This window comes from Scyliorhinus torazame, chromosome 8 (genome assembly GCF_047496885.1).
Source record: "Scyliorhinus torazame isolate Kashiwa2021f chromosome 8, sScyTor2.1, whole genome shotgun sequence".
Taxonomy (NCBI): Eukaryota; Metazoa; Chordata; class Chondrichthyes; order Carcharhiniformes; family Scyliorhinidae; genus Scyliorhinus; species Scyliorhinus torazame.
The window spans coordinates 33,271,093-33,415,271 of NC_092714.1; positions in this window are offsets into that span (position 1 = coordinate 33,271,093).

Sequence of the window (144,179 nt, forward strand, 5' to 3'; positions counted from 1 at the left end):
GCCACCACGGCCGAATAGAAGCTGTCCTGATTATCACAGAATCCTTGCTTCCGTCTGGCAGTCCCAGCCCTGGGGCTGAAACTAACCTAGCTTTCAACTCTGCAGATGCTGTCCCTTGCTCCTGTCCCCACTTTATACTTTCTAAGGCTGGCTTTCCTCCCTTCACTAGTCTCTGAATTGGCTCTGCGATTCTTGCAAAGTCAGGGATAAAACTCCTACTATAATTGAATAGGCCTAAAACTTTCCGGACCCCTCTTACTGTAACTGGTCGCGGCATCCTTTTAATCGCGGTTTTGCGATCTTCAGGCGTTTCTTTAATTCCCTGGGAAATTAGGTGTCCTACGTACAGGACCTGAGGTTTTGCAATTTGTGCCTTACGTGGGCTGACTCTCAGCCCGGCATTCGCCAATCCTTTTAATACTGAATACAGGGCTGCTTTGTGCCCTTCTTCTGTTTTGGACGCTATTAACACATCGTCCACATACTGGAGGACCGTATTGTCCTCATGCAATTTCACCCTACTCAGGATATTACTCATTGTTCTGTGAAATATGGCGGGGCTGTTGTGAAATCCCTGTGGGAGGCGAGTCCATGTGTACTGTTTCTTTCCCACAGTGAAGGCGAATTTATTTTGGGATTCTGTGTCCAGTGGAAGGGACCAGAACCCATTTGCTATATCCAATACCGTGAAAATTTTGTGGTCTTGTGCCAATCCGTTTAAAATAGTCGAGGGGTTTGCCACAATGGGGTGTAATTTAGGTGTCACTTTGTTCAAACCTGTGTAATCGATGGTGAGCCGGTAGCTCCCATCAGGTTTTATGACTGACCATGTGGGGGAATTGGTGGTGCTGGTGGTTTCCCTAACGATTCCTTTTTCTACCAAACCCTTGACTATGTCTACCACTGCCGCTTGCGCTTCTCGCTTGATAGGGTATTGCCGGTGGGGCCTGTGTACCGGTCCTGGGACTTTTATCGGTTCTGTGTCGGTTAGCCCGGTATCTAATTTAGTCCTAGCCCAGGCTTCGGGAATGGAAGCGCAGATTGCTCCGAACCCTTCTCTTTCCTTATCCCAATCTTGGGCCACAATGGGGGCTACCCCGATCGTCCCCAGGTGGCTTGCTAATGCCTCTATTTCGGTCTTCCTACCGTCAGGTTGTGGCCAAATTAGTTTCCCTTTCCCACAATCTATCAGCACCTGGTATTTCCTCATTAAGTCAATTCCCACGATTGTGCCCTCATTATTCTGACATACGTAAAATTGCATTGGAATGTACTTGTGGTTGACTTCTACTAATGTGGTCTCGCTAAGATCGGCGGGCATTCTCTCTCCCCCTACCCCGGTTATGTATATTCTTTTGTTGGTCAGTGGCAAGTGCAGGTTTGTAATTGATATTGCTGCTGCCGTATCTACTAACATGTGGCATTCCCTACCCCCCCACCAAGGCTTCCACATATAACCTATCTCCCTCTTTACTGCTTTGAACGGGAGTTACGGGTTGTGAGATTTCGACCGGTGTTGGTCGACGCGTGGGGTATGTGGACACCGGTTTCTGTCAGGATTCACTGTCTTTGGTGGGCGTGGCTACACTAATCCTCTCCTGTCTCCCATCTCCCGGGTCCCTTCTAGTCACCCTTGTGAATTCCGGGGATGTGGTGCCTCCGGGGTTGGTCTGTAGTGGTCTTGGGGTCTCCCATGTTTCCCCCAACACGTTGCCTCGGTGTGCCCCGCCCTGTGGCAGTGGTCACAGCGGGGTCTGCCATTCTCTGGTCTCCCCCTGAATGGTGCTCCCCTGCAGAATCTAGCCATATGCCCTGGCTGGCCACACGTGTAGCAGCTGAGCCAGGTTCTTCCCTCACCTCCGTTATGGGGGGTTCCGGTCCTCTTTGGTCTGGGCTTTGTCTGGGCAACCCTCCCTTCCTTTATCCCGCTAGCCCACTCGACTAGCTCATCATAGTCCTGGGATGTTATCACCCCCATCTTAAGGATTTCTTGGTGTGCCTCTGATAGCCCGTCCTTGAATGCCTGGATAAAATTCCCTGTCTCCCCTATCCACATTGTCCTGTCCTGAACACTCCTTATATACCTGGAATAATCTCTCTCCAAACTCCGATGCACTTTCCCCCCGTCCTTGTTTAGTATTTGTGATCCTGCTCCAATTAGTGGTGGAGTTCCCTAAGACCCGTTGGATTTCTGTCTTAAATAATGTGAAGGGTGCCTGCTGGGCGTCTATCTCCGCCGTTACAGGAACGGCATGTGTCCACCTTCCTCCATTATAGTCCTGTGCTGCTTGGGTCGCTGGTCCTCCTGCCACTAGCCTCCATTTATCCGCTGGACAGGCTGCCCTGACCAGCTGGTGTATGTCCCTTAAATGTAACTGGTGCCCTACCCAGAGTGTATCTAATTCGCCCCAAAATTCCAGGTTTGCGGTTCTGGGTTTTAACTTCACCAGTGAGGCCATAATCTGCTGCCTTTCCCCTGGGGTGAAAGGCTTATAGGTTGCTTTCGGTTGTGCTGCCGTCCCTCCTCTGGTGACTGGCGCTAGGTTGTAATTTTTTATGTCCCACTCTGATACTGGAGCAGTTGCATCGCTCTGCACTGACTCGTATGAGGGCAGAGGGTCCGTTTCCTTTGATCTCTGCGCTATCTCCGCAGTGTGGTTTCTGCGTTCTAGTTCCCTCACTCTCTCCTGCAACACTTTAATTTGTTCTGTCTCTTTGTGTCTCTCCTCCATGGAGGCATTTACCCTCTCAATTAGTCCAGCTAATTGGGTCACCAACATTACTCCCATTACTTTTGTTTTATCCCGTTTTACTCTGTCCACCCATGTTCTTTGATCTTCCAAAGGTTGTGATGCATTCCACCCGTTCCATTTCATCTTTGCAACAATCGCTTCTCTGGCTAACAAATACTTAAAAATGAGAGCTACTGCAGTTTCTCCCTTAGTAACATGGTCTGCCATTTTTCTGTCTAGCAGTCCTGCAACCCCCGTGTGCTGGTTCCAACAGTAAAAGCGCCCCAACTCTCTCTCTCTTATCCCCTTATCATTGATACTGCTCCAGCACCATCTGTATTGCTGTAGGGTCTCGTAGTGGGGCCCCAGTGAGTCTCGGCCCCTGTGCTCCTCCAACTATTCCTGACACCTCACGCTTGGTCTATTTTGTGTTGTCTTATTGGGATGTGTGCTGGTCTTTAGTGGGTTTGTCGGCCCCTATCCCCAGCCCCTTTAAGTATAACGCCTCCCGTTTGGCCACCCCCTCCACTAGCAAGGCTGATCCGTCACCCCAAAGAGGGAGCCTCAGCTCCCTGGTACCCTGCTAAGGATTGTGGTGTTCCCTACAGACGAACAAGGTTATCGAACTCCGCCCAGGCCCCTAATGGACTCTCTGTCATCGTGTCTCTTGGTTAGGGTGGATCGGGTCCCCTTTTCCTCAACACTTACATATGTGTATCTGTTATCAAAGCCCCTGTTATAATTAATAACTGTGTCGACTCTGCGTTATTCGCCCCTACAGAGTCTGTGTTGTTACCCGATTTACACTGTCCGTGCCTTGCACCCTGAGTGCCTGTGCCTCTCAGTGCCCGCTTGATCACCCAACCTTAGCGTGGGAGATTCCTCCTCTTAACGTTCGATTTAAGGTAGGGCACCTTGAGTCAAGCACTCCCTTGTCCTATTGCCTTGGCACAGACAGCGGTTTCACTTACAATCCTGGGTTAGTCACACCAATTAGTTCTGCATGCGGTTCTTATCCTTATTTTAGTCTTAATTCCTTATTCCCTTTATCAAAATACCCCAAAAACTGTTATCTTTACCTCTGGTCCTCTGTTCAAAGTTTCACATACGGTTTTACTTACCTTCTTCCACACGGTCGTTTTGGCCGATACCTCTTTAACGCACGGTATCTCTGTCCGGCGTCCTCTTTTCCTCAAAAAAAATTCTCTGTTTTAATTCAAAAAACTTAGGCAAGATTATACAATTCTCTAGGACAACATTTAAACGGACAAACCCTAACCCTTAAAGGTACCTCACTTTGAACGGAGACTTGTACCCGTTGTTGACTGCCCTGGATTTTTATCAGATTTGTTTGAATTTGATCCCGGCTTTCAGACCGTGGCCACCAGTCAGAAGTCAGACATCAAACCCTGCTCCCTGCGCCATCTGTTGAAGGGAAAAATCCCTTGTACCAGTGCATTCAAGCGGCCAAGTCTCAAGGCAAGGTTCAAAGTGTTGTTCTTTATTGTACAATTACTGAAGTCTTCAGGGAGACCCATGCAGCCAGCTCAGAAACAGTGGCTTGGTCACGTTGATCTCGACAATTACACATTCGCTCTGGATTTTTATAGGAATCCAAATTCGAGCGGGAACATTTGCTCATACATAATAGTTAAAAGGTGGCGGGTAGTTTTGATTTAGATCTCTCAGACAGGTTTAAACTAAGAATATGCATCCTATTTGGCCAGGAAGCTCCCTGGTAGACTTTGTCAATTTGCATCTGTATGGTGTGTGTACGTGTTGATGAGATTGTCTGTGCTCGCTCCGGTGTCCCTCCCTTCTCTAATGTGTTTTCCATTATCTTTCTGATGTGTCTCCTTAACTAAATTGACCTCCGATGCCTGTGGCTGTGCTATGCTTTTGTTTCTGTGTTTGCTAGATGAGGTGGTAATGTCATCTTTGTCCTGCTGTGTGTGTGGGATATGCTAATCTAATCTATATATTTATTTTATTCCTTCTATTCTGGTTTCTTTGCCTGCCTTGGCCATTTTATTAATATCCTATTTCATTCTTTCATAAGTCTTTGCAATACAGTTGTGCCATATATCCCACTGCCAGGGTCTTGACTCGCAGATATCCCGATCTCCTGGCCATGGGGCCGTTTTAAGATGCAGCTTCGGCAGCTTCGTGCTGTTGCTGGGCAGAACAAGGGTCTTCCATCAATTTCAAATTAAAGGTCTCTCAGCTGTGCAGAAGGGGATTTAAACGAATGTCCATCCGGGTGTCCCTTTCTGCATTGTGGGCACATTATAAACGGTGCCAATCAGTCCAATAAAACAGTCCAATAAATGTTAAATGTTTGATGAGATGAGATAAAAATATGGTCTTGGAAAATGGCCTACTGCAACCGAATCGAACTTTCCATGGGGCTTGTGGAATACGAGCTCCCCCCTAATGGGCGGAGGCCTATAGAACATAGAACATAGAATGATACAGCGCAGTACAGGCCCTTCGGCCCTCGATGTTGCACCAAAACAAAAGCCATCTAACCTACACTATGCCATTATCATCCATATGCTTATCCAATAAACTTTTAAATGCCCTCAATGTTGGCGAGTTCACTACTGTTGCCGGTAGGGCATTCCACGGCCTCACCACTCTTTGCATAAAGAACCTACCTCTGACCTCTGTCCTATATCTATTACCCCTCAGTTTAAAGCTATGTCCCCTCGTGCCAGCCATTTCCATCCGCGGGAGAAGGCTCTCACTGTCCACCCTATCTAACCCCCTGATCATTTTGTATGCCTCTATTAAGTCTCCTCTTAACCTTATTCTCACCAACGAAAACAACCTCAAGTCCAACAGCCTTTCCTCATAAGATTTTCCCTCCATACCAGGCAACATCCTGGTAAATCTCCTCTGCACCCGCTCCAAAGCCTCCACGTCCTTCCTATAATGCGGTGACCAGAACTGTACGGAATACTCCAAATGCGGCCGTACCAGAGTTTTGTACAGCTGCAACATGACCTCCTGACTCCGGAACTCAATCCCTCTACCAATAAAGGCCAACACTCCATAGGCCTTCTTCACAACCCTATCAACCTGGGTGGCAACTTTCAGGGATCTATGTACATGGACACCTAGATCCCTCTGCTCATCCACACTTCCAAGAACTTTACCATTAGCCAAATATTCCGCATTCCTGTTATTCCTTCCAAAGTGAATCACCCCACACTTCTCTACATTAAACTCCATTTGCCACCTCTCAGCCCAGCTCTGCAGCTTATCTATGTCCCTCTGTAACCTGCTACATCCTTCCTCACTGTCGACAACACCACCGACTTTAGTGTCGTCTGCAAATTTACTCACCCACCCTTCTGCGCCTTCCTCTAGGTCATTGATAAAAATGACAAACAGCAACGGCCCCAGAACAGATCCTTGTGGTTCGCCAGGTATCAGCTGGGGCTCATGAAATCAACCGTTAAAAGCAGACCCGGATTGGGACCGGCATGATCGGTAGTCCTGGCTTGGACCTATGTGCTGTCCCCACCGAATTGTGTCCTTTTCTTTTGGCTAGAAGTACTACCGGCGGGTTTGAATCCCTTTCTCGGGTCTCCTGAAGTCTTCATAAGAGGATATGGGGGTAATGGTGAGAAGATGTACAAAGATGATGCTAGAGATGTGTGTGTATAAATGTCCATCCCTCATTCAGAATAAACGGCTTCGCCCAAAGAAAGGTGCAAATGTAAAGCCTGCGACCACGGGAGTGGTTGAATTAAACAGTACAGATTTATTTTTAGGGGAAGCTAGATAAGCTTATGAGGGAGAAGGGTAAAGGATTACAATGATAGCTTTATGTAAGGAAAGATTGGAGTCACCTCTAGAAGAGAATAATCAAAGTGTGAACTGGTTCGATGCTGTGTCTCCGAAATAATCTTACGCAACTGAGATCTCAGTTAATAATTACCCTCACCCCCCCACCCCCCCCGCCCCCCCCCGCCCCGCGCACACACACACTTACACAACCTCCATAACAGCAGCCGACTATCATGTTGCTTAGCAACGATGAACAGACTCTGATTGGTCGGTGAGGATAACGCAGGTGTCATCGATCAAAATCAATTTGAAAACAGTTCCTACTTTTTAAAGGGACACAAAGAAGAACATCCGAATTATCAGTAAAACAAAAGAAGCTTAAATTAAATCTCATGTTGTTTTTGTGCATCCTCAATTCTCCGCAATCCCCCCCAGTGCCCTCAGGAGAGCCTCAAGTCTAATGGCAGGCACACTTTGCTCTTTCTCGGCCATGGTGTAGGCATTGAAGCAGGTGTTAGAGAGAGACTGTCAGAAGTGGACAATCCTGTTGGCTGTATCCAACATGAACCAGTGGGTGGCCACCTTCGCCATGTCCCAGGAACAGGCCCACACAGAGACCCGCTGACCCACCCACTTCCACCGAAATGTGTGGCCAAAGATCAGGAGCACGAGATTGAGGAACAGCTCTCCTCAGGTAATGGAAGGTCACCTCACACCACATATAATAATAATAATAGAGTAATCACTTATTGTCACAAGTAGGCTTCAATGAAGTTACTGTGAAACGCCCCTAGTCGCCACATTCCGGCACCTGTTCGGGGAGGCTGGTACGGGAATTGAACCCGTGCTGCTGGCCTTGTTCTACACTTGGAACACACACCTCTCAGCCACGAAAATAACCTAGATATCTATTTGGTGGAGCTTTTTATGGTCACAGAGGAGTCAGGTAAGAGAGTATAATGAAAACAATTTCTTGTTAAAGCAAACTATTTACATGTCACAATCCAGGTCCCAGCCGGGACTTCTCTGCTTAGGCTGCTATCTGGACCGGCTTTTCTGTCTGTATTCAATTCATAATTTCATAAGATGTAGGAGCAGAATGGGGCCATTTGGCCCATCGAGTCTGCACTGCCATTCGATCATGGCTGATCTCATCCTGGCCTTAACTCCACCATCCTACCCATTCTCCATAATCCTTCAACCCATTACCAATTAAAAATCTGTCTATAAGTTCATAAGATATAAACCCCTGTCCCTCAGTGAGTGAGCTAATATTCAAAGAGGCTATTGGGGAGGCTAACCGATCCCGCCCCGTAGGTCTCGTGAGGGTTATAACAGGACTACTCCGTGCCACAATCTCCAAGCCAGATCCCTAAACGAACAAGGGAGAACTTGTAGATAAACAGTCCTCCACTGGGGGCCCCCTACCTCCACTGAACGACAGGATGGAATGCCAGGCGATGTACAGATGGAGGATGAAAGTGCAGCAGCAGCCTATAAGATAAAGCCCTGCACGCAGAGTGGCACATAGAAACAGAAAATAGAAGCAGGAGGAGGCCATTCGGCCATTCGAGCCTGCTCCGCCATTCATTATGATCATGGCTGATCACCAAGTTCAATACCCTGACCTCGCCTTCCCCCCCATATCCCTTGATTCCCTTTAGCACGACATAGAGGGTATTTACGAGGTGGGATTTGGGGTGTCATACCAATGAGGAATTTTATCCAAACATTAGTCCGCTCAGGCGGTTCACTCCACATACATCAGTCACCCGAACACGCCCACTGGAGTGAGGGCCAAGTGCTGTTTTTAGCACTTTGATGGTTTGATTGCAGGCCGATGACAGGATATCATGGCAACACCTCTCTAAAGAATTATAAGAAACAAACAGGAATTTCCTTTTTTCAGGTGACGTTATGGGAAGAAGAGAAACTGGAGGTGAAAATGAAGATTTTTATCGCGATCAAATTTCAAGAACTATTGCACTTGAGAGAACGCAACGTTCTTTGCCCTTCACTCTTCGTGGTAAAATATTTCCAAGTCAGGTTTCCACAGGGATTCGCTCCTGGCACCTCACATAACCAGTTATCACATTATACCATGTCACCCCTGCCGAAACTCCAAGAAGTCTCACAGAAGCATCACCAAATTAAATTTGATATTGAACCACGCAAGTGGCTATTAGGACAAATGATCAAACGCTTGGTATAAGGAATAGGTTTTAAGACATGTCCTAAAAGAGAATTGACAGCTGCAGAGGCGGCGAGGTTTAGGGAGAGAATTCCAGTACTTCAGGCCTAGGCTACTAAAGGTAGAGCACAAGTGGTAATGGTAAGGAAAATCCGGGATGCATGTGCCCGGAGCTCTCAGAGAGGGTTGTAGGGATGAGAGAAGGCCAAGGGATGACAAGGCATTTGGAATTGATTCGATCATAATTAAATCTCCAGAAATTTTCTCGTTCACTGTAGAATTCTTTTTTCTTTATTCATTTAAGGGATGCGGGCTTTGCTGGCTAGGCAAGTGCTAAATCGCTGGCTTTGAAAGCAGACCAAGGCACGCCAGCAAGCACGGTTCAATTCCCGTAACAGCCTCCGTGAACAGGCGCCGGAATGTGGCGACTAGGGGCTTTTCACAGTAACTTCATTTGAAGTCTACTTGTGACAATAAGCGATTTTCATTTCATTTCATTTCATTAATCCCCATCCCTATTTGTCCTTGAGAATGCCACGGACGGTGAGGTGCCTTCCTGCACTCTGGTCCAGAATGGTGCAGCCCTCTAAGCTTGCTGCAGGTTTCCCGGGAGCAGAGGTGAAGTTACAAATTGGACAAATACTGCATCTGTCATTTGCTGTATGCATATTTGGAGAACTCTTTGGCTTATAGAATGAGGAAAGAGAGAAAGACTTACATTCGGGGAAACGGCAAGAGGTAAATTGCTCCTTCAGAGAGTGAGCACTGACATGATGGTCCAATGGCTTCCTTCTGTGCTGTAGCCATTCTGTTGTTATGGGCGAGGCTTTTTCAGAACCCCAAAATGCACCATGGAGTTCAACCAACCTCTCCCTTTAATGGATTTGTTGCTTTTCCGAGCACACGGCTTTTTCCCTCGGTGTGGAATTACAATTATGGACATGTGGGTTTTTAAACACAAAACACTGTTTATTCCATGAACTCAACTTAACATCTTAAATAAACATTGGATCTCTTAACACCCCTTACTTCAAAGATAACTCAGAAAATATTGTAACAGTAAATAATTCCTTAAAATGTTCCTTCAAACTTCCAAGAGACTTAACACCTTTAAACAAAATCACATCAAGTTAAAGGCTTCACTATTATAAGTTTAAATCACCCAAATGATCCAGAGATAGTCTTTCATGGCAGAGATCCAGCTCACTGCAAAACACAGACACACACACCCAGCTCTTTTCAAAACTGAAACTAAAAACCTGCAAAACTAAACTGCAAAATGGCTGACCTGACCTCAGCCCCACCCACTCTCTGACATCACTGTTTTCTTAAAGGTACGTTGCTTAAACATCCATGTCTTAAAGGCACTCTCGCATGACGCCTCCGCCCAAGAAAAAAAACATCAACTTCAAGATGGTTTCATTTTTCACTTTTGCACCATCCACTAAGAAATGTACACAGTAAATATACCTTGTCGTTTTTTTAAAAAAACAACACATGCAAACAGGTATAATAATATAGTCCATTTTTCTTTGTTCTTCTTCCTCCAACCGAAATCCTTCTCGATTGACAATCTCTTTGTACAAAGTCTCTGCACGATCCATCCATTCCTCTACTCCTCGGCATTTCTCTTTAGAATCAGATACCATAGTTCAATCTGACCACAGAGTCCCTTGCAATTCTCCAATACAGGAACATTGGCGACCACAGCTTTCAGGCAGCCAAATGCCTGTTGAAAGTCCGCTGTCTATTGAATTTTTTTACATTTGTTCAGCAAGTCCAACAGTGGAGTAATCACGCCACAAAACATTTGCATAACTGTTCGATCAAAGCCATTCATGCTAAGAAATCGCATTATTTCCCTCCGTCTTGAGGATAACAGAAACTCCGCAAGAAAAGTGATTCGGGCTTCTCCAAATTCACTTTCGGCTAGGTTCATCACCAAACCTGCCACCTGAAGTCGATCGAAGAACTCCATACGATGTTTTAAATGTTCTTTCCATGTCTGGAAGTTGTAAATAAAAGAAGATTGTCCCACTTTGTCCATGCAATTCTTCAATGGTGGGACAGGATAAGAGTCCGTTCTTGTAACTGCATTCACCTTTCTATAGTTCACACACCACCGTTGGGTACCGTCTGGTTTAGGTACCATCACTATGGGTGAGCTCCATTGGCTGCAACCCACTTTAATTATGCCATTCTTCAGCATACTCTCAATCTCTCTGTTAACCTGTGCCAATTTTAAAGGGTTAAGTCTGTATGGATGTTATTTGATAGGAACAGCATTGCCCACATCTACATTATGTATAGTATAGTACCATTTTAGTACTTCCCAATTTATCTCTACAAACGTGCCCATGTGATATCAATAACTCTTTCAGGGCAGTTGGTTTTTCCTCTGGAAGGTAACAACAATTCATCCCAATTTTTAGGAACATCCTCATTTTCCAATTTAATTTGAGGTATGTCAAATTCACAGTCATCTGGATTTGGTTCGTCACTTTGAGTTAAAATCATTAAAACCTCCTTTTTCTCCCTCGTTCCCTTTCAAAATACCTTTTAAGCATATTCACATGACACACTCGGTGAGTCTTCCTTCTATCTGGTGTTTTTACCACATAATTCACCTCACTTAATTTCCTTTCAATCTGATACGGTCCACAAAACCTAGCTTTTAAAGGCTCACCTACCACTGGTCACAACACTAAAACTTTATCCCCACTGGCAAAACTACGAACTTTGGATTTCTTGTCCGCTACCCGTTTCAACACATTTTGTGCAACTTTCAAATGTTGTCTAGCCAATTCACCTGCTCTATTTAATCGTTCCCTAAAATTTGACACGTAATCCAATCGTGTAATTTCCGATTTCTCATCCACCAATTTTTCCTTTATCAATTTAAGTGGTCCTCTTACCTCATGACCAAAAATTAGATCAAAATGACTAAATTTGGTAGACTCATTAGGTGCATCCCTAATTGCAAACAAAACAAATGGAATTCCTTTATCCTAATCCTCTGGATAATCTTGACAATACGCCCTCAACATTGTCTTTAATGTCTGATGCCACCTTTCGAACCTGCGATTCTGGATGGTACGCAGTTGATTTAAATTGTTTTATTCCTCAACTATCCATAACTTCTTTGAATAACTTTGAAGTAAAATTTGATCCTTGATCAGATTGAATTTCTGTGGGTAGTCCATATCTAGTAAAGAATTTAAGTAACTCCTCCACAATCCTTTTAGCTGTAATATTACGTACTGGAATGGCCTCTGGAAACCTAGTAGACACATCCATTACAGTCAAAAGATATTGATTCCCACTTTTTGTTTTAGGAAGTGGGCCTACACAATCGATTAGGACCCTTGTAAAAGGTTCCTCAAATGCTGGAATGGGTATTAAGGGCGCTGGTTTTATCATTGCTTGAGGTTTCCCTATCACTTGACATGTGTGACATGATTGACAAAATTTAACTACTTCTTTATGTAGTCCAGGCCAATAAAAATGTTTCTGGATTTTAGCTTGAGTTTTCCTTATTCCCAAATGACCTCCCACTGGTACCTCATGTGCAACTCGCAACACCTCCTTGATGAACATCTGCCCACTTTTCATCCGCCTACATATGTACAGGTCTCCATTTTCTCATTACGACATCATTTTTACGGTAATAACACTCTGGTGTACTCTCAGATTCCTCTTCCGTATATGCTTTCTGATATATCTGTTTTATTTCTACATCTTTCTGTTGTAACTCCGCCAATTTTCCTGAACTAAAAATATCTGCCTCATCCTCCACCTGTTCTTGTTCTTTTTCAACCATCTGATCAAAAATCGTTTCTGATAATTGCACTTCAACTTCATCTTCACTCTTTGATTTCTCCTCGTGTTAACCTGTGACTTTGCGACCTTGTTACCACACAATCCGTAAAAATCCCAGGATATTCGTCCTTCAACACTTCAGTTGACTGATTTTCCACTGGCTTATCAACCACAGTAGGCATCACTCCCACCTGCGATCCAGCTATATCATTACCCAAGATAAACTGTACTCCTGGGCAAGATAGTTTATCTATTACTCCTACTACCACTTCACCACTCTTCACCACTTTCCAACCTTACCTTATATAATGGAACTCTCACCCTCTTACCCTGAATTCCACATATCAGCACCTTTTCTGGCAACATTCTTCCCAAACTACATAATTCCTCATCTCTTACCATTAAAGATTGACTAGCCCCTGTATCTCGTAAAATTGTGATTTCTTTATCTGCTCCTCCTGATACACATGAGTAAACTTTACCCACACATGTAAATTCTTTAAAGACATCTGGCACCTTCTTAACAATTACTTCTTGAACAGGCTGTACAATCGTTTGCACCTCCTTCACGTCCCTTGGGCTTTCCTTTACCACTCTAACAAACCCCACTGTCTTATCCTGTTTTACCACATCAGCCTTCCCATTGCTTTTCTTCAACCACCAACACTGTGACTTCACATGGCCTAGTTTATTACAGTGAAAACATCTGGGGCGAGATTCTCCGACCCCCCGCCAGGTCGGAGAATCGGCGGGGGCTGGCGTGAATCCTGCCCCCGCAAGTTGCCGAATTCTCCGGCACTGGATATTCGGCAGGGGTGGGAATCGCGCCGCGCCGGTTGGCGGGCCCACCCCGTGATTCTCCGGCCCGGATGGGCCGAAGTCCCGCTGCTAAAATGCCTGTCCCGCCGGCGTAGATTAAACCACCTACCTTACCGCCGGGACAAGGCAGCGCGGGCGGGCTCCGGGGTCCTGGGGGGGTGCGTGGGGCGATCTGGCCCCGGGGGTGCCCCCACGGTGGCCTGGCCCACGATCGGGGCCCACCGATCCACGGGCGGGCCTGTGCCTTGGGGGCACTCTTTTCCTTCCGCCTTCGCCATGGTCTCCACCCTGGCGGAGGCGGAAGAGACTCCCTCCACTGCGCATGCGCGGGAATGCCGTCAGCGGCCGCTAACGCTCCCATGCATGCGCCGCCCGGAGATGTCATTTCCGCGCCAGCTGGCGGGGCACCAAACGCCTTTTCCGCCAGCTGGCGGGGTGGAAATTAGTCCGGCGCATTCTGCACCTTTGGGGCGGCGCGATGCCCGACTGATATGCGCCGTTTTGGGCACCAGTCGGCGGACATCGCGCCGATACCGGAGAGTTTCGCCCCTGAAACTTTTCATTTCTTTTCCACCCTCCTGGATTTCTTTTTAAATCTGAGGTACACTCTCTTTATTGTCTCCCATCTGATCACCTTTACCTTTACCACTTGAGTATTTCTCATGTCCCCAGTTTCTATCCCTCACCACTTGAAACTGATGTCGGAAACCAATCTTTGATTTATGAACTAATTCATAACCATCTGCCATTTCTGCTGCTAATCTTGCAGTTTAAACCCTCTGCTCTTCCACATGAGTTCTCACTACATCAGGAATTGAATTTTTAAATTCCTCCAAAAGTATAATTTCTCTGAGAGCTTCATACGTTTGGTCTATTTTCAAAGCCCTTATCCACCTATCAAAATTACTCTGTTTGAGCCTTTCAACCTCCATGTATGTTTGATCAAATTCTTTCCTTAACTTTCTAAACCTTTGTCTTTAAGCTTCAGGCACTAGCTCATATGCACTGGAGATGGATTTCTTCACCTCCTCATACGTTCCTGATACCTCCTCCAGTAGTGATGCAAACACTTCACTAGCTCTACCTACCAGCTTTGTTTGAATCAGTAACATCCACATGTCGTGTGGCCATTTCATTTGTTTAGCTACTTTCTCAAATGAAATGAAAAACGCTTCCACTTCCTTCTCGTCAAACCTTGGCAATGCTTGGACATATTTAAATAGATTCCCACCAAGCCTTCGACTATGACGCTCTTTCTCACTATCCTCATCACTATCATCCAACTGTACGTTTCCCTTTACGTCTGCCAATTTTAACTGACTTTCATGTTTCATGGCCATTTTCTGAAGTTCAAACTCCCTCTCTTTATCTTTTTGCCTGATCTGTATCTCCCTTTATTTTTCTTTTTGTTCTGCTAGGGCTATTCTTTCTTTTCTCCTTTCTTCTCTCTCCTTTTCTTTTTCCTCTCTCTCTCTTTCTCTTTCCTCTCTCTCACTCTCGTATGCCAGCCGCTTTAATTCTTTCTCATGTTCCATTTGTTTAATTTGCAACAGAATTTTTGCCATTTCCAATGAGTCAAACTCTGTCTCGGGCATCTTTAAATGCTTAACCACCGCATTATTACCTCATCTTTTCGCATTTTGTCAGGTAATGTTAACTGCAATGTTTGTGCCAAATCTAACAGTCTGCTTTTCGTTTCTGTCTGTAAGGTACTACGTGTAACATTCTCCACCCCCAAAAACTTCTGAGCCTCTGAAAGAGCCATTGTTCACAACAATCTACCCACTTCCCGTAACAGCCACCCCGAACAGGCGCCGGAATGTGGCGACTAGGGGCTTTTCACAGTAACTTCATTTGAAGAATATTTGTGACAATAAGCGATTTTCATTTCATTTCATTTCATTTTTTTTCCATTAAACTAAAGTACCACACTGGAAAAGCAACAATCCTTCACTGTCTTTAAGTTCACAAAAGCCAATCCAATCGATAGACTTTTATACCCCTCGAGCCCCCAATTGTTATGGGCGAGGTGTTTTCAGAATCCCAAAATGTATCATGGAGTTCACCCAACCTCTCCCTTTAATGGATTTGTTGCTTTTCTGAGCACGCGGCTTTTTCCCTTGGTGTGGGATTACAATTATGGACACGTGGGTTTTTAAACACAAAACACTGTTTATTCCATGAGCTCAACTTAACATCTTAAATAAACATTGGATCTCTTAACACCCCTTACTTCAAAGATAACTCAGAAAATATTGCAACAGTAAATAATTCCATAAAATGTTCCTTCAAACTTCCAAGAGGCTTAACACCTTTAAACAAAATCACACCAGGTTAAAGGCTTCACTATTATAAGTTTAAATCACCCAAATGATCCGGAGGTAGTCTTTCATGGCAGAGATCCAGCTCACCGCAAAAACACAGACAAACACCCAGCTCTTTTCAAAACTGAAACTAAAAACCTGCAAAACTAAACTGCAAAATGGCTGACCTGACCTCAGCCCCACCCACTCTCTGACATCACTGTTTTCTTAAAGGTACGTTGCTTAAACATCCATATCTTAAAAGTACTCTCACATGACACTGTTGTTCTGTGATCTTTTGTGTTCTCAGGATATCCCAAAGTGAAATTAGAACAATGATTAAAGGACTTTGGAAATGGAGTCACCGTTACTTCGTGGGCAAAATGGCAGCCAATTTGCAGGCAGCAGAATGGGAAAAAAGCAATGTGCAAAATGATCTGTCAATCTGTTTTGTTTGTGTTGGTTGAGGAATAACGTTGGCCAGAACACCAGGAGAATGCCCCTGGTCTTCTTTAAGTGGTGCCACAGGACACCATACATCCACAAAAAACAGGGGCTTGATTTCCCATTTTACCTGAAAGACAGTGGGCTGGAAATCAAGTGGGTACTGGGCCATGTGATCAAGCCCCTTCCACATCCAATGTCTGAGCTACTTTGATGACCAATCTTCATCAGCACTGTATCAGCAAGTGCGGAAGCAGCTTCCACAAATAACGCGGTGATTGGAATGGTCAGGAAATCAGGTTGTTCCAGGCAGGCAGGTACTGTGGGCTTTCAGTTGGTGGGGATGTTGTACTAGGGAGGAGGCTCGTGGCGGATGAGGAGATTTGTGTGGGGCTAGGAAAGCCTTTATCCATGAAGGTTGTGGCTCTAAATTTCTCCAGGTATTCTGCCATTGTGTGGCCTCATTTGGGAACTTCTGCCACACATCTGACCAATTGGGAGCAGTGCCATAGCAGAAAATCCAAGAACATCTAAGGCTCTTACCTTGACAATTGGAAAGGCAAGACCATTCGACTAGCTGCCACTGGATTATTCCAGTGAAGTCGCTTGAAAAATAAAGTGCCAATTTTAACTTGAGATGGAGTCAGTGTGTGTAGGGACTGGGACCAGCAACAAGATCAGATTCTGAGGCTCGAAGGGATTTTAGCTCCAGGGCAGCATTTATATATGTGCAGGATCAGACTCCCAGCCAAACCTGCTTCGAATTACGGCCTGGCCAATGGTATGGAGTGGGAATTTGTACAGTAGGAGTTCATTGCAGGGTCATTCCATCAGAGGGGACTCCCTGTCAAGATCGGGTGGGAATCCTGGGACCGAAATGGCCCAAAGTTTCCCTATCGAGACCAGAGAAACAAACTTTCTCCCCCAGGCCCGTAAGGAAACTTAAAAAGAGAATAAAACCTTTCCTTTCTGGACCTCTTCAGAGAATCATAGAATTTACAGTGCAGAAGGCGGCCTTTGAACCCATCAGTCTGCACCGGCTCTTGGAAAGAGAACCCTACCCAAGCCCACACCTCTACCCTATCCCAGTAGGCCCACCCAGCCTCTTTTTTGGACACTGAGGGCAATTTAGCATCGCCAATCCACCTAACCTGCACATCTTTGGACTGTGGGAGGAAACCGGAGCACCCGGAGGAAACCCACGCACACACGGAGAGAATGTGCAGACTCTGCACAGACAGTGACCGAAGCCGGGAATCGAACCAGGGACCCTGGAGCTGTGAAGCAACTGTGCTAACCACTGTGCTAGCATGCTGCTCACCTGGCACTGGCTGTTTTTCTCAGCAGATGTAGCCAGGCAGAGATGAAATCACTAGTCCCCAACTCAGGCTCAAGGAAAAATAGCAGACTAAGGCCGGATTACATCATCCAAGATCAACGTGACTAATTAAAAAGGACCCTGCCAGCTTTCAGCAGGTGTCCTTGCTGCCTACAATTTAAATTGGGATCAAGGTGGAGAGGAATGAGTTCAGTCCCCCCTGGTATTTTCAGCGAAAATCAAGGCCATAGTTCTGTAAAATCTGTTTTATTATAATTTTGAAATGATCAGAACCACACCTCATGGCTAGAGCATCTGGAATTTGTTGTTTGCCCCCAGGACACCAAAATATCTGAAAATAAGAATTAAATTACGTTACTTTTAAAATAATGTTATCATTAATTTAACAGTTTTTGAGATGAGAAATAGCCTTTGTAGAAGACGAAAATGATATTGCACTTTAAGAGAAATTTGGCAAACTTTGAAAATTGACAAGTTAATTGAACTCAAAGACCTGATGCAGATTCTCTCTGGAAATCATAATTGTTTTTACTGTGAATTCACAGGTTAGGTATGAGTAACGCAGGCAGCATAAAACAGCGTAGACCTTACACTTTGTTGTCACAGACTGCCAAATTATTATTGAGCGGCAAGTGGCTTGCTAGAATTACAGTGCAGAAGACAGGTGTTAAACTCATTGAGGTAATCATTCTTGGCTTAACTAGCAGTTAACCCGAACCTGCCTGGTTTCTCCAGTCCCCCAAGATGCATAGGCTGCACGCTCATAACCTTCATATAAATCTCAGATTAGGGCAGAGACTGCAGATTGCTTGAAATAAAGTCATTTGCGTCTATTTTGTCCATTGTATATTGTGGGATTATTGCCAGCAGGTTTGCTGTGGTACCCTTTGTGCTTCGTAATTGTTTATGAAATGTAATAGTTTGCCTGTGACTGCTCGCTGTCTCCGTGTCGGTAGGCTTAACATGTAAAATATGACTCTCCTATTGTACTGCTCCAAGTCTGAGCATAACAGGGTTTGTTGTGAGTTTAGAAGGATGAAGGTAGTCACTCAATGTCTGTATTTCACCATTGACGTACTGATTGGAAAGAAATGAGTCTGGTAGACATCCATGAGTTTTAAGACCAAACAAGGTTAATTCTCATTGAATTGAAAACCCACCCAGGTAAAGGTAGCAAAATACTTTAAAAGGTAATCCCGCACATCTTCACCTTTCGCAACCCACATGCACACAAGCGCACAACATTTATAAGTTATGCTTTCTTAAAGAAATTAAGGTTCAATGCTGAAAGGTTAAAACAAATGAGAGAGGTTATTGTGTATGAGTCCTTTGCTGGTCAATTTGTCTGCTACAGAGGACTTCCGGTTGCGGCTATGCCTGGGTAGGAAGCACGGTCGGCAGCTCCCGCCGAGAACTGACTTTTGGGCCCTTTTAAGGAGCTCCAGCGGCACTTGGACGATGATTCCCGGTGTGGGAAGGAAGCAGTGAGGTTCCCCCAGCACTGTATGGAGTGGATCAGGAGCAGAGCGGTCAAAAAAGTGGCATTAGAGAAGAGAGGAGAACGGGTGCGAAAAAGCAAGATGGCGGCAGGCGGGGACCAGGCAGCATGGGCTCAGTGGTCTCAGAACAGCAGGAGTTTTTGAGAAGCTGCTTTGCGGAATTCAAGGCGGAGATGTTGGCCCCTATGAAGGCGTCGATTGAAAGGCTGGTGGAGACCCAGAAGATGCAGGGGACGGCGATAAAGGAGGTGCAGCAGAAGGCCTCTGATAATGAGGATGAGATCCTGGGCCTGGCTGTCAAAGTGGAAGCGCACGAGGCGCTGCATAAAGAATGACAGGAGAAGTTCGAGGATCTGGAGAATAGGTCGAGGAGGAAGAACCTGCGGATTCTGGGTCTCCCTGAGGGCGTGGAGGGGTCGGATGCTGGGCGTATGTGGCTACGATGCTGAGTACGCTGATGGGCGCGGGAGCCTTCCCGAGGCCCCTGGAGCTGGATGGGGTGCACAGGGTCCTGGCGAGGAGGCTGAGGGCGAATGAGCCGCCGAGGGCCGTGGTGGTGAGGTTCCACCACTTCACCGACAGCGAGTGTGTCCTGCGATGGGCGAAGAAGGAGCGGAGCAGCAGGTGGGAGAATGCCGAAATCCGCATCTATCAGGACTGGAGTGCAGAGCTGGCCAAGAAGACGGCAGGATTCAACCGGGCCAAGGCGGTTCTCCACGGAAAGGGGGTGAAGTTCGGGCTGTTACAGCCGGCGCGAATGTGGGTCACGTATCAGGACCGTCACCACTATTTTGATACGCCGGATGAGGCGTGGACCTTTCTCAAAAATGAGAAGTTGGACTCAAATTAATGGTTTGTTGCATGTTATGGGGGATGCTGGGGAGTTGGAGGGGGCGATGTTTGTTCTTTATGTGGGCTTGTTTGGGGGGGGGGGGTTGTCCCCTGCGTTTTCTTGGGGTTGTGTGGGCCTGTGACCCTGGGCCTTCGGGGATTGGGGTGAGGCTGAAGGTGGAAGGAGCTCCGCCACAGGGGGCGGGGGCGGCTCAGAGAGGGAGCGCGGGCTTTTTCCCGTGGAAAGGGGAGGGGGCCTGAGGCGGGGGGCGGTACTGGCTTGGTTTCCACATTGGTTTATAGAGGGGGTGTTGAGGGGGGGGCGTTGGCCACCCCACTTTAGTGGGGGGAGGGCTGGAGACTTCGAGGGGGAATCCAATAGGGGGATCGGAGACAGAGGCGGGAGCAGCCGGGGTCGGCAGGAGTCAGCTGACTTACGGGAGTGCAATGGGGGGAGCAGGGGGGTTAAGCAGTTGCTTGGCCGGGGGAGGGGGGGGGAGACTGGGTTGCTGCTGTGCTGACTGAGGGGGAGTTGAAGGAAAGAGGGAGAGTCGGGGTGGGGAGCCTCTGCCTGGGGGGCTGGAGAGTGCGGGAGGCGCGGGCATGTGGTTGGCCTAAAAAAAGAGATGGCTAGTCGGTGGGGGGGGGGGGGGGGGGGGGGGGGGGGGGGCTGGGGAGGAGGTGGTGTGTAGTCCCCCAATCCGGCTGATCACGTGGAACGTGAGAGGCTTGAATGGGCCGGTCAAGAGGGCTCAGGTGTTTGCGCACTTAAAGGGGCTAAAGGCAGACGGAGCCATGTTACAGGAGACGCACCTGAAGATGGCGGATCAGACCAGGCTGAGGAAGGGATGGGTGGGGCAGGTTTTTCACTCTGGGCTGGATGCGAAGAACAGGGGGGTCGCAATCCTGGTGAGTAAGCGGGTGGCATTTGAGGCGATGGGTATTGTGGCAGATAAGGGGGGTCGATATGCGATGGTGAGTGGCAGGCTGCAGGGGGCCCGGGTGCTGCTGGTGATGTGTATGCCCCAAACTATACGAAAGGTATCAAACTATACAAAAGGATAGAATGGACGGTAAGGGCGGTGGTGTAGCTTTGTTGTTTAAGGATGGCATCCGGGCAATAGTAAGGGATGATATTGGTGCTATGGAGGACAAGGTTGAATCAATTTGGGTGGAAATCAGGAATAGTAAGGCAAAAAGGTCACTGATAGGAGTAGTCGATAGGCCATCAAATAGTAACAGGATGGTAGGGCAGGCAATAAGCAAAGAAATAACGGATGCATGTAGAAATGGTACAGCGGTTATCATGGGGGATTTTAATCTACATGTCGATTGGTTTAACCAGGTTGGTAAAGGCAGCCTTGAGGAGGAGTTTATAGAATGTGTCCGCGATAATTTCCTGGAACAGTATGTAATGGAACCTACAAGGGAACAAGCGGTCCACTCTGCAGCCCGTACACCATATCCCTCTTGGAAGGAGCGACCACAATATGGTGGAATTTAAAATACAGTTGGAGGATGACAAGGTAAAATCAAACACTAGTGTTTTGTGCTTAAACAAAGGCGATTACAATGGGATGAGAGAAGAACTAGCTAAGGTAGACTGGGAGCAAAGACTTCATGGTGAAGCAGTTGAGGAACAGTGGAGAACCTTCCGAGCGACCTTTCACAGTGTTCAGAAAAGGTTCATACCGACAAAAAAGAAAGACGGTAGAAAGGGGAAAAATCGACTGTGGATATCTAATGAGGTGAGGGAGAGTATCAAATTGAAGGAAAAACATACAAACCTTTCTGAAGAATAAAGGGATTCAGGGATATGGTGTACGGGCTGCAGAGTAGAGCTGAGTCCACAAAGATCAGCCATGATCTCATTAAATGGCGGAGCAGGCTCGAGGGGCCAGATGGCCTACTCCTGTTCCTAGTTCTTATGTTCTTATGTAAACTGGGACGATGCAGGGTTCATGAAGCGGATGTTGAGTCAGAGCCCGGATCTGGAGGCAGGTAATCTGATAATGGAGGGGGACTTCAACACGGTACTGGACCCGGCCCTAGATCGGTCTAGGTCGAGGTCGGGTAAGAGGCCGGCAGCGGCCAAGGTCCTGAGGGGGTTTATGGATCAGATGGGGGGAGTGGATCCGTGGAGATTTGCCAGGCCAAGGGCAAGGGAGTTTTCCTTTTTCTCCCATGTGCACAAGGCCTACTCGCGGACAGACTTTTTTGTGGTAAGCAGGGCACTGAGAGTGGAGGGGGCAGAGTATTCGGCCATTGCGATTTCGGATCACGCCCCGCACTGGGTGGAGCTGGAGTTGGGGGGGGGGGGGGGAGAGGGGCCAGCGCCCGTTGTGGCGAATGGATGTGGGGCTGCTGGCGGATGAGGAGGTTTGTGGGCGGGTTCGGGGGTGCATCCAAAGATATGTGGAGGCCAATGATAATGGGGAGATGTCGGTGACTGTGGTCTGGGAGGCGCTGAAGGCAGTGGTCAGGGGGGAGCTAATTTCAATCAGGGCTCACAGGGAGAAGAGGGAGAGGATGGAGAGAGAGAGATTGGTGGGGGAGATACTGAGGGTGGATAGGAGATACGTGGAATCCCCCGAAGAGGGGCTGCTGAGGGAGCGCCGGAGCTTCCAAATGGAGTTTGACTTGCTGACCACGGGGAAAGCTGAGGCCCAGTGGAGGAGGGTACAGGGAGCAGTGTATGAGTATGGGGAGAGGGCGAGTCGGATGTTGGCACATCAGCTGCGGAGGAGGGAGGCGGCTAGGGAAATTGAGGGAGTCAGAGATAGAGGGGGGAACACGGTGCAGAGTCCAGCTAAAATAAACAAGGTCTTTAGGGACTTTTATGGTAAGTTGTACAAGTCAGAACCCCCGGAGAGGGGGGGAGGGGATGCGGCAGTTCCTGGACCAACTGAGGTTTCCAAGGGTGGAGGAAGGGCGAGTAGAGAGTTTGGGGGCCCCGATCGAGATGGAGGAGCTTGTTAAGGGGTTGGGGAGTATGCAGGCGGCGAAGGCCCCGGGGCCAGATGGGTTCCCAGTTGAGTTCTACAGGAAGTTCTCGGAGCTATTGGGCCCGTTGTTGCTGAGAACCTTTAATGAGGCGAAGGAAAAGGGAATCCTTCCCCCGATGATGTTGCAGGCTTTGTTCTCGCTTATCCTCGAGCGGGATAAGGACCCGCTGCAGTGTGGCTCTTATAGGCCGATTTTGCTCCTCAATGTGGATGCCAAGCTGTTGGCAAAAGTTTTGGCCACCAGGATTGAGGATTGTGTCCCGGGAGTGATACATGAGGACCAGACGGGGTTTGTGAAGTCCAGGCAGCTGAACACGAACGTGCGGAGGCTCCTGAATGTGATTATGATGCCCTCGGAGGGGGGTGAAGCAGAAGTGGTAGCGGCAATGGACGCGGAGAAGGCCTTTGACCGGGTGGAGTGGAGTACCTGTGGGAGGTGTCAGGCAGATTTGGGCTTGGGGAGACGTTCATGGGGTGGGTTAAATTGCTGCACCAGGCCCCGGTGGCGAGTGTATCGACGAATTGGCTGCGGTCAGGGTATTTTAGGTTGTACCGTGGAACGAGGCAGGGGTGCCCTTTGTCCCCCCTGCTCTTTGCCCTGGCAATTGAGCCGCTGGCAATGGCGTTGAGGGAGTCCAGAAACTGGAGGGGGTTGGTTTGGGGGGGGGGGGTGCGGGAGAGGAGCACCGTGTCTCACTATATCCGGATGACCTGCTGCTGTACATTGCGGATCTGGTGGAGGGGATAGGGGAGGTCATGCAGACCCTTAGGGAGTTTGGAGACTTCTTGGGATATAAGCTCAACGTGGGGAAGAGCGAGCTGTTTGTGGTGCATGCGAGGGGCCAGGAAAAGAGATTGGAGGAGCTACCACTCAAGATGGTGGAGAGGAGTTTTCGGTATTTGGGTATCCAGGTGGCTAAGAGTTGGGGGATCTTGCAGAAGCTCAATCTGGCACGGCTGGTTGTCCAGATGGAGGAGGATTTCAGGAGATGGGACACGTTGCCACTCTCCCTGGCGAGTAGGGTGCAGTCCGCTAAGATGACGGTCCTCCCTACGTTCCTGTTCGTCTTTCAGTGCCTGCCAATTCTCATCCCCAAGGCCTTCTTTAAGCGGGCAAACAGGAGCATTATGGGATTTGTGTGGGCAAATAAGACCCCGAGGGTTAAGAGGCTGTTCTTAGAGTGCAGTCGGGGGGGGGGGGCGGGGGGGGTTGGTGCTGCCGAACCTGTGCAGCTATTACTGGGCAGCGAATGTGTCTATGATTCGGTAATGGAGGGAGAGGAGGCGGCGTGGAGAAGGTTAGAGGTGGCGTCCTGTATAGGTACTAGCCTGGGGGCACTGGTGACGGCACCGTTGCCGCTTCTGCCGACGCGGAATACCGCGAGCCCGGTGATGGTGGCGACATTGAGGATTTGGGGGCAGTGGAGACGGCATAGGGGGGAGGTAGAGGCCTCAGTCTGGGCTCCGATATGGGACAACCATAGGTTCGTCCCTGGTAGGATAGATGGTGGGTTCCTAAGCTGGCACTGGGCGGGAATTAAAAGGATGGGTGACTTATTCATCGATGGGACTTTTGCCAGTCTGAGGGCACTGGAGGAGAAATTTAGGTTACCCCGGGAAATGTCTTTAGGTATATGCAAGTTCGGGCATTCATGAGAAAGCAGGTAGGGAATTCCCGCTGCTGCCTGCCCAAAGGATACAGGACAGGGTGGTTTTGGGCGTGTGGGTCGGGGAGGGTAAGATATCGGAGATATACCAGGAACTGTAGGAGGTGGAGGAAGCCTCGGTGGAGGAGCTGAAGGGCAAGTGGGAGGAGGAGCTGGGTGAGGAGCTGGATGAGGGCCTGTGGACTGACGCCCTGGGCAGGGTCAATTCCTCCTCATCTTGCGCCAGGCTCAGCCTGATCCAGTTTAAAGTGGTGCACAGGGTGCATATGACAGGGGCGAGGATGAGTAAGTTTTTTGGGGTAGAGGACAGTTGTGTGAGGTGTTCGGGGAGCCCAGAAAACCACGCCCATATGTTTTGGACATGCCCGGCGCTTACGGAATTTTGGAAGGGCTTCTCAAAGGCTAGGTCCAAGGTCTTGGACACTCAGGTGAAGCCGAGCTGGGGGATAGCGATATTTGGGGTGGCGGATGATCCGGGAGTGCAGGAGTCGAAAGAGGCCGGAGTTCTGGCCTTTGCCTCCTTGGTAGCCCGTAGAAGGCCCTTGTTAATGTGGAGCGACGCGAAGCCCCCAAGCGTAGAGGCTTGGGTCAGTGACATGGCGGGGTTTCTCAGGTTGGAGAAGATAAAGTTTGCCTTGCGAGGGTCCTTGCAGGGGTTCTCCGGGCGGTGGCAACCATTCCTTGACTTTCTCGCGGAACGTTAGGTGGAGGTCAGCAGCAGCAGCAACCCGGGGGGGGGGGCTGATTTATTTTTCTTTTTGTAAGGGGTGCATGCCCCATTTTGCTTTGAGATGGGTGTTAAATTGTTAACCATTTAGAGGGTTAAGTTGTCTTGTTTTGTTGGTATATTTTCTTTGTACTGTTTTCCTTTTTGGAGTGTTTTGTAAAAATTATTGAAAAACCTTGAATAAAAACATTTAAAAAAAAGAATTTGTCTGCTACAGAAATTTCTACAATTCGCCTTTAGATTCCAAGGGTTGAGTTTAAACCCACATAACTGCAATTTCTGGAGACAATTTCTTTTAAAAACATAATTCGTTTTTTCCAATAAGTCAATGATTCTTGCACCGCAGTTCCTCCTGATGGAAATTCACTATCTCTGCGCTAGATGTTTAAACTAGCAAGGATAGGGCCTTAAACTTGGGAGAGGATTGAAGAGGGAGAGTATTACTGTTCATTTGGCAGTTTCCTCAGATCACTGACCACTTCTGCCTTTAGCCGCATTAAAAACATTTCAAAATGATTATTTCAGACTTCACTAAAATAAAATGTTATATTGAATTTGAAAGTGATTTAGTTCAGGCTGAAACTAGGGTCTTGAATCTAAACAAAGCGAATGATATAGATATGAAGGGGAAATTGGACAAGGTAAATTTGGAAACGATATTAAAATATACCACATTTTTTTAAAAATGCATACTTTTCAACAAATAAATATTCTTTTAAGGCACAAAGAAAAATTGGTCCAACTGTTTCTCATAAGAGGAGTTAATGGTGGTATTAAACCTAAGGAAGACTGGGAGGCAAGGTGGCACAGAGGTTAGCACTGCTGCCTCACAGTGCTGAGAACTCAGGTTTGATCCCGGCCCCGGGTCACTGTCCGTGTGGAGTTTACACATTCTCCCCATTTCTGCTTGGGTCTCACCCCCACAACCCAAAACGATGTGCAGGGCAGGTGAATTGGACACGCTAAATTGCCCTTTAATTTGGAAAAAAGAATTGAGTACTCTAATTTTTTTTTAAATCGAAGGAAGAGGGTTAAAATGCTGCTCGAAACAACAGCAAATCGGAGAATTGGAAGCATTATATAATTCAGGAAAAGGAAGATCAATTATTTGAAAAGAGAAGAGAAAAGAGAATTTGAGAGTAACTGGCAAAATAAATGAAGATAGGCTGTTAATAGTTTGTTAGTGCTCAGCACTGTGTGACAGACAGCATGGTTTTGTGCAGGGAAGGCCATGTGGTTAGCACTGTTGCTTCACAGCGCCAGGGACCCGGGTTCGATTCCCGGCTTGGGTCACTGTCTGTGCGGAGTCTGCACGTTCTCCCCGTGTCTGCGTGGGTTTCCTCCGGGTGCTCCGGTTTCCTCCCACAAGTCCCGAATTGTTAGGTGAATTGGACATTGTCAACTTTCCCTCAGTGTACCCGAACAGGCACCGGAGTGTGGCGACTCGGGGATTTTCACAGTAACTTCATTGTCAGTGTTAATGTAAGCCTACTTGTGACAATAATAAAGATTACTATTACAAAGATTATTATTATTAATAATGTCACGGTAGATAGGTAAAAAGGAAAGATTAGTGAAAATAAACATGGGCTCATTATCTGTAGAAGATATACCTGTAGAAGATTAAAAAATCATTCTGGAAATAATAGGGAACCAAGTGTCTAGCAAGAATGAAGATCTCACAAAGATATCAATACTGTGTAAATAAAGAACAAATACTGAAAACATTAATGGGACTAAGTGGCGACAAATCCCCTTGATCTGATGATCTGCACCCTAGAAATTTAAACGAGGTGACTGCAGAAATAGTATATGCATTGCTTTTGAGTTTCCAGAATTTCTCACATTGCGACCTTTAAGACTCATCTGGGTGGACACATGAGCAGACAGGGTATAGAAGAATACAGACAATTGGTCTAGATAGGACACTTGATTGGTGCAGGCTTGGAGGGCCGAAGGGCCTGTTCCTGTGCTGTACTGTTCTTTGTTCTTTATTGCAGAAGAGTTCCCAAGGAGAACAAACATAACATTTTTATTCAAGAAAGGAGGAAGAGAGAAAGTAGGGAACTATAGCTCAGTTCGTCTAACTTCAGGAGAGGGGAAAATGCTCCCTATTATTAGGGACGTAACAGGACACTTTGATAAATTCGGCAGAATCAAAATGGATTTGTAAACGGGGAGTCGTGTTTGACAAATCTGTTCAAGGTTTTGAGGGTGTAATTAGTAAGGTGGGTAATGGGGAACCACTGTATTCAGATCTTGGAAAAGCATTCAATTATTATACAAAATTAAGAATTATGGAATTGGAGCTAATATATTAGCAAAGACTAAGGATTGATTAACAGACAGAAAACAGAAAGTAGGAATAACATTTTCAGGTTGGTACCTATAACTAGAGGAGTCCATCGCTTGGGCCTCGGCTAGTTACAGTCTATATTAATGATTCACATGAGGGCACTAAGTGTAACATACCCACGTTCTCTGACACTACAAAATTAGGTGAGAAAGTAAACGGTGAGGAGAGTGATAAAAGGTGCAGAAGGATTTAGACAGATTGAGTGAGTGACAAGAACATGGCAGATGAAATACAATGTGGCAAAATGAGAGATTATCTACTTAGCAGTAAAACAAAAAAAGGGACATTTTTTGAATAGTAAGGGTTAGGGTCAGGTTAGTATTCAGAGGGACCTGGATGCTCTTATACATGGATAAAAGAAAGTTAATATGTAGGCATTGAAGTGTTGGGTACTCTGCTACACAGACGAACCAACACGGTTGCGGATGGTACAACTCAGTTTTATTCCTAACATTTATTTACAGTGGTAAACTGGTTACTGAGGTTCGATCATAACCCTAGAATCTGTGGACCTATTCCTAATTCTATCTTGTAGTGGCACTCAGCACATGGTGGATGTCTGAGCGGCTTGCTATGAGCTCTGTGCCCTGAGCTGTCTCCTGCTCGAGTGCCCAGGAAGTGCCGTGTTCCCTGTTTTGTACTGTGTATGCTCTTGCCTGTGATTGGCTGTCGTGTTGTGAGTGTGTTGATTGGTCCGTTGATCTGTCCATCAGTATGTATGTATGTATGTATGTGCTATGATGTTTACCTGAATATCATGGCAGCCCCCCTTTTTTTACAGGAACATGTGCCTATGTGGTCATAAATAGAGATGTGTACTGAGTGTAGCTAAATGTGTGTGTGTGCAATATCTACAGCATGTACATGGGGCTAAACTATATACAAGGGGCGATGTCGGGTGCGACATAATAACGAGGTTGTACCATAAACAAAGAACGGGGAAATGTTGAACGACAAAATGAATTCCTGTAAACAGAAACATATTAACACAGTGGTAGTATGAGTTCAATGTACAAACAGTCTCATAAGTCCAGTCTAGTAGACGGGCGACGAATTCGGGTTGACCGTTAGGGTGGCATACCATTCATCACCCGAATTGATCGTGTTAACTTGCATCGGCTGGTGGGTCCTGGCTGGAGACATGCGGTTCCCATCAATGACCGCAGCACGGAAGGCATCCCGGTCGTCTGTGTCACTGGTCTGGATATCGTCTGGGCACGACTCGTAGTAAGGAGGCTGAATGGTCCGCACGTCCCTGCGAGGTTGTCGGAGTTGGGGAACATTGGCAGGTTGAGCTGCTCGACAGCAGGCAGCGTAGTGGCCCACCTTGCCACAGCGGAGGCATTGTCGGGTTCTTGCGGGACATTGCCGCTTTAAATGTGCGGCTCCACAGTTGCCGCATGTCGTGACGTCATGGCGTTCGTTGCGCCACCGCGCATGCGCAGTTCGGTCTTGCGTCGAGCGCGCCTGCGCATCACGCTCCTCAGTGTTGCCGTCGGTTTTGCCGCGCACAAGCGCAGGAGGCCTCGAAAAGCGCGCGAAATGGCCGCCCTCGTCCGGGCCGCGGGCCGGGAGGAACTCGATCGCCTGGACCCGTTCAGCCTTGTAGGACGCCTGCCTCGCTGATCCGGCCGCGTAGGACCCCTGCCGCGCCGATTCGGCCGCCTGAAATTGGGTATAGCGGCTAGTCGTGTTTTCGTGCAGGACACAGGCTTCGATTGCGGAGGCTAAGGTGAGGCCTTTTATTTTTAAGAGCTGCTGGCGTAGGGTGCCCGAGGTGACCCCAAAAACTATCTGGTCCCGAATCTGGAATCGGAGGTGGTGTCGTAACCGCAGGACTGCGCGAGGATACGGAGATGCGTAAGGAATGACTGAAAGGGCTCATCCTTACCTTGCAGGCACTGCTGGAAGAGATACCTCTCGAAGCTCTCGCTGAGCTCGATGTTGAAGTGTTGGTCGAGCTTGAGAAGGACCGTCTTGTATTTGGTCTTGTCCTCACCTTCCGCGAACACCAGGGAGTTGTAGACATGGATGGCGTGTTGACCTGCCGTGGTGAGGAGGATGGCAATCTTTCTGGTGTCCGAGGCGCTTTCCTTTTCGTTGGCTTCCAGAAAGACCTGGAAGCGCTGTTTGAACAGCTTCCAATTAACGCCGAGGTTTCCAGCGACTTGCAGCGGCTGCGGTGTGTTGACGGTGTCCATGGCGCAGGATGGCAGATTCCGGAGGATTTGTAGGTCGGTACCAAAGTCACTCCTGGTACTATGAAGTGTTAGGTACTCTGCTACACAGATGAACCAACACGGTTGCGAATGGTACAACTCAGTTTTATTTCAAACATCTATACACATTGGTAAACTGTTTACTGAGGTTCGATCATAACCCTTGATTCTGTGGACCTATTCCTAATTCTATCTTGCAGTGGCACTCAGCACATGGTGGATGTCTGAGCGGCTTGCTGTGAGCTCTGTGCCCTGAGGTGTCTCCTACTCCAGTGCCCAGGAAGTGTCGTGTTCCCTGTTTTGTACTGTGTATGTTCTTGCCAGTGATTGGCTGTCGTGTTGTGTGTGTGTGTTGATTGGTCCATTGATCTGTCCATCAGTATGTATGTATGCATGTGCTATGATGTTTACCTGAATATCATGACAGGCATAACAGTGATTAAGAAGGAAAATGATGTATCAGCTTTTGTTATAAAGTGTTTGGAGTCTAAGAGTAAAGAAATCTTCTCACAATTACAGTGAGCATTGACGAGGTTGTATCTGGAGTACTGTTCATAGTTTTGCTTTCTTTACCCAAGGAGGTACAGTCTATATTAGGGTGATTAAAGTTTCCATTTATAACTATTCTACCATATTACCATACCAGATGCACCCTATCCGGCTGCATCACAGTCTGGTGTGGCAACTGCTCGGACCAAGATCGCAAGAAACTGCAGAGTGTGGTGAACTCAGCCCAACACATCACACAAACTTGCCACCCTCACGTTGATTCTGTCTACACCTCCCGCTGCCTCATGAAGGCAGACAGCATTATCAGAGACCCCTCCACCCAGGTATTACCTTCTTCCAGACCCTTCCATCAGGCAGAAGTTACGGAAGTCTGAAGGCTCGCACATCCAGACATAGGAACAGTTTCTTCCCCACAGCTACAAGACTCCTCAACGACTCCCCCTCGGACTGATCTGTTCCCTGTAAGAACACTATTCACGACGCCCTATGCTGCTCTTGTTTGGCCCCTTGTTCCGTACTGTAAATAATCACTATTTGTTGATGTACCATTGTCAATGTTCTCTGTTGACTATTCATTTCTCTACTATGTACGTACTGTGTACGTTCCCTTGGCCGACGAAAAATACTTTTCACTGTACTTCGGTACATGTGACAATAAATATCAATCAAATAAATATCAATCAAATACTTACACCTCTATGAAATTTCTATTTAAATCTGACCCGTTATGACTTTCCCAGTAGTAGGTGGCCTATTGAATATACCCAGCATTTTCTCGAAGCTCAAAACAAATAGAATCTGTCCTTGACTCCTCTGAGACATCCTCTCTCGCCGACAGTACACCATTCCCCTCAGTTAATGCTGCAACTCCTGCTTCGTTCTTTCCTTCTCTATCATTTCCAATCACCGTTTATTCCAGGAATAATACCCATACGTTCCCTTCTTAGGGCCATTTCCCTCATTGCCGTGACATCATATTTTCACGTGGCATCGACGACTCCGTTCCCGGCCTGCTACATTCTGCACCATTCCCAGCCTGATACACACTGCTCCATTCCCACTGTGCTACACACTGCTCCATTTCCACTGTGCTACACACTGCTCCATTCCCAGCCTGCTACACACTGCTCCATTCCCGGCCTGCTACACACTGCTCCATTCCCAGCCTGCTACAGCCTGCTCCATTCCCACTTTGCTACACACTACTCCATTCCCACTGTGCTACAGCCTGCTCCATTCCCACTTTGCTACACACTACTCCATTCCCACTGTGCTACACACTGCTCCATTCCCAGCCTGCTACACACTGCTCCATTCCCACTGTGCTACACACTGCTCCATTCCCAGCCTGCTACACACTGCTCCATTCCCACTTTGCTACACACTACTCCATTCCCACTGTGCTACACACTGCTCCATTCCCACTGTGCTACACACTGCTCCATTCACAGCCTGCTACACACTACTCCATTCCCATTGTGCTACACACTGCTCCATTCCCAGCCTGCTACACACTGCTCCATTCCCGGCCTGCTACACACTGCTCCATTCCCAGCCTGCTACAGCCTGCTCCATTCCCACTTTGCTACACACTGCTCCATTCCCACTGTGCTACACCCTGCTCCATTCCCACTGTGCTACACACTGCTCCATTCCCACTGTGCTACACCCTGCTCCATTCCCACTGTGCTACACACTGCTCCATTCCCACTGTGCTACACCCTGCTCCATTCCCACTGTGCTACACACTGCTCCATTCCCACTGTGCTACACCCTGCTCCATTCCCACTGTGCTACACACTGCTCCATTCCCACTGTGCTACACCCTGCTCCATTCCCACTGTGCTACACACTGCTCCATTCACAGCCTGCTACACACTGCTCCATTCCCACTGTGCTACACACTGCTCCATTCCCACTGTGCTACACCCTGCTCCATTCCCACTGTGCTACACACAGCTCCATTCCCACTGTGCTACACCCTGCTCCATTCCCACTGTGCTACACACTGCTCCATTCCCACTGTGCTACACCCTGCTCCATTCCCACTGTGCTACACACTGCTCCATTCCCACTGTGCTACACCCTGCTCCATTCCCACTGTGCTACACACTTCTCCATTCCCACTGTGCTACACACTGCTCCATTCCCACTGTGCTACAGCCTGCTCCATTCCCACTTTGCTACACACTGCTCCATTCCCACTGCGCTACACCCTGCTCCATTCCCAGCCTGCTACAGCCTGCTCCATTCCCACTTTGCTACACACTGCTCCATTCCCGGCCTGCTACACACTGCTCCATTCCCACTGTGCCACACATTGCTCCATTCCCACTGTGCTACACACTGCTCCATTCCCACTTTGCTACACACTGCTCCATTCCCAGCCTGCTACACACTGCTCCATTCACAGCCTGCTACACACTGCTCCATTCAGAGCCTGCTACACACTGCTCCATTCCCACTGTGCTACACACTACTCCATTCCCACTGTGCTACACACTGCTCCATTCCCACTGTGCTACACACTGCTCCATTCCCGGCCTGCTACACACTGCTCCATTCCCAGCCTGCTACACCCTGCTCCATTCCCACTGTGCTACACACTACTCCATTCCCACTGTGCTACACACTGCTCCATTCCCAGCCTGCTGCACCCTGCTCCATTCCCAGCCTGCTACACACTGCACCATTCCCACTGTGCTACACACTACTCCATTCCCACTGTGCTACACACTGCTCCATTCCATTCCTGCTACACACTGCTCCATTCCCACTGTGCTACACACTGCTCCATTCCCAGCCTGCTACACACTGCTCCATTCCCGGCCTGCTACACACTACTCCATTCCCATTGTGCTACACACTGCTCCATTCCCACTGTGCTACACACTGCTCCATTCCGACTGTGCTACACACTGCTCCATTCACAGCCTGCTACACACTACTCCATTCCCACTGTGCTACACACTGCTCCATTCCCACTGTGCTACACACTGCTCCATTCCCGGCCTGCTACACACTGCTCCATTCCCAGCCTGCTACACACTGCCCCATTCCCGGCCTGCTACACACTACTCCATTCCCATTGTGCTACACACTGCTCCATTCCCACTGTGCTACACACTGCTCCATTCCCACTGTGCTACACACTACGCCATTCACAGCCTGCTACACACTACTCCATTCCCACTGTGCTACACACTGCTCCATTCCCACTGTGCTACACACTGCTCCATTCCCAGCCTCCTACACACTGCTCCATTCCCGGCCTGCTACACACTACTCCATTCCCACTGTGCTACACACTGCTCCATTCCCGGCCTGCTACACACTACTCCATTCCCACTGTGCTACACACTGCTCCATTCCCAGCCTGCTACACACTACTCCATTCCCACTGTGCTACACACTGCTCCATTCCCAGCCTGCTACACACTGCTCCATTCCCAGCCTGCTACACACCACTCCATTCCCAGCCTGCTACACACCACTCCATTCCCAGCCTGCTACACACTGCTCCATTCCCACTGTGCTACACACTGCTCCATTCCCACTGTGGTACACACTGCTACATTCCCACTATGCTACACACTGCTCCTTTCCCACTGTGCTACACACTGCTCCATTCCCGGCCTGCTACACACTGCTCCATTCCCAGCCTGCTACACACTGCTCCATTCCCACTGTGCTACACACAGCTCCATTCCAGGCCTGCTACACACTGCTCCATTCCCACTGTGCTACACACAGCTCCATTCCAGGCCTGCTACACACTGCTCCATTCCCACTGTGCTACACACTGCTCCATTCCCACTGTGGTACACACTGCTACATTCCCACTGTGCTACACACAGCTCCATTCCCACTGTGCCACACACAGCTCCATTCCAGGCCTGCTACACACTGCTCCATTCCCACTGTGCTACACACTGCTCCATTCCCACTGTGCTACACACTGCTCCATTCCCACTGTGGTACACACTGCTCCATTCCCACTGTGCTACACACTGCTACATTCCCGGCCTGCTACACATTGCTCCATTCCCACTGTGCTACACACTGCTACATTCCCAGCCTGCTACTCACCGCTCCATTCCCAGCCTGCTACACACTGCTCCATTCCCACTGTGCTACACACTGCTCCATTCCCGGCCTGCTACACACTGCTCCATTCCCAGCCTGCTACTCACCGCTCCATTCCCACTGTGCTTCACACTGCTCCATTCAGAGCCTGCTACACACTGCTCCATTCCCACTGTGCTACTCACCGCTCCATTCCCTCTATGCTACACACTGCTCCTTTCCCGGACTGCTACATACTACTCCATTCCCACTGTGCTACACACTGCTCCAGTCCCAGCCTGCTACACACTGCTCCATTCCCATTGTGCTACACACTGCTCCATTCCCACTGTGCTACACGCTGCTCCATTCCCACTGGGCTACACACTGCTCCATTCCCACTGTGCTACACACCGCTCCATTCCTGGCCTGCTAGTCTCTGATCCATTCCCGGCCTGCTACACACTGCTCCATTCCCAGCCTGCTACACACTGCTCCATTCCCGGCCTGCTACACACTGCTCCATTCCCACTGTGCTACACACTGCTCCATTCCCACTGTGCCACACACTGCTCCATTCCCACTGTGCTACACACTGCTCCATTCCCACTGTGCTACACACTGCTCCATTCCCACTGTGCTACACACTGCTCCATTCCCACTGGGCTACACACTGCTCCATTCATGGCCTGCAAGAGACTGCTCCATTCCCAGCCTGCTACACACTGCTCCATTCCCACTGTGCTACACACTGCTCCATTCCCACTGTGTTACACACTGCTCCATTCCCGGCCTGCTACACACTGCTCCATTCCCACTGTGCTACACACTGCTCCATTCCCACTGTGTTACACACTGCTCCATTCCCGGCCTGCTACACACTGCTCCATTCCCACTGTGCTACACACTGCTCCATTCCCACTGTGCTACACACTGCTCCATTCCCAGCCTGCTACACACTGCTCCATTCCCGGCCTGCTACACACTGCTCCATTCCCACTGTGCTACACACTGCTCCATTCCCACTGTGTTACACACTGCTCCATTCCCAGAATGCTACACACTGCACAATTCCCACTGTGCCACACACTGCTCCATTCCCACTGTGCTACACCGTGCTCCATTCCCAGCCTGCTACACACAGCTCCATTCCCACTGGGCAACACACTGCTCCATTCCTGGCTTGCTACACACTGCCCCACTCCCAGCCTGCTACACACTGCTCCATTCCCACTGTGCTACACACTGCTCCATTCCCACTGTGTTACACACTACTCCATTCCCAGAATGCTACACACTGCACAATTCCCACTGTGCCACACACTGCTCCATTCCCACTGTGCTACACCCTGCTCCATTCCCAGCCTGCTACACACAGCTCCATTCCCACTGGGCAACACACTGCTCCATTCCTGGCTTGCTACACACTGCCCCACTCCCAGCCTGCTACACACTGCTCCATTCCCACTGTGCCACACACTGCTCCATTCCCACTGTGCTACACACTGCTCCATTCCTGGCCTGCTACACACTGCCCCACTCCCAGCCTACTACACACTGCTCCATTCCCACTGTGCTACACACTGCTCCATTCCCACTGGGCTTCACACTGCTCCATTCCCAGCCTGCTACACACTGCTCCATTCGCACTGTGCCACACACTGCTCCATTCCCACTGTGCTACACACTGCTCCATTCCCACTGTACTACACACTGCTCCATTCCCAGCCCGCTACACACTGCTCCATTCCCGGCCTGCTACACATTGCTCCATTCCCGGCCTGCTACACACTGCTCCATTCGCACTGTGCCACACACTGCTCCATTCCCACTGTGCTACACACTGCTCCATTCCCACTGTACTACACACTGCTCCATTCCCAGCCCGCTACACACTGCTCCATTCCCGGCCTGCTACACACTGCTCCATTCCCGGCCTTCTACACACTGCTCCATTACCACTGTGCTACACACTGCTCCATTCCCACTGTGCTACACACTGCTCCATTCCCAGCCTGCTACAGCCTGCTCCATTCCCACTTTGCTACACACTACTCCATTCCCACTGTGCTACAGCCTGCTCCATTCCCACTTTGCTACACACTACTCCATTCCCACTGTGCTACACACTGCTCCATTCCCAGCCTGCTACACACTGCTCCATTCCCACTGTGCTACACACTGCTCCATTCCCAGCCTGCTACACACTGCTCCATTCCCACTTTGCTACACACTACTCCATTCCCACTGTGCTACACACTACTCCATTCCCATTGTGCTACACACTGCTCCATTCCCAGCCTGCTACACACTGCTCCATTCCCGGCCTGCTACACACTGCTCCATTCCCAGCCTGCTACCGCCTGCTCCATTCCCACTTTGCTACACACTGCTCCATTCCCACTGTGCTACACCCTGCTCCATTCCCACTGTGCTACACACTGCTCCATTACCACTGTGCTACACACTGCTCCATTCCCACTTTGCGACACACTACTCCATTCCCACTGTGCTACACACTGCTCCATTCCCACTGTGCTACACACTGCTCCATTCCCACTGTGCTACACCCTGCTCCATTCCCACTGTGCTACACACTGCTCCATTCCCACTGTGCTACACCCTGCTCCATTCCCACTGTGCTACACACAGCTCCATTCCCACTGTGCTACACCCTGCTCCATTCCCACTGTGCTACACACTGCTCCATTCCCACTGTGCTACACCCTGCTCCATTCCCACTGTGCTACACACTGCTCCATTCACAGCCTGCTACACACTGCTCCATTCCCACTGTGCTACACACTGCTCCATTCCCACTGTGCTACACCCTGCTCCATTCCCACTGTGCTACACACTGCTCCATTCCCACTGTGCTACACCCTGCTCCATTCCCACTGTGCTACACACTGCTCCATTCCCACTGTGCTACACCCTGCTCCATTCCCACTGTGCTACACCCTGCTCCATTCCCACTGTGCTACACACTGCTCCATTCCCACTGTGCTACACCCTGCTCCATTCCCACTGTGCTACACACTGCTCCATTCCCACTGTGCTACACCCTGCTCCATTCCCACTGTGCTACACACTGCTCCATTCCCACTGTGCTACACCCTGCTCCATTCCCACTGTGCTACACACTGCTCCATTCACAGCCTGCTACACACTGCTCCATTCCCACTGTGCTACACACTGCTCCATTCCCACTGTGCTACACCCTGCTCCATTCCCACTGTGCTACACACTGCTCCATTCCCACTGTGCTACACCCTGCTCCATTCCCACTGTGCTACACACTGCTCCATTCCCACTGTGCTACACCCTGCTCCATTCCCACTGTGCTACACACTGCTCCATTCCCACTGTGCTACACCCTGCTCCATTCCCACTGTGCTACACACTACTCCATTCCCACTGTGCTACACACTGCTCCATTCCCACTGTGCTACAGCCTGCTCCATTCCCACTTTGCTACACACTGCTCCATTCCCACTGCGCTACACCCTGCTCCATTCCCAGCCTGCTACAGCCTGCTCCATTCCCACTTTGCTACACACTGCTCCATTCCCGGCCTGCTACACACTGCTCCATTCCCACTGTGCCACACATTGCTCCATTCCCACTGTGCTACACACTGCTCCATTCCCACTTTGCTACACACTGCTCCATTCCCAGCCTGCTACACACTGCTCCATTCACAGCCTGCTACACACTGCTCCATTCAGAGCCTGCTACACACTGCTCCATTCCCACTGTGCTACACACTGCTCCATTCCTGGCCTGCTACACACTGCTCCATTCCCAGCCTGCTACACCCTGCTCCATTCCCACTGTGCTACACACTACTCCATTCCCACTGTGCTACACACTGCTCCATTCCCAGCCTGCTGCACCCTGCTCCATTCCTGGCCTGCTACACACTGCTCCATTCCCACTGTGCTACACACTGCTCCATTCCCGGCCTGCTACACACTGCTCCATTCCCAGCCTGCTACACCCTGCTCCATTCCCACTGTGCTACACACTGCTCCATTCCCACTGTGCTACACACTACTCCATTCCCACTGTGCTACACACTGCTCCATTCCCGGCCTGCTACACACTGCTCCATTCCCAGCCTGCTACACACTGCACCATTCCCACTGTGCTACACACTACTCCATTCCCACTGTGCTACACACTGCTCCATTCCATGCCTGCTACACACTGCTCCATTCCCACTGTGCTACACACTGCTCCATTCCCAGCCTGCTACACACTGCTCCATTCCCGGCCTGCTACACACTACTCCATTCCCATTGTGCTACACACTGCTCCATTCCCACTGTGCTACACACTGCTCCATTCCGACTGTGCTACACACTGCTCCATTCACAGCCTGCTACACACTACTCCATTCCCACTGTGCTACACACTGCTCCATTCCCACTGTGCTACACACTGCTCCATTCCCGGCCTGCTACACACTGCTCCATTCCCAGCCTGCTACACACTGCCCCATTCCCGGCCTGCTACACACTACTCCATTCCCATTGTGCTACACACTGCTCCATTCCCACTGTGCTACACACTGCTCCATTCCCATTGTGCTACACACTGCTCCATTCCCACTGTGCTACACACTACGCCATTCACAGCCTGCTACACACTACTCCATTCCCACTGTGCTACACACTGCTCCATTCCCACTGTGCTACACACTGCTCCATTCCCAGCCTGCTACACACTGCTCCATTCCCGGCCTGCTACACACTACTCCATTCCCACTGTGCTACACACTGCTCCATTCCCGGCCTGCTACACACTACTCCATTCCCACTGTGCTACACACTGCTCCATTCCCAGCCTGCTACACACTACTCCATTCCCACTGTGCTACACACTGCTCCATTCCCAGCCTGCTACACACTGCTCCATTCCCAGCCTGCTACACACCACTCCATTCCCAGCCTGCTACACACCACTCCATTCCCAGCCTGCTACACACTGGTCCATTCCCACTGTGCTACACACTGCTCCATTCCCACTGTGGTACACACTGCTACATTCCCACTATGCTACACACTGCTCCTTTCCCACTGTGCTACACACTGCTCCATTCCCGGCCTGCTACACACTGCTCCATTCCCAGCCTGCTACACACTGCTCCATTCCCACTGTGCTACACACAGCTCCATTCCAGGCCTGCTACACACTGCTCCATTCCCACTGTGCTACACACAGCTCCATTCCAGGCCTGCTACACACTGCTCCATTCCCACTGTGCTACACACTGCTCCATTCCCACTGTGGTACACACTGCTACATTCCCACTGTGCTACACACAGCTCCATTCCCACTGTGCCACACACAGCTCCATTCCAGGCCTGCTACACACTGCTCCATTCCCACTGTGCTACACACTGCTCCATTCCCACTGTGCTACACACTGCTCCATTCCCACTGTGCTACACACTGCTACATTCCCGGCCTGCTACACATTGCTCCATTCCCACTGTGCTACACACTGCTACATTCCCAGCCTGCTACTCACCGCTCCATTCCCAGCCTGCTACACACTGCTCCATTCCCACTGTGCTACACACTGCTCCATTCCCGGCCTGCTACACACTGCTCCATTCCCAGCCTGCTACTCACCGCTCCATTCCCACTGTGCTTCACACTGCTCCAATCAGAGCCTGCTACACACTGCTCCATTCCCACTGTGCTACTCACCGCTCCATTCCCTCTATGCTACACACTGCTCCTTTCCCGGACTGCTACACACTACTCCATTCCCACTGTGCTACACACTGCTCCAGTCCCAGCCTGCTACACACTGCTCCATTCCCACTGTGCTACACGCTGCTCCATTCCCACTGGGCTACACACTGCTCCATTCCCACTGTGCTACACACCGCTCCATTCCTGGCCTGCTAGTCTCTGATCCATTCCCGGCCTGCTACACACTGCTCCATTCCCAGCCTGCTACACACTGCTCCATTCCCGGCCTGCTACACACTGCTCCATTCCCACTGTGCTACACACTGCTCCATTCCCACTGTGCTACACACTGCTCCATTCCCACTGTGCTACACACTGCTCCATTCCCACTGTGCTACACACTGCTCCATTCCCACTGTGCTACACACCGCTCCATTCCCGGCCTGCTACACACTGCTCCATTCCCGGCCTGCTACACACTGCTCCATTCCCAGCCTGCTACACACTGCTCCATTCCCGGCCTGCTACACACTGCTCCATTCCCACTGTGCTACACACTGCTCCATTCCCACTGTGCTGCACACTGCTCCATTCCCAGCCTGCTACACACTGCTCCATTCCCACTGTGCTACACACTGCTCCATTCCCACTGTGCTACACACTGCTCCATTCCCACTGTGCTACACACTGCTCCATTCCCACTGTGCTACACACTGCTCCATTCCCACTGTGCTACACACTGCTCCATTCCCAGCCTGCTACACACTGCTCCATTCCCACTGTGTTACACACTGCTCCATTCCCACTGTGCTACACACTGCTCCATTCCCACTGTGCTACACACTGCTCCATTCCCAGCCTGCTACACACTGCTCCATTCCCACTGTGCTACACACTGCTCCATTCCCACTGTGCTACACACTGCTCCATTCCCAGCCTGCTACACACTGCTCCATTCCCACTGTGCTACACACTGCTCCATTCCCACTGTGTTACACACTGCTCCATTCCCAGCCTGCTACACACTGCTCCATTCCCACTGTGTTACACACTGCTCCAGTCCCAGCCTGCTACACACTGCTCCATTCCCGGCCGGCTACACACTGCTCCATTCCCACTGTGCTACACACTGCTCCATTCCCACTGTGCTACACACTGCTCCATTCCCACTGTACTACACACTGCTCCATTCCCAGCCTACTACACACTGCTCCATTCCCGCTGTGCTACACACTGCTCCATTCCCACTGTGCTACACACTGCTCCATTCCCGGCCTGCTACACACTGCTCCATTCCCACTGTGCTACACACTGCTCCATTCCCGGCCTGCTACACACTGCTCCATTCCCACTGTGCTACACACTGCTCCATTCCCAGCCTGCTACACACTGCTCCATTCCCGGCCGGCTACACACTGCTCCATTCCCACTGTGCTACACACTGCTCCATTCCCACTGTGCTACACACTGCTCCATTCCCACTGTGCTACACACTGCTCCATTCCCACTGTGCTACACACTGCTCCAGTCCCAGCCTGCTACACACTGCTCCATTCCCACTGTGCTACACACTGCTCCATTCCCACTGTGCTACACACTGCTCCATTCCCACTGTGCTACACACTGCTCCATTCCCACTGTGCTACACACTGCTCCATTCCCAGCCTGCTACACACTGCTCCATTCCCACTGTGCTACACACTGCTCCATTCCCACTGTGCTACACACTGCTCCATTCCCACTGTGCTGCACACTGCTCCATTCTCACTGTGCTACACACTGCTCCATTCCCACTGTGCCACACACTGCTCCATTCTCACTGTGCTACACACTGCTCCATTCCCACTGTGCCACACACTGCTCCATTCCCACTGTGCTACACACTGCTCCATTCCCGGCCGGCTACACACTGCTCCATTCCCAGCCTGCTACACACTGCTCCATTCCCACTGTGCTACACACTGCTCCATTCCCACTGTGCTACACACTGCTCCATTCCCACTGTGCCACACACTGCTCCATTCCCACTGTGCTACACACTGCTCCATTCCCGGCCTGCTACACACTGCTCCATTCTCACTGTGCTACACACTGCTCCATTCCCACTGTGCCACACACTGCTCCATTCCCACTGTGCCACACACTGCTCCATTCTCACTGTGCTACACACTGCTCCATTCTCACTGTGCTACACACTGCTCCATTCCCACTGTGCTACACACTGCTCCATTCCCGGCCGGCTACACACTGCTCCATTCCCAGCCTGCTACACACTGCTCCATTCCCACTGTGCTACACACTGCTCCATTCCCGGCCTGCTACACACTGCTCCATTCCCACTGTGCTACACACTTCTCCATTCCCGGCCGGCTACACACAGCTCCATTCCCGGCCTGCTACACACTGCTCCATTCCCAGCCTGCTACACACTGCTCCATTCCCACTGTGCTACACACTGCTCCATTCCCACTGTGCTACACACTGCTCCATTCCCACTGTGCTACACACTGCTCCATTCCCACTGTGCTACACACTGCTCCATTCCCAGCCTGCTACACACTGCTCCATTCCCACTGTGCTACACACTGCTCCATTCCCACTGTGCTACACACTGCTCCATTCCCACTGTGCTACACACTGCTCCATTCCCACTGTGCTACACACTGCTCCATTCCCACTGTGCTACACACTGCTCCATTCCCAGCCTGCTACACACTGCTCCATTCCCACTGTGCTACACACTGCTCCATTCCCACTGTGCTACACACTGCTCCATTCCCACTGTGCCACACACTGCTCCATTCCCAGCCTGCTACACACTGCTCCATTCCCACTGTGCCACACACTGCTCCATTCCCACTGTGCTACACACTGCTCCATTCCCGGCCGGCTACACACTGCTCCATTCCCACTGTGCCACACACTGCTCCATTCCCAGCCTGCTACACACTGCTCCATTCCCAGCCTGCTACACACTGCTCCATTCCCACTGTGCTACACACTGCTCCATTCCCACTGTGCTACACACTGCTCCATTCCTGGCCTGCTACACACTGCTCCATTCCCAGCCTGCTACACACTGCTCCATTCCCACTGTGCTACACACTGCTCCATTCCCACTGTGCTACACACTGCTCCATTCCCACTGTGCTACACACTGCTCCATTCCCACTGTGCTACACACTGCTCCATTCCCGGCCGGCTACACACTGCTCCATTCCCAGCCTGCTACACATTGCTCCATTCCCACTGTGCTACACACTGCTCCATTCCCACTGTGATACACACTGCTCCATTCCCAGCCTGCTACACACTGCTCCATTCCCACTATGCTACACACTGCTCCATTCCCAGCCTGCTACACACTGCTCCATTCCCAGCCTGCTACACACTGCTCCATTCCCACTGTGCTACACACTGCTCCATTCCCACTGTGCTACACACTGCTCCATTCCCACTGTGCTACACACTGCTCCATTCCCACTGTGCTACACACTGCTCCATTCCCACTGTGTTACACACTGCTCCATTCCCGGCCTGCTACACACTGCTCCATTCCCGGCCTGCTACACACTGCTCCATTCCCACTGTGCTACACACTGTTCCATTCCCACTGTGCTACACACTGCTCCATTCCCAGCCTGCTACACACTGCTCCATTCCCAGCCTGCTACACACTGCTCCATTCCCACTATGCTACACACTGCTCCATTCCCAGCCTGCTACACACTGCTCCATTCCCACTGTGCTACACACTGCTCCATTCCCACTGTGCTACACACTGCTCCATTCCCACTGTGCTACACACTGCTCCATTCCCACTGTGCTACACACTGCTCCATTCCCAGCCTGCTACACACTGCTCCATTCCCACTGTGCTACACACTGCTCCATTCCCACTGTGCTACACACTGCTCCATTCCCACTGTGCTACACACTGCTCCATTCCCACTGTGCTACACACTGCTCCATTCCCACTGTGCTACACACTGCTCCATTCCCACTGTGTTACACACTGCTCCATTCCCGGCCTGCTACACACTGCTCCATTCCCACTGTGCTACACACTGCTCCATTCCCGGCCGGCTACACACTGCTCCATTCCCACTGTGCTACACACTGCTCCATTCCCAGCCTGCTACACACTGCCCCATTCCCAGCCTGCTACACACTGCTCCATTCCCACTGTGCTACACACTGCTCCATTCCCGGCCGGCTACACACTGCTCCATTCCCAGCCGGCTACACACTGCTCCATTCCCACTGTGCTACACACTGCTCCATTCCCACTGTGCTACACACTGCTCCATTCCCACTGTGTTACACACTGCTCCATTCCCGGCCTGCTACACACTGCTCCATTCCCACTGTGCTACACACTGCTCCATTCCCACTGTGCTACACACTGCTCCATTCCCAGCCTGCTACACACTGCTCCATTCCCGGCCTGCTACACACTGCTCCATTCCCACTGTGCTACACACTGCTCCATTCCCACTGTGTTACACACTGCTCCATTCCCAGAATGCTACACACTGCACAATTCCCACTGTGCCACACACTGCTCCATTCCCACTGTGCTACACCCTGCTCCATTCCCAGCCTGCTACACACAGCTCCATTCCCACTGGGCAACACACTGCTCCATTCCTGGCTTGCTACACACTGCCCCACTCCCAGCCTGCTACACACTGCTCCATTCCCACTGTGCTACACACTGCTCCATTCCCACTGTGTTACACACTGCTCCATTCCGAGAATGCTACACACTGCACAATTCCCACTGTGCTACACACTGCTCCATTCCCACTGTGCTACACCCTGCACCATTCCCAGCCTGCTACACACAGCTCCATTCCCACTGGGCAACACACTGCTCCATTCCTGGCTTGCTACACACTGCCCCACTCCCAGCCTGCTACACACTGCTCCATTCCCACTGTGCCACACACTGCTCCATTCCCACTGTGCTACACACTGCTCCATTCCTGGCCTGCTACACACTGCCCCACTCCCAGCCTACTACACACTGCTCCATTCCCACTGTGCTACACACTGCTCCATTCCCACTGGGCTTCACACTGCTCCATTCCCAGCCTGCTACACACTGCTCCATTCGCACTGTGCCACACACTGCTCCATTCCCACTGTGCTACACACTGCTCCATTCCCACTGTACTACACACTGCTCCATTCCCAGCCCGCTACACACTGCTCCATTCCCGGCCTGCTACACATTGCTCCATTCCCGGCCTGCTACACACTGCTCCATTCGCACTGTGCCACACACTGCTCCATTCCCACTGTGCTACACACTGCTCCATTCCCACTGTACTACACACTGCTCCATTCCCAGCCCGCTACACACTGCTCCATTCCCGGCCTGCTACACACTGCTCCATTCCCGGCCTTCTACACACTGCTCCATTACCACTGTGCTACACACTGCTCCATTCCCACTGTGCTACACACTGCTCCATTCCCAGCCTGCTACAGCCTGCTCCATTCCCACTTTGCTACACACTACTCCATTCCCACTGTGCTACAGCCTGCTCCATTCCCACTTTGCTACACACTACTCCATTCCCACTGTGCAACACACTGCTCCATTCCCAGCCTGCTACACACTGCTCCATTCCCACTGTGCTACACACTGCTCCATTCCCAGCCTGCTACACACTGCTCCATTCCCACTTTGCTACACACTACTCCATTCCCACTGTGCTACACACTGCTCCATTCCCACTGTGCTACACACTGCTCCATTCACAGCCTGCTACACACTACTCCATTCCCATTGTGCTACACACTGCTCCATTCCCAGCCTGCTACACACTGCTCCATTCCCGGCCTGCTACACACTGCTCCATTCCCAGCCTGCTACAGCCTGCTCCATTCCCACTTTGCTACACACTGCTCCATTCCCACTGTGCTACACCCTGCTCCATTCCCACTGTGCTACACACTGCTCCATTACCACTGTGCTACACACTGCTCCATTCCCACTTTGCTACACACTACTCCATTCCCACTGTGCTACACACTGCTCCATTCCCACTGTGCTACACACTGCTCCATTCCCACTGTGCTACACCCTGCTCCATTCCCACTGTGCTACACACTGCTCCATTCCCACTGTGCTACACCCTGCTCCATTCCCACTGTGCTACACACTGCTCCATTCCCACTGTGCTACACCCTGCTCCATTCCCACTGTGCTACACACTGCTCCATTCCCACTGTGCTACACCCTGCTCCATTCCCACTGTGCTACACACTGCTCCATTCACAGCCTGCTACACACTGCTCCATTCCCACTGTGCTACACACTGCTCCATTCCCACTGTGCTACACCCTGCTCCATTCCCACTGTGCTACACACTGCTCCATTCCCACTGTGCTACACCCTGCTCCATTCCCACTGTGCTACACACTGCTCCATTCCCACTGTGCTACACCCTGCTCCATTCCCACTGTGCTACACACTGCTCCATTCCCACTGTGCTACACCCTGCTCCATTCCCACTGTGCTACACACTGCTCCATTCCCAGCCTGCTACACACTGCTCCATTCCCAGCCTGCTACACCCTGCTCCATTCCCACTGTGCTACACACTGCTCCATTCCCACTGTGCTACCCACTGCTCCATTCCCGGCCTGCTACACACTGCTCCATTCCCAGCCTGCTACAGCCTGCTCCATTCCCACTTTGCTACACACTACTCCATTCCCACTGTGCTACACACTGCTCCATTCCCACTGTGCTACACACTGCTCCATTCCCACTGTGCTACACCCTGCTCCATTCCCACTGTGCTACACACTGCTCCATTCCCACTGTGCTACACACTGCTCCATTCCCACTGTGCTACACACTGCTCCATTCCCACTGTGCTACACACTGCTCCATTCCCAGCCTGCTACACACTGCTCCATTCCCAGCCTGCTACACACTGCTCCATTCCCGGCCTGCTACACACTGCTCCATTCCCACTGTGCTACACCCTGCTCCATTCCCACTGTGCTACACACTGCTCCATTCCCACTGTGCTACACACTGCTCCATTCCCGGCCTGCTACACACTGCTCCATTCCCGGCCTGCTTCACACTGCTCCATTCCCACTGTGCTACACACTGCTCCATTCCCGGCCTGCTTCACACTGCTCCATTCCCACTGTGCTACACACTGCTCCATTCCCGGCCTGCTACACACTGCTCCATTCCCAGCCTGCTACACACTGCTCCATTCCCACTGTGCTACACACTGCTCCATTCCCGGCCTGCTACACACTGCTCCATTCCCAGCGTGCTACAGCCTGCTCCATTCCCACTTTGCTACACACTGCTCCATTCCCACTGCGCTACACCCTGCTCCATTCCCAGCCTGCTACAGCCTGCTCCATTCCCACTTTGCTACACACTGCTCCATTCCCGGCCTGCTACACACTGCTCCATTCCCACTGTGCCACACATTGCTCCATTCCCACTGTGCTACACACTGCTCCATTCCCACTTTGCTACACACTGCTCCATTCCCAGCCTGCTACACACTGCTCCATTCACAGCCTGCTACACACTGCTCCATTCAGAGCCTGCTACACACTGCTCCATTCCCACTGTGCTACACACTACTCCATTCCCACTGTGCTACACACTGCTCCATTCCCACTGTGCTACACACTGCTCCATTCCCGGCCTGCTACACACTGCTCCATTCCCAGCCTGCTACACCCTGCTCCATTCCCACTGTGCTACACACTACTCCATTCCCACTGTGCTACACACTGCTCCATTCCCAGCCTGCTACACACAGCACCATTCGCACTGTGCTACACACTACTCCATTCCCACTGTGCTACACACTGCTCCATTCCATGCCTGCTACACACTGCTCCATTCCCACTGTGCTACACACTGCTCCATTCCCAGCCTGCTACACACTGCTCCATTCCCGGCCTGCTACACACTACTCCATTCCCATTGTGCTACACACTGCTCCATTCCCACTGTGCTACACACTGCTCCATTCCGACTGTGCTACACACTGCTCCATTCACAGCCTGCTACACACTACTCCATTCCCACTGTGCTACACACTGCTCCATTCCCACTGTGCTACACACTGCTCCATTCCCGGCCTGCTACACACTGCTCCATTCCCAGCCTGCTACACACTGCCCCATTCCCGGCCTGCTACACACTGCCCCATTCCCGGCCTGCTACACACTACTCCATTCCCATTGTGCTACACACTGCTCCATTCCCATTGTGCTACACACGACTCCATTCCCACTGTGCTACACACTGCTCCATTCCCATTGTGCTACACACTGCTCCATTCCCACTGTGCTACACACTACGCCATTCACAGCCTGCTACACACTACTCCATTCCCACTGTGCTACACACTGCTCCATTCCCACTGTGCTACACACTGCTCCATTCCCAGCCTGCTACACACTGCTCCATTCCCGGCCTGCTACACACTACTCCATTCCCACTGTGCTACACACTGCTCCATTCCCGGCCTGCTACACACTACTCCATTCCCACTGTGCTACACACTGCTCCATTCCCAGCCTGCTACACACTACTCCATTCCCACTGTGCTACACACTGCTCCATTCCCAGCCTGCTACACACTGCTCCATTCCCAGCCTGCTACACACCACTCCATTCCCAGCCTGCTACACACCACTCCATTCCCAGCCTGCTACACACTGCTCCATTCCCACTGTGCTACACACTGCTCCATTCCCACTGTGGTACACACTGCTACATTCCCACTATGCTACACACTGCTCCTTTCCCACTGTGCTACACACTGCTCCATTCCCGGCCTGCTACACACTGCTCCATTCCCAGCCTGCTACACACTGCTCCATTCCCACTGTGCTACACACAGCTCCATTCCAGGCCTGCTACACACTGCTCCATTCCCACTGTGCTACACACAGCTCCATTCCAGGCCTGCTACACACTGCTCCATTCCCACTGTGCTACACACTGCTCCATTCCCACTGTGCTACACACTGCTACATTCCCACTGTGCTACACACAGCTCCATTCCCACTGTGCCACACACTGCTCCATTCCCACTGTGCTACACACTGCTACATTCCCGGCCTGCTACACATTGCTCCATTCCCACTGTGCTACACACTGCTACATTCCCAGCCTGCTACTCACCGCTCCATTCCCAGCCTGCTACACACTGCTCCATTCCCACTGTGCTACACACTGCTCCATTCCCGGCCTGCTACACACTGCTCCATTCCCAGCCTGCTACTCACCGCTCCATTCCCACTGTGCTTCACACTGCTCCATTCAGAGCCTGCTACACACTGCTCCATTCCCACTGTGCTACTCACCGCTCCATTCCCTCTATGCTACACACTGCTCCTTTCCCGGCCTGCTACACACTGCTCCATTCCCACTGTGCTACACACTGCTCCATTCCCACTGTGCCACACACTGCTCCATTCCCACTGTGCTACACACTGCTCCATTCCCACTGGGCTACACACTGCTCCATTCCCAGCCTGCTACACACAGCTCCATTCCCACTGTGCTACACACTGCTCCATTCATGGCCTGCAAGACACCGCTCCATTCCCGGCCGGCTACACACTGCTCCATTCCCACTGTGCTACACACTGCTCCATTCCCACTGTGTTACACACTGCTCCATTCCCGCCCTGCTACACACTGCTCCATTCCCACTGTGCTACACACTGCTCCATTCCCACTGTGCTACACACTGCTCCATTCCCAGCCTGCTACACACTGCTCCATTCCCGGCCTGCTACACACTGCTCCATTCCCACTGTGCTACACACTGTTCCATTCCCACTGTGTTACACACTGCTCCATTCCCAGAATGCTACACAATGCACAATTCCCACTGTGCCACACACTGCTCCATTCCCACTGTGCTACACCCTGCTCCATTCCCAGCCTGCTACACACAGCTCCATTCCCACTGGGCAACACACTGCTCCATTCCTGGCTTGCTACACACTGCCCCACTCCCAGCCTGCTACACACTGCTCCATTCCCACTGTGCCACACACTGCTCCATTCCCACTGTGCTACACACTGCTCCATTCCTGGCCTGCTACACACTGCCCCACTCCCAGCCTGCTACACACTGCTCCATTCCCACTGTTCTACACACTGCTCCATTCCCACTGGGCTTCACACTGCTCCATTCCCAGCCTGCTACACACTGCTCCATTCGCACTGTGCCACACACTGCTCCATTCCCAGCCTGCTACACACTGCTCCATTCCCACTGTGCTACACACTGCCCCACTCCCAGCCTGCTACACACTGCTCCATTCCCACTGTGCTACACACTGCTCCATTCCCACTGGGCTTCACACTGCTCCATTCCCAGCCTGCTACACACTGCTCCATTCGCACTGTGCCACACACTGCTCCATTCCCACTGTGCTACACACTGCTCCATTCCCACTGTACTACACACTGCTCCATTCCCAGCCCGCTACACACTGCTCCATTCCCGGCCTGCTACACACTGCTCCATTCCCGGCCTGCTACACACTGCTCCATTCGCACTGTGCCACACACTGCTCCATTCCCACTGTGCTACACACTGCTCCATTCCCACTTTACTACACACTGCTCCATTCCCAGCCCGCTACACACTGCTCCATTCCCGGCCTGCTACACACTGCTCCATTACCACTGTGCTACACACTGCTCCATTCCCACTGTGCTACACACTGCTCCATTCCCAGCCTGCTACACATTGTTCCATTCTCAGCTTGCAACACACTGCTCCATTCCCACTGTGCTACACCCTGCTCCATTCCCACTGTGCTTCACACTGCTCCATTCCCAGCCTGCTACACACTGCTCCATTCCCACTGTGCTACACACTGCTCCATTCCCAGCCTGCTGCACACTGCTCCATTCCCACTGTGCTTCACACTGCTCCATTCCCACTGTGCTACACAATGCTCCATTCCCACTGTACTACACACTGCTCCATTCCCACTGTGCTACACACTGCTCCATTCCCACTGTGCTACACACTGCTCCATTCCCACTGTGCTACACACTGCTCCATTCCCGGCCAGCTTCACACTGCTCCATTCCCACTGTGCTACACAATGCTCCATTCCCACTGTACTACACACTGCTCCATTCCCACTGTGCTACACACTGCTCCATTCCCACTGTGCTACACACTGCTCCATTCCCGGCCTGCTACACACTGCTCCATTCCCGGCCTGCTACACACTGCTCCATTCCCGGCCTGCTACACACTGCTCCATTCCCACTGTGCTACACAATGCTCCATTCCCACTGTGCTACACACTGCTCCATTTCCAGCCTGCTACGCACTGCTCCATTCCCACTGTGCTACACACTGCTCCATTCCCGGCCTGCTACACACTGCTCCATTCCCACTGTGCTACACACTGCTCCATTCCCGGCCGGCTACACACTGCTCCATTCCCAGCCTGCTACACACTGCTCCATTCCCGGCCTGCTACACACTGCTCCATTCCCACTGTGCTACACACTGCTCCATTCCGGGCCTGCTACACACTGCTCCATTCCGAGCCTGCTACACCCTGCTCCATTCCCGGCCTGCTACACACTGCTCCATTCCCACTGTGCTACACACTGCCCCATTCCCACTGTGCTACACACTGCTCCATTCCCACTGTGCTACACACTGCTCCATTCCCGGCCTGCTACACACTGCTCCATTCCCACTGTGCTACACACTGCACCATTCCCACTGTGCTACACACTGCTCCATTCCGGGCCTGCTACACACTGCTCCATTCCGGGCCTGCTACACCCTGCTCCATTCCCGGCCTGCTACACACTGCTCCATTCCCACTGTGCTACACACTGCCCCATTCCCACTGTGCTACACACTGCTCCATTCCCACTGTGCTACACACTGCTCCATTCCTGGCCTGCAAGACACTGCTCCATTCCCAGCCAGCTACACACTGCTTCTTTCCGACTGTGCCACACACTGCTCCATTCCCACTGTGCTACACCCTGCTCCATTCCCAGGCTGCTACACACAGCTCCATTCCCACCTGGGCTCCACCCTGCTCCATTCCTGGCCTGCTACACACTGCCCCATTCCCAGCCTGCTACACACTGCTCCATTCCCACTATGCTACCCACTGCTCCATTCCCACTGTGCCACACACTGCTCCATTCCCAGCCTGCTACACACTGCTCCATTCCCGGCCTGCTACACACTGCTCCATTCCCGGCCTGCTACACACTGCTCCATTTCCGGCCTACTACACACTGCTCCATTCCCAGCCTGCTACACACTGCTCCATTCCCACTGTGCTACGCACTGCTCCATTCCCACTGTGCCACACACTGCTCCATTCCCAGCCTGCTACACACTGCTCCATTCCCGGCCTGCTACACACTGCTCCATTCCCGGCCTGCTACACACTGGTCCATTTCCGGCCTACTACACACTGCTCCATTCCCACTGTGCTACACACTGCTCCATTCCCACTGTGCTACGCACTGCTCCATTCCCGGCCTGCTACACACTGCCCCATTCCCAGCCTGCTACACACTGCTCCATTCCCACTATGCTACGCACTGCTCCATTCCCAGCCTGCTACACACTGCTCCATTCCCACTGTGCTACACACTGCTCCATTCCCGGCCGGCTACACACTGCTCCATTCCCACTGTGCTACACACTGCTCCATTCCCAGCCTGCTACACACTGCCCCATTCCCAGCCTGCTACACACTGCTCCATTCCCACTATGCTACACACTGCTCCATTCCCAGCCTGCTACACACTGCTCCATTCCCAGCCTGCTACACACTGCTCCATTCCCACTGTGCTACACACTGCTCCATTCCCAGCCTGCTACACACTGCCCCATTCCCAGCCTGCTACACACTGCTCCATTCCCACTATGCTACACACTGCTCCATTCCCAGCCTGCTACACACTGCTCCATTCCCAGCCTGCTACACACTGCTCCATTCCCACTATGCTACACACTGCTCCATTCCCAGCCTGCTACACACTGCCCCATTCCCAGCCTGCTACACACTGCTCCATTCCCACTATGCTACACACTGCTCCATTCCCAGCCTGCTACACACTGCTCCATTCCCACTATGCTACACACTGCTCCATTCCCAGCCTGCTACACACTGCTCCATTCCCAGCCTGCTACACACTGCTCCATTCCCACTATGCTACACACTGCTCCATTCCCAGCCTGCTACACACTGCTCCATTCCCAGCCTGCTACACACTGCTCCATTCCCAGCCTGCTACACACTGCTCCATTCCCACTATGCTACACACTGCTCCATTCCCAGCCTGCTACACACTGCTCCATTCCCACTATGCTACACACTGCTCCATTCCCAGCCTGCTACACACTGCTCCATTCCCAGCCTGCTACACACTGCTCCATTCCCACTATGCTACACACTGCTCCATTCCCAGCCTGCTACGCACTGCTCCATTCCCGGCCTGCTACACACTGCCCCATTCCCAGCCTGCTACACACTGCTCCATTCCCACTATGCTACACACTGCTCCATTCCCAGCCTGCTACACACTGCTCCATTCCCAGCCTGCTACACACTGCTCCATTCCCACTGTGCTACACACTGCTCCATTCCCAGCCTGCTACACACTGCTCCATTCCCAGCCTGCTACACACTGCTCCATTCCCGGCCTGCTACACACTGCTCCATTCCCAGCCTGCTACACACTGCTCCATTCCCAGCCTGCTACACACTGCTCCATTCCCACTGTGCTACACACTGCTCCATTCCCAGCCTGCTACACACTGCTCCATTCCCAGCCTGCTACACACTGCTCCATTCCCGGCCTGCTACACACTGCTCCATTCCCAGCCTGCTACACACTGCTCCATTCCTGGCCTGCTACACACTGCTCCATTCCCGGCCTGCTACACACTGCTCCATTCCCACTGTGCTACATACTGCACCATTCCCACCTTGCTACACACTGCCCCATTCCCGGCCTGCTACACACTGCTCCATATCCACTGTGCTACACACTGCTCCATTCCCACTAGGCTACACACTGCTCCATTCCTGGCCTGCAAGACACTGCTCCATTCCCAGCCTGCTACACACTGCTCCTTTCCGACTGTGCTACATCCTGCTCTATTCCCAGCCTGCTACACACAGCTCCATTCCCACCTGGGCTACACCCTGCTCCATTCCTGGCCTGCTACCCACTGCCCCATTCCCAGCCTGCTACACATTGCTCCATTCCCACTGTGCCACACACTGCTCCATTCCCACTGTGCCACACACTGCTCCATTCCCAGCCTGCTACACACTGCTCCATTCCCAGCCTGCTACACACTGCTCCATTCCCACTGTGCTACACACTGCTCCATTCCCACTGTGCTACACACTGCTCCATTCCCAGTCTGCTACACACTGCTCCATTCCCAGCCTGCTACACACTGCTCCATTCCCACTGTGCTACACACTGCTCCATTCCCACTTTGCTGCACACTGCTCCATTCCCAGCCTGCTACACACTGCTCCATTCCCGGCCTGCTACACACTGCTCCATTCCCACTGTGCTACACACTGCTCCATTCCCACTGTGCTACACACCACTCCATTCCCACTGTGCTATACACTGCTCCATTCCCACTGTGCTACACACTGCTCCATTCCCACTTTGCTGCACACTGCTCCATTCCCAGCCTGCTACACACTGCTCCATTCCCGGCCTGCTACACACTGCTCCATTCCCACTGTGCTACCCACTGCTACATTCCCGGCCTGCTACACACTGCTCCATTTCCACTGTGCTACACACTGCTCCATTCCCACTGTGCGACACACTGCTCCATTCCCACTGTGCTACACACTGCTCCATTCCCACTTTGCTGCACACTGCTCCATTCCCAGCCTGCTACACACTGCTCCATTCCCGGCCTGCTACACACTGCTCCATTCCCACTGTGCTACCCACTGCTACATTCCCGGCCTGCTACACACTGCTCCATTTCCACTGTGCTACACACTGCTCCATTTCCACTGTGCTACACACTGCTCCATTCCCACTGTGCGACACACTGCTCCATTCCCACTGTGCTACACACTGCTCCATTCCCGGCCTGCTACACACTGCTACATTCCCGGCCTGCTACACACTGCTCCATTCCCACTGTGCCACACACTGCTCCATTTCCACTGTGCTACACACTGCTCCATTCCTTCTGTGCTACACACTGTTCCATTCCCAGCCTGCTACACACTGCTCCATTCCCGGCCTGCTACACACTGCTCCATTCCCACTGTGCTACACACTACTCCATTCCCACTGTGCTACACACTGCTCCATTCCCACTGTGCTACACACTGCCCCATTCCCAGCCTGCTACACACTGCTCCATTCCCGACCTGCTACACACTGCTCCATTCCCACTGTGCTACACACTGCTCCATTCCCACTGTGCTACACACTGCTCCATTCCCACTGTGCTACACACTGCTCCATTCCCAGCCTGCTACACACTGCTCCATTCCCGGCCTGCTACACACTGCTCCATTCCCACTGCGCTTCACACTGCTCCATTCCCACTGTGCTACACACTGCTCCATTCCCAGCCTGCTACACACTGCTCCATTCCCACTGCGCTTCACACTGCTCCATTCCCACTGTGCTACACACTGCTCCATTCCCAGCCTGCTACTCACCGCTCCATTCCCACTGTGCTACACACTGCTCCATTCCCAGCCTGCTACACACTGCTCCATTCAGAGCCTGCTACACACTGCTCCATTCCCAGCCTGCTACACACTGCTCCATTCAGAGCCTGCTACACACTGCTCCATTCAGAGCCTGCTACACACTGCTCCATTCCCACTGTGCTACACACTGCTCCTTTCCCGGCCTGCTACACACTACTCCATTCCCACTGTGCTACACACTGCTCCATTCCCACTGGGCTACACACTGCTCCATTCCTGGCCTGCTACACACCGCTCCATTCCTGGCCTGCTAGTCTCTGATCCATTCCCGGCCTGCTACACACTGCTCCATTCCCGGCCGGCTACACACTGCTCCATTCCCGGCCGGCTACACACTGCTCCATTCCCACTGTGCTACAAACTGCTCCATTCCCACTGTGCTACACACTGCTCCATTCCCAGCCTGCTACACACTGCTCCATTCCCACTGTGCTACACACTGCTCCATTCCCGGCCTGCTACACACTGCTCCATTCCCAGCCTGCTACACACTGCTCCATTCCCACTGTGCTACACACTGCTCCATTCCCGGCCTGCTACACACTGCTCCATTCCCAGCCTGCTACACACTGCTCCATTCCCACTGTGATACACACTGCTCCATTCCGGGCCTGCTACACACTGCTCCATTCCCACTGTGCTGCACACTGCCCCATTCCAACTGTGCTACACACTGCACCATTCCAACTGTGCTACACACTGCCCCATTCCAACTGTGCTACACACTGCACCATTCCAACTGTGCTACACACTGCACCATTCCAACTGTGCTACACACTGCCCCATTCCAACTGTGCTACACACTGCTCCATTCCCACTGGGCTACACACTGCTCCATTCCTGCTGGGCTACACACTGCTCCATTCCTGGCCTGCTACACACTGCTCAATTCCCACTGTGCTACACACTGCTCCATTCCCACTGTGCTACACACTGCTCCATTCCCACTGTGCTACACACTGCTCCATTCCTGGCCTGCTACACACTGCTCCATTCCCAGCCTGCTACACACTGCTCCATTCCCACTGTGCCACACACTGCTCCATTCCCACTGTACTACACACTGCTCCATTCCCAGCCTGCTACACACTGCTCCATTCCCGGCCTGCTACACACTGCTCCATTCCCGGCCTTCTACACGCTGCTCCATTCCCACTGTGCTACACACTGCTCCATTCCCACTGTGCTACAGACTGCTCCATTCCCGGCCTGCTACACACTGCTCCATTCCCGGCCTGCTACACACTGCTCCATTCCCGGCCTGCTACACACTGCTCCATTCCCGGCCTGCTACACACTGCTCCATTCCCACTGTGCTACACACCACTCCATTCCCACTGTGCTATACACTGCTCCATTCCCACTGTGCTACACACTGCTCCATTCCCACTTTGCTGCACACTGCTCCATTCCCACTGTGCTACACACTGCTCCATTCCCACTGTGCTGCACACTGCTCCATTCCCACTGTGCTACACACTGCTCCATTCCCAGCCTGCTACACACTGCTCCATTCCCACAGTGCTGCACACTGCTCCATTCCCAGCCTGCTACACACTGCTCCATTCCCGGCCTGCTACACACTGCTCCATTCCCACTGTGCTACCCACTGCTACATTCCCGGCCTGCTACACACTGCTCCATTTCCACTGTGCTACACACTGCTCCATTCCCACTGTGCGACACACTGCTCCATTCCCACTGTGCTACACACTGCTCCATTCCCACTTTGCTGCACACTGCTCCATTCCCAGCCTGCTACACACTGCTCCATTCCCGGCCTGCTACACACTGCTCCATTCCCACTGTGCTACCCACTGCTACATTCCCGGCCTGCTACACACTGCTCCATTTCCACTGTGCTACACACTGCTCCATTTCCACTGTGCTACACACTGCTCCATTCCCACTGTGCGACACACTGCTCCATTCCCACTGTGCTACACACTGCTCCATTCCCGGCCTGCTACACACTGCTACATTCCCGGCCTGCTACACACTGCTCCATTCCCACTGTGCTACACACTGCTCCATTCCCACTGTGCTACACACTGCTCCATTCCCACTGTGCTACACACTGCTCCATTCCCGGCCTGCTACACGCTGCTCCATTCCCACTGTGCTACACACTGCTCCATTCCCACTGTGCTACACACTACTCCATTCCCACTGTGCTACACACTGCTCCATTCCCACTGTGCTACACACTGCTCCATTCCCACTGTGCTACACACTGCCCCATTCCCGGCCTGCTACACACTGCTCCATTCCCACTGTGCTACACACTGCTCCATTCCCACTGTGCTACACACTGCTCCATTCCCAGCCTGCTACACACTGCTCCATTCCCGGCCTGCTACACACTGCTCCATTCCCACTGCGCTTCACACTGCTCCATTCCCACTGTGCTACACACTGCTACATTCCCAGCCTGCTACTCACCGCTCCATTCCCACTGTGCTACACACTGCTCCATTCCCAGCCTGCTACACACTGCTCCATTCCCAGCCTGCTACACACTGCTCCATTCCCAGCCTGCTACACACTGCTCCATTCAGAGCCTGCTACACACTGCTCCATTCCCAGCCTGCTACACACTGCTCCATTCAGAGCCTGCTACACACTGCTCCATTCCCACTGTGCTACACACTGCTCCATTCCCGGCCGGCTACACACTGCTCCATTCCCACTGTGCTACACACTGCTCCTTTCCCGGACTGCTACACACTACTCCATTCCCACTGTGCTACACACTGCTCCAGTCCCAGCCTGCTACACACTGCTCCAGTCCCAGCCTGCTACACACTGCTCCATTCCCACTGTGCTACACACTGCTCCATTCCCACTGTGCTACACACTGCTCCATTCCCGGCCGGCTACACACTGCCCCTTTCCAACTGTGCTACACACTGCCCCTTTCCAACTGTGTTACACACTGCCCCATTCCAACTGTGCTACACACTGCCCCTTTCCAACTGTGTTACACACTGCTCCATTCCCACTGGGCTACACACTGCTCCATTCCCGCTGGGCTACACACTGCTCCATTCCTGGCCGGCTACACACTGCTCCATTCCCACTGTGCTACACACTGCCCCATTCCAACTGTGCTACACACTGCACCATTCCAACTGTGCTACACACTGCTCCATTCCCGCTGGGCTACACACTGCTCCATTCCTGGCCTGCTACACACTGCTCAATTCCCACTGTGCCACACACTGCTCCATTCCCACTGTGCTACACACTGCTCCATTCCCACTGTGCTACACCCTGCTCCATTCCCAGCCTGCTACACACAGCTCCATTCCCACTGGGCAAGACACTGCTCCATTCCTGGCCTGCTACACACTGCTCAATTCCCACTGTGCCACACACTGCTCCATTCCCACTGTGCTACACCCTGCTCCATTCCCAGCCTGCTACACACAGCTCCATTCCCACTGTGCTACACACTGCTCCATTACCACTGTGCTACACACAGCACCATTCCCACTGGGCAACACACTGCTCCATTCCTGGCCTGCCACACACCGCCCCACTCCCAGCCTGCTACACACTGCTCCATTCCCACTTTGCTACACCCTGCTCCATTCCCAGCCTGCTACACACTGCTCCATTCCCACTGTGCCACACACTGCTCTATTCCCACCGTGCTACACACTGCTCCATTCCCACTGTGCCACACACTGCTCCATTCCCACTGTGCTACACACTGCTCCATTCCTGGCCTGCTACACACTGCTCCATTCCCAGCCTGCTACACACTGCTCCATTCCCACTGTGCCACACACTGCTCCATTCCCACTGTGCTACACACTGCTCCATTCCCACTGTGCTACACACTGCTCCATTCCCGGCCTGCTACACGCTGCTCCATTCCCACTGTGCTGCACACTGCTCCATTCCCACTGTGCTACACACTGCTCCATTCCCACTGTGCTACACACTGCTCCATTCCCACTGTGCTACACACTGCTCCATTCCCACTGTGCTACACACTGCTCCATTCCCACTGTGCTACACACTGCTCCATTCCCACTGTGCTACACACTGCTCTATTCCCAGCCTGCTACACACTGCTCCATTCCCACTGTGCCACACACTGCTCCATTCCCAGCCTGCTACACACTGCTCCATTCCCACTGTGCTACACACTGCTCCATTCCCAGCCTGCTACACACTGCTCCATTCCCACTGTGCCACACACTGCTCCATTCCCAGCCTGCTACACACTGCTCCATTCCCAGCCTGCTACACACTGCTCCATTCCCACTGTGCTACACACTGCTCCATTCCTGGCCTGCTACACACTGCTCCATTCCCAGCCTGCTACACACTGCTCCATTCCCACTGTGCCACACACTGCTCCATTCCCACTGTGCTACACACTGCTCCATTCCCGGCCTGCTACACACTGCTCCATTCCCACTGTGCTACACACTGCTCCATTCCCACTGTGCTACACACTGCTCCATTCCCACTGTGCTACACACTGCTCTATTCCCAGCCTGCTACACACTGCTCCATTCCCACTGTGCTACACACTGCTCCATTCCCGGCCTGCTACACACTGCTCCATTCCCACTGTGCTACACACTGCTCCATTCCCACTGTGCTACACACTGCTCTATTCCCAGCCTGCTACACACTGCTCCATTCCCACTGTGCTACACACTGCTCTATTCCCAGCCTGCTACACACTGCTCCATTCCCACTGTGCTACACACTGCTCCATTCCCACTGTGCTACACACTGCTCCATTCCCACTGTGCTACACACTGCTCCATTCCCACTGTGCTACACACTGCTCCATTCCCACTGTGCTACACACTGCTCTATTCCCAGCCTGCTACACACTGCTCCATTCCCACTGTGCTACACACTGCTCCATTCCCAGCCTGTTACACACTGCTCCATTCCCACTGGGCTACACACTGCCCCATTCCCAGCCTGCTACACACTGCTCCATTCCCAGCCTGCTACACACTGCTCCATTCCCACTGTGCTACACACTGCCCCATTCCCAGCCTGCTACACACTGCTCCATTCCCAGCCTGCTACACACTGCTCCATTCCCACTGTGCTACACACTGCTCCATTCCCACTGTGCTACACACTGCTCCATTCCCACTGTGCTACACACTGCCCCATTCCCAGCCTGCTACACACTGCTCCATTCCCAGCCTGCTACACACTGCTCCATTCCCACTGTGCTACACACTGCACCATTCCCACTGCGCTACACACTGCTCCATTCCCACTGTGCTACACACTGCTCCATTCCCACTGTGCTACACACTGCTCCATTCCCACTGTGCTACACACTGCTCCATTCCCGGCCTGCTACACACTGCTCCATTCCCACTGTGCTACACACTGCTCCATTCCCACTGTGCTACACACTGCTCCATTCCCACTGTGCTACACACTGCTCCATTCCCACTGTGCTACACACTGCACCATTCCCACTGTGCTACACACTGCTCCATTCCCACTGTGCTACACACTGCTCCATTCCCGGCCTGCTACACACTGCTCCATTCCCACTGTGCTACACACTGCTCCATTCCCACTGTGCTACACACTGCTCCATTCCCACTGTGCTACACACTGCTCCATTCCCACTGTGCTACACACTGCTCCATTCCCACTGTGCTACACACTGCTCCATTCCCAGCCTGCTACACACTGCTCCATTCCCACTGTGCTACACACTGCTCCATTCCCACTGTGCTACACACTGCTCCATTCCCACTGTGCTACACACTGCTCCATTCCCACTGTGCTACACACTGCACCATTCCCACTGTGCTACACACTGCTCCATTCCCACTGTGCTACACACTGCTCCATTCCCACTGTGCTACACACTGCTCCATTCCCACTGTGCTACACACTGCTCCATTCCCAGCCTGCTACACACTGCTCCATTCGCAGCCTGCTACACACTGCTCCATTCCCACTGTGCTACACCCTGCTCCATTCCCAGCCTGCTACACACTGCTCCATTCCCACTGTGCTACACACTGCTCCATTCCCACTGTGCTACACACTGCTCCATTCCCACTGTGCTACACACTGCTCCATTCCCACTGTGCTACACACTGCTCCAATCCCAGCCTACTACACACTGCTCCATTCCCGCTGTGCTACACACTGCTCCACTCCCACTGTGCTACACACTGCGCCATTTCCAGCCTGCTACACACTGCTCCATTCCCAGCCTGCTACACACTGCTCCATTCGCAGCCTGCTACACACTGCTCCATTCCCACTGTGCTACACCCTGCTCCATTCCCAGCCTGCTACACACTGCTCCATTCCCACTGTGCTACACACTGCTCCATTCCCACTGTGCTACACACTGCTCCATTCCCACTGTGCTACACACTGCTCCATTCCCACTGTGCTACACACTGCTCCATTCCCAGCCTACTACACACTGCTCCATTCCCGCTGTGCTACACACTGCTCCATTCCCACTGTGCTACACACTGCTCCATTCCCAGCCTACTACACACTGCTCCATTCCCGCTGTGCTACACACTGCTCCACTCCCACTGTGCTACACACTGCTCCATTCCCAGCCTGCTACACACTGCTCCATTCCCAGCCTGCTACACACTGCCCCATTCCCGCTGTGCTACACACTGCTCCATTCCCACTGTGCTACACACTGCTCCATTCCCGCTGTGCTACACACTGCTCCATTCCCAGCCTGCTACACACTGCTCCATTCCCACTGTGCTACACACTGCTCCATTCCCACTGTGCTACACACTGCTCCATTCCCACTGTGCTACACACTGCTCCATTCCCGCTGTGCTACACACTGCTCCATTCCCAGCCTGCTACACACTGCCCCATTCCCGCTGTGCTACACACTGCTCCATTCGCAGCCTGCTACACACTGCTCCATTCCCACTGTGCTACACACTGCTCCATTCCCACTGTGCTACACACTGCTCCATTCCCACTGTGCTACACACTGCTCCATTCCCACTGTGCTACACACTGCTCCATTCCCAGCCTACTACACACTGCTCCATTCCCGCTGTGCTACACACTGCTCCATTCGCAGCCTGCTACACACTGCTCCATTCCCACTGTGCTACACACTGCTCCATTCCCAGCCTACTACACACTGCTCCATTCCCGCTGTGCTACACACTGCTCCACTCCCACTGTGCTACACACTGCTCCATTCCCAGCCTGCTACACACTGCTCCATTCCCAGCCTGCTACACACTGCTCCATTCGCAGCCTGCTACACACTGCTCCATTCCCACTGTGCTACACCCTGCTCCATTCCCAGCCTGCTACACACTGCTCCATTCCCACTGTGCTACACACTGCTCCATTCCCACTGTGCTACACACTGCTCCATTCCCACTGTGCTACACACTGCTCCATTCCCACTGTGCTACACACTGCTCCATTCCCAGCCTACTACACACTGCTCCATTCCCGCTGTGCTACACACTGCTCCATTCCCACTGTGCTACACACTGCTCCATTCCCAGCCTACTACACACTGCTCCATTCCCGCTGTGCTACACACTGCTCCACTCCCACTGTGCTACACGCTGCTCCATTCCCAGCCTGCTACACACTGCTCCATTCCCAGCCTGCTACACACTGCTCCATTCCCACTGTGCTACACTCTGCTCCATTCCCACTGGGCTTCACACTGCTCCATTCCCGGCCTGCTACACACTGCTCCATTCCCGGCCTGCTACACACTGCTCCATTCCCGGCCTGCTACACACTGCTCCATTCCCACTGTGCTACACACTGCTCCATTCCCACTGTGCTACACACTGCTCCATTCCCGGCCTGCTACACACTGCTCCATTCCCGGCCTGCTACACACTGCTCCATTTCCGGCCTACTACACACTGCTCCATTCCCACTGTGCTACACACTGCTCCATTCCCACTGGGCTACCCACTGCTCCATTCCCGGCCTCCTACACACTGGTCCATTGCCACTGTGCTACACACTGCCCCATTCCCAGCCTGCTACACACTGCTCCATTCCCGGTCTGCTATACACTGCTCCATTCCCAGTCTGCTACACGCTTGTCCATTCCCACTGTGCTACACACTGCTCCATTCCCGGCCTGCTACACACTGCTCCATTCCCGGCCTGCTACACACTGCTCCATTCCCACTGTGCTACACACTGCTCCATTCCCACTGTGCTACACACTGCTCCATTCCCGGCCTGCTATACACTGCTCCATTCCCGGCCTGCTACACACTGCTCCATTCCCGGCCTGCTACACACTGCTCCATTTCCGGCCTACTACACACTGCTCCATTCCCACTGTGCTACACACTGCTCCATTCCCACTGGGCTACACACTGCTCCATTCCCGGCCTCCTACACACTGGTCCATTGCCACTGTGCTACACACTGCCCCATTCCCAGCCTGCTACACACTGCTCCATTTCCGGCCTACTACACACTGCTCCATTCCCACTGTGCTACACACTGCTCCATTCCCACTGGGCTACACACTGCTCCATTCCCGGCCTCCTACACACTGGTCCATTGCCACTGTGCTACACACTGCCCCATTCCCAGCCTGCTACACACTGCTCCATTCCCGGTCTGCTATACACTGCTCCATTCCCAGTCTGCTACACGCTTGTCCATTCCCACTGTGCTACACACTGCTCCATTCCCAGCCTGCTACACACTGCTCCATTCCCACTGTGCTGCACACTGCTCCATTCCCGGCCTGCTACACACTGCTCCATTCCCACTGTGCTACACACTGCTCTATTCCCACTGTGCGACACACTGCTCCATTCCCAGCCTGCTACACACTTCTCCATTCCCACTGTGCTACACACTGCTCCATTCCCACTGTGCTACACACTGCTCGATTCCCGGCCTGCTACACACTGCTCCATTCCCGGCCTGCTACACACTGCTCCATTCCCGGCCTGCTGCACACTGCCCCATTCCCAGCCTGCTACACACTGCTCCATTCCCGGTCTGCTATACACTGCTCCATTCCCAGTCTGCTACACGCTTGTCCATTCCCACTGTGCTACACACTGCTCCGTTCCCACTGTGCTACACACCGCTCCATTCTCGGCCTGCTACACACTGCTCCATTCCCACTGTGCTACACACTGCTGCATTCCCACTGTGCTACACACTACCTCCCCGTTTTTAAGTCAGAATTCCAGCATCCGTAGTATTTTGTTTTTGTTGTTGTGTTTCTGGGATTGCTACTTATTTGTAAATATGTGACAAATAATAATATATTTTCAATCAGGTTAGACATACTCAATGGCATAACTTGTGGCTAATTTTTATGTGTACGTATTTTTTATTGGCTTGTGTACAAATTTTTAATTAATGTTTTTTAATGGGTTTTGAAGAAGTGATATGCTGTTATTGAACCCACAGTGTGAAGAAACAATCTCTTATAGAAAAGCCAATATCTGCGGATGCTGGAATTAAACAAAAGCTAAAGATATTGGACAATGGCAGCGGGTCTGAGAGTATCTGTCGAGAGAGGAGGCAGTCTGGATGGCTATGTCCATCTCATATGCTGCACACAGTGAGTCAGAAACAGAAAGAGAATAACTGCGTATCTGCAGTTGGAACTGAATATTGTTGCCAAAAATTATTCTGAATATGGTTCTCAGTGTCTTATTCCTGAAAACAGGATATTGTTACAATGGGAATATTTATATGACTGTGACACAGAGGTAAATTGGCACACAAATTCTTTGTTGGATCAGTTTCCATGACAACCATACGTTTGAGTTAAATGAATGATTTGTTGGCAGTGGGAGGTGATTCAGGAAAGAGAGATGTGGATATTTTGCACTTTCTAAAGGTGGTGTTTCTGCAGGTAAGGTTTCCAACATTGTTCTTCACTGGGTTTGGATCATGTGGTAATACCAGGTATTGCAGTACCTGAGAGGTGGATGACCATTGGCTAGACCTAGGAGTTTACCATTGGCTAATGTACATAGCTCCGCCCTGAGAGGCGGAGTATAAGAACCAATGCTGTCCCAGCAGCCTTCACTTTCTGTATCGAAGCTGCTGGGGAACAGTTCTAGCTGATTAAAGCCTATTAGTTATGACTCACCTTGTCTCGAGAGTAATTGATTGTGCATCAGATCACAATTGCACAATTTTTTATGGATGTGCAACGCCCCAAACGTCATTACCAAAAATATTCCAAATATTTTGATGCCACATTGTTGTTGGTTAACATGCGAATACAAGGCAATTGGAACCATGGCAAACCGGACGACTTCTGAGCAGCTTCCTCCCCCCCGCCCCCCGCCCCCTCCCCAATGCTGTGCCTGTCCTCACAAAATGGATGTAGAACTATCTGGGCTATCAAGCTTTTAAGAATTAGCTGCTTAAAGTTACATAGAAAGACTTTGTGCTGGCTAAAAGGTTTGGGGGCGCGATCTAAGGGTCGCACCAGGCCGGGGCTTGAATCCGCGTGAGCTGGTGAGATGGCGGGAAAGGCCAAAATCGGGAACCGCGCTGGGTGCCAATCGTTTTTTGATCTAACCGGCCCGCTCTCGTTGACGGGAAACCAACGATCGCCAATTAAGCTAATTAACCAGAGGACTCCCTATTGAATGGCCTCCCGTGATCTCCAGTGACCGGTCACGCGGGTGCCCTCTAGCACACCTATTTAAAAATGTGAAGGCCGCGCAATGGCTGCCGTGGGGACCGGAGGGGGTGAGTAGCAATCTTCAAAATCGAGCAATCAACCCTCGGGCATTGGGGCTGCTGCCTCAGTGCTCGGGGCAGGTGGGAAAGCTCCGGTGGGGGGGACAGGCCCAGTCGGAGGGGGAGCCAGACGTTATCGGTGGGGGGGGGTCATCCCTGGGCTGGGGGGGGGGGTGATGGGCTCAGCACCCTGGGGTCCAAGATGCCATCCCCAGATTGTGTATAGCCAAATGGGGGCAACTTCAGCTGCTGCCTCTCTGCCCCTCCGAACACCCCCAGGACAAAGCCCTGTTCCTAGTAATACGGTGCAGGTCACTAAGTCCCACTGACTGTGGCAGCCCCCGGTTGCACATCTGTAGGCTATTGTCAACAGGGAATTGGCAATGTTAGTAATATGAGCCCTCCACAGTTCCCGTGGGTTCCCGTGGGTAGACGCGCCATGTCGCAGGCGGGTGTTACTGTCCAACATCCCAATCAGACTGAGAGATCTGGACACTCTGCCGGAACACTGGAGGCATCAACACCACAGAGGCAGCAGCCAACAATCAAACACCAAGAGCTGGGCCACAGCACTGGGACATCCCCATGGTCCGAGGGTGGGTGGGGGAGGGAACCTGTTCCCGGCGGAGGTCTGGGATCCAGGGTCTGGTGCCCAGGGGCCCCTGCTGTGGCCGGGGGTCTGTGTGCAGGGAGGGCTCCTCCGGAACAACCAGTCCATTGGGTGGCACCCTGAGAGATGGCAAGGAATGCAAGGGTGGAGGAGGCTTAGTTTGAAGGTCCCAGGGTGGAAGCGAGGAATGATTGTCGGTGTCTTCCCTCCCTCCAGATATCGCGTGATGGATGATATCGTGGACCCGCAGCAGCTGCCATCGTGGTGGTGGGGGCAGGCCAGGGGGCCAGACGCCGGAGAAGGCAGCAGCTGCAGCCTCGTCAGAGGGCCGAGGTGGCACCCAATGTGCAGGGGCCTACCCCACAGCCAGACCAGGGAGGGACCCACAGCGGGAGGGCGGCAACAGCGCAAGGTGTACAGGTCGCTGGTCTTATCGAGGAGATATCGGACAGCCTGTACCTTCGGAGATTCTGCCTCAAAGAACAAAGAACAAAGAAATGTACAGCACAGGAACAGGCCCTTCGGCCCTCCAAGCCCGTGCCGACCATACTGCCCGACTAAACTACAATCTTCTACACTTCCTGGGTCCGTATCCCTCTATTCCCATCCTATTCATGTATTTGTCAAGATGCCCCTTAAATGTCACTATCATAAACAAGGGGACAGTACACCCTACACCCAATGTGCTATGTCCTCGCGAACTTGGCACCACGTGGAGGAGGATACCCACTCCAGTGGCTGTCAATGTCACCGCAGCCTTGAAATTTCATGCCTCGGTTTGATTCCAGGGCTTGACCAGGGACTTGTGTGGCACATCCCAACCAACAGACCACAAGTGCATTCGTGAAGTGATGGATACCCCGTTTTCCCAGCCAGCTGACTATATAAAATGTGACCTGGACCAGGCCCAACAATAATCCTGGGGAGCAGGATTCTCCGCCATCATCAGGATGCCCCAGGTCCAGGGGGTAATTGATGGCACGCATGTCGCCTTGTGCGTGGTCTGGGAAGGGGTTCAAGTACCTGAACATCCAACTCGTGTGCGACCACCACCTCAAGATCATGCATGTGCGTGCACGCTTCCCAGGAAGGCTCAACGTTTAAGAGTAGGGAGGGTTTGCTGGAACTGTAAAACATTGGCTAGGCCACAACTAGAGTATTGTGTGCAGTTCTGGAGGGATGTGATAGCACTGCAGAGATTTACCAGATTGTTGCCTGGGCTGGAAAGTTTTAGTTATGAGGAGAGATTGGATAGACTTGGATTGTTTTCCTTGGAGCGGAGGTGACTGAGGGGGGACATGATTGAGATGTACAAAATTATGAGGGGCCTAGATAGAGTGGACAGGAATGGACTTTTCTCCTTGGTGGAGGGGTCAATGACCAGGGGGCATTGACGGTAAGGGGCAGGGGGTTTAGTGGGGATGTGAGGAGAAATCCTTTTACCCAGAGGGTGGTGGGAGTTCGGAACTCGCTGCCTGAAAGGGTGGTGGAGGCACAGACCTTCAGAACATTTAAGAAGTATTTGGATGTGCATTTGTGATCCCAGGGCAGACAAGGCTATGGACCAAGTGCTGGAAACTGGGATTAGAATGGTGAGGTGGTTGTGTTTGACCGGCGCAGGCGTGATGGACTGAAGGGCCTTTTCTGTGCTGTGTGATTCTCTGACCCAATGGCAGCTACATCAGGGGCAGTCGGTGATCCCCGGCATCGTAGAGGGACACGCCATGGTGATCGGTTGGCTCTTGGAAGATCTGGAGTACCCACAGAGGTCCTGGCTCATAACGCCAATACGGAGGCCAGAGACCGACGTGGCGACCCGATAGTACGAGGCCATGTGGCTACCCAGGCTGTCCCCTTGACTGCTCTGGTGGTGCACTGCAGTACACCGCCCAGAGAGTCGCCCACTTTGCGGTTGTCTGCTGTGCTCTCCACAACATGGCATAGCAGCAGGATGGCATGGTGGAGGTGGAGGATCATGTGGCCACCTCCAAGGAGGAGGAGCCGAACCAGGAAGGGCTGGAAAAGCAGCCCGGGCAGGACCCATTGGAGCAGCTGGAGAATAGAGGACAGGCGCCCCCGGTGAGGGTCTGGTATGCCCGGAGGATCAGGAAGACCCTCACCCTCGTCTGCGTCTCATAGGACGTGGCTTCATCCATCGTCTCCCCCCCCCCCCCCCCCCACCCCACCAGGACGTGGCTTCATCCATCGTCTCCCCCTCCCCCCCACCCCACCAGGACGTGGCTTCATCCATCGTCTCCCCCTCCCCCCCACCCCACCAATGCGGAATAGCGTGACAGAGGCTTCACATGTCTCAGGCGTAACGTGTTTTAATGATGTACAATTGTGACTCTAACTGTCCCCAGCTACTGAAGCCGACCCCCCTTCCATCCCCCCCGCAATGATCCTCCATTAGCTTAGCCCTCTGTGCTCTGCCACTGTGTCTAGGTGTGTCCCCAGGATGCACATCAGAGGTGGAGGCAGCCTGCTGCTTACCACCTCCCGTGGCCGTTGATGCCCCCAGCCAACTTGTTCCGTCCGCTGACCCCGAGACGCGCCGTTGTCAGGAAGGGGGGGGGGGGGTTGGTGACCGCCGTCGTCTCTGGGTTGGCCATCAGCATTCCCTCGTCCCGTCGGCCCCTGGGGACCACCTTGGGACAGAGGGGCCGCTGGAGTGAGCTCCAGAGGCCCCTGCTTCATCTGGCTCTGCCAGCCCTGGTGGCTCCCCATTGTCTGCATCATGGTGTCGACGCCCTCTGCGATGCCCCTCTGTGACCGGGCCACGCTCTGCAATGCCTCGCCAATGCCCACCTGCATGTGGAACACGTTCCTCAGTGACTGGGACATGCGCTGGAATGCCTCAGCAATGTCCACCTGTAACTGGGTCATTCTACCAGTGCAACAGCAATGCCCACCTGAGACTGGGACACGGTCCTCAGTGACTGGGACATGCTCCGCAGTGCCTCAGCAATGCCTACCTGTGTCAGGGACATGTTCCCAGCGACTCGGCCATGGCTGTCACTGACTAAGCAACGCCTTGGACACCACCAATCATGCTGTTGATGTCAGTCTTCAAACATTCCACTGCAGTCGCCACCCTAGCAGTGTTGGTCTTGGTGTCACGCATAGCCAGCACCATCTCCTGTGCCCGGAGCCCGGACTCCTCCAATCGGGTATGGACCCGCTGGGGGGTCGCTGACATCCCCTCTGAATCTCACGGCCACACCCTAGCGTCTGCATCAGCTCCGGGGTAACCTGGTCCAGAGGTTCAGCATCTGACTTGGACCCAGCTGGGTCCTGGGGTCCAGCAGACCTCCGAATGCTGACTCTCCTGGGTGTTCCTGCCTCTGCCTGATGTGCATCAGCAGCTGTGTGATGTTCACCAGATTGTCCTGTCCACTACTTTCGCCCACCGAGGCGTGTGTCTCGAGAACTCCGAGGTGGCATCCTCGGAGCTCTCCTCCAAGGTGTTCTCTTGGAAGGTGGAGGAGGGGTCACTCTGGATGGGCCAGCACCATCAGATGGGGATCCTGCGGGAGAATGGACATGTGATCAGTGAGAGGGAAGGATCATTATTCTGGCACGAAGAACACAAGTGTGACAGGTCATCTGGGTGGGGGCCGGTGGATACTGACCTCTGCAGCTCTGGCCAAGCTCGACATCGGTGACCTATCTGTCCTCGGTCATTCCTGCGCCCCCCCGGGCCTGTTCCTCACAGTGGGTGAGGACGCTGATATCCGGCACCCCGACTCTCGTCTGGGCCCTCTCTCGTCTGGTATGGGCTAACTTCTCCTGCAGGGACAAGGAGAGGACATCGCACATGCATTGCGGTTGAGAGGGGGGGCAGGCTATGGCGGGGACAGGTGTGGGCACTGCTGCTGTGTGTGGGTGCCAGAGTGTGCTGGAGTATGGGCGTGGTATTGTGCTGGTGATGTGGTACGGTGCCAACCACAGGGCCGTGGGGGGGTGAGGGGGTAGCGGCCAGCGGTACCGGGTGAGCTGGGGCCAGGGGGCCGATGCCATCTCACCCATGCGGCCTGGTAGAGGTCGTTGAGCTTCTTGCAGCACTGGGTGGCAGTCCCCCTGGTAACACTCCCCGCTCTGATGGCCGCAGCCACTGCCTCCCAGGTGGCACTGGCTGTCCTATGGCTGACCCTCCCTTGGGGGAACAGGGTATCCTGTCTGGACTCCACTGCGTCCAACAGTTGGGTCAGGTCCTAATCGTGGGGCTGGTCTACACAGTGGCATGGCTGCGTGCTATCTGGGGTTTACTCTGTGGGATCACTTTAAGAGCTACTCCCCCCTCATTAGTGGGGAGCTGCCAGGCGTGGTCCAAGCGAATCAACTGGTGGGACAGTCATTTCCGACTTGAAGCCTCTGGGACATCATTAACAGCCATAATTGGCGTGTAGATACCGGTGGCAGTCTCGTCGGGCAGCCGTCGGGAAGCAATTCTCGCTCGTTACCACACTCAGCAACATTTCCGTTAGATCGTGCCTTGGATTTCTTGAGGAGGGACAGCAAAGGCAAGTGCATTTAATGAGTCTGGCAACGGTTCCTTGGCATCCATTTGCCCAGCCTTTATACATACTTTGTAGCATACTTTGTCATCTCCCGATGCTCAGCCACCACACTGGGCAAAATTCTCCATTTGGCAGACAAAGTATTGACACCGGGACTCAATTGCATGCAGTTCATGTTCCTGTAGAGGGAGCTATTTGTGGAGCAATTCAGGACTTTGTCTAATTGGCCAGCACTCTGCCGGCCGAATTCTGAGCAATTCCCGGCCCAGCGGGCATTCTGACCACTGGGGGACTGGAGTTAGCACCAAAGAACCAAAGCACCACACACTCACTGCAGCCAGCAAGATGGCTCAGAGATGACCTGCCCCCCAAGGTCAGGAGTACGAGGTGGACCCACAGCTCCATGCCAGTGCCAGCGAGGAGTGGATGGACACCCTCTTGCCCAATGTGGGCTGCAGTCTCAAGCCTGCCCTCCTGAACATTGCCTGGGAGGTGGTGGGAGAGGTAGTTAGTGCTGCCAGTCTCAGCAGGAGGAGACAGCTGGTGATCCGGCGGGATGGAGGTGACTGGTGAGTCCTCTGCCCTGAGGGGCAGAGAACCAGGGAAAGTTCCGTAGGCCGTGGTGCAGGTGTCCTCTGGTTGGAGTGAACACTGCTGATCCCCAGCATCCTCTGCAATGGGACAGCGCTTCTGAGGAGGGCTAACACCTGGTGGGCTCCTGATTGAGCTTCGTCCTTGATGATACAGCTGGGGTATGCAGGTGTCCAGAGGGGTGGCTTAGATGGGCTCCCAGATGACCAGAGGCCTCCTGAGCATTCAAGGTAGTGTTTCTGAGCATTCAGGGTAGTGTTTTTCAAACTATTTTTCCCAGGATCCACTTTTGGCAAACGGCCAACCTTTGGGACTCACGCTGGCCAACCTACGTAACACACACCAACTGACCTTTGTGACACACACAGACCGACCTTTATGACACACGTGACCGACCTTTATGACACACGTGACCGACCTTCACAACATATGCTATGTTCGCTTACCTTTTAATGCTAAAGGGGCTCCTGCTTTGTCCTCACAATCTCACTTGTATCCGGTTCAAGGGAGCAGAGGACAATGTGCATATCAGGAGTAGACTTCAGCCAGTTCATATTTATGAAACCGGGGGGGGGCGGCAGCACGGTGGCACAGTGGTTAGCACTGCTGCCTCACGGCGCTAAAGTCTCAGGTTCGATCCCGGCTCTGGGTCACTGTCCGTGTGGAGTTCGCGCATTCTCCCCATGTTTGCGTGGGTTTCGCCCCCACAACCCAAAAAGATGTGCAGGGTAGGTGGATTGGCCACGCTAAATTGCCCCTGAATTGGGTACTCGAAAAAAAAAATTAAATTCTTTATGAAAACGGAAAATCCAACCTCGCATACATAGGTCGTTGTGAAGGGCAATAGCTAAAAAATGCTTGTTCTACTCAGCACAGGATACTCCTGGAAGATGCTACTCCAGCATGTGGCCAGCCTTACGGGTCTGTGCCGCGTTTTTAATGTGGTATTACAGGTAAGCTGCAGCAGCATAGTCTTTTAATTTGGAGTCAGCTCGAAGTCAATAACTGACTCTGGGGTCTCAATCTCAAAAAGGAATTGTTCACACCACTTCTCTTTCAAATTCTGGAACTTCTCTCATTTGCCAGTACTTCCCTGCATATAACACACATGGGCTTTGCCTCCTTATTTGCATTGTCACAATCGACAAACCATACCTCAAAAAATCATCTTTATATTTTTTTGTTCAGAGTTAACTTTCCTTTTTCATGGCCATTAACCAGAGGCCCTGGAACTCTAACACTCACACTGCTCTGTCCCGCCCTGGACTCTCCTGTACAACCTTCTGCAGCAGATTCTGTTGGGAGATCCTCTCCAACAGGTAAACTGCCTATTAGAGTCCCTGGCCGTCTTTTACTTAAAAAAAACATTGATCTTCACATTCACTTGCCTTGCTTTGCCAGCAGCTACAAAATCGAAGCAACTCTACACCCTGCTTTGGTACCAAAACACATCCCTGGAAGTCACTTCACCTCAATTCTGCACGCAGGGTGCGTGGCCTGCTCTCTCCTGCCACCTCTGGCTGGAAGACTGCACACAGCCTAGTCTGTATCTCCTTTCAAAAGGCAGCAGCTGCTGCAATTCTCCATGCAAAAGCCGGTAGCAGCTGTTCGGCACTTCTCCTGCAATCGAGACCGGGAATGGTGGGACTGATTGCTCGGGTCGTGACGGTGAGTTTGAAAACCCCTGATTTAAAGGACACAGCAGTGTGAGCAGCCAGGAGCCTGGAAGTAGCACCAAAGGGGTGCACTTAAAAGACAGATTGCAGCAATGGCGATCTGAGCCAGGCTGCCCCAATCCTGACGGGAACACCCCGAGTCCACGGACGTGGTGCCAAGTCACTACCCGCTACTGCCTCCGGCCCAGCCAGCATGCCCGATAGTTTTCAACGGTTGAATGGTTTTTCAGTGTTTTCTTAACCTCCCCCTCTGCAGCCATGGCACCCAGTCCACGTTGTCAATACTTGTAGTAATTCACGCCCACGTGCCTTCCGCCTCAGAGGACCAGAGAGTGGCGGAAGGGCAGGGCATACCATGTCCAACCCACTAATCACATCTAAATGCATGCAAACGCCGGTTTTGCATACCGTCGCTGGCGCAGGGCGCAAACCTCATTATCGCCATCAGCCAGGGACCGGGGCATGGCGTCTGAATCAGCGCCGGGTGCGGACCTCGATTTTGGCCAGACGCCTGATTCCCCGCCTGATCACGGTTCGCATTTGCGGCTTCGTGAGGCAGAGAATCCCCCCCCCCCCCACCACCGTTTCTGTAACCTGGATGTTTCTTCACGTGGATGTTGTGTTCATTACCTCATTGAACTTTTACACCATCAAATTCCTGCAAAAACCATCACCAACAAGTCAGTTAGTCATCGGCCTTCCAGAGCAAGGTCGAGCAAGTGTCAGAGGCCCTGATTCTCAGATGCAACACGGTCATCGATTTCCCTGTCGAGAAGAATTGTCAGTTTGACAAAGCAACAATCTTTTCTGAAGGGCAGGGTGCCCTTGTTTGAGCATGGCAAGTGACAGAAGCTCCAGCCAGGTGAGGAAATCTCATGACACTGAGAGGCGTCATTGTTTCTCAGCCATGTCCATGTCAAGGCCACTGTGACAATGTGATCATCCAAGATAAACCCAGGGATAAAAGGGTCTTATTCATAAGCGGACATTCAGTTCTACTGGCAGAGAACAATGCACTGCTGTTGTACCTCTGCCTGCAACCAACTAACATCTAATATGCAGAATTTAGTACTGTGTCATGCTGCATCTTTCAACATGAGGCTGCCTGGATTTGTTAGGTTAAGTTATCACCAGAAAGAGATCTCCCATGCTCAACATCCTGGGGGTTATGCTACGATTCCAGTTGATGTTATGATGGACAGGAAGATCTCAGAATGGAATCCTGGCTCGAAGGACCATGGGCGGGATTCTCCGTTGCCTGACTCCAATATCGTAACCGGCGACGGGGCGGAGAATCCCTCCCGATGCTCAAATCAGGGGCGCCGCCGGATTGACGCCGGTTTTCTATTCTCCGCCCCCTCCGACATGGCGTCATGGCATTGTGCGCCCTCCCCCGATGCTCCGACCCCGACGGGCTGCGTTCCCGACCGTGCAGGGAATGTGTGGTCCCAGCGGTCGGGAACCCGGCGTGGCGCGCGTGGACTGTGGGCCGCGCAGCCACGGCCAGCCGGGAGCCGTGCTGCCGGTACTTCGCGAGGGTTTGGCAGACTGGTGGGGGGTGGCCAGGGGGTTAGTATTTGGCAGGTCGGGTCCATGTACGGCCCGCACCATATTTCACGGCGCGACCGCTGCAGGTTGTTGCCGTGCGGATGCGCGGCCACGGTCTCGGCCATTCTCCAGCCATTTTTGGCCGAGCCGGGAGGCCCAGGATTGGTGAGGGTTCGGCACAGTAAAATGGCACAGTTCCCACGCTGGCGTTGGCACTTAGCGGGATTCTCCATCCGCCAACATCGAAATCGGGAAACGCGATTGGGCAGAGAATCGGTTTCGACGCCGGGTGCCGGGTTCACGGTAAATTGCAATTCTCCGGTGCCTCAACAGCGACGTCAATGTGTTCCACTCCGCACGTACGATAAACACCCTTTCCATATCATAAGCAGGCCTGAGCCGGTATTCTCCGGGGCCGCTGCGATTCTCCGCCTCCACTCGGGGGAATTCCCGGCGGCAAGGTTCATTTGTGCTTTTAACAATCACAAAACAGGCGCCGTGGCTGCTGAGGGAGAGGGAGGGGCATCATCATCGTGTGCTGACTGTCGTGCCGCTGGCTGGGGGGTTTCTGCCAGGGCCGGGAGGAGTAACAGGGGGTGGCCAGGCCGTGGGCTGCAGGGTTGGGGTGGACGGACACGGAGCACCATTGTCACAGCCTGCCAGGCAGCCATGCGGCTGTGCACTCCGCTGACTGCCCACTCTGAGCTTAGCGCTATGAGTGGTATGGATGTCGCCCCCAGGCCACCCCCTATGTGCCCTCTGGCCCCAGCTGCCCCAGCAGTGGGTTGTGTGCACTCCGGCACAACCATGGCCATCTTGTTGGCTGGGATGCAGGGACTGGAACGCTAATATGAGGCTGCAGTTTGTCAGCCTATCGAGTGTCAATCCCGACCCCGGTGAATCCGACACCGTTTTCCATTGGAATCCTCCGTATTCCATGTTGCGCCAGTACTAGCCCCTCCACAGTGGCTGAACCGGTCCTGGTGCAGCGCCAGTACTAGCTGTCCTGCCCGAACATCAACACGGAGAACCCCGCTGCACCATTTTTACTTTTTCTTGGAAAATGTGGGGCAACAGAGTCAACGAACCGCTAATTGGTTTTAACAAGAAAAATAACATTTATTAAACATGAAGAGTTTGATATGATACAATACTTCTTTCCACCCTCCTTAGCTGCACAAGAATTCACAGATTTTAAGGTTGACACGGATGACAAAGTAATCTAAACTACAATAATCTCAGTACCACAAAGTCCCCTGAAACACGGAAGTTGGCTGTATCAAAACACAGACTCCCCTTTGAACCCAAGTGAGTGTCTGTGGCCTTCTCCTCGGAATCCCCCCGGTGATCTGATAATGCGAACCATTTAGTCTCACTGTACTCTGGCTTCCACTTCAATTCCACTATCAAAAGACACACTCCCGTACCAGCCTCCTCGAACAGGCGCCGGAATGTGGCGACTAGGGGCTTTTCACAGTAACTTCGTTTGAAGCCTACTTGTGACAATAAGCGATTTTCATTTCATTTTCAAAATTTTTTAAGCGGTGTTTTCTCTGTTGTTCATCCATCAAGGATTCGCTTGCAGGTTTTACACCTCAGGATTTCTTTCTATTCACAGTTGAGTTAACTATTAATTCAGACTGTATTAAAATGGGATCAAACCTTTGACTTATCTCTGAATCTGCTTTCCCACTTTACATCGGCCGGGTGTGGGATATTACAGTGAAAGAGAGATGGTACATCCTGTACCCTCAGGCAGGGCAAAGACTGTCCAGTAAGGTTACCAATCCCGTTTGCAGAGGCCTCCAGCTTGCCGGGGAGGAAGAGGACCGCTCCTGCGCTGAGTAAGAAGCGGGAACAAGAGAAAGAAGTGAGGATCCACAACAGAGGTATCCACCTGGCCAGCCTCAGGTGAGGTTCCTCTCTCCTATCCTTATGCCCCTGCCATACACTGATGCCCTTTCCTCGCAGGAGTGTCAATGGAGCCGACCTGTCCATCCACAAGGACGGATTGGGAGACCAGCGAGGGAAACAGCTCCAACAAATTCTCCAATGTTTCGATAGGACAGGTGTCACACCCATCCTCCATTAGGACAGAGACAAACAGCCCAGTGAGAATTATTAGTGGGCAGGTTTCTGGGTCACTAACTGGTGAGCACCCCAATTCTGATGATTACTGTCAGCATTACAGCAGTATCTCACTGCATGGGAAGAAAGAGTGAACACCGAGGAATCCAGTCCATGCCCTGTTCCCTGGCCACAACATTTCTATGGCTAGTCCTGGACAATATCCAGGTTTGGGCTGACAAGTGTCAAGTCACATTTGACTGCTGCTGCTATAGCCACCATCACACTGAGCTCCACTCTCATACAATCTTCCACACTGGCCAAGACCCTACACAGACTCTTCTGGTGGACATCTCCTTCGGAGACCTTCTTGAGCTCTGACGTCTCACGAAAGGTGAAGGTAGAGGCCCGTGGGTTAAGTGTTGGGCCCTGTGCGCAAACCACTCCAGGATGGAGGGGTGGCAAGGAGTGGAATGTCCTGTGAGGACAGCACTGCAACAACACATCTTGGAGCTGTGTGTGGCCAGGTGAGTTCTGAAATCGCTGCCTCTTGTCTCGGATGCAGTAAATCTGCTTGCCCCCCTCAATGAATGCTGAAGGAAAGCTTTGGAGTTAACAATGGGAAACTCATTGTGCAAAGGGTTAACTCAGGAACAGCATTCAGTGAGACGAGCATACATCGGAACTAAATTAGTGAGCATAATTGGCTCATCTGTCAAAGCAAAAGCATCTTAATAGACCAGTGGGTTACTGATGTGGCAGAGGCTGATTTTCAAATCGACAATTAACCAATTAAATAGGCCACAGGGGTTTTATTTTGTGACAAATCAATTAACCAATTAAAATAAGTGAAACAAACTGAGGGACAAATTAAAGGGGCAGTCCCTTAAAGGTATATTGCCTGAATCAAAAAGCAAATCACAAATGAAACTTAGAACATTCTACAAAAATGTGACTAAGAGGGTGATTCAGGCCCACCAGGCACAGAAAGCCCTGACAGTGCCAGTGGACACCATGCACCCTCCCCAGGGACACCTAATGTAGCTACTGTAGAGGTGCACACAATCGGGTGGGACACCTCCTGAGTCCCCTGCTGACTGGATCTGTTGATGGCGCGTTTGGTCAGGCCGAGGAGCGGGTTCATGAGGAGGTCCTCCCCCTTCTGCGCCCCCCTCCGCACTGGATGCCTGTAGATTGGAGCGTGGGGCTGAAGCACAAACAAAACTAACAAAAGGTTCTTTAAAAATGCTGAAAAGTGGGTGAAGTCTAAAACAACCTGTATAAGCATGGTCCCGAGAGTCCATAAGGCTGCAAAATGGGCAGGCACCTGGGGAGTCCGTGAACTGATGCAAACAATGGTTGTACGGGACTGCTGCGTGCAACACCCACCATCCCAGGTCCCAAATTGTAAGGAGAAGGACTCTGCATAGAGGGGGAGCTCCACAGGGGGTGGGGATAATCATATTGCGAGATCTTGCCGGCAAGATTCGCATTTTCGGCCTCTCGCAATATTCTCGCTACTGTTGCAAAAACCCGCAGTGTGGATTTACCTACACCTCGGGCACTCGAATGGTTCAAGAAAGCGAATCACCACCACCTTCTCAAGGGCAATTAGAGATGGGCAATAAATGCTGGTCTAGCCAGTGAAACCCACTTCCCTTGAATGAATAAAAAAAGGCACGCTTGTGCAGGTATTTAAAACAAAGAGAAGCTTCCCAGCAAACAACGGTTAGTGGAAAAATCGCTGTGGTCTATTGACTATCAAGTTGTCCAGAAAACAACAACAAGAAGCAGAAAGTTGTTATTCTGAAATCAGAAAAGTTGTTACCCCCCCAGCTCAGCTTTTTCAGCCTTTGAGATAGTTGGCTGCCATATTTGTTTGAATGTTGTCTTGCAGATCTGCACCATCTCTGGATTACTCATGATTAAGAATAATAGGGCAGCACGGTGGCACAGTGGTTAGCACTGCTGCCTCATGGCGCCGAGGTCCCAGGTTCGATCCCGGCTCTGGTTCACTGTCCGTGTGGAGTTTGCACATTCTCCCCGTCCTTGCGTGGGTTTCGCCCCCACAACCCAAAGATGTGCAGGCTAGGTGAGTTGGCTGTATCTTTTTATTAAAACAGTAAAAAATATATACAAGACCAAACAGTACAAACACTAATTTTGTGTTGGAGAAACAGGGTACCCTCCCCTCGGTACCAATGTACGGGGAGGGTGGGGTGGATACTCTGATTATTAAAACAGTTCACAACACGGTTCTACAAAAAACAAATGGTACAAGCACTAAACTTTGCGCTGGAGAGACCAGAGACCCTCGCCTCTGTACCAACAGAGGGGACAAGGAGGGTGGTGGGGAGGGAGGGAGTTAGGGTGTTGGTGGAGGGGAGGGCCAAATAGGACACTTCCTGAACTATCTACAGAGGCAAGAAAACAAAAGAACCTTCAATTATGATGTGCATGCAAATTGCCCCTTAATTGGAAAACGTGAATTGGGTGCTCGAAAATTATATTTTAAAAAATGATTAAGAATAATAAAGCATGTAAAACTACAGATTAGGTTACAAATATAATTATCATAGAATGAACACTCCGCACACAAGTTACCACCATCCCAAGTCCACCACCACTCTCCTCCGCCTGGCTGAACTTGTCCTCTCACTGAATAATCTCTCCTTTAATCTGTCTCACTCCGTCCGAACCAAAGGTGTGGCTGTGGGTACCCGCATGGGTCCCAGTTTTGCCTGTCTTTTTATGGGGTATGTGGAACATCCCTTCTTCCAGTCCTATTCGGGCCCCATCCCACAACACTTTATCGGTACATCGACGATTGTTTTAGTGACGTTTCGTGTTCCCGTCTGGACTTGGACATTTTATTCGTTTTGCTTCCATTTCCACCCCTCTATCACCTTCACAGGTCAACTCTGACACTTCCCTTCCTTGACCTTTCTATCTCAATTTCTGGGGATAGATTGTTCACTAATATCCATGACAAACCCACTGATTCCCACAACTACCTTGACTACAGCTTTCCAGACCCCACATCCAGTAAGGACTCCATCCCATTCTCCCAGTTCTTTCACCTCCGTCGCATCTGTTCCGATTATACCACTATCCAAAATGGTGCTACAGACATGCCTTCATTCATAATGGTTTCTCTGCTAATGTGGAGGACAGGGCTCTCAGCCATGTCCAACCCGCACCTCTGCTCTCACCCCTTCCCCCGCCTCCCCGAAGCAGAAAGTGACCCCGCTTGTCCTCACCTTTCACCCCACCAGCCTCCATATTCAAAGAATCATTGTTCGCCAATTCTGGCAATTCCAGCATGATGCCACCAGCAAACACATCTTCCCCTCACTCCCCTTGTCAGCATCCCGCAAGACCATTCCCTCCGGGATACCCTCCATCACCCCCAATGCCTTGCCCTCTTCCCACAGCAAGTTCCCATGCAATCGCAGAACACTTGTCGCTTTACCTCCTCCCTGCTCACCATCCGTGGGCTTAAACATTCTTTTCAAGTGAGGCAGCGCTTCACGTCCTCCTTCTTCAATCTGATCATTTGCAGCTCCCAGCGTGGGCTGCTCTGCATTGTAGAGACTAAATGCAGACTGGCTGACCGCTTTGCAAAACCCCTTTGGTCCATCTGCAAACAAAAACAGACCTTCCTGTCACTTATCATTTCAGCTCAGCATTCCGCTCTCGTGTCCACATGTCCATCCTTAACCTGCTGCAATGTTCCAGTGAAGCCCAATGCATCTCATCTTCCAATTGGACAAATTACAGCCTTCGGGACTTAACATTGAGTTCAACAACTTCAGACTGTGAACTCTCTCCTCCACCTTCACCCTATTTATATTTCTATCAATTTATTTTCATTTCATATGTTTTTCCCTCACCATTGTCCCCACTCCCCTCACCCCACCCCACCCCACCAGGGCTATCTGTTCCCAGTTGTCCTTTGACACACTGCTCACCATTGTTCTGCCAGTAACACATTCAGATCTTTTAAATGTGCCGCTATCAGTACCCTTCCCAGTCATTCTCCGCCTCGCGCCACCGATAGCGGAGTTACTGGTGAGGTAGAGAATCCAGCGTCGGGGAGAAAACGTCATCGGCCGATGCTCTGGCCCCCCCGTTGGCGTCAGGATCGGGGTTCATGCCTGCGCACCAGCAGGAGGAGGCAAATGTGTCCTTCAGACCCATTTCCATCCACTTAGCGGGCTGGGCTCCATATTCTCTGGGGCCGCGTGATCCTCCGGTCCTCTGGGGCGGGAATCACATGGGTGAGAATTACAACAGGAATGGGCAAGCGTGGCCCAGTGGGCCAAGAGGGTAACTCCTCAAGGTAGTTGCCCCCAAATTCCATCCGAGGACCACCATCCCCCACCCACAATGAAAGATCTGCTCACCCCACCCCCACCTAACTCTCCAGAGACCCCCTAAATAAAGAGACTCCCCCAAAGAGACCCCATCAGGAAGCCCCCCGGAAAAGAACCGCCTATCCAGATGCGAGAGAGCAGTCCAGACATTGATAGTAAAAAGAATTCCTGTTGTAGTACTCACTTTGGCAATGCCCGATCGCAATATGGGAGGGTCCCCGCTCCCCCCGACACCCACGCCAGGCAACCCCAGCTGGGTAGAACCTGGGATCAGGGTCTCCTGGCTTTCATCAGCCATGCTGCGCCGCGGAGCACTGCTGTTCGGACACAGCATGACTGTTGGATCGCACCCATAGTCTCCCAAAAGGAATATTTTGCCCATTAACTCCACCATTTACATTCCCTTGTCTTTTTGCCCACAACATCTTTGTCCATCTCCACCTATCTCTGGCTATCCAGCCCCACTGCTCCACCCCGCACCACAACAGCATAAATCTCATCCTATTTCCAGTTCTCTCTAACATTGACAAAGGATTTTCCAGACTCGAAACATTAGCTCCCTTCTCTTTCCACAGATGCTGTCAGACCTGCTGAGATTGGACCGTAAGATATAGGAGCAGAATTAGGCCATTCGGCCCATTGAGTCTGCCCTGCCATTCGAGCATGGTTGATGTGTTTCTCACCTGCATTTTCTGGCTTTCTCCCCATAACCCCTGATCCCCTTATTAATCAAGAACCTATCTATCTCTGTCTTAACGACACTCAGTGATTTGGCCTCCACAGCGTTTTGCGGCAAAGAGTTCCACAGATTCACCACCCTCTGGCTTAAGAAATTCCTCCTCATTTCTGTTTAAAGGATTGTCCCTTCGGTCTGAGGCATTGCCCTCGGGTTCTAGTCTCTCTTATGAGTGGAAATACCTTCTCAATGTTGCTCTATCTAGGCCTCTTAGTATTCTGTAAGTTTCAATGAGATCCCCCTCATCCCTGTAAACTCCATTGAGTATAGACCCAGAGTTCTCAACCACTCCTCTGGGATCATTCTTGTGAACCTCCTCTGGACCTCCTCCAAGACCAGCACATCCTTCCTTAGATACGGGACCCAAAACTGCTCACAATACTCCAAACGGGGTCTGACCAGAGCCTTATACAGCCTCAGCAGTTCATCCCTGCCCTCTCGAAATGAATGCCAATATTGCATTTGCCTTCCTAACTGCCAATTAAACGTGCATGTTAACTTTAGGAGAATCCTGACCTGAGACTCCTCAGTCCCTTTGTGCTTCAGATTTCCGAAGCCTTTTCCCATTTAGAAAATAGTCTATGCTCACACTTTTCCACATGGTATTTCATCGCCCACTTTCCTAGCCTATCCAAGTCCTCCTGTTCCCTCAACACTACCTGTCCCTCTACATATCTTTGTATTATCTGAAAACATAGCAACAATGCCCTCAGTTCCTTCTTCCAGATTGTTAATGTATGTCGTGAATAATTCTGGTCCCAACACTATCCTCTGCGGAACACCACGAGTCACCGGCTGCCAACCTGATAAAGGTTCCTTTAACCTCATTCTCTGCCTTCTGCCAGACAGCCAATCATCTATCCATTCCAATTTCAGATATTGCAATGGGGATACTTCATAGCAATGCCCCCAAGCGCGCAAAGAATCAGCTGCGTTTGAAGATCCTCATCTCTACATTGTGTCTGTAATGCAAGGAATGTCTCCTGGCTCTTCACAATGGCGATAGAGAAGAGAACAAATATCGGGCCATGGAGGGTGAGATTGTGAAGGATGATTGAACACCGAGTTGAAAGATTGATTTTGATTTTATTTGTAAAGATCGAAAGAGACAAAGAGAGGAAGAGAGTTTTAGGGAGGGGGTTGAAGAGTGCGACTGCATGTTTTACCACCTATCATGAGGTAAAGGGAAAGGGAGCTGCAGAAAAGTGCAGAGTCTCAAAACACCTGAGCTAGAGACAAGGGGTCACAAGACCATAAGACAAAGGAGCAGAATTAGGCCTCTCGGCCCATCGAGTCTGCTCCGCCATTCAATCATGGCTGATATTTTCTCATCCCCATTCTCCTGCCTTCTCCCCATAACCCCTGATCCCCTTATTAATCAAGAACCAATCTATCTCTGTCTTAAAGACACTTAGTGATTTGGCCTCCACAGCCTTTTGCGGCAAAGAGTTCCACAGATTCACTACCCTCTGGCTGAAGAAATTCCTCCTCATCTCTGTTTTAAAGGATCGTCCCTTTAGTCTGAGATGGTGTCCTCTGGTTCTAGTGTTTCCTACAAGTGGAAACATCCTCTCCACGTCCACTCTATCCAGGCCTCGTAGTATCCTGTAAGTTTAAATAAATCCCTCCTCATCCTTCTAAACTCCAACGAGTACAGATCCAGAGTCCTCAACTGTTCCTCATATGACAAGTTCTTCATTCCAGCGATCGTTCTTGTGAACCTCCTCTGGACCCTTTCCAAGGCCAGCACACCCTTCCTTAAATACAGGGCCCAAAATTGCTTACAATACTCCAAATGTGGTCTGACCAGAGCCTTGTACAGCCTCGGAAGTACATCCCTGGTCTTGTATTCTAGCACACTTTCATTGCAGCCACCCAGCCTGCACCATCCAACACACCCGAGTGCCTGAGTGAATGATGTGTGGCATAGTGGGCAGTGTGAGAGGCTGGTGATGCAATGGGTAGGCGATGTCACATGAAGATATGTACACTGACTTTGACCAAGGCATTAGACTTGTTGTGTCAATGCTGCCAGGTCCTCAGATCCTGACTCCAGATATTTACCTCCCTGACCCACCTGATCTCAAGTCCATCTGAGAGAAGTCCTCGCGAGACTTTGGGCTCCCCCCCCTTCTCCCACAAAATCATGCTTTCCCTCCTCCTGCCCACCTGCACCACTCCAGCCCTGCATCTGCCGCACTGAAATACCTCCCGCTGTCTTGGTGTTCCATTTTCCATTCTTTTATCTTGAGTATTATTATCTGGTGCAGCTCCCCTTAACAAGGGCAGACTGTCTTTAAGAGGAACAATCTGGCTACACCTCTGCTGAACACAGATACAGCCAATAGTGAGGAAGAGGCTTAGTCCACATCCCCTCGTTGTAATGAGGTGAGAGGACCAAATTTATGGAACAAGAGTGGGCAGTTTGCAATCTTGACCCCAGGCCCCAGAAAGCGGGATCGACCAATTTGATGCACAGCTGATATCCATCCCACTTTCTCCTCTCAATGCAGAATCATTTCAGAAGTATCGATGGTGCAGAACAGGCAGTTCCAACCATGAAAAAAGACTCTGAAGACATCCACACCACACACTGTAGGGTCAATAAATGTGGGCATAAGTGGTGCTCTAATGTGGCATAAGACCTTACTTGGGATGGACAAAAAAAAAGAGTTGGGGATAAATGTATTTGGAAGCCCAAATGGAAGACAGCGGACAATGATGCTGAGATTTTACTGAACCAGGTTATGGCACCATACATTTGATTGTTTCAGACATTGAAACGAGGATGATGTGTATGTTGTAGGGTGTTGGATACAGTTTGGTAGGTCTGAAGAAGTCGTCTTAGTCATGCGTAGATTAACTGTAAGTCGTTATTAGGGCAGCACGGTGGCGTAGTGGTTAGCACTGGGACTACAGCGCTGAGGATCGGGTTCGAGTCCTGGCCCTGGGTCACTGTCTGTGTGGAGTTTGCACATTCTCCCCGTGTCTGCGTGGGTTTCACCCCCACAACCCAAAGATGTGCAGGTTAGGTGGATTGGCCACGCTAAATTGCCCCTTCATTGGAAAAAAATAATTGGGTACTCTAAATTTAAAAAAAAAGAAAGAAAAAAGAAAACGAAATCTTTATTGACTCTTGGAACTGTTTACATATGTACACTAAATGATGCAAGCTAGGAAGTGTCTCCATGCTTGCTGACACACAGCGCTCTGTCCAACACTACACTGTCTCTGGATCATGTGGGTCATGTGCTCTCTTACATCAGAGAGTGAGGCTAGGTAGGGTGCTCTTTCTGAGGGTCGGTGCAGACTTGATGGGCCGAATGGCCTCCTTCTGCACTGTTGGGATTCTATCGACTCCATGAAGATTTTTTAAAAATAAAGGACATTGGACACAGAGCTGGAGATCCATTGTTTTTCCACAGAGGCACGTTATGTTGTGAGTTGCGCGACTGGATTTAATGCTTTGGGCAGCGAATTCCATCGAAGTGTAGCCACCTAAATTGGCCAACTCCCGATTTAAAATGACGAACGACAAAGGCTGATGGGAAAGTCAGCCAACATAGACAGAAACCAGCAGCTGCAGGTTTGCTGTGTATTTAATCTGCAAAAGGCCAGACAACATCGGTACCAGCGACCATCAGCATAACAATGTAGCAGCCATCTACATACTGATCAGCAATCCCCAGGAACAATGAGTAACATTTTGGACACACAAAGCAAAGCCAGACTCCCCGGCGGCAGCAGGAGCCAACACAAAGGAGGTGAACGAACACCTCAAGACCGCCCATCGATCAGGGAACCGCTCCAGTATTGGAGAAATCGAACCAAGCGATTGGGACAAAGTCCAATCACTTGGGACCAGGTACAGGGTCCGCCCCGAAAGGCGAGATGCCCCTGGGGACTATAAGAGTTAAGCCCCAAGTTCAAATCGCGCTCTTCAGCTCTCTCTCTTCGTCCTGCCCGGGTCACCCAGCAACACGAACTACCATTGACCGTGACCGGTGCAGTGACCAAAGACAGAAGTAAGTCTTAATTCAACGCGCGCTACGAGATAGGTGCTCCTAGCTACCGTACCAACTTTGAATCCCGCAGATTCAGAACCTGAACGAAAGGCCATTTGTTCCCCTGACCTGGTGGGCCAGTCCGAAGTTAAGTATAGGCCTGTTAGTTGTAGAAGTAGCTTAGACGTAGAATTTGTGCATGAGTAGCGATTACTGTGTATAATAAATGTGCTTTGATTTGAATCTTACTAATCGGTGTATTGGGTTATTGATCATTACTCAGACTTGAACCTCGTGGCGGTATCATAAAGATACTTGGCGACTCGAGAGCAAAGGTAATAAAACAGAGCAATTGAACTAAGGAGAAAGTTAGCAACATTATTTGGCGACTCCGCCGGGACCCGATCTAGAAGTGGCATAACTACTCCGGCAAAACCCAGAATTTGAATTAGAGATCCAATTGGGAACAGAAAACCACAAGCGTTCAAGCAGTTCTGATCAATACTCATAATTCGGAAGTGTGTGTATGCATGCGTAACTAACAGGGCGATAAGGTAAAACTGATAGATTTTTTTTGTTGCGACAAAACTGTCGGGAGTTTGTACTTCGGAAAGTAGTGAAAGCCATACCCGTATTTACAGCACCGCCTTAACACCCCTGTCCCAAATTTGAAGAGCAGCACTCGGATAGGAAAGATGGCAATGCATGCAATGCAACGCCTCATGAACCCCGAGGAATTTGCGGTCGCAGCGACCAGCAGCAGTAGAGTGGGATAATGTCAGAAATCAGGAAGTACCTCAAAGGGAAAGGATGGCCCCTTTGGAGCGAATTCTGTGACAACGAGGAATCAGGTCCCGGGAGTATAGGACATACTTGGTGGGAGAACCTGAGCGAGATCCACAAAAAGAGCTTAGGGAAAGCTCGCAAGCCGATGGCAATCGTGTCCTGCTTGGCACAGTTGCAAGGCACAGAGGAGGTCGTTAGGACGCTCCGGAAAGAAGTAGAAGGCATACATCAAATTAGTAAGGTCGATGTAAGCGAGGTAGAAACAGAGAACTTAGAGTTAAGGAGGAAGTTAGCAGCAAAAGACGGAGAGGTGGAGGATGCCAAAAGGGCACACCAGTCTTGTCTGGCGCACTTAAGCAGCTTCCAGTCCTAATATGAAAAGGCCTATCAGGACACGCAACGTGCAGTCCTGGCACGTGAAGAAACAGAGAAGCAGGTAGAAGCATTGCAGAGGCAGTGTAGCGACCTGAAGGCAGCGTTAAGAGCACACCATGCTCCATGCCACCACGGAGCTAAGACAAAGCTCACTGGACCACGCAAAGTGCCGGAAGCAGATTGCAGAGCTACAATCTCTGCTTTCAGTTCAAAAAGGATTCCAGGAAAACTTTGGAGCAAAGTTAGAAGAGGAAGGCGGCCCTGATTGGGAAGAATTAAACGAGACAGCGCAGAGATATGTTCAGGGAACATGTGCGCAGGGAAAGCCACAAAAGAGGAAAGCGCCCCAATCCCCCATACAGCAGATAGTTCAGGCTCCAATGAACCCAGTCACCACCCACCGCACAGCCACATCGGACGATGCGGAATTTCTATACTCCACCCCCTTAACAGTGACCCAATTACGGGACGCGTGCGATAAGATCACACCGTTCCTCCCCACCTCAGACCCCCACCATTTCTTTGCCAGAGTAAAGCAGCAGGCGACCATGTACGGCCTGGATGAGCGAGAGCATGTAAAGCTCACAGTTTTAAGTTTAGATCCGTCAGTAGCAGCAGCCCTTCCCGACCCACAGAATGTAGGAGAAGGCACCCTTGCAGAAATGCATACCGCGATCCTGGATGCAATCGGGTATAACCGGGGTGACCCCGTAGATGGCCTCAACAAATGCAGGCAAAAGAAAGCCGAGCACCCCACAGCGTTCGCTGGACGCCTGTGGATCCATGTTGCAGCAGTCTTTGGAGACTTAGACCGCGCCCATTTGTCCCCAGACAACATGGCCAAATGGACCCACACCCTTATCTCCCATGCCACAGAAACAGGACAGAAAGCATGCGCAAATTATGATCCCTCAGAGGAGGCTCATAACGAGAAGTGGGTCGTGAAAAGATTGTCCCGCGCTTGGGAGCAATCTGTACAAAACAAACCCGCAGTTAAAAATCCCGAAGAAAAGCAGGCCGACGCAGATATACAGGCAGTTACACCACCCCAGAACCCCGCATGGGTGAATGAAGGGAAGAACAGCCCCCCACCCAAGTCACAGGAGTGTTACGACTGTGGCCATTTAGGACACTTCGCAAGAGAGTGCAATGCCCCACAAAAGCCACAGAGAACCCAGCAGACGGGCACTCTGAGTAAGAAAAAGACAGAGCCCATTCATAGTGTTAGCACCCGTTCAGATCAGACGGACCTGACCGGAACGGACTGACGGTGTACGGGCTCCCCCAGTTGGGTCTGCGACACCCTTTGGGATAGGTCCGGACGACCGGTAGTTGCAGCGAAAATTCGGGGACAGCCCATCGAATTTCTCTGGGACACAGTAGGGTCCCGCACCACCATAAATTCCTCCACCATGTTCCAAAAGGACACGTGGCCCACTACAGCCACAATCACCCTCAGCGGCTTTACAGGCCATTCACAGCAGGGACACATCACAGCCCCTGTACCCATTCAAATCGGCACCATCACCACCAAGCACCCCATAATTTTAGTTGACCTGCCCCACACAGCAGAACACATTCTGGGAATCGATTTTATGAATTCCCACAACTTATCATTCGATCCAGTCAACCAGTGTGTCTGGAAAATGGCAAAATCCGCAAGAGCCCCCGCAACGCTCACAATAGGTGAATACACCAACAAAATTAGCGCAGTAGGCGAATTTTGGTTCAACCCGACCACGCTTAGCACGGACAAGCAGGTTAGGGCAGTTCTGCAAAAGAACAGGGCAGCATTCGCGACCCACAAACACGACTGTGGCCGGATGACTGGCTCTGTACAGATCACAGGACCTGACCCTAGACCCCAAAAACAGTATGGATTTCCCCAAGAGGCAGAGGGAGAAATCTCAAAAATAATATAAAGCTTATTAGAGCAGGGCGTGCTTAGATCAGTAGCCTCCACGAATAATGCCCCGATTTGGCCAGTGAGAAAGCCCGATGGATCATGGCGACTGACCATCGATTACCGGGAACTCAACAAAATCACCCCCGCAGCAGCTCCCACAGTAGCAACAAGTCCCGAGACCATGCTCAAGCAGGGACTCAATTCCCGATTCTTTACGGCTTTGGATGTCAGTAATGGATTCTGGTCCATTCCATTGGCAAAGGCGTGCCAGTACAAATTTGCCTTCACTTTTAAAAATCAGCAGTACACGTGGACATGCCAGCCACAAGGATTCTACAACTCCCCCTCCATTTTCCACCGACAGCTGGCAAATGGTTTAGCCAAATTCTCTCGCCCCGAATGTCTGGTTCAGCACGTAGATGACCTACTACTGCAGATAGACACCAAGGAAAAGCACATCGAGCTTCTGTCCGAACTCCTGGAACTCTTACACTCAATTGGTTGTAAAGTTAGCCCCAAAAAGGCCCAGATTTTGGAAGACAAGGTGATATATTTGGGAACAATTATCACGCACGGTGAATGCGAGATCGAGCACAAAAGGATTGACTCGATTGCTAAATTGCCCCTTCCCCAGAACGTTTCAGCCCTCCGGTCGTTTTTCGGACTGGTTGGCTACTGCCGAAACCACATTGACGGTTTCGCCAGCAAGGCAGCGCCCCTCTCAGACCTCCGAAAGAAAGGAGCCCCCTGGGAATGGCTTCCGCAGCATACGGATGCTGTGGACTCTTTAAAACAGGCACTCTTAGCAGCCCCCGCACTACAAGTTCCAGACCCGCATTCCCCTTACGCTATCGAGGTAGCAACTACAGACCGCACCCTTTCGGCCGTGCTCCTCCAAGAACGGCACGAACAGTTAAGGCCCGTAGCTTACGACTCCAGAATTTTAGATGCTGTGGAGCAGGGATTTTCAGCCTGTGAGAGGCACCTGCTCGCAGTATTCTGGGCAGTTCAGTATTTTTCGTACATTACCGGACTGAACCCCATCACAATCCTCACAGAACACACCCCCACCCAACTTTTACTGGACGGACGACTCAAGGACGGTACAGTCAGTCAAATAAGAGCAGCCAGATGGACCCTTCTCCTGCAGGGACGGGACATCACTGTTAAACGGACAAAGACCCACACTTTTTTAGCTGACAACCAACAGTACCCTGGAACCCCCCATGAATGTGAAATTATCTCTCCACACCACAACACAGGCCCCTTTATTGTGAAAACACCCCCCAGAAAGATAGGTAGTTCAACCCAGAGCCCCCAGCACACACACAGGTGCGAGCCCATAAAGATATATGTGGATCGATCTTCCATAGTATTGGATGGGAAGCGCATAACAGGTTGCGGTATTTATGTTGAGGACGCGCAGGGACGCGCCCTAGAAGAAATAGCAATAAAACTTCCAGGACACTTAGGCGCACAGGCAGCAGAGCTTGCGGCCATTGCATACATAGTTGAACACCCAGATTCCTTCCCCAGCCCAGCAGACATATACTCGGACAGCCTCTATGTCTGCAACAGCCTCACGGAATTCCTGCCCCTGTGGAAAGCAAGAGGATTTGTTTCCGCAGACGGAAAACCCCTCCCTCAGCCCCATTGCTCCGTCACATTTTAGAGAGAGCCCAGAACAGGACTTTTGGGATAGTCAAAGTTCGAAGTCACCATCGTTCCGCCCCCCCTGGAAATGTAAAAGCCGACGCACTGGCTAAAGCAGGTACCAGGCATGGATACTTTTGGACACCCCCCGAAAGCGCACAGTGAGCGCAGTTCAGGTCTCACAGACAAAGATCGAGGATCTAGTGGAGGCCCAGAAGCAGGACAGCAATCTCAGGGAGATTGTAAAAGGAAAATATCCAGCTCCCTATGAGAGGTTCAAAAATGCACAGACCACACATGACAATGTGGTGTTAAAAGACACCCTTTATGTGGTTCGTGAACAGGACAGGAATTAACTGATTTGTTTATTCCATGACGGTCATGGACATCAGGGAATCTATCCCACTACAGCCCATCTCAAGCAGCTTTGTTGGTGGCCGAATTTAAAGGAAGATGTAAACCATTACATCGAGAATTGTCTTATCTGTGCCCAGAATAACCCGGACAGATATGCCAAGAAGGCTCAACTCAGTCACACCCGACCTGTTAATGGCCCCTGGGCTAACCTCCAGATCGATTTTATAGGACCATTGCCCCCTCGCAGGAATGGCTATAAATATGTACTCGTGGCGATAGACACGTTTACAAAATGGGTGGAAGCATTCCCATCCAGAACAAACACGGCAAAGATCACAGCCAAAATTTTGACCCACAACATCTTTACAAGATGGGGACTCCCCCGCAGCATTGAATCCGACCAAGGTTCCCATTTTACGGGACGTGTCATGCAGAACGTCCTCACGATATTTGGCATCACCCAAAAATTCCACATAGCATACCACCCACAGTCGAGTGGTATCGTGGAGCGCATGAATCGGACCCTAAAATCCACCCTCAGAAAAATGGTCCAGCAAAACAACACCACTTGGGACTCAGTCCTCCCTTTTGCGCTGATGTTTTTGCACAATACAGTTTCAACGTCCACAGGTTACACCCCACACACTCTCATGACCGGACACCCCATGAAAGGCACAGAATTTTTATTAGGTTTAGACTTGACCAGCCCCGAAGTGACGGCCCTCACACACGAGAACGCAGTGGAACAATTAGTGGATACTGTTAAAAGGGCTCAGCTAGCAGCCGCAGTGAAATTGGGCATAAGAAAGAAACAGAGCAAGGCCTATTTTGACAAGACAGTGCTTGCGACTGAGTTCAGTGTAGGACAGCAAGTCATGCTCTCCGTATACAACCCCAGCACATTCCTGTCACCAAAGTACTCGGGTCCGTACTCCATTGCGGACAAAGTAAGCCCTTCCGTCTACAAGATAAAGTATCCCAACGGAAAGACTGCGTGGTTCCATATCAACCAGCTGAAGGCATATGGAACACAGTCTAACCACGCACACCACGTCATGCTCGACGCAGCACACCACACCCCGCCCACAGCCAACGTAACCCTACCATCCCGCAACACGTCCAGCCCAGCCACGGACGCAACCTCGACTACACCCTCAAAATCTACACTCCGCCCCGGAACGCCCACAGACTGCAGCAGCAGCGACAGCGACTGTGACTCGGACGATAGCCACAGCACGCCTCCCTACTATCCCCATGCAACAGGCCCCACACCCAGCGAATCTGACCACGATTCGAGTGATCCCTTCATGATCACTTTCCTAAACAAACCCCACCACCGACCACCGACCTACCATGACGACCCCGATTCCGTCCCCACACAACTAGACATCACCTATTGGCACAGAGATAATTCGTACAGACTCGTCCGGAATGACGAGGGCGATCCAAAATTGTATCAAGCAGCCCTATCAGCCCTGATACACTCAAGAGTTTGGCATCCGGGAGAAGATGACGACCTTGAGTCTGACTCCCAAAACAAGAACCCCTTTGTGACCCTGTTCGCAACCGATAACTGAGGTGTCCAGATGATGTTTTAAAAGGAACCGCTTAGGAGAAACGGTGTCCTTTCTGATGGAACCTGCAGCATGTTTTATGTTGTTTGTAGTGTTTTGTTAAATGTTGTATGTTAGACCGGAAAAAGATTTCCACGGCCCTACGCCTTTTCGGTCAAAACCTCTGAGGACTTGCCCACAGAGACTTGTTAAGGTCCCAGACGCCAGTTCAGAGGAACTCGTCTGTCGGCAGACACCCATTCATAACTGCCTTTCTGGTTCGAAGGTAGAACCACTACGGCAGCCCCCCACGATGACTACATTTCTTGCCCGTTCTTGTCGGTTGCTCAGGCAGTGGAGAAACGGCTTGGGACCCGCCCTGCCTGGGAACCCCCCTCTGGTCAGCTACGCTCGGGTAGGGGAGACACGGCATTGGTCGCCGTCCTACCCGGGGACTCCATCCAACTCTTACCCGTCGCGGCCCATACGCACCTCATTTTGGAAAGTTTTAGTTCAAAAAGTTTTGTTTTGTTTCAGGTAACCCTGAGGTTGCCAACCTTATGCTATTTACATCCTGAAACATTGGGATGGTAACTCGCACAGTCTGCGAGACGGCTCGCACTGGTTCATTATTTGTAAGTGTGTCTTGTCCTGAAAGTCGGTTTTTGGGAAAAAAATGAGGGAGTCACACATAATGACCAATTATAAAGGGAGTAATTGGCACTAAAGACTATCGTACGAGATGTTAAACCAAGATATTTACAGACACTATGCTTGATTCCACAGAACTCCAGAAGCTCCCGGACTGGAGAAGAGAAGAGAAGAGAAGTGAAAGAAGAAGAATAACGAGGACATCCTTCGCATGGTACACCGTTACAATGGACATTTGGTTGCGCGCGAACGCGAACCCCGTGACCTCAAGCCCCCCAGTCATGAATGATTCACTTCCCCACAGTACCCAGAGCCCAGTCACCAGCGACACCAGACCATCTTGGTGTGCCAGGTTTATAACCTGGTACTCCCTGTCCTACTTGATAGAATCCCTATTGGTATTGGCGATACTCTGCTGCATCGTGCAGACTATGCGTCTGAGAAAATGGAGAAGGAGAGCCTACCGCGCTCGCACCCCGGTATATAGGATCAGATCCCCTATTTTCGGATACGACCAGACCCCCGACCCCGCGATCTATAATAAAGAGCATTCGTTTGCGTTTTTGTTGTAAATAAAGAAATGTTCATGAGCAATTGTACGATCCTGAGCTTGACTGCCAAGCCAGGAAACATGTGTATAAACTGCTATGATTTTGTTTGTATGGTTGAGGAAGTTAGAGTGATGAAATGTTTAAGTGAGAGTAGTGTATTAAGGATAGTTAGAGGTTCCCATTTTTTTGGTTTTGTAATGCATGTCCCTGTTTGACATAGCGCCCCTTAGGATTGTCAGTTAAAAATGATTTGCATAGTTATGGTCAGTGTAGAGGCCATGAAAGAAGTGCTCACCGGGTCAGGGAATGAAAACAACGTAGTTATGTGATCCTTCACACTTCGCGTTAGGATCACAAGGAGGAAGTGTAGCCACCTAAATTGGCCAACTCCCGGTTTAAAATGGCAAACGGCAAAGGCTGATGGGAAAGTCAGCCAACACAGACAGAAACCAGCAGGTGCAGGTTTGCTGTGTATTTAATCTGCAAAAGGCCAGACAACATCGATACCAGCGACCATCAGCATAACAATGTAGCAGCCATCTACATACTGATCAGCAATCCCCGGGAACAATAAGTAACATTTGGGACACACAAAGCAAAGCCAGACTCCCCGGCGCCAGCAGGAGCCAACACAAAGGAGGTGAACAAACACTTCAAGACCGCCCATCGATCAGGGAACCGCTCCAGTATTGGAGAAATCGAACCAAGCGATTGGGACAAAGTCCAATCACTTGGGACCAGGTACAGGGTCTGCCCCGAAAGGCAGGAAGCCCCTGGGGACTATAAGAGTTAAGCCCCAAGTTCAAATCGCGCTCTTCAGCTCTCTCTCTTCGTCCTGCCCGGGTCACCCAGCAACACGAACCAACATTGACCGTGACCAGTGCAGTGACCACCGAACAAAGTAAGTCTTAATTCAACGCGTGCTACGAGATAGGCGCGCCTAGCTACCAATCCGTACCAACTTCGAATCCCGCAGACTCAGAACCCGAACGAAAGGCCATTTGTTCCCCTGACCTGGTGGGCCAGTCCGAAGTTAAGTATAGGCCTGTTAGTTGTAGAAGTAGCTTAGACGTAGAATTTGTGCATGAGTAGTGATTACTGTGAATAATAAATGTGCTTTGATTTGAATCTTACTAATCGGTGTATTGGGCTATTGATCATTACTCGGACTTGAACCTCGTGGTGGTATCATAAAGATACCTGGCGACTCAAGAGCAAAGATGATAAAACAGAGCAATTGAACTTAGGAGAAAGTTAGCAACAGAAGCTGCTCCCAACTTCACAGCCAGAACTTTGCCAGGAGTTCAGCCGCAATATTTTAGAAGAGATTGAACAGATGGTTGAAGAAAATAGGCGAAAAGGATATGGTAGCAGTGCCGATCTCAATAAATGTTTACAGGTACTGGCTGGGGTGAATGACTTGTTTCATTTCTACGTTATTCTACATGCAAACATCCTGGCAGGGCTGCATAATGTTCCTGGGGAGATAAATAAACAGGCTGCAGAAGCAAGGCCTCTGTGACCTACCCGTTTATGTAGCATGGGTGATTTATCTGATATTTCTGCTGTTGCTCAGAAAGGACTCTGGAGGGAAACTTCAAGGCAGTGGTTACATTCCTGACGAAGACTCTTTCTCTCTGGTAAATGTTTCCAAGCGTCAGCTGCAGGAACGGATAGTGTTGTGTCGCAATTTTTTGGGGGGGAATGGGAGAGCAGAATTTTTACAGGCAAAGGGTTTGGGTACACCTGGGGAGTTAACTCCCCCAGAAGTGGAGTCGGGTTAGAGCCGCAACGCCAACCCCGGCCTCCTCCAGGTTTCACTTTGATGAGATTGAAGGCAAGAGGAGAGTACGTCCATGCAACTCTCGGGTAAAGCATTTACATATTGGTAGTTAAGTTCAGTTTTAATCAATCATTTAGGCTTTACCACCCTGCTGACATCTTTCCTGAACTGTTAGGAACTTACCAGGGTCACCTGGGCAAGTGTACAGAAGGGAAAACTGGTTCAGTGAAACTGGCAGGCTGGGAAGCCTTTGATCAGTGAAACTAAAGAGACCCTGGGCACGATTTAACCATTGCGTTGCATCCGACGCAGATCAGGGAGCGCCGGGTAAATAGCGGGAAAGGACCAAAATCAAGATTCCCACTGACAGCAAACCAGTTTGCAATACACCCACACCGGTCCCAATGTTCCGGATCTCGATCAGAAAAAATACAAGCAAATCATTAACAGTCATTTGCATTCATTTCAGTCTCATTGGTGAGATTGAAGTCGAATGCAGCAGCCTCCTGACCCGACTCTCCAGCGAGAACTCACGCGGGTGTCGTTTAGTACTCATTTTCAAAAATGTGAAGCTGGCGCACTGGCTGCTGAGGGGAAGTGAGGAGGTGAGTAGCCATTTCCATTTTCCGGCATGCAGCTCATGGGCAGCAGAGAGGCTGGTCCAGTGCTCGGTGGGGGGAACCTTCAGGGGTGTTGGGACTAGTCGGGGGGATTGAAGCGTTCAAGGTTGGGGGTTGCCTTTGCGTGTGGGAGGCCTTCAAGCCATCTTTAAATATTGCGGCGGTTGATAACAGTGGCAACTACAGTTTCAGCCTGTCTGCCCTACCAAACACTTCCAGGGCAGAACCCTAAAAGTCAATTTCACTCCTTTTGACTGTGAGCAGCCTCTAGCTTCACAGCTTAAGGCAATTGCAAATGAGGAATTAGCCTTGTGAGAGCAATTCAAAGCTGCAGGTTGTGTTTGCTGCTTGCTCCTGCTGATGACTGCAGATGCCTGGAGGCTGCTGCTGCTGTTTCCTTCCTTTTCTTTAGTCGGAAAGAAGGACACTTTTTCCAAAGAATCCTGGGTCCTGGAACACCGAGCTCAGGGGGACGTAGGAGTCCAGAAGGCTATCCAGTTTGAAGCAAGAAGACCCTGTGGGACCTGGTGCGCGACACTGTTCCAAACAGGCCACCTGCTAATGCCGCTGGAGAAATGCTTTCGCAGATTGATGGTGTGGTGGTGCTGTATGTAATTGGCATGTCACTGTGGGTTGAACACACTGGAAGTCGGATGTTCAACTGCACCTTGAGCGCCAGTGAAATATGTGGATGCCAGGATTTGGTTCCGGTGAGATTGGGCCGTGTGGGAGGGGCCTGCACAGCTGTGGCTCCTGGACGGAGAGTGGCTCTGATGCGTGGAGCAAGTAACACATTGATGGCAAGATCATTTCTACGACAAAGTTCTGGAATTGATAACACATTCTCAGGACATTTTTTTTTATAATGATGATAATTTGTATTAGTGTAACAAATAGGCTTACATTAACACTGCAATGAAGTTACTATGAAAATTCCCTAGTTGTCACATTCCGTTGCCTGCTCGGGTACACGGGGAGGGAGAATTCAGAATGTCCAATTCACCTAACACGTCTTTAGGGACTTGTGGGAGCACCCGGAGGAAACCCACGCAGACACGGGAAGAGCGTGCAGACTCCGCACAGACAGTGACCCAAGCCGGGAATTGAACCTGGGACCCTGGCTCTGTGAAGCAACAGTGCTAACCACTGTGCTACCGTGCGCCCACATTTAGGCTTATCCGTCATTTCTGTTGAGGACCTGCGAGGGGAGATACCATGGGCAGGATTCTCCGGCCACGTTTTCTGGTGCAGCGTGCCACTCCGGCAGCGGGGTTCCCTGTTCCCGCAACCGGTCAATGGGGTTTCTCATTGTGGCTACCCCATGCCATCAGGAAGTGACATGTGGAATGTTATGGGGTTGATTTTCAACTCTTTGTTACTGTTGACCGTTTAATAAACAAAATATTCTCAAGTGTCTACTCGAGAGCACACATGCCATGTCTCAGACGATGATTATTGCATCGCATTTCAAGCAACCTTTGATGCCTGAACAGTGTGCGTGAGCTCCAGGAGCATCAGCATCTTGGAGGCAGCTGCCAACAACCAAACAGGAAAGAGCTGAGCTTCAGCATTGGGGTCCTTTCACAGCCAGAGGGTAAGTGTGTGATTCAGAAGAGGACACCGGAGCACGGTCTTAATGTTCCCAGCAGAGGCCTTGGGTCGAAGGCCTCATGATGTGGCCGGGGGCGAGTGCGCAGAGCAAGTTTTGCCAGCACAATTGGATGGCACTCTTGGAGAAGGCTGGACACGTAAGGGTGGGAGAGGCATGAGGGATTTGAGGGTCCTGGAATGGAAGCCCTAACTGTCGGTCTATCTCCTTCTCCGATTCTTTGCAGACAGCAAAATGGTTGTTGGTGTCGGTTCCGCAGTGGCTGCTCTTGCGTTGCTGGCGGCTGCCCAGGAGGCCAGATGTCAGAGAAGGCAGCAGCAACACCGCAGAATGGAGGTGGCACCCCATGTGCAGGCTGCCACCGCACAGCCTGAAGACCCGTCCGCCATCAGGCTGAGGAGGGACCTAGAGGGGGAGGTCAGCGACGGCCCAAGGTGTACAGGTGTCGTTGCTCTTTCCAGGAGATGACGGACAGCATAAGACCATAAGACAGAAGAGCAGAATTAGGCCACTTGGCCCATCGAGTCTGCTCCGCCATTCAATCATGGCTGATATTTTTCTCATCCCCATTCTCCTCCCTTCTCCCCATAACCCCTGATCCCCTTATTAATCAAGAACCTATCTATCTCTGCCTTAAAGACACTCAGTGATTTGGCCTCCACAGCCTTCTGCGGCAAAGAGTTCCATAGATTCATCACCCTCTGGCTGGAGAAATTCCTCCTCATCTCTGTTTTAAAGGATCGTCCCTTTAGTCTGAGATGGTGTCCTCTGGTCTTAGTTTTTCCTACAAGTGGAAACATCCTCTCCACGTCCACTCTATCCAGGCCTCGCAGTATCTTGTAAGTTTCAATAAGATCCCCTCTCATCATTCCAAACTCCAACCAGAACTGACCCAGAGTCCTCAAACTTCCCTCATACGACAAGTTCTTCATTCCAGGGATCATTCTTGTGAACCTCCTCTGGACCCTTTCCAAGGCAGCACATCCTTCCTTAGATATGGGGCCCAAAACCGCTCACAATACTCCAAATGGAGTCTGACCAGAGCCTTATACAGCCTCAGAAGTACATCCCTGGTCTTGTATTCTATCCCTCTTGACATGAATGCTAACATTGCATTTGCCTTCTTAACTGTCGACTGAACATGCACGTTAACCTGAAGTGAATCGTGAACAAGGACTCCCAAGTCCCTTTCTGCTTCTGCTTTCCGAAGCACTTCCCCATTTAGAAAATAGTCTCTGCCTAGATTCCTCCTTCCAAAGTGCATAACCTCACACTTTTCCACATTGTATTTAATTTGCCACTTCATTGCCCACTCTCCTAGCCTGTCCAAGTCCTTCTGCAGCCCCCTTGCTTCCTCAATACTGCCTGTATCTCTACAGATCTTTGTATCATCTGCAAACTTAGCAACAGTGCCTTCAGTTCCTTCTTCCAGATCATTAATGTATATTGTAAAAAGTTGTGGTCCCAGCACAGACCCCTGAGGCACACCACTAGTCACCGGCTGCCATCCTAAAAAAGATCCCTTTATCCCCACTCTTTGCCTTCTGCCAGTCAGCCAATCCTCTATCCCTCCCAGGATCTTACCCTGAACACCATGGGCTCTTAACTTATTTAACAGTCTCCTATGTGGTACCTTGTAAAAGGCCTTCTGGAAATCTAAATAAATCATGTCCACTGGTTCTCCTTTGTCTAACTTACTTGTTACCTCCTCAAAGAACTCTAACAGATTTGTCAGACACGACTTCCCTTTAACGAAGCCGTGCTGACTCAGTCCTATTTTACCATGCACTTCCAAGTGCTTCGCAATCTCATCTTTAACAACAGACTCTAAAATCTTACCAATGACCAAAGTCAGGCTAACCGGCCTATAATTTTCCGTCTTCTGCCTCCCTCCCTTCTTAAACAGTGGTGTTACATTAGCCACCTTCCAGTCCTCTGGGACCCTTCCTGCCTCCACAATTTCCTCAGCTATATCTTTTCGGACCCTGAGGTGTAGTCCATCTGGTCCAGGTGACTTATCCACCTTCAGACCTTTCAGTTTCCCCAGAACCTTCTCCTTAGTAATGGTCACTGCACTCACCTCTCCCCCTGGTTCTCCTGGAGCTCTGGCATCCCACTGGTGTCTTCCACCATGAAGACTGATGCAAAGTAACTATTCAGTTTGTCTGCAGAAGCTTCCGTCTCAGGAGAGAGAGACAGAGAGACAGAGCAACAGAACGGCATCTGTGCCATATTCGTGCGGATGTGGCACTCTGTGGAGTAGGCGGACACCCACTCTCGGTTGCCTTGACGGCAGCTCTCAACCTTTGTGCCACTCATTCATTCCAGAGCTCAAGCGGCACTTCACAATCTGCAGCCCATAGATGGATCCGGGAGGTCACGGATGCCCTGTGTGCCCGGGCATCAAGCTATATCACCTTTGAGTTGAACCAGGCCCACCAAGATGCCCAGGCTGCAGGATTCTCCGCCATGGCTGGAATGCCCCAGGTCCAGGGGCAATCAACGGCACGCATTTTGCTCTGTACACACCAGGACATCAGGGAGTGCCCTTTATTAACAGGAAGGGGTTCCACTCTCTGAAAGTTCAGATTGTGTGCAACCACCGCCTCCGTATCAAGCACGTGTGCCCACGCTACCCAGGGATCATGCATGACAGCTGCATCTAGGGCACTCAGAGATCCCGCCGTCTTCGAGGACCATGCCAGGATGACGGGTTGGCTGTTGGGGGACAAGGGATACCTGTTGACATCCTGAGTGCTAACTCTGGTGCAGAGACCTGAGACCCGTTATAATGAAGCCCATGCTGCCACCCGTGCTGTCATCGGGCAGTGCATCAGGCTGTTGAAAATGCTGTTCCAATGCCTGGAATGCTCCGGTGGTGTCAACAGTACCCCCCCCCCCCGCCAGAGGGTCTCCCGCTTTGTGGTGGTCTGCTGTGCCCTCCACAACCTGGCACAGCAGCAGGGCAATATGCTGGAGGAGGAGGGACATGCGGCCTCATCTGAGGGGGCGGAGAAGGTGGACGAGGAGAGTCTGGAAGATGAGGCGGGGAGGTGCCGGAGGAGGGGCTGGGGGATGGAGTATAGGCGGCAGCAAGGATCCGACACACCCGGAGGACCAGGGAGGCCCTCATCCTCACCATATTCTCACAGGACGAGGCTGTGTCCGTCAGCTGAAACCCTTCCCCCACCAATTTCCCTCCCTCCCCAAACCCTCCTTCCCACAAACTCCCACCAAACCAACCCCTCCCACCCCACCTACCCTGTTCCACCCTCCAAGGGTCTGGACAACATTACTGCAGGGTGAAGGGCCTGTCGGCACTGTCAGCAGGTCACGTGCAGGGCAGGAAAGTGATGACCACTCACTGTGAGCTCTGGTGCTCCTCAGTTTCTGCAAACATGTGAGTACGGTCCTTCTGGTGACGCGCTTACACCCATTTTCTGAATCAGAATCGGGGTCTGTATCAGGGGTGTTGATCTGGACCACTGTAGTTGTGCAGACAGGCCCACTGTGTAGATTAACGTGACAAAGGCTTCACATGTATCAGGTATAACATGTTTTAATAGTGAACATTTAATATTTCCATTCCCCCTAGCTACATATAGTAACCCCTCCCACCGTGCCAACTGAGTCCTCCTCAATCTTCTTGATCTTTCGTGGTCTACTGCTATGTCCACGTGTATCACCAAGATGCACATCAAAGGTGGAGGCAGCCTGTTGCTTCCCGTGTCCTGTGGCCTTTGATGCCCTTAGCGAACATCCTCTGGATGGACTCCATGGGACGGAGGGCCAGTTGGAGTGAGCTCCAGAGGCCTCTGCATCATCTGGCTCTGCCAGTCCTGGCGGCTCCCCATTGTCTGCACTATGGTGTTGATTCCCTCAGCCAAGGTCTCAGTCACTTGACAACGCTTTGGAGTGCCTTGGCAATGTCCACTTGTATCTGGGAAACGTCCTTCAGTGACTGGGACGTGATGTCGAGGTCCTCAGCCATGGTCGTCACATGGATCCAGCAGAGCTCCGACTGCTGATTCCCTTGGATGTTCCTGTCTCCACCTGATGTGCTTCAGCAACTGTGTGGTGCTCATCAGAATGTGTCGCAGAAGCCTGTCCGCTAACGTCACCCACCGAGGTGTGTGTCTCTGCGCTGGAGGAAGGTGGGAATGAGAACTGTGACGCCTAATGTTCTTGAAAGTGTGGCTGAGCAGAGGGATCTAGGTGTCCATGTACATAGATCCCTGAAAGTTGCCACCCAGGTTGATAGGGTGGTGAAGAAGGCCTATGGAGTGTTGGCCTTTATTGGTAGAGGGATTGAGTTCCGGAGTCGGGAGGTCATGTTGCAGCTGTACAGAACTCTGGTACGGCCGCATTTGGAGTATTGCGTACAGTTCTGGTCACCGCATTATAGGAAGGACGTGGAGGCTTTGGAGCGGGTGCAGAGGAGATTTACCAGGATGTTGCCTGGTATGGAGGGAAAATCTTATGAGGAAAGGCTGACGGACTTGAGGTTGTTTTCGTTGGAGAGAAGAAGGTTAAGAGGAGACTTAATAGAGGCATACAAAATGATCAGGGGGTTGGATAGGGTGGACAGTGAGAGCCTTCTCCCGCGGATGGATATGGCTGGCACGAGGGGACATAGCTTTAAACTGAGGGGTAATAGATATAGGACAGAGGTCAGAGGTAGGTTCTTTACGCAAAGAGTAGTGAGGCCGTGGAATGCCCTACCTGCTACAGTAGTGAACTCGCCAACATTGAGGGCATTTAAAAGTTTATTGGATAAACATATGGATGATAATGGCATAGTGTCGGTTAGATGGCTTTTGTTTCGGTGCAACATCGTGGGCCGAAGGGCCTGTACTGCGCTGTATTGTTCTATGTTCTATGTAATGGTGGTCTCCTCAGAGCGCCCCTCTGAGGTAGTCTCTTGGGTGGGAGTGTTGCTAACTTTTGGTTGGTTCAATTGCTCTGTTTTATAACCTTTGCTCTCGAGTCGCCAGGTACCTTTATGATACCGCCACGAGGTTCAAATTCAAGTAATGATCAATAACTCAATACGCCAATTAGTAAGATTCAAATCAAAGCACATTTATTATACACAGTAAATCGCTACTCATGCATAAATTCTACGTCTAAGCTACTTCTACAACTAACAGGCCTATACTTAGCTTCGGACTGGCCCACCAGGTCAGGGGAACAAATGGCCTTTCATTCGGATTCTGAAACTGCGGGATTCAAAGCCGGTATGGACTGGTAGCTAGGAGCGCCTATCTCGCAGCGAGCGTCGACTTGAGACTTACTTCAGTGATGCGGCAGCTTGGACAGTTCACTCTCAAGGGTTGGTTCGCATTGCTGAGTGACTCTGTCAAGAAGAACAATTTGAACTTAGGGGCTTAACTTTATAGTCCCCAGGGGCTTCCCGCCTTTCGGGGCGGACCCTGTACCTGGTTCCAAGTGATTGGACTTCGTTCCAATCACTTGGTTCGATTTCTCCAATACTGGAGCGGTTCCCTGATCAATGGGCGATCTTGTCCGTTAACCTCTTTTGTGTTGGCTCCTGCTGGCGCCGGGGAGTCTGGCTTAGCTTTGTTTGTCCCAAATGTTGCGATTGTTCCCGGGGATCGCTTATTAGTATGTAGATGGCTGCTACATTATTATGCAGATGGCTGCTTGTATCGATGCTGTCTGGGCTTTTGCAGAGTTTAATACACAGTAACTTGCACCTGCTGGTTTCTGCCTGTGTTGGCTGAATTTCCCTGCAGCCTTTGCTGTTCTCCATTTTACATCGTGAGTTCGCCAACCAAGGTGGCTACAGGAGGAGGGGGAACGACTCCGGATGGCTCTGCTTCATCAGACGGAGATCCTGAGAGACAATGGACAAGTGGTCAGTGAGAGAGAAGGATCATTTTGTCTGACATGAACAACTCACTTGAGACAGGTCATCTGGGTGAAGGGGCAGTCGATCCTCACCTCTGGGGCACAGGCCAACCTTGCTGTCAGTGACTGCCTGCTCCTCGGTCATCCCTGCGATCTCCAAAGCCTGCTCCTCATGGGGGGTGAGGACTGAGATCTCTGCCAGGAGAGAGGTGGTAACTTACCCTTGCAATTCAGTGGAGGCCATTGGCTTTCTTCCTAAATTGGACGGCAATCTTCCTGGTCATGCTGCCTCTTGTTGCTGGTCCTCCGCCCCCCTCGGAGGGGAACAGGGTGTCCCACCTCTCATTCAGAGAGTTGAGAAGCCTGACTAGATCGGCATCCCCAAAGCGAGGAGCAGGTCTGCGCGCCACCATGTTTGTGTGTTAATTGGGAGTGAGTTTAAAAGCAGCTCCCTCTTGTTGGCAGCAAGACGCTAAAGCGCGAGTCTGTCAAATGAGTCAACGGGACAGCCACTAATGGCGAGAAGCTTATGCAGGCTCATTTTTTTAAAGTGCCATTAAATACAGGCCGCAATCTCGCCAGCCCGGCCGTTAAGGAACACTCCGCAAATCGCGCTCAAAATAACACTGAGAAATCTTTCCTATAAATAGTACCCCCTGTTTAAGAATGCAGTGTAGATTATTGTGATTTGATCTAATACTTTAAAAATTGGCCAAATGTTACCAGCATGCTTTGTAAGACCCAACGACCTTTTCAAAGTAAAATGACTGCTAAATGCAGCAAGCTGCTTTTCCACATGTAAGGAAAAGATGCTGGAAAAGAAGAATCTTCAGGAAATGGAACATTCAGTTGTGAGGTTTGTGCCTGTCTGCACCTGGAAAAAATTATTAATTTTGCTTCCAATTTCCACCCCTCTATCACCTCCACGTGGTCCATCTCCGACATGCCCTTCCTTGACCTTTCTATCTCAATTTCTGGGGATAGACTGTCCACTGGTATCTATGACAAACCCACTGACTCCCACAGATACCTCGACTACAGCTCTCCAGACCCCACATCCTGGAGGGACTCCAATCCTATTCCCCCAGTTCTGTCGCCTCTGTCGCAGGTTCAAATCCTGCCACTGCAGATGGTGAAATTTGAATTCAATAAAAATCTGGAATTAAAAAAAGTTTAATGATGACCATGAAACCATTGTCGATTGTCGTAAAAAGCCATCTGGTTCACTAATGTCCTTTAGGGAAGGAAACCTGCCACCCTGACCTGGTCTGGCCTACATGTGACTCCAGACCCACAGCAGGACTCCGACCTCCCGTCGCTGCAATTTCAACTCACCGTCCTGCTCTCAGGTCCACATGTCCGTCCTTGGCCTGCTGCAATGGTCCAGTGAAGCCCAGAGCTAACTAGATGAACAGCACCTCATTTTCCGATTAGGCACGTTACAGCCTCCGGACTTAGCATTGAGTTCAACAACTTCACACTGGGAACTCTCTCCTCCACCTTCACCCCATTTTTATTTCAATCAATTTATTTTCAGATCTTCCATTGATCTGTTTTTTCCCCTCATCATTGTCCCCCCCCCCCCAACCCCCCCTTTGGCCATCTGTTTCTTAGTTGGCCTTTGACACACTGCTCACCTTTTTTCTGCCATTCACACATTCTAATCTCTTTATGTACCACTAGCAGCTCCCTTCTTCGCCTTGATCACCCTCATTTACATTCCATTTGTCTCTCTGTCCTAGACATTTTTGTCCATCTTCACCTATCGCTGGATCCCAAGCCAGCCTCACAGCTCCACCCCCGCCCCCCTCTACAATAGACATCTGACCCCATTTCCAGTCCTCTCCAGCTTTAACAAAGTCATCCAGACTCGGAGCGTTAGCTCCATTCTCTCTCCGCAGATGCTGTCAGACCTGCTGAGATTGTCCAGTATGTTCTGGTTTTAATTCAGTTGTGAGGCCCACTGACATAAACACACACTTCCAGCTCTGTGAAGCCTTTCATTTAACCACACTTAATTAAGCAGTGCTTGCTGGAATGCATAAGTTAATTTGTGCGTAGGCCTTCCTGGAACACTTGTGAGCTGAATTCCTGGCCCTTCCCGCCACTGGAATCTTAAGGTCCCGCTGATGGCAACCTGCCGTGGCCGGTTCCACGACAGCGCGGTGACATCGACGAGACCGGAAAATCCTGCTTCCAGCCAATGGCGAGCCGTCACCACTGCCGGAAAGCACGGGAGGACGGGGGGAAATCCCATCCTATGTTTCAACTTGAGAAATGAGAACACCGGTTCAAATGGCCATTGTGAACAGCCCCAAACATAAATAACATAGCATGTTAATGTGAGCAAGGAAAGTCCTGCAGACTGGTTTGAAGGCCAGGCATGGGATTTTATGGAATCATTAAAATTGATCATTTGGAGACAGTACAGGATTAGATAAGGAAATTCCTGATTGATTATTACCACAGAAATACATGGGACCTGATCCAATGGTCACACTGCGCCCATAACGCAGCACCCAGGATCTACCCAGCTCGCAACGCCTCACGAGATCCTCCAACGCGACCTCGTGAAACGTTGAGATGTAAATCCCGCCCATTGGGGGCAGGGTCACCTTTTGGCAAATCTGCATATTAGAGCGAGACAGCTAGTCTCACTCTAATGTGCAGATTCCCGAGGTGGCTGAGGCTTTGGGATTCATCCCCTGTGCCTTGGAGACCTCAAGTGAGGGCCATTCAGCACTGGTCTCCACAAATGGGGACCAGGTGGAACGGCACTCATGGGGGTTTCTCAGGGGATTGGAAGGCCCCAGCTATATGCCCTTTGAGCAGGGTGGTAGCTTGGTGCAGCTGGTGTCACCTGGGCACCTTGGCAGTGTCACTGGGGTTTGATTGATTGATATTTATTGTCACATGTACTGAAGTACAGTGAAAAGTATTTTTCTGCTGCCAAGGGAACGTACACAGTACGTACATGGTAGACAAAAGAATAATCAACAGGGTATATTGACAAATAGTGATTAGTTAGAGTGCAGAACAAGGGCCAAACAAGAGCAGCATAGGGCATCGTGAATAGTGTACTTACAGGGAACAGATCAGTCCGAGGGGGAGTCGTTGAGGAGTCTTGTAGCTGTGGGGAAGAAGCTGTTCCTATGTCTGGATGTGCGGGTCTTCAGACTTCCATACCGTCTGCCTGATGGAAGGGTCTGGAAGAGGGCAAATCTGGGTGTGAGGGGTCTCTGAAAATGCTGTCTGCCTTCCTGAGGCAGCGGGAAGTGAAGGCAGAATCAATGTGCGGGTGGCAAACTTGTGTGATGCGTTGGGCTGAGTTCACCACACTCTGCAGTTTCTTGCGATCTTGGGCCAAGGAGTTGCCAAGCCAAGCTGTGATGCAGCCGGATAGGACGCTCTCAATGGCACAGCTGTAGAAGTTTGTGAGAGTCGATGCAGACATGCCAAATTTCTTTAGCTTCCGCAGGAAGTAGAGACGTTGTTGGGCTGACTGTTTCACGTGAGTGGACTCGGACAGACTATTGGTGATGGTGACCCCCAGGAACTTAAAGCTATCGACCATCTCCACTTTGGAGCTACTGATGTAGACGGGGGGGGGGGGGGGGGGGGGGTCATACTACGCTTCATGAAGCCGGTGATCAGTTCCTTGGTCTTTCCAACAGCTAGTGAGAGGATGCCAGCCTGGCACTGCCAAGGTGGCACTGCTGTGGTGCCAAGCTGGCATGTTCTGCATGAGTGCGATCGGGCTGCAGGTACCCTGTGTGGGGTTGGGGACCCTCCTATATTGTGTTTGGGCTGGGGAGCTCGGGGGTCACCTCGGGGGCCTCAGAGATGGGGATTTTAAAATGGTATCCCGATATTGGGATGTTCCGATGAACGGAGCTCTGGGCATCCTCGACCGCATGTTTCCCGCTGAGGCCCCTTATACATCTGCGAACGCTGGGAAACATCTGGCTAAACTCGCTCGCTACGGGACTTTGTTCCCAATTAGTTTAATCGCACTCATAGGAAGTGGATAATGCCAGAGTGGGATTTTGCTGCATGCTTGAAACAAAGAACTCAATGGCCCATTGGGTATGTCATATTAAGGAGAAGCCTGATAGGCCCTTTCAGTGAGACATTGGGCGTGATTTACGTGCCCCCGCTGCATGATCTGCAGTGGCGGAAGAAGCCTGCCATTAACCAGTGGCGGGATCTTCTGATTAGGTCATATGCATCCCTCCACCGCTGGGAAACCCGTGTCATCTTCTGGTGGACGGGACCAGAAGATGCCACCGGCCTTTAAGTCTATATTGTCTCTGTCTCTATCCTTTCTGCCAAAATTGCTTCACACTTAAATGGCTGTCTGCCCATTCTGCTAGCCTATCCATGACCTGTTGCAAATAATTCATATCACCCTCACTGTTTGCCTCTGCTCCAAGTTTGGTATTAATGGCAAATTTTGAAATGTTACTCTGTAGTCCAAAATCCAACTGATTGATATATAGCAAAAAGAGCAGTGGTCCTAGCCCTTGGGGAACACTGCTGTCTACTATACTCCAGCCTGAAATATAACCATATACCACAACCCATTGGTTTCTGTCCTTCAGTCTCATGTTTTCACAATTGGACGTCTATCCCATGAGCCTCCTCTCCCAAGGCTTTTATGTGATACCTCGTTGAAAACCTTCCTAACATCCATAGAAAACATCAACCCCTTTCTCTTTATCAACATTCTCTGTTACTTCATCAAAAAATTCAGTTTGATGTGATCAAGCCCTTTACAAATCCTCTGGCACCTCCCCAATATCTAATGAAGATTGGAAATTATGGCAAGCCCTTTTTACTTTGAATCCTGGCGCCCACTCATCTGCCAATTTATCTTAAACCATGAACAACCACACAAAGATTAATAGCTGATGTTTTGTTGGCACCTTCTAATTCATTCACAGTAGACTTAATTCAATGTGGAAAATCCATCTGCATTGTTATGGGCCAGGGTTTAGAGAACCCCAAAGTGTGTCATGGAGTTCACCTGACCCACAACGTTTAATAGATTGTGGATGGGGAGCACACGGCCCACTCTACAGGTGTGGTACAGCAGAAATGGAAAAGTAATTTTTAATGCAAAACAATGTTTATTCTATGAACTCAAGTTAACCTTTTTAAAACATACAGTGAACATCTTAGCAACCATTAATTCAAATACAACCCCCAAAGAATACAACACTAAGTAATCCTTTAAGCTTCCCAAACAACATCCAGAAGACAGAAGAAACACCTTGGAACAGAAGCACATCAGGTTTACATTCACGACTGAGAACATTTATAATTCTGAATTCACCAAATGATCAAGAGATAGTCTTTTCATGGCAGAGAGATCAACAGTACACCCACTCTGTCAGGCTTCAGCTCCAACTCTCAAAACAAACCTAAAACACACCCTGCAGCAAACAGCCTAAAACAAAAGTAAAAAGTTGACAGACAGCCCAGCCCCACCCACTCTCTGACATCATTGCAGTAATAAACACCCATTTCTTAAAGGTACTCTCACATGACACCTCCCCCCAAGAAAAAAAAACCATCAACTTCAAGATGGTTTCATTTTTCACCTTTTCACTATCTTTTAAGAAATGCACACAGTAAATATACTTTTTCTTTTCAAAAACCAACACACACAAACAGGTATAATAATAGTCCATTTTTTTCCCGTTTTTCTTCCTCCAACTGAAATCCTTCTTGATTGACAATCTCTTTGAAAAAGAAGGTCTCTGCACGATCCGTCCATTTCTCTGCGCCTCGGCATTTCTCTTTAAAGTCAGATACTTTAGTTCAATCTGATCTTAGAGTCCCTTGTAATTCTCCAACACAGGAACATTGGTTATCACAGCTTTCAGGCAGTCAAATGTCTGTTGACACTCCGTTGTCCACTGGAATTTGTTACGCTTCTTCAGCAAGTCCATTAGTGGAGCAATCGCGCTACAAAACCTTTGCACAATTGTTCGATCAAATCCACTCATGCCAAGAACTCGCATTATTTCCCTTTGTCTTGAGGGTATCGGAAACTCCTCAGTAACTGTTGGTTTCACATCCCGTGTGACCATTCGACCCTGTCCAATTGTATGGCCAAGGAAAGTGACTTGGGCTTTTCCAAATTCACTTTTGGCTAGGTTTATCACCAAACCCGCCTCCTGACATCGATTGAATAACTCCATCAGATGTTTTAAATGATTTTTCCATGTCTGGCTGAAAATTACCAGATCATCGATGTATACCGCACAGTTGGGTAATCCTGAAACGACTTTGTTAGTTAACCGTTGAAATGTGGCTGGGGCGCTTTTCATGCCAAATGGCATAACTTTGAATTGGTATATACCATCTGGAGTCACAAAAGCTGAAATCTCCTTCGCCCTTTCGGATAAAGGTACCTGCCAGTAACCTTTAAGTGAATCCAGTTTGGAAATAAAAGCTGATTGTCCCACTTTCTCAATGCAATCCTCCAAATGTGGGATAGGATAAGAGTCCGTTCTTGTAACTGCATTAACCTTTCTATAGTCCACACACAACCTTTGGGTACCGTCTGGTTTAGGTACCATCACTCTGGGTGAGCTCCATTGGCTGCAACCCACTTTAATTATGCCATTTTTAAGCATAGTCTCAATCTCTTTGTTAACCTGTGCCAATTTTAAAGGGTTAAGTCTTTATGGATGTTGTTTGATTGGAACAGCATTTCCCACATCTACATCATGTATAGCCATTTTTGTACGTCCCAATTTATCTCCACAAATATGCCCATGTGATAGCAATAACTCTTTCAGGTCTGTCCATTTTTCCTCTGGAAGGTAACTCAACAAATTACCCAAATTTTTAAGAACATCCTCGTTTTCCAATTTAATTTGACGTATGTCAAATTCACAGTCATCTGGATTTGGTTTGTCACTTTGAGTTAGAATCATTAAAACCTCCTCCTTTTTCTCTCCTTTCCTTTCAAAGTACCTTTTAAGCATATTCACATGACACACTCGGTGAGTTTTCCTTCTATCTGGTGTTTTTACCACATAATTCACCTCACTTAATTTCCTTCCAATCTGATAAGGTCCACAAAACCTTGCTTTTAAAGGTTCACCTACCACTGATAACATTAAAACTTTATCTCCACTGGCACAACTACGAACTTTGAATTTCTTGTCCTCTACCCGTTTCATCACATTTTGTGCAACTTTTAAGTGTTGTCTAGCCAATTCACCTGCTCTATTTAATCGTTCCCTGAAATTTGACACTTAATCCAATAATGTAAGTTCTGATTTCTCACTCACCAATTTTTCCTTTATCAATTTAAGTGGTCCTCTTACCTCATGACCAAAAATTAGTTCAAAAGGACTGAATTTGGTTGATTCATTAGGTGCATCCCTAATTGCAAACAGTCCGAATGGAATTCCTTTGTCTCAATCCTCTGGATAATCGTGATAATAAGCCCTCAACATTGTCTTTTAAAGTCTGATGCCACCTTTCTAACGCTCCCTGCGATTCTGGATGGTACGCAGTTGATTTAAATTGTTTTATTCCTAAGGAATCCATAACCTCTTTGGTTAACCTTGAGGTAAAATTTGATCCTTTATCCAAATGTATTTCTGTGGGTAGTCCATATCGAGTAAAGAATTTAAGTAACTCCTCCACAATCTTTTTAGCTGTAATATTATCCACTGGAATGGCCTCTGGAAACCTAGTAGACACATCCATTATCGTCAAAAGATATTGATTCGCACTTTTCGTTTTAGGAAGCGGTCCTGCGAAATCAATTAGGACCCTTGTAAAAGGTTCCTCAAATGCTGGAATGGGCATTAAGGGCACTGGTTTTATCACTGCTTGAGGCTTCCCTATCACTTGACATGTGTGACATGATTGACAAAATGTAACTACATCTTTATGTAGTCCAGGCCAATAAAAATGTTTTTGGATTTTAGCTTGAGTTTTCCTTATCCCCAAATGACCTCCCACTGGTACCTCATGTCCAACTCGCAACACCTCCTTTCTATACCCTACCGGCAATACTACTTGATGAACTTCTGCCCACTTTTCATCCGCCTGCATATGTACAGGTCTCCATTTTCTCATCAAGACATCACTTTCATCACTTTTACGGTAATAATACTCTGGTATCCACTCAAATTCATCTTCCATATATGCTTCTGATACATCCGTTTTATTTCCATATCTTTTTGTTGTAACTCCACCAATTTTCCTTAACTAAAAATATCCGCCTCATCCTCCACCTGTTCTTGTTCTTTTTCAACCATCTGATTAAAAATAGTTTCTGATAATTGAACTTCCACTTCAACTTCACTCGATGATTTCTCCTCTTGTCTTAACCTGTGACTTTGCGACCTTGTTACTACACAATCCGGAAAAATCCCAGGATATTCATCCTTCAACACTTCAGTTGTCTGATTTTCCACTGGCTTATCAACCACAGTAGGCATCACTCCCACCTGCGATCCAGCTATACCATTACCCAAGATAAACTGTATTCCTGGACAAGATAGTTTATCTATTACTCCTACTACTACTTCACCACTCTTCACTGGACTTTCCAACCTTACCTTATATAATTGAACACTCCTCCTCTCACCCTGAATTCCACATATTACCACCTTTTCTGGCAATATTTTTCCCAAACGACATAACTCGTCATCTCTTACCATTAAAGATTGACTAGCTCCTGTATCTCTTAAAATTGTGATTTCTTTACCTGCTCCTCCTGATACACATGAGTAAACTTTACCCACACAAGTAAATTCTTTAAAGAGATCTGACACCTTCTAATCAATCACCTCTTGATCAGACTGTACAATCTTTTGCACTCCTTCACTTCATTTGAGCTTTCCTTTACCACTTTAACAAACCCCACTGTCTTATCCTGTTTTACCACATCAGCCTTCCCAGTGCTTTTCTTCAACCACCAACACTGTGACTTTACATGGCCTACTTTATTACAGTGAAAACATTTGAAACTTTTCATTTCTTTTCCACCCTCCTGGATTTCTTTTATAATCTGAGGTACACTCTCCTTATTATCTCCCATCAGATCAACTTTACCTTTACCACTTGAGTATTTCTCATGTCCCCAGTCTCTATCCCTCACAAGCTGAAACTGATGTTGGAAACCAAGCTTTGATTTATGAACTAATTCATAATCATCTGCCATTTCTGCTGCTAATCTCGCAGTTTTAACCCTCTGCTCTTCCACATGAATTCTCACTACATCAGGAATTGAATTTTTAAACTCCTCCAAAAGTAGAATTTCTCTGAGAGCTTCATACGTTTGGTCTATTTTCAAAGCCCTTATCCGCCTATCAAAATTACTCTGTTTGATCCTTTCAAACTCCATGTATGTTTGACCAAATTCTTTCCTTAAATTTCTAAACCTTTGTCTGTAAGCTTTAGGCACTAGTTCATATGCACCTAAGATGGATTTTTTTCACCTCGTCATACGTCCCAGGTATCTCCTCCGGTAGTAATGCAAACACTTCATTAGCCCTACCTATCAGCTTTGTTTGAATTAGTAATACCCACATGTCCTGTGACCATTTCATTTGTTTAGCCACTTTCTCAAATGAAATGGAAAAGGCTTCCACCTCCTTCTCATCAAACCTTGACAATGCTTGGACATATTTAAATAGATTCCCACCAAGCCTTCGACTATGACATTCTTTCTCACTATCCTCATCACTATCCACCAACTGTACGTTTCCCTTTATGTCTGCCAATTTTAACTGACTGTCCTGTTTCTTGGCCATTTTCTGAAGTTCAAACTCTCTTTATCTTTTTCCCTGATCTGTATCTCCCTTTCTCTTTCTTTTTGTTCTGCTAGGGCTATTCTTTCTGTTTTCCTTTCTTCTCTCTCTTTTTCCTCTCTCTCTCTTTCTCTTTCTCTTCCTCTCTCTCTCTTTCATATTCAAGCTGCTTTAATTCTTTCTCATGTTTCATTTGTTTAATTTGTGACTGAATTTTTGCCATTTCCAATGAGTCAAACTGTATCTCAGGCAACTTTAAATGCTTAGCCATCCCCATAATTACCTCACCTTTTCGCATTTTGTCAGGTAATGTTAACTGCAATGTTTTTGCCAAATCTAACAGTCTGCTTTTAGTCTCTGTCCGTCAGGTACTGCGTGTGACTGTCTCCATCCCCAAAAACTTCACAGCCTCTGAAAGAGCCATTGTCCACAACACATTCCCTACATAAACTAAAATACCACACCTGAAAAGCACCCACAATATGCTCAGCCCTCACTGTCTTTAAGTTCACAAAGCCAATCCAATAGATAGACTTTTATCCCGGACGAGCCCCTAATTTGTTATGGGCCAGGGTTTGGAGAACCCCAAAGTGTATCATTGAGTTCACCTGATCCACAACTTTTAATCATTGTGGTATGGGGAGCACACGGCCCACTCTACAGGTGTGGTACAGCAGAAATGGAAAAGTATTTTTTAAAGCAAAACAATGTTTATTCTATAAACTCAAGTTAACCTTTTTAAACATACAGTGAACATCTTAGCAACCATCAATTCAAATACAGCCCCCAAAGAATACAACACGAAGTAATCCTTTAAGGTTCCCAAACAACATCCAGAAGACAGAAGAAACACCTTTAAACAGAAGCACGGCAGAGAGATCAACAGTACACCCGCTCTGTCAGGCTTCATCTCCAACTCTCAAAACAAACCTAAAACACACCCTGCAGCAAACAGCCTAAAACAAAAGTAAAAAGCTGACAGACAGCCCAGCTCCACCCACTCTCTGACATCATTGCAGTAATAAGCACCCATTTCTTAAAGGTACTCTCACTACAGATATTTATATACAAACCCATTTATAAACACCCATTTCTTCAGCACAAAGCACAACAAAGTCTCTTTGGAGAGAGACACAGCAGGTCATGAAAGATAAGATATGGTGAGAAAACAGATGATGGATCGTAAGTGGAATTGCTACAATAACTCTGCATTTTAAGTTCAGCTCAGCAGCCACCACAAATGGGCATTAAGCAATGTTTAGATGCAATCGTCAAATGATACAGCACAAAGTAGGCCATTTGGCCCTTTGTGGCTGTGCTCACGCATTGAAAGAACAATCTTCTTAGTTTGACTCTTCTGACCTTGTCCAGGTTCCTGTGACTATTTCCCCTTCAGCATTGTGGGCATTCCTGCACCACATAAGACCATAAGACATAGGAGCAGAATTAGGCCACTCGGTCCATCGAGTCTGCCCCGCCATTCAATCATGGCTGATATGTTTCTCATCCCCATTCTCCTTCTTTCTCCCCATAACCTCCGATCCCCTTATTGATCAAGAACCTATCTATCTCTGTCTTCAAGACACTCAGTGATCTGGCCTCCACACCCTTCTGCGGCAAAGAGTTCCACAGGTTCACCACCCTCTGGCTGAAGAAATTCCTCCTCATTTCAGTTTTAAAGGATCGTCCCTTTAGTCTGAGATTGTGTCCTCTGCTTCTAGATTTTCCTACAAGTGGAAACACCCTCTCCACATCCACTCTATCCAGGCCTCGCACTCCTTATCCTTCTAAACCCCGAAACGAGTACAGACCCAGTCCTCAACCGTTCCTCATATGACAAGTTCTTCATTCCAGGGATCATTCTTGCAGCTGTTTAACAAGGCAGCTCAACTCCACCTTCTCAATTCGGGATGGGAATTCAGTGTTAGCCTTGCCAGTGACGTCCACATCCCATGGAAGAATAAAGAAATGGTTTATCTAATTTCAGTTTAAAAATCATAATTTAATCTGCTTCCACCCCGCTTTCAGACAGTGCATTCCGGAATGTATTTTTCCTCATTGTCACCTTTTGATTTTGGATATTTTGATTGTACATACGGGGCTGAGGTTTACTGCGGGCTTTGGATCTCCAGCGTTGGGGCCAAAGGTGGGTCCCAGGCCCACACTTGTCAACAGCAGAGCCGGCCTAGTGGTGGCAGCATTCTAACCAGAGGTACGCCAGCTGCCAAGGGAGAGGTTGGCACTCCTGAGGCAGGGGGAATACCTCGGTGCACTTCGGTTAAGTAAATCAGCATACTTAGAAAATAATTTTAATCGGCTCCATTGTGATAGTGATCAAACTATCACTCTCTATTAGGTGCCCCTCATTCTCTGCCTTAACCCTTGCAGCCCCCTGTTTAATTACAGCCATATTAGTCAACCCTAAATTGATATTTTTCCTTTCTGGACACTTCAGTTGTAAATCCCATTATTCTCAAACTGATTACTCTTTTTCTTAATTAGTCTTTCCATCCTTCTGCAACCTACAGGCGATTAAAACCAGACTCGACTTCACCAAATCCTTACTGTTCGATTCACCTCATTTTCGAGTCCAGTCGGTGTAACAGAGTCTCCTCTGTCCTGAACATTCTCCAGGCAAAGGGTTGTGAATCTTTGCAATTCCCCGGTGGGTTGTTAATGCCTTGACTTTACTGTAGAGACAGACGGATTTTATGTCTCTCAGGGAATAAAGGGATAAGGGGAGTGGGTGAGTAAAGTGGAGTCAAAGCTGAAGATCAGCTATGATTGCCCTGAATGTTGAAGGAAGCTTGGGGAGTCTGCTCCTGGCCTATATCCTGTGTGGATAGATTGGAGAAGCTGGTACTGTTCTCCTTAGGCAACAGAAGGTTGAGGTGATAGTTGTTAGAGGAGTTCATCAGTAAATAGAGAGAGACACCAGGCAGGATTCTCCGTGTCTGAGGCTGAGTGTCGACACCAACGGAGAATCCGTGGTGATCCATGACTGGAAAATCGGCACAAATCCATTACCAATTCCGGTAAGGGTGAGGAGCTGGCACCGACGCTATGTGGAGCACCCGCGGATCACGTGGAGAACGGCCGGAGAATGGCTGGGTCCCGGGCCGCGCATGCGCAGGGCTGACAAGCTGCAGCCGCGCACGCTTATACCACCACCGGTCATGGCGGGAAACATGGCACCGGCCATTCGGGACCGCATACCCGTCCACCCCAACCCCAGAGCCCATCCCATTGGCCACCCCCCACCATGCCCCCCAACCCTAGCAGAAGCCCCCCCGGCCAGCGGCACGGATCCCGGAGGGGTGTGGTGGCGCTGGAAGCTGGCCGCAGCCGGCACGTCAGGTTCCCGACGGCTGGGACCACACGTGGCCCGCGCCGCCGGGGACTTGGCCCATCAGGGGCGGAGCATCACGGGTGAGCTGGCTGATGAAGCGCCAATGAGCTGCGACTGCGTGTGGCGCGCGCCCCGATGATGCCAATTTGGAGGGGGCGGAGCATTGCCCACCGCTGTCGGAAGCCATTCCCCGCAGGATCGCCAATCCCGATTTCGGCTACGGAGAATCCCGCCCACTGCTCTCCCTGGCAGAAGGGTTGAGAACCATCGAACACAGGATTAAAATGAAGGTGAACAGAGCGAAAGAGCTGCTGTTGGGTGTTCCTGTTGGTTTTTGCTTCCCATAGGTTTCACATATTAAGCGAGGAATGAACTTATGTTTAAAATGGGGGCTGTAGCTGTGCATTCATTGCTGTGTCAGTTGGCATTTCGATTTTCACTTCTACACATTCTTCAGGCACGAATGTAGGTCAGTTTTCCAAATCAGCACTAAAATTAATTTTAAATGCTTTAAGTTTACTCACGTACTGTCATAGAGTTTTACAGCACAGAAAAAGGCCCTTCTGCCCATCATATCTGCGGCATACATCAATCATCCATCTATTCTAATCCCATTTTCCAACACTTGGTCTGTCGCCCTGTATGCTGTGATGCTTCAAGTGCTCATCTAAATGCTTCTTGAATGTTGGGAGAGTTCCTGCCAAAACCACCCTTTCTGGCAGTGACTTCCAGATTCCCACCGCCCTCTGGCCGGAAAGGTTTTTCCTCAAAACCCCCCTAAATCCCCTGCCCCTGACCTTAAACTATGCCCCCTGGTTAGTGACTCCTCCACTAAGGGGAAATGTCCCTTCCTCTCGAACCTACCTACGTCCCTCATCATTTTGTACAGCTCAATCAGGCACCCCTTAGCCTTCTCTGCTGCAAGGAGAACAACCCAAGCCTCTCTCCACCGCTAAAACCCTCCAGCCCAGGCAACATCCTGGTGAATCTCCTTTGCACCCTCTCCAACGCAATCGGATCCTTCCTATCATGTGCTGACCAGAATTGCACACTGTACTCTAGCTGTGACCTAATGAGCATTTTATACAGCTCCAGCATAGCCTCCCTTCTCTTAAATGCTATGCAAAAAAAATCTTGGAATTTGTGGTAGTATGTATTGGGGGTCATGTGGGACTGGAAGCCCTAATGTCATTGGCTGACAGATCCCGGGTCCTGGTTGGCCGTTGACCTCAAGCTCCGCCCTGAAGGCGAAGTATAAGAAGCCGGTGTCTTCCCCCGCAGGCCAGTTTACTATCGGGCTGCTGGGGAACAGACACGCTTAATAAAGCCTCATCGACTTCACTCTATTCGTCTCACGGAGTCTTTGTGCGCTACAATTTATTAAGCGTGCCTAAAAAGGACTATGGAGCTCAGGATCATTCCAGAATGCCTGAGGATCAGCCCCCACGCAGTGAATGCGGCAGCAGCCTTCAAACACTGGCAGACTTGCTTCGAGGCCTACATCAGATCGACCACAGGCCGAGTCTCAGACGAACAAAAACTGCAGGTCCTGCACTCGAGGGTGAGCACGGAGATTTTCACCCTCATTGAAGACACCGACAATTTCCAGACGGCGTTCACAGCACTGAGAAATCTCTACGTTCGCCCAGTTAACCAAATCTACGCTCGCTACCAGCTCGCAACAAGATGGCAAGCTCCCGGAGAATCGATGGACGAGTTCTACGCCGTGCTGCTGATTTTGGGACGAGCCTGCAGCTGCCCGTCGGTGAATGCAAACGAACACACGGACATGTTAATGCGCGATGCTTTTGTGGCAGGTATGCAATCCTCCCAAATCCGCCAAAGACTTCTAGAAAAAGAGTCGCTAGGACTCTCAGAGGCACGGGCCCTAGCAGCCTCTCTAGACGTGGCCGTGCGTAATACCCGCGCCTACGGCCTCGACCGCGCGGCAGGCCATTGGGCCCCGTACGTACCCGTCGCGGCAAACCCCGTACCCTCCCCCCCCCACAGGCTTGCGCAGTCCAAACGCCGAGTCGCACCGGGGGCGCCCGCTGTTATTTCTGCGGCCAGGCGAAACACCCCCGACAGTGCTGCCCGGCCCGCGCAGCCATCTGCAAAAGCTGCGGGAAAAAGGGCCATTATGCGGTTGTGTGCCGATCCCGCGAGGTCGCCGCCGTCCCGGGGCCACAGGGAGCCCTACAAGCAGTCTATGCCTCCCAACCCCCCCAGCACGCCTTGTACGACCCGCAGGCGCAGCCGCTCTGGGTCCCGACCACCGCGGTCCCGGGAGAACTGGGAGCCCTGCACGCCGCCTACGCTCCCCAGCCCCCCTCCCCGCAGTCCATGTACGACCCGCCGCCGGCGCTCCCAGCTTTGGGTCCCGGCCAACACTCTCCACGGAGAGGAAGGGGTTTTTCGCGTCCCGAACGCCACCCTCACCCCCGTCCCGCGCCCCACGCCTGAGCCGCCGGCGCCACCTACTTGGACCCCGACCACCGCTGACCCCGGTGAGGGAGCTCTTCACGCTCCTTGCGCTCGCGGCCCCACGCCTGACCCGCCGGCGCCGCCGACTTGGGCCCCGACCACCGCTGTCCCCGGCGAGGGAGCTCCGCGCGGTCCTAGCGCTCGCGGTCCTGGCGCTCGCAGTGAGGGAACTCCGCGCGGTCCTAGCGCTCCCCAGACCCCCCAGCACACCATGTGCGACCCACAGATGCCGCCATTTTGGGTCCCGACCACCACGAGGGGAGGAGGGGCGCCGTTGTGCGACCCGCAGACGCCGCCATTTTGGGTCCCGACCACCACGAGGGGAGGAGGGGCGCCGCCATCTTGGACCGCCCCCGACCTGTACGACGCATGGGGGCGGCCATTTTGTCCACCCCCGCCGCCATCTTGTGACCCCCCAGCCACGTGCGATGTATGGGGCGGCCATTTTGTCCATCCCCGACGCCATCTTGGACGGCAGAATTAAAAGTCCATTGTTGACCATTTAAGGTGTTTATCTTTGATCACATTGAGTGGTGTCGGTGCCCTGAACTGATACATGATACATTCACAGATAATACAACAATATATAACAGCAACATTAGGCAAATTTATTTAACGCAGGAAGTGACTAGTATCTGGACACTGCATGAAATTGTGATTCAATTGTGTCTTTTTAAAGGAAATTGAACCATTATCAGAAGAGAAAATAATTGCAGAGCAGTGTGGAAAATGCAGGGGAATGAGATTGGCTGACTTACATTAGTAAGAGCCAGCAGCAACACAACAGGCTGCATGGTCTCGTTCGAGAGTGGAGACATTCTATGATTCTTATTTAGCTAGTACTTTGCAAATGCCACAGAGCACAGGGCTAAATCGCTGGCTTTTAAAGCAGACCAAGGCAGGCCAGCAGCACAGTTCAATTCCCGTACCAGCCTCCCCAAACAGGCGCCGGAATGTGGCGACTAGGGGCTTTTCACAGTAACTTCATTTGAAGCCTACTTGTGACAATAAGCGATTTTCATTTCATTTTTCATTTCAGTTGGCGGGTGACAGTTTTATTCTTACTTTGTTCCTCATTTTTGCCAAGAAATATAGAGAACTTGCTGTGAACTGAGAAACTGATAATTATGATCTATCAGTCCAAGATCTTTTTTATATATGCACCTCATGATATTAATGAGGAAGTATAATATTCAGGTGGAGTTGACTAGACTCCTGGAATAATTAGACCATGGCATTCAGATTTAATTCAGCCTTTATTTTAATGTCCTACCTCGTGTCCTTAATAAATCTCTGCGTTTTTATCTTTATAATTACATTGTGCAGGCCAAGTGATGACGTGGCTACAAAATGGGTGATGGGTCAGGAGCGGGAAAGGTCTCCCCAGAGCGCTGGGAGAGCACAAGTAAAGGAAAGGTTTAGAGGGATATGGACCAAATGCAGGCAAATGGGGTTAGCTTAGATGGGCCTTTTGGTTGGCATGGACCAGTTAGGGCCGAAGGGCATATCTCCGTGCCATAGATTCTATGAATTAGCTGCTCAACTGGTGAAGAAAGAATTGTTACAGGTCCTTGTTGTCAGTGTTTGGGAACCCAGTACTTTGACATGGTGTCAGGAGTTGACAGTATGGCACAAGGACTTTGGCGCATTGAGCCGCTCATCTTTGCTGAAAATCACTGCAGACAGATGGGAAATGTTTGGGAAGGAGTGGCGTATTTACTGCAGTGCTGCATTATCTGACAAGTGAAAAAAGGTAGAAGCTTACACCTTACTAAGCTTAGCAGGACCTGAGGCCGCCAAGAAATTTTCGGTATTTGTTTTCCAAATGGAGGAGAAAGAGGACCCCAAATTAATGAGGAAAAAAAGTTTGAGCATATTTATTTTCTGGTAAAAAATATAATCTTCAACAGCCCATGTGTTTAATTCAACAAACCAAAGAGGAGGTTAATCAACATAATCTTATACGGCGATCTTGAACATTTTTTTTCAAATTTTAGTCATTTACAGGATTTGGGTCTTGCTGGCCAGGTCAGCTTTTATTTCCCATCCCTAGTTGCTCTTGAGAAGGTGGTGGTGAGCTGCCTTTTGGAACCGCTGCAGTTTCTGAGGTGTAGGTACACCCACTGTGCTGTTATGGAAGGAGTTCCAGGATTTTGACCCAGCGACAGTGAAGGAAAAGCGACATATTTCCAAGTCAGGAAAATGAGTGACTTGGAGGTGTTGCCGTTTGTACCTGCTATAAATATGGCAATCAATGAGGTTGCCCTTCTTTCTTTAGATCTCGATATTATATTGCTCAGAGTCGCCATGTATCGAATGATACCACCACAAAGTTCAACAGGATATCGATCAAAGAGCCAAACACCAGTTAGTTAGTTCAAGATCAAGGGTACTTTATTTACACACAATTAACATGCAACATAAACACTACTAGTTAAACTACACCTATCAACTATGACAACCTGTACTTAACTTCAGGCACCCGACTTAGGTCAGAGGAACAGTGGCCTTTGTTCGAATCTGGATCTACTGTGGCTGGAGAAATAACTGCTGCTTAGCTGGGCTCATCCGTCTGGTAGTGAGCGTTGAACTTGAACTTGTTTCTGGTGGTGCTGCGATTGGAGGTGGACGTTGCCGGAGCGTCAGGTCCAAGAGAGATCGAACGCATGGCGGTCTCTCTCTTTATCCTTGGGGAGTTTTGCGCTCTTTTGGGCGGTCCTTCGGTTTGGACCCCATTAATTGGCTAATTCTTGATCACTGTATTCGATTTGAGTCAATAGGGGCGGGTGCCTTGATGGCCGGCGTGTCCTAAGCGGTCATTGACCCTGTTGTTGATGCTTCCTGAATACAGGGAGTGGCGCCGACATGTCTGGGATTGTATCGGTTACTCAAGTATCAGTCTTTTGTCTTACGAAGATGGGCCATCAAAATGCTAATCGGTTGGGGGTTTCGATGCTGTCTGGATTCTTCGCTCACAAATATACATTCAGGCTCTGAGCCTGCCTGAACCTTACATTGTCCATATTTCCCATTATGCTTTGTGACCATCCATGTTCCTTATGATAAGTGGCCATTCCAGATGGCTACAGAGGGCAATCTCCAGGTGGTGGGGTTCCCAGGCATCTGCCGCCCTTGTCCTTCCAGGTGGTCGTGGTTGTGAGATGTGGGTCCAACGTGGTCTAATCTGCAAGCAGCTGCTGCAAGAGAAAGATTTAACACCACAAACAGCCATGAACATCTGCACTTTAAACGAACAATCAGAGAAAGGCAGGTGAGAAACAGAAGTCTCTCTGACAGTGACCATCAATATCAGTACAGGACATCATGTTACATGCATGGCAAATGCTGCAGTAAATGTGACAAGTACAATCATAGAATCATAGAATTTACAGAGCAGAAGGCGGCCATTCGGCCCATCGAGTTCTCACCGGCCCTTGGAAAGAGCACGCTATTTAAGCCCACACCTCCACCCTATCCCCGTAACCTCATGTAACCTTTTTGGACACTAAGGGGCAATTTATCATGGCCAATCCACTTAACCTGCACATCTTTGGACTGTGGGAGGAAACCGGAGCACCCGGAGGAAACCCACGAAAGACACGGAGGGAAAGTGCAAACTCCACACAGACAGTCACCCGAGGACGGAATTGAACCCGGGACCCTGGAGCTGTGAGGCAGCAGTGCTAACCACTGTGCTGCCCACTCATTTTGGAAAATTCTACATATCGAACTACAGCAACGTTCCTCTGGCACCAGCCACATTGCAGCAGTCAGTCCTCCCAAGGGTAGGAGCGTCAGCAAGGTGAACGAACTGGCGCTCAGCCAGCGCAACCAAACCACTGAATCTCCAACAACACTGGACTGTGAGAGTGTCGACACTGTCACAGTAAAGGGTGTGATCTTCACCACCCCCAACGTAATTTACAGCAATGCAAGACTGAAGGTAAGGATTGACACGGGAGCAAAATGTAACGTATTTGTTATGTTCTGCACTCTCGGAAAAACATAAAGTGAAGTTGTAGGATGTGGGGTTGAAGGAAAATAACAACGAAGGTTTAGTGAAGAGCAGTTAACTCAACAAAGGCTTTGTCTAGATGGAGGGAAAGCCCATGAAAGCAGCCAATGACGGCATGATCCATACACGTGACTAGATTCTTAAAGTGACCAATCAACAACACTACAACATCCCAAATATATAACTCCCCTCCTGCTTTTCAGCCAAGGTCCCATAATAACAATTAACATTAGGACTTTTACGTAGTCATCAAGACATACTGCCTGACTTTGCATATGAATCATTTATCCTAGGATTCTCTGGGAAGCTAGGGAGGAGATTGCTGAGCCTTTGGCTTTGATCTTTAAGTCATCTTTGTCTACAGGAATAGTGCCAGAAGACTTGAGGATAGCAAATGTTGTCGCCTTGTTCAAGAAGGGGAGTAGAGACAACCCCGGTAACTATAGACCAGTGAGCCTTTCTTCTGTTGTGGGCAAAGTCTTGGAAAGGTTTATAAGAGATAGGGGGCGAGATTCTCCGACCCCCCGCCGGGTCGGAGAATCGCCGGGGGCTGGCGTGAATCCCGCCCCCTCCAGTTGCCGAATTCTCCGGCACCGGATATTCGGCGGGGGCGGGAATCGCGCCGCGCCGGTTGGCGCCCCCCCGCCCCCCCCCCCCCGCGATTCTCCGGCCCGGGTGGGCTAACGTCCCGCTGCTAAAATGCCTGTCCCGCCGGCGTAGATTAAACCACCTACCTTACCGGCGGGACAAGGCGGCGCAGGTGGGCTCCGGGGTCCTGGGAGGGGCGCAGAGCGATCTGGCCCCGGGGTTGCCCCCACGGTGGCATGGCCTGCGATCGGGGCCCACCGATCCGCGGGCAGGCCTGTGCCGTGGGGGCACTCTTTTCCTTCCGCCTTCGCCACGGTCTCCACCATGGCGGAGGCGGAAGAGACTCCCTCCACTGCGCATGCGCGGGAATGCCGTCAGCGGCCGCTAACGCTCCCACGCATGCGCCGCCCGGAGATGTCATTTCCGCGCCAGCTGGCGGGGCACGAAAGGCCATTTCCGCCAGCTGGCGGGGCGGAAATTAGTCCGGCGCAGGCCTAGCCCCTTAAGGTTGGGGCTCGGCCCTCCAAGATGCGGAGCATTCCGCACCTTTGGGGCGGCGCGATGCCCAACTGATTTGCGCCGTTTTGGGCGCCAGTCGGCAGACATCGCTCCGATACCGGAGAATTTCGCCCAGGATGTATAATCATCTGGAAAGGAATAATTTGATTAGAAATAGTCAACATGGTTTTGTGAAGAGTAGGTCGTGCCTCACAAACCTTATTGAGTTCTTTGAGAAGGTGACCAAACAGGTGGATGAGGGTAAAGCAGATGATGTGGTCTATATGGATTTCAGTAAAGCATTTGATAAGGTTCCCCACGGTAGGCTACTGCAGAAAATACGGAGGCATGGGATTCAGGGTGATTTAGCAGTTTGGATCAGAAATTGGCTAGCTGGAAGAAGACAAAGGTGGTGGTTGATGGGAAATGTTCAGACTGGAGTCCAGTTACTTGTGGTGTACCACAAGGATCTGTTTTGGGGCCACTGCTGTTTGTCATTTTTATAAATGACCTGGTGGAGGGCGTAGAAGGATGGGTGAGTAAATTTGCAGATGACACTAAAGTCGGTGGAGTTGTGGACAGTACGGAAGGATGTGACAAGTTACAGAGAGACATAGATTAGCTGCAGCGCTGGGCTGAGAGGTGGCAAATGGAGTTTAATGCACAAAAGTGTGAGGTGATTCATTTTGGAAGGAATAACAGGAAGACAGAGTACTGGGCAAATGATAAAAGATTGGGGGGGAAGGGAAAGTCAGGGAACCAAGAGGCGAAGTAATCAGTGGGAAGCGTAGCTGCTTAGGAATACAAAAAAGCACGAAAAGACAAAACTCAGGAGATATGACACAGTGTATGGAAAGGCTCAGTAAACCAAGGTCCACCACACTAAGAAAACAAAAAGGGACGGCCAATAGAGAATTAAAGGTGCTATATTTAAATGCGCGCAGTGTACGGAACAAGGTAGATGAGCTTGTGGCCCAGATTGTGACTGGCAGGTATGATGTGGTAGGCATCACAGAGACATGGTTGCAGGGGGTTCAGGACTGGCATTTAAACATCCAGGGATTCACAACCTATCGAAAAGACAGGGAGGTGGGCAGAGGGGGCGGGGTTGCCTTATTAATTAGGAATGAAATTAAATTAATAGCACTAAATGACATAGGGTCAGATGATGTGGAGTCTGTGTGGGTAGAGTTGAGGAACCACAAAGGCAAAAAAAACATAATAGGAGTTATGTACAGGCCTCCTAATAGTGGCCAGGACCGGGGGCACAAAATGCACCACGAAATAGAAAGTGCATGTCAGAAAGGCAAGGTCACAGTGATCATGGGGGACTTCAATATGCAGGTGGACTGGGTAAATAATGCTGCCAGTGGACCCAAGGAAAGGGAATTCATTGAATGTTTACAGGAGGGCTTTTTGGAACAGCTTGTGATGGAGCCCACGAGGGAACAGGCTATTCTGGACTTAGTGTTATGTAATGAGCCAGACTTGATTAAAGATCTTAAAGTAAGGGAGCACTTAGGAGGCAGTGATCATAATATGGTAGAATTCAATCTCCAATTTGAAAGAAAGATAGTAGAATCAGATGTAAAGGTGTTACAGTTAAATAAAGGTAACTACAGGGGCATGAGGGAGGAACTGACGAAAATCGACTGGGAGCTGAGCCTAGTGGGAAAGACAGTAGAACAGCAATGGCAGGAGTTTCTGGGAGTAATTGAGGACACAGTACACAGGTTCATCCCAAAGAAAAGAAAGGTTATCAGAGGGGGGATTCGGCAGCCATGGCTGACAAAGGAAGTTAGGGAATGCATCAAAGCAAAAGAGAAAGCCTATAATGTGGCAAAGAGTAGTGGGAAGTCAGAAGATTGGGAAGGCTACAAAAACAAACAGAGGATAACAAAGAGAGAAATAAGGAAAGAGAGGATCAAATATGAAGGTAGGCTAGCCAGTAACATTTGGAATGATAGTAAAAGTTTCTTTAAATACATTAAAAACAAACGGGAGGCAAAAGTTGACATTGGGCCGCTCCAAAATGACGCTGGTAATTTTGTGATGGGAGACAAGGAAATAGCTGAGGAACTAAATAAGTACTTTGTGTCAGTCTTCACAGTCGAAGACATGAGTAATATCCCAACAATTCCAGAGAGTCAGGGGGCAGAGTTGAATATGGTAGCCATCACAAAGGAGAAAGTGCTAGAGAAACTAAGAGGTCTAAAAATTGATAAATCTCCGGGCCCAGATGGACTACATCCTAGAGTTCTAAAGGAGATAGCTGAAGAAATAGTGGAGGCGTTAGTTATGATCTTTCAAAAGTCACTGGAGTCAGGGAAAGTCCCAGAGGATTGGGAAATCGCTGTTGTAAACCCCTTGTTCAAGAAGGGAACAAGGAAAAAGATGGAAAATTATTGGCCAATTAGCCTAACCTCGGTTGTTGGCAAGATTCTAGAATCCATTGTTAAGGATGAGATTTCTAAATTCTTGGAAGTGCAGGGTCAGATTAGGACAAGTCAGCATGGATTTAGTAAGGGGAGGTCGTGCTTGACAAACCTGTTAGAGTTCTTTGAAGAGATAACAAATAGGTTAGACCAAGGCGAGCCAATGGATGTTATCTATCTTGATTTCCAAAAGGCCTTTGATAAGGTGCCTCACGGGAGACTGCTGAGTAAAATAAGGGCCCACGGTATTCGAGGCAAGGTACTAACATGGATTGGTGATTGGCTGTCAGGCAGAAGGCAGAGAGTTGGGATAAAAGGTTCTTTTTCGGAATGGCAACCGGTGACGAGTGGTGTCCCGCAGGGTTCAGAGTTGGGGCCACAGCTGTTCTCTTTATATATTAACGATCTAGATGACGGGACTGGGGGCATTCTGGCTAAGTTTGCCGATGATACAAAGATAGGTGGAGGGGCAGGTAGTATGGAGGAGGTGGGGAGGCTGCAGAAAGATTTAGACAGTTTAGGAGAGTGGTCCAAGAAATGGCTGATGAAATTCAACGTGGGCAAGTGCGAGGTCTTGCACTTTGGAAAAAAGAATAGAGGCATGGACTATTTTCTAAACGGTGACAAAATTCATAATGCTGAAGTGCAAAGGGACTTGGGAGTCCTAGTCCAGGATTCTCTAAAGGTAAACTTGCAGGTTGAGTCTGTAATTAAGAAAGCAAATGCAATGTTGTCATTCATCTCAAGAGGCTTGGAATATAAAAGCAGGGATGTACTTCTGAAGCTTTATAAAGCATTAGTTAGGCCCCATTTAGAATACTGTGAGCAATTTTGGGCCCCACACCTCAGGAAGGACATACTGGCACTGGAGCGGGTCCAGCGGAGATTCACACGGATGATCCCAGGAATGGTAGGCCTAACATACGATGAACGTCTGAGGATCCTGGGATTATATTCATTGGAGTTTAGGAGGTTGAGGGGAGATCTAATAGAAACTTACAAGATAATGAATGGCTTAGATAGGGTGGATGTAGGGAAGTTGTTTCCATTAGCAGGGGAGACTAGGACCCGGGGGCACAGCCTTAGAATAAAAGGGAGTCACTTTAGAACAGAGATGAGGAGAAATTTCTTCAGCCAGAGAGTGGTGGGTCTGTGGAATTCATTGCCACAGAGGGCGGTGGAGGCCGGGACGTTGAGTGTCTTTAAGACAGAAGTTGATAAATTCTTGATTTCTCGAGGAATTAAGGGCTATGGAGAGAGAGCGGGTAAATGGAGTTGAAATCAGCCATGATTGAATGGTGGAGTGGACTCGATGGGCCGAATGGCCTTACTTCCGCTCCTATGTCTTATGGTCTTATGGTAATATTCTTGGTAGTGTGGATGAGCAGAGAGATCTCGGTGTCCATGTACATAGATCCCTGAAAGTTGCCACCCAGGTTGAGAGGATTGTTAAGAAGGCGTATGGTGTGTTAGCTTTTATTGGTAGAGGGATTGAGTTTCGGAGCCATGAGGTCATGTTGCAGCTGTACAAAACTCTGGTGCGGCTGCATTTGGAGTATTGCGTGCAGTTCTGGTCGCCGCATTACAGGAAGGATGAAAATGAAATGAAAATTGCTTATTGTCACGAGTAGGCTTCAATGAAGTTACTGTGAAAAGCCCCTAGTCGCCACATTCCAGCGCCTGTTCGGGGAGGCTGGTACGGGAATCGAACGATGTGGAAGCATTGGAAAGGGTGCAGAGGAGATTTACCAGAATGTTGTCAGGTATGGAGGGAAGATCTTATGAGGGAAGGCTGAGGGACTTGAGGCTGTTTTCGTTAGAGAGAAGAAGGTTAAGAGGTGACTTAATTGAGGCATACAAGGTGATCAGGGGATTAGATAGGGTGGACAGTGAGAGCCTTTTTCCTTGGATGGTGATGTCTAGCACGAGGGGACATAGCTTTAAATTGAGGGGAGATAGATATAGGACAGATGTCAGAGGTAGGTTCTTTACTCAGAGAGTAGTAAGGGCGTGGAATGCCCTGCCTGCAACAGTAGTGGACTCGCCAACACTAAGGGCATTCAAATGGTCATTGGATAGACATATGGACGATAAGGGAATAGTGTAGATGGGCTTTAGAGTGGTTTCACAGGTCGGCGCAACATCGAGGGCCGAAGGGCCTGTACTGGGCTGTAATGTTCTATGTTCTATTGCACAGAATTGTTCATTCCTGTCTGCCACACAAGTGAAATGGGAAAGGTGGCCAATCCATGGCTCACAAGGGAAATTAGAGATAGTATTCAATCCAAGGAAGAAGCACACAATTGGCCAAGAAAAACAACAGGCCTGAGGATTGGGAGCAGTTTAGAATTCAGCAAAAAAGGACCAAGGGATAGATTAAGAAGGGGAAAATAGAGTACGAAAATAAGCTTGCAGGGAACATAAAAACTGACTGTAAACGTTTTAATAGGTACATGAAGAGAAAATGATTGGTGAAGACAAATGTAGGCCCCTTATAGTTATAAACAGTGGAATGTATTGTAGGGAACAAAGAAAGGGCTGAGCAACTAAACACATACTTTGGTTCTATCTTCACAAATGAGGACACAAATCAGATATCAGAAATGTTGGGGAATACAGGGTTTAGTGAGAGGGATTTGGCTGTTCTTGACATTGGAGGTACTCTCCGGGTTTTCAGAGGATGGCTCTACCCTGGAAGGTGTTACAGTCTCTTTTTCAGAAAGACGACTTGTAGCAGCTCGGGGCTCTTCAGAAACCTCGTTTTCTGCTGATTCGCCAGAAGTCGTAGTCACACGATCTGGCAGCATGGCCGGCGGTTCACCCTGAGGTAGTTCTGGAATACACGGCCCTGGCACATTGCTGCGTGCAGCTAATGATTGATCTGCATGTCACCTCCACACTAACCCATTTTCAGTTTGTATGGGAGACAGGGCCGGTTTGAGCCAATACAGTTGCAGGAAGCCACTTCTCATTGGAATTCTAGCTGTGTGCCAAAACTTGCTCTCCTTGTCGAAACAAGCGTCATTTGGGATTACCTTCTCTGCTTAAGATTTGTTACTGCTGATTGCATTCTACTAGAATCATAGAGTTTTTACAGCACAGAAAGAGGCCCTTCGGCCCATCGTGTCCGCACCGGCCATCAAACACCTATCTGCTCGACTCTCATTTTCCAGCATTTGGCCCATAGCCTTGTGTGGCATTGAAGGTTCCCATGTAAATACTATCTTGGACATCTCCTGCTGTAAAAGTAGATCAAATGTAGGTCTCAGCTTTCTCTTCAGTAGTAGTAAAGCTGGGGAACTCTACGTGGTCCCATGTGTGGTGCTGCGATATGTCGCCAAGAAACCGTTTAGGTGCCGATTTAATGAACTTTGGTCCTTAGAGGCTTTCAGTACATGTTTCAAGGACTGGACAAACCTTTTGGACTGGACAAACCTTTTGGGTAAACAATTTGTGAATGGGTGGTGAAGTGCTGATTTTATGTGTTGGATACCATTCATCTTCAGATAGTCTTCAAACTCCTGAGCTATGAATTGTGGATCGTTATCGCTCACAATTTGCTCTGCTTTCCCAAATCTAGTGAAATCACGCTGACTTTTCCACGGTTTGTTCCGCAGTTTGTTGACTTCAACAGGACCACCTCAGGCCATTTGGATAGTGCATCTATGACAACCATGAACATGTGACCCTCGTATGGACCTGCAAAGTAAATGTGTAGATGTTGCCATGGCATTTTAAGCCACTCCCATGGATGCAATGGGAACATTGTAATCACAGACCCATATGCAGAACAGGACCCCAGTACCCAGGTGGACCTCTTGGCTTCTAGCAGACAAACCATCCATATCAAAGATGTAGCCACTCTCCACTGCACACAGAGCAATTTCAAATTTCATATAGTTGATCAGAGTGTCAGGCCACTATTAGGTCTTCGGGACTGCATTACATCGGGGCTCATTCAACTTGATCCAGAGGTACATGCTTTACGACACCGGGCCCCAGAAATGATAGAGTACAAAGACCTCTTCAACTGTCATTGGAAAGCTACCAGTAATATACCACATGAAACTAGATGCCTCAGTACCACCAACAGTTTGTGCTCCGAGAAGAGTCACAATAGCATTGACACAGAAAGTAGTCACTGAGCTGCATCGGATGACGACGCTCGGTGTAATAACAGAATGGGGTTCAGCAATGCTGGCCACAGTGAAGAAAGACAACATGGTAAGGATATGCATTGATCCAGTGCACTTGAATAAGGCACTGCTCAGACCCTCATCACCAATGAAGACAATGGAGCAGGTGATAGCAGACATGCCAAATGCAAAGTGCGCAGCATCCTGGGTGTGAAAGGCAGGTTCCAGCAAATCCAGTTAAACAAAGAATCTTTGAAACTTACCACATTCATGGCTTCAAGGCAGATATCGTGTTCTTCATTTCATAGAATTTATCATAGAATTTACAGTGCAGAAGGAGGCCATTCGGCCCATCGAGTCTCCACCAGCTCTTGGAAAGAGCACCCTACCCAAGCCCACACGTCCACCCTATCCCCATAACCCAGTAACCCCACCCAACACTAAGGGACATTTTGGACACTAAGGGCAATTTAGCGTGGCCAATCCACCTTAACCGGCACATCTTTGGACTGTGAGAGGAAACCAGAGCACCCGGAGGGAACCCACGCACACACAGGGAGAACAGGGAGACTGCGCACAGACAGTAACCCAAGCTGGAAATCGAACCTGGGACCCTGGAGCTGTGAAGCAATTGTGCTAACCACTATGCTACCGTGCTGCCCTATTTACCCTATGGGATCTCCACTGGCAGCGAGGTCTTCCAACCGTGCATGGCGCAACTCTTTGCAGACCACCCTTGCGAGTTCATTGTCCATGACGTCCTGGTTTGGGGTTGTACTATCAAGAACATGATGCAGGTCTTCATCTTGTCCTCGACAGAAATGGGACAATACAGCTAAAGCTTAACAGCTGAAGTGAAATGTAGATTCACGTTCAACCTGGTTCCTTACGTGGGTCACCTACTCACAGCCAATAGTGCAAAGCAGATCAGACAAGACAATGGCTGTACAACAGATGGCCATCTCCATGGAAAAGCATGATTTACAAATTGTCTCAAGATCAATCCTTATTATAGTGAGGCCACTGACATAACAGTGAATTTGTTCTTTCATTTTATTCCATGGACCTTCAAAGTATTGATGCGTATAATGTTAATGGTTTTCACATTTCAAGTTTAAAGGGAAAGCCTATTTGTGTTTCAAAATGCACCAATTATCATTCAACTTTCTACTGACCGTCTCTGGCTGATATAAAATTTGGTTTTTTTCCAATTTTCCCGCCCCATGTTCCAGGACTGTGTTATCACCTAGTCCATAACTTCGGGTCTCATGAAAAGGTAAAGGGGAAAAGAGACGTGATGGACTATGCACCAGTTGCAACAGTTTAATCCGTGCCACACCGTATATAAATAGTTATGGAAACCATAGAAATGTTACAATGCAGAAGGAGGCCATTCAGCACAACTTGTCGATGCCAGCCCGAGGACACCCAGGTGCAATTTCTAATCCTACGTTCCTGCACCCGGTGCCCTGTAGCTTACAGATGTATTGTTATCCTGTTCAATCTGTATGTTACAAAACAGTTTGTACACACTTTCTCTTCGCGCACACGGTTACATCTCAATGCCATCGGTTGTCCCAACTAAACAGTGAAACTGTATACAGAGTGGGCACGTGACAACCTGATGATGCCTCTGCAAAAAGGGCCACAGGTCGGGAGCACAGAAGTCTCTCTGGGAAGAGTACGAGTATGAAGTAACTGCTCAGCAAGTGAACAAAACATTCTTTGTTACAAGTCTTTGTTGTCAGTGTTTGGGAAACCAGCATCTCTGCACATTGTGAGTTTCTGTGTGCATCTTTATAAATGAAACATCCATGTATATTTTTGTATTTTATTTACACCTTCCTGCCATTGATTTTATTATGTGGCAACGTTATAAATATATACCTCAGAATTTGCAATAGGAAGTGTGCACTGATGGAAAGTTTTTGAAATACTATTACTCAATCATCCATCATATTTCAGCTAATTCGGGGAATATCTGTCATGTTGCTGTTCTTGCTGTTTCCTTCCACGCGTCTCTCTTTCTCTTCTCACCTGCTTTGCTCCTTTAAAACTTCTCTTCGCTACTCTCGCTGTTATCCTCTACCTCTCCCTTTTCTTTCAGGTGAAAGACAAAGTGTGCTGAGGAGAAAACCATCCACGACTGCGAACTATACACTTGAGGTGGGTGTTGAGGAGGGTTGGAAGGGGAAAAAATGCTCCTCAGTGGCTTTCTTCTCTGCTCCTTCCAGTGACAATTGGATGCACCCACTCAACCCTAGCTGCTGTCAATATTTTTAAGTAATTTGATGCCAGTCATCAATGACAGACAAAGACCACAACACTCAATGTTGCTGTAGCCCACAACCCATCAAAGCACATCTTTAAATCCAGTCAAAATAGCTGCACTAAAGTACTGTTTAACTGCTACTGGTGCACTACCAAAAATTACTTTTTAGCAGATATGGTTTGACAATGTAATTTTTTTTTAATTTAGAGGGCGTCATTCTCCGACCCCCCGCCGGGTCGGAGAATGGCCGTTGGCCGCCGTGAATCCCGCCCCCGACCCGCCGAAGTCTCCGGTACCGGAGATTGGGCGGGGGCGGGAATCGGGCCGCGCCGGTTGGCGGGACCCCCCGCTGGATTCTCCGGCCCGGATGGGCCGAAGTCCCGCACAGAAATTGCCTGGTCCCGCCGGCGTAAATCAAACCTGGTATTTACCGGCGGGACGAGGCAGCGTGGGCGGGCTCCGGGGTCCTGGGGGGGGCGCGGGGCGATCTGACCCCGGGGGGGCCCCCCACGGTGGCCTGGCCCGCGATCGGGGCCCACCGATCCGCGGGCGGGCCTGTGCCGTGGGGGCACTCTTTCCCTTCCGCCTCCGCTACGGCCTCCACCATGGCGGAGGCGGAAGAGACTCTCCGCACTGCGCATGCGCGGGAAACTGACAGCAGCCGCTGACGCTCCCGCGCATGCGCCGGGAAACTGACAGCGGCCGCTGACGCTTCCGCGCATGCGCCACATTTCCGCGCCAGCTGGCGGGGCAACAAACGCCATTTCCGCCAGCTGGCGGGGCGGAAATCCCTCCGGCGTCGGTCTAGCCCCTCAATGTTGGGGCTCGGCCCCCAAAGATGCGGAGCATTCTGCACCTTTGGGCCGGCGCGATGCCCGTCTGATTGGCGCCGTGTTTGGCGCCAGTTGGCGGACATCGCGCCGTTGGGGGAGAATTTCGCCCAGAGTGTCCAATTATTCTTTTCCAATTAAGGGACAATTTAACGTGGCCAATCCACCTAACCTGCACATCTTTGGGTTGTGGGGGTGAAACCCACGCAGACACGGGGAGAACGTGCAAACTCCACACGGACAGTGACCCAGAGCCGGGATTCGAACCCGTGTCCTCGGCACGGTGAGGCAGCAGTGCTAACCACTCCGCCACCGTGCTGCCCTTTATGATGTAATTTTTAAAAGGATCTTCACCGGCAGGAGAAGCATGTTTTTCTAGCTCTATGTGACTGAGGTAAGTTTCCATTCATGATTTCAGTGTCTTTTGCACTTGAGCAACGTCGTCATAAACGTCCCCTGACAACCAACTCCAAATTTAATAGCTCCGTGTGGTGAAGTAAAGTTTGGATTAACTGTGTTTGTCACAGTTTTGCAAACTGGAAAGCGAGGAGCTTAAATGCTGAGTGGGTTTCTGTTTTTACCTAATTTGACAAGAGCAACTGTCTCCTTGAGGAGCATTAAGGACGATACCAGTCTTTCAGAAGCAATGTTCAGCAATTAATACTTGACATGCTTTCCCTTTTCTTGGATGAGAAGCAAGTTCCTTTGCTTCAGGAAATGGTCAAATCTTAAAATAATGCACTTTTCCTATCAATCATCAGAAAACATGTTTGAAATTCTGGCCTGGCGTGTGGGTGTTGCTGGCCAGGCCCTGGCCTTGAACTGAGTGGCTTGCTAGGCCAGTTCGGAGTCAGCCACATTGCTGTGGGTCTGGAGTCACATGTAGACCAGACCAGGTAAGGACGGCAGATTTCCTTCCCTGAAGGACATTAATGAGCCAGATGGGTTTTTACAACAATCATTTTGTGGTCATCATTAGACTTTTAATTCCAGATTACTGAATTCAAATTTCACCATCCACCATGGGGGTTTGAACCTGGGTGCCCAGGGCATTACCCTGGGTCTCTGGATTGCTAGTCTAGTGTCAATACCACTATGCCACTGCCTCCCCTCACGGGGAGGTAGGAGTGGTTCAGCTGGTTTAGCACAATGGGCTAAACAGCAGGCTTGTAATGCAGAACAAGGCCAGCAGTGCGGGTTAAATTCCTACACCGGCCTCCCCAAACAGGCGCCGGAATTTGGCGACTAGGGGCTTTTCGCAGTAACTTCATTGAAGCTTACTTGTGACAATAAGCAATTATTATTGTTATTATTATGGTATAGTCCTTGATCTGACATGCTGTACGACAGCTTATGCAAAATAGAAATCAGAAATATAATACTATTTTGATGGAATCCTAATAGCTCAGGTAAAACACAGTAAAAGACAGAGAAGTCACACTGTATGATAATAAGGGGCTGGTTTAGCACACTGGTCTAAATCGCTGGCTTTTAAAACAGACCAAGACAGGCCAGCAGCTCGGTTTGATTCCCGTACCAGCCTCCCCGAACAGGCGCCGGAATGTGGCGACTAGGGGCTTTTCACAGTAACTTCATTTGAAGCCTACTTGTGACAATAAACGATTTTCTTTTTTTCTTCTTCTTTCTAATGAGTGATGCTAACAGGAAATTCCTTAGACCTCTATTTTAGCAATATTTATAAGCTGTGAGTGTTAAATAGCACTTACTAACATTACAAAGCTCTATTTCAATTTATCTTGCAAAGCAGAATTTAAAACTGTGCAACTAACAGCCAATTCAAAGATATAGACCGGGACTCTCTGCCGGCGGGATGCTCCGTTCTGCCGGCGCCTGCGGGTTTCCCGATGGCGTGGGGCTGTCCCAAGATGGGAAACCCCATTGACCGGCTGGCGTAACGGAGAATCCGGCCGGCCAGTCGGGGCAGAAATGTGACGCGGCGGGGCGGAGAATCCTGGCCATAGTTACTGCTGAGGAGACTGTGACGAAACACAAGTAGATATTAAACTTGCAGGATAGGCATGTAAATGGCAAAAGAATTTCAATGTAGATAGTTGTGTTCCCCTTAGAACATGCAAATGTTCTTAAAAGATCAAAGAAAAACAAAGAACAAAGAAAAGGACAGCACAGGAACAGGCCCTTCGGCCCTCTAAGCCTGCGCAGACCATGCTAGCTGTCTAACCTAAAACCTTTTACACTGCCGGGGTCCGTATCTCTCGAGTGCCATCCTATTCATTTGTTTGTCAAGATGGCCCTGAAATGCCACTATTGTACCTGCTTCCACCATCTCCTCCGGCAGCGAGTTCCAGGCACCCACTGCCCTCTGTGTAACAAACCTCCCTCGCACATCTCCTCTAAAATTTGCCCCTTGCACCTTAAACCTATGTCCCCGAGTAATCCCACCCTGGGAAAAAGCTTCTGATTATCCACTCTGTCCATAATCTTGTAGACTTCTATCAGGTCGCCCCTCAACCTCCGTCATTCCAGTGAGAACAAACTGAATTTAACCAACATCTACTCGTAGCTAATGCCCTCCATACCAGGCAACATCCTGGTAAACCTCCCCTGTACCCTCTCCAAAGCCTCCACATCCTTCTGTTAGTGTGGCGACCAGAATCGAACACTACTCCAAATATGGCATACTAAGGTTCTATAAAGCTGCAATATTACTTGCCAATTTTTATACTCAATGCCCTGGCCGATGAAGGCAAGCATGCCATATGCCTTCTTGACTATCTTCTCCACTTTCAGTGAGCTGTGTACCTGTACACCCAGATCCCTCTGCCTATCAATACTCTTAAGGCTTCTGCTATTACCTGTATATTTCCCACCTTTAGACCTTCCAAATTGCATTACCTCCATCTGCCATCTCTCTGGTAAGCCTCTAACCGATCTATATCCTGTTGTATCCTCTGATGGTCCACATCGTTATCTGCAATTCCACCAACCTTTGTGTCATCTGCAAACTTATCAATCAAGCCAGTTACATTTACCTCCAAATCAGGTATATATATCCCAGAACTGATTCCTGAGGAATGCCACAAGTCACAGCCTTCCATTCAGAAATGCACCCTTCCACTGCTACCCTCTGTCCTCTATGTCCGAGCCAGATCGGTATCCATGTTGCCAGCTCACCTCTGATCCCATGCGACTTCACCTTCTGTACCAGTCTGCCATGAGGGACCTTATCAAAGGCCTTATCCATGTAGATAACAGGTAGAGTATTTCAGCGTAGAAGCAGGTTCTTTGCTGAGTGTACTTCCCGCACTTCTAAACTATTTGATTATAGGTGGAAGAGGCTGCTGGTAATGTGTGCAAAGTCCTGGAGCTCCCTGGATGCGATCTTCTGGGCATTGTCCATCATGATCATCCTCTGGGGAATGCCATGTGTAGTGAACTGCCTCTTCAGCTTCCCAATCACGGTGCTGCTCCTCATGTCAGGCAGATAGTCGTCTTCATACCAGCCTGAGCACAAATCAATCAGGACCAGTTACAGTTTCCTATTCCATTCAAATATACCTGCCACCATGAGTGAGCATGGAAAGTCTGAGACCTCATGGAGCTGCAGTAGTTGTTGCACATCTGGACACTTCCCTCTCTATGTCCACATACATTGCGGACCAGTTCATGGTTTCCTTTTTCCTACAGTTTGTTGCTTCCACCCCTGGGTGTCCTTGGTGGCGTTGCTGAGCATAGTATCTCTGCAGAGGGCTGGGGATGACAAACCTCTGGCCACCTAGCATCAGTCTGCATTGCACGATTAACCCCTCTCTTTCGGAGTAGAAAATGTGGAGTTCATGGGGAAATTCCTTTGACACCACGGGCATTCTGACATAGTGACGTCATGCAGCTGCCTGTGGGACAACTTTGAGGTCCTCAATTCTGTGGGATGACAATACTAAAATATCCTCCTCATGATCGGCTTACTTGGTGGTGAGTAGGTACGCCCTAGAGAGGGCATCAGTGAGGCATGGCTCCTTACTGGTGTTTGCAGTCAACACTGTTTTGCAGCATTGTAGATTGAACATCATCCGCTGTAAGTGTGGTGAGGAAGAGGCTTTTTCAGGATGTTGGGTAACTGTAGCATTGGGCATGTCGGCTACACAATGCTGAACCAACGTCATAGGATGGTGGGTCTCAGAAGTGCTTTATTGAAGTGAACTAAATTAATGCAGCTCATGACCTTTACTGCAGCTACCCTCATAGAGACCCACTGTATGACCTCAACTATGGGGGCTACTACACTCAGTCTTGTCATTCGATCTAATTTGTCGATTACCTTCCATTTCATAGCCAGGGTTACTCTTCTTGGACCACAGACAGCGGGCGTTACTGAGTCATCCAGCCTCTTGTGATATATGGCAGGCAGCTTCCCAATAATATCACAATCAAACAGGTCTTTGTATTCTAAAATCTCTGGGGCTTGGTGCTGTTGGGTGTGTACATCCAGCCCAAGCTGGATTGGCCCCAACGTAATGCTGTCCTGGAAACCCAATAGCGGGTTTGCACCTTGGCCGACTACATGGAATTGGAACTTACCCTGCATGCAGTGAAGGGTGGCCACACCTTTTGTACATATGGATTGTCCGCCATATGCAATGGGATTAACCTTTTTGGTGGAACTTAGTGCAGCTCAGGGCTCAATTTCCCACAGAAGCGGCTTCGACAATACATTGCATTTTGGCCCGGTCAGGATTTTGACTTAAAGTTTTGCATTGCTGTGAGCGATGTTTAACATTATGAATATTGCAAAATAAATTATTAGCAAAGGCAGATAATAATTAATGAAGGCATTAGAGATTGTGCAGGCTATGGAAAGTGCTGAAAGGGGGACAATGGAACTCCAAAGCACGCACGCAGGCGCAGTCCACCATGTTTGGTGGGAAGCCGTTGGTAGGCGTGGCACCAGGGAGGAGGGCACAAAGTAATGAGAAAAGTGGCTCAGTGCAAAAGAGGGATCGGGAATTTGATCCATAGACCAGGACCAATGAAGATTGGATTGGATTTTGTTTATTGTCACGTGTACCAAGGTACAGTGAAATGTATTTTTCTGCGAGCAGCTCAACAGATCATTAAGTACATGAAAAGAAAAGGAAATTTTTTAAAATACATAATAGGGAACGACTGTAAGATAAGTAAAACCAGGATCTGTTAGGGAGAGCTCGCAGAGAGGCACCACTCTCCGGCGCCATTGCCACTGGTGTGGGGAAGATCACCACCAGTAGAGATGTAAATTCAAGGAAGCTGTATGATTTGCCTGCGATACGAAGGGGCACATCAGGACCAAGTTCAAGACTTAAGCAGAGCCTATCGGGGGCCAACAAGAAAGAAATTCTGACTCTAAATGACCCTGAAAATGGAGCTGAAGTACACAGGTTAAACATTAAGGAGGGCAAGACAGTCCCAATCACGATTGTGTCGATGGTAAATGGCCAGCCACTTAATGGAGCTGGCTACAGTGCCTCTGCTACAATTATAGGAGAACAAACTTATCATGATTTGCAAGGGGTTGGGGAGGGAGGAGAGCCCCTGAAGTTAAGCACGAAGGCCAGTCTAAAATCACAACATCCATGAGCGACCAGCGCCTGTCAGCTCAACTGCCTCTCATAGTAGTGAGGGGGCTAAGAGCCAAGTCTGATGAGCTACGAAATGGCTTCAAAATGAATGAAGGAGATTTTCATGATGTCTTAAAAAAATACCAGGCGGTGTTCCAAGATGGGTTAGGCAAGTTAAAGGGCCTCAAAGCAAAAATTTACATGGGAACCGAGGCCTCGTCCAAGTTTTACAGAGCTTGACCGGTGCCCTATGCCTTACAACAGAAGGTTGTGTTAAAGTGGGTGGAAGAATTAGGCATCATCAAGTCTGTACAATGTTTGGGCTGGGCAGTTCCCACCGTGCCAGTGGTCAAGTCATATAGAACCATTAGGTACGTGGGGACAATAAACTAACCGTGAATCAGGCAGCAAAATTGGACCCATGCCAATACAATAATTGAAGATTTATATGCTAAATTAACAGGAGGTTTAACTTGCTGAGCCATGCATGCCAACAATTAGAATTAGACGAGGCATCTATAGAATGTATTACTATAAATACCAACAAACGCTTATACCAGTATTCCCGGGAGTCGGTGTGTGTGTTCTTCCAGCGCTAATTGGGAAGCTGAACAGGACCCACCTAAGGTGGTTGTCTTATCAAGATGATGCACTGACTACAGGAGCGACCGAAGAGGAGCACCTAGCAAATCTCTGAGAAGTTTTAAAAAGAGTTAAGAAGGCTGGAGTAAGGCAGGGAAAGGTGTATAGTCCACACCAGAGGTGGTATTGGAGAGAGCATCCGAAAGAAGCCTTTGAACAGGTCAAACTAGCTTTGCAGTCATCCAGTCTCTTTATTCATTTTGACCCCTGAAAAAGAGATATTTCTCACCTGCGACACGTCTTCTTACGGAATTGGAGCGGTTTATTGCATAAGATGGAAGATGGTGCAGAAATCCTCTGCCTCGAGGACTCTGACCGCTGCTGAAAAAGCTTGTTCCCAAATTGAAAAAGAAGGACTAGCCGGAATCTTTTGGAGTGAAAAAGTTCCATCAATATGTTTGTGGACGGGACTTCATAGTAATTACTGACTACAAACCCCTATTAGGCATGTTTTATGGAGAAGGCCATTCTTCTCATAACTTCAGCTAGGGTCCAACACTATGCTCTATTATTAGCAGCCTACGAGTCTACTTTTCAGCTTAGGCTTGGCACTCATATCAAATGCGAACACTCTAAACCACCTTCCCTGACTGGAAAGTATACTGCCTCTGCCAGTACCACAGGAAATTGCTCTTGCTCTAAATGTTCTCGATACATTACCCTTATCGGCGCAACAGATCAAGTTTTGGACCCAGAAGGACCCTGTATTATCTAGAGTTAAGCATATGGTCCTCTGCACTGGCATCATGATAACAGGTTTGAGAAATCAAGACCCTTTCAGATAAGAAAGGACAAGTTAAGTTGTGAAGAAGTGGTATTATGGGGAGCGCAAGGGTGGTTGTTCCCACTCCTGCTAGAAAGTGATTATTACTGACCAGGTTGATCGTGAGCACAACTACATATCGATTTTGCAGACCCATTCATGGGCACCATGTTCCTGCTCATAATAGACGCATACTCCAAGTGGTTGGACATTGACAAAATGAAGTCCACAACCTCATCAGCAACAATAAAGAAAATACCCAAGGTGCCAGTCTCGGATAATGGGCCTGCAGTCACTTGTGAAGAGTTTGAGCATTTCATGTGTTGCGACACCCTGGGCTAGGGCACGGTCAATTCCAGCCCCCCTTGACCCAGAGTTGCAACACAATTGAATGAACAAATAGGGGCTTTTCACAGTAACTTCATTGAAGCCTACTTGAGACAATAAGCGAATATTATTATTATTAAATAATTCTTAGAAAAATACCCAAAGCCTTTGACCCTTGGCTGTCCAATAATTACAGTCACCAGGTTTGTAAATCTAAACATAATTACTTTTTATAACAAGTACTATAATGAAATATGCAGCAAAAACAACTGGGTAGCTATCATCTAATTCTTAATATCCCACTTTAAATTGTCCCCACCCTCTACACACACATACATGACAAACAAACAGAGGGGAAGAGAGGGGTGAAAATACAAGGGAAAATAATGGTTGTCTTTAAGCAAACGTTCCTTCAACTAGGCTCTCGGGTCACGATATGTGCTTTCCAGTCTGTAATGGTTATCACTGTAAATTGATTCAGGTCTCTGCAGTTTCAGAAATACAGCAGCTATCCAGCTTTTCGGGAGAGACAGAGAGACTGAGGAAATCATCCCACTCAGGCAGGATCCAATCGCCACCTGTTACCGGGAAGATACGGCCTTTTGGCCAATTCATTGGCCACCAGCCAACCAATCGAACCAAGTCCTACCCTTGTCCCACCCTATCTCTCGGGTGCCACAGAGTCTGAGTTCTGCTGCTTGAAAACTGGCACCATATACAACTTGCAACTTTTTGAATTCCTCATTCTCTCTGCTGCTTGACTTAAAGATACATGTCCATTAAGCATCCATGGATCAAAATGACAACGGCAAAAAAATGAAAGGGGAAATAAGAGAATCAACAGGAAGGACCCTTAACTGAGAGTCAATGTCATTCAGCATCTTTGAACTTCCCCCTACTACCTTGCTTCAAATTGACTGGCTGAGGGAGCCATCCAAATATTCAAAGCAGCCATTAAGGAACAGTCATCAGCCTTTCTACAAACTAAACTGCGTCCGTTTCCTGATCGCCTATAGACCAACACCTCGTGTCACCACAGGTGTTACAGCTGCCGAGTTACTAATGGGCAGACGCATGAGAAATGTGGCAGGGAGCGTGGAGGCAAAACAGAACACATAGTAGAGCCATCACGACTCAGAGAGACGGAACATTTGAGATGGAAAACTTTGTATCTGTCAAGAAGTTTGGTGATGGCCTAAACTGGATTCCTGGAACAGCTGTGGCCAGAAAAAGTCGAGTGTTGTATGCAATAGACGTCCAAATAAAAAGGGTGAAGAAACAGCTGGACCATTTGAGCAAAGAATGGCCCGCCCCTAGTATGCCTGTCAGTGATATTGCTATGGATGGACGTAATGTTGCAGCAAGCTACCCCGAGGAAGAGACAAGTAATATTCCAGTGTGAACTGGAGAAATTATCTGTACTGACGCACCTTCGCAAGTCAAGAGTCAGCCCACTGAGATTCAAACCAAAGTAACTTCTGAGGCTGCAGCTTCAGCTCGTTAATTAAGATGCTCTAAAAGAATCAAGAAGTCCCCAGACTGACTTACCTTGTAAGGGGCTGTGTTGAGTCCCATTAATTGTGAAAGGTTGTAAATAATTCCATTGTTATTGAAATGCGTTAATCAGGAATTTAAAGGGGGAGGGATGTGGTCGTGTGTCCCTTAAGAGGAGCGTTCTCAAAAGGTCATGTGATCTGTTCAGCCAATCGGGCCAGACGTGCGAATCCTGTGGCTGAGCATGGGTTTTCCTTGCTTTGGGAGTACAGTAGACTTTATCTCACATTGTAAATCGTTACATTCTTTAATAATCTACTTGGTGGTCACCAGTCAGGATATTACGGTATCAAGCCACAAACAACATGGACCCAAAATTTAATTCCTATTGTGTTGATGTCAGATGGTGAGATGTGGCAACTGTTCAGTTTGAGATGCCCAATCTTTGAGATCCAGGTGAAGAGAGCATTCGTCTCCAAACTTGCTGTTGAGTTTCATATGTTAAAAATAATATAAATGGTTGCTGCAATTCAGTTTTAATTTAAGGATTCACTGTGACACTTGACACTTAACTTAAGAAAAAGCTTTAAACTTTCAT